Source organism: Momordica charantia (genome assembly GCF_013281855.1).
Source record: "Momordica charantia cultivar OHB3-1 chromosome 3 unlocalized genomic scaffold, Mcharantia_2.0 BLBB01000003.1, whole genome shotgun sequence".
NCBI classification, from domain to species: Eukaryota; Viridiplantae; Streptophyta; class Magnoliopsida; order Cucurbitales; family Cucurbitaceae; genus Momordica; species Momordica charantia.
Window position 1 is genome coordinate 11,772,948 of NW_028275161.1, and position 144,179 is coordinate 11,917,126.

Here is a 144,179-nt window from a genome sequence, read left to right on the forward strand (position 1 = left end):
TTGGTTGTAGTACGTAACGAGGTCGTATCCACAGGGACTTTTGGTTGTACTTTAACGATAAATGCAGATACCAACAAATTAAAATCAACAAAGAAAGGTATGGATATTGACTAGAAAAACAATAAAATAACGTTATAATAAGACGACAGATACTTGCAAGAGACAACAGTTTTGAGACTGTTAACACAAGGATGCAGTAGCACAGAAAGATGAAATGAGGGATTAAAAGATATGAAGAGAGCGAGGGAGATTCAGCATACTTTAACACGTTATCAACCTATACTCTAGCAACTAATCATTTATTAATGCCCAGTTCGACTCGGTTCCCTTCCGAGACACCCCAAACATGAGTAAGCACAACTCCCGTTGCTAAATACCCAAGCAATAAATCAAAACTATAGGCATGATTAGGGAACCCCATTCCTGAGCATCCCTATAGCTATAGAAAAGCGCTAACCACAAACAAAACAAGTCAGCACCCACAAGCCCTTTCGGGTCAATATAGAAGCTAGCATACACGAAACAGTGGCCAACAATAACACACAGATTTCAAAAATAAATTCAGATTTGCTTAAAAATAAATGTAGCAGCTAGAGATTTTGTCTCAAATCAGATACAGTATGCGAACCTCCCCCGAAATGGGGTTTAGCTCATAATGGGTGAAGAAAACAAATGGAGGAAGAAAGAATACAACACATAAATGGGTAATTGACAGAAATAAGAAGCAGACAACTCTTTCAGGTAGGCAAACTTCCTCTTTCCGGCATCAGCTCTCCTCTCGAAAATTGGTATATTTCGTTCCCTTGTCCTTTTAGCTCTAAATGTTTGTGTCCCTTGGGATCTGTGTGTCCGTCAGCTAGGGCAACCTTCCCTTTAAATATCGGGTCCCGTTTTTATGGCACCCAGCTGGGGATTGTACGGACATAGAGGAATCCTGTGTTTTTAAATTAACTGTACGGACACCCTTGCCCTGATATCGCTATGCTCCAGCTTTTATATGCTCCGTCTTGACAATGCTTTGGCTTTTCCTCTCTGGTTCAGCTCTTCTTTCTCTTTTCGTCTCCTCTTTAAAAACTTGTGCAAAAGAACCACAAATACGAGAGTTTATGCTGTTTTTGGCCAAAGTTCTCAAAACTAAGGATATTTAGCTCAGAATTTACATTTTAACACTATTCATGCTAATTATGACCTAAACCCGACAAACTTTGACATTTTAATGCATATTTTCACCCAAATAATCACCATAATAACTCTCTTTTGGAGAGTTATCACCTAGCTAGTTGGTAATCAGTTAAGTTCTCATCATCTACCTCTTCATCTTGCTCTACTTCTTGTGTATGTATTTATTCTATAGGTGTTTGAACTGCTTGATCATTTTTGGAAGTAGAGCTAGAAGGGGCTAAAATAGTTTCTATGGTTGTAGGGTCACTAGGGCTACTATCGATTTTGTCTCCACATACCCCATTTGATTTTCATCAAATATCACATCTCTACTCATTATGATTTTAGGGTTATCTACATCTAGACTCCATAGTTTGTATCCCTTTACTCCCTCGGGATATCCTAAGAAAACACATTTCTTTGCCCTAGGTTCTAACTTTCCATCATTTGCACGAGCATAAGCTTAACACCCAAAGACTTTCATGTGTGTGAAATCAGGGGGATTACCTTGCCAAAGTTCTTGAGGTGTTCTATGGCATTGGCGGGGCTTCTATTAACTATGTAGCATGATGTCACGACGGCTTCACCCCAAAAACACTTGGGAAGCTGTGCATTGAATAACATGCACCTCACTTTTTCCATTAGAGTCCAATTCATTCTCTCAGCTACCCCATTTTGTTGGGGGTTCCTACAACTGTCAAGTGCCTAACTATGCCCTTAGACTTACAGTAATTATTAAACTCATGATTACAAAACTCTAGGCCATTGTTAGTTCTAAACTTCTTAACTTTTAGGCTAGTTTGATTTTCTATAAGATTTACCCACTCAACAAATTTATTAAAAGTGTCAGATTTATTTTTCAAAATATAAACCCACACTTTCCTAGTGAAATCATCAATTATGGATAAAAAATACTTAGCCCCACCATTAGTAGCTACACTAGATGGCCCCATAAGTCGGCATGGACATACTCTAGCTTTCTTTTTGTTACATGCATACCCTTCCCAAATTTGACTCTTTTGGACTTACCATATACGCAATGCTCACAAATGTCTAAGTCTACATTTTTATTAATAGGGAGAAGGTTTTGTTTAGCTAACTCACTTAACCCATCTTCACTCATGTGACCTAGACGCTTATACCAAAGAGTAATTTGAGAACTATCACATTCTTTAACTAAGGCACTTGACCCCATAACAACCAAACCATTTAAGGAATATAAAGTTTCTCTAAGGTGCCCCCTCATCACTACCATTCATGACTTTAACTATACCACTCTCAAATTTTATGGTGTATCCTAGTTTATCAAGCATACTAGTTGAAATTAGATTGTTCTTAACCTCAGGAACATACCTAACACCGATCAAAAGTCTAATTTTCCCATCATGAAGTTTAAGCCCAATTGTTCCTTGACCTTCTACATTACAGAACTGGCGGTTTCCTAGCACAGCTTTACCCCCATATCGATTTGAAAGTTTTCTAACCAATCTCAATTTGGTGTCATATGGAAAGAACAACCTGAGTCTAGGATCCATGTTTCATCCTCACTAGGCTCACTCACCATAAGGACATGGTCATACTCCTCATACTCCTCACTAAGGTTGACCCCATCCGTATCCTCTTTCGCCTTACCCTTTTGGTTTTGGTTACGGTTACCACCCCCATTCTTCCTAAGGTCAGTACAAAATCTCTTAATATGACCTTCTTTATTACAATTATAACACTTCCTATGACTAGGCCCCCTAGACTTCGATCTAGATTTTGATCTGTTTCTACTTCTTCCCCTATTATGGGATTTATTATTATTCGATTTTTCACTAGCAAACAAAGACTAACTATTTTTCTTTTTAATATCCTTCAATTCTAACTCTTTCATTTTAATGGCATTAATCACAATAGCAGACGTCAGATCATCTCTACCATACTTCATTGTAGACTTTACATCACTATAACTATAAGGCAAAGAATTTACTAAAATAATTGCATGATTTTCATCATAAAAGATTTCACCAATATTCTCCATTTCAAATACTATTTTATTAAATTCATCTAGGTTATCTTTCATGTTTTTATTAGTTTCCATTTTAAAACTAAAGAACCTAGATTTTATATATATATTATTTGAAATGGATGCTGCTTGATATGTAGTTTCTAACCTTTTCCAAAGCTTACTTGTAGTGTCCTTACTACGCATTTGGCGTATGACACTGTTTGCCAAGTGGAGGATGATCAAGCAATGCGCCACCCTATCCTTTTCTTTAAGATGATCTTCGTTCTCACTGACACTTGCTGGAATTTTCTTAGGATCCATTAGCACGTAGTCAACTTTCTGTTGCCTTAACATGACCATCATTTTGATTTTTCAAAGACCAAAGTCTCCTTTACCATCAAAATACTCCACCTCGAACTTAGTACTCATCCTACACAAAAACAATTATGGACAGTACCTTGGAAATAATTTTCAGAATATTAACAGAAATTTACAGAATATTAATAATGCTATAAAATTCAAAACAGTGGACTTTTTAGGCAATAAAGAATGCGGATTACACAATAAAGAGAATACCAAGCTCTGGTACCAATTGTTACAATTTTACATAAATTCCAGAATCAATTTTCTTCTTTAATGAGTTCTCTATAGCCTAAAATAGTATTTACACATGCAAACTAAGAGGCGAATAATCACAGAAACGTTTCAATTATTCTCTAGATAATTTCCAGCAACTAACAGTAATGTAAAATAGAGAATTGACACAGAGAATTATAGTGGTTCAGTCCTAAAATAGGACCTACATCCACTTTGCAAAGATAATATCCCTGCGAGTCTTTATTATTAACTACAAAGATCGAAATACAAGTACACAATAGGCATATAAACCAAAACAGAATGGAAAAACCTAAAACAGAGAGTCAAGATCTACGATTCAAGAAAGCTTCTACTCAAAATCTAGAAGAGATTTGAGGAGCAATCTCAAATACATGTAAATCTCTTCAAGAATAGGTAATAACCAACCAAGATAGAAAGATACAACCTCAACGCTTAGATCTACGCTGAATCCAAGCCCGGATTTGAACAAAATCGCCAAAGAACCTTACGGTTGCACGACCACTCTGATTGCGGCGTCGTTTTCCGTTCAATCGAGCGATGGTACCGATTTCTACCCAACACAACGGCACGGTGTGCAGTGACGGCGACGGAATCGAAGGTGGTTGGAGGTGAGGCTGGAATTCTCTCTCTTAAGGTGGTGGCTCTCTTCTATCTCTCTTCTTCTTCTCTCTAAGGGTTTTCCTTTCTTAACAAAAAAAGGGATAAGGATGCTTATATAAGTCTTCCAAAACCAAGACCTAGAACTTTACATGGGTTGGGTTAACCAAAAAAGAATAATGGGCCATAAAAAATAACAAGTAAAAGAGGTCCAAGCAAAACCAGAAAAGGATAAAAGGTAGCATTCAAAAAATACATTATTAAATCAATATTAACATACTGTAAAGGGGAAGGGAACGACTCATCGACCTCTTTAACGAGCAACGGAATGTCTTCACTGTTGGATGTGAGCATGTGATGGAGTGTGGATTCGGTGTTTGAATGAGCTGGATCACTCGTCACCCTTATTTATACTATAGTAGAGACGGTTGTTGGAAAGGGGAACTTTGATGGTGAGTGTCGGCTGTTGGGGATTATCTCCATTTGTGGTGTCAATTTGAGGATGAATCTCTGACCCACATACGACGCCCATCTCCAAAACTAAGCCGTCCATGCTCTTATTGTCTCCGTGGTTTGGATTTTCTACGTTGGGATCCTGCATTGGTAACGACATTAGAGATCTATATCATGATTCAAACAAGTACTTTAGTTAACATATGGGTTTAGATATTACATTGCAGCATGTGTGGATAGAAGATTTCATCTCAACAAGCTCCGTCCTCAAAGACGCGAACTCCACCTCCATATATGACCTCATTTAATTTAATGCCGACGTCATAATTGATCCTAGCTCATCCAATCCATTCTCCATACGCCTGAACGCGTCTGCAAACACTTTAGCTTCCCCTTTCGGTTGATGTCTAAGCGAGGAAGCGGGAATATTGGCATCATGTGACCTGCTATCGAAAGTGGTAGTATCATTACGAGGTTGTTGACTGGTTTTTGAAAGTCCAAGGTCAATAATCGATTGGTCACTTGTGATAACACTCCATAGGATAGTGTTTTTGGTATAATTTGGGCAATTTTGGTGTGTAAATGTGAGAGTCCTTATCAAAAGACCATGGAAAATAGAAAAAAATCATTTAGTTAGGTCTCTCAGCTGTTAGAATTCTCAATTCCCTCATTTTGAATGAATTATGCTTAATTATAGATGTTTTTGTACAGAAATCGGAGAATTTGTTGAGGGCAAGTGTTTGGTTCCCTCACAACTAGGCAATATAGTGCAAGTATACACTAATTCATCCATTGTAGTATTTAAACAATGTCTTCTCCTTAGGGAAATAGGTTACAAATCGATTCAGTAATTTCGAAATACCAAAAGTAAAAATAAAAGATGTTTTGACTTTGTTTTGTTAATTCTGAAATGCATAAAAATAAACAACAAACAATAGATAAAATTTCTAATCGCACTCAGAAGCATCCACCCAGAGAACACAAAAAATGATGTGAGATTACGATTTGTTAGTAAATCGGGGAGGAGATTTCCACTTGCTATTTTTCTCCAAGAAACGCTATCTGAAATTACTTTAAAATGCTGATTACCCAGATGTTCACGGCTCTCTCCCGAGACACCCAACACATGCTTTAATCCGACTCCCGCCGTGACTAAAACAAGAAATACAATCAATCTATAGGCGCTATACGATGAACCCCATCCCTGAGTATTCACCTTCCCACTTTAAAAGAGGAAAACTACATCTAACAGAGGTAAATCCACTCAACAAGGACTCTCTCAAGCCTCAAGTGAGCTCACACACTAACCAAGTTGGCCACACAAGTTTAGTGAGATGGAAAAATAAGCACACTTCTATTAAATCAACTTTAAAGTTCTAAAACATAGCACGAAATGAATATTACAGCAAGCTTGCGACCCCCTCCCCCTGCCGAAGGTGAGGGTTTAGTTCATAATGAAAAATAGGAAAGAAATGGAAAAGACATCAGAAGAATTCATTGTCGATGAAGACAACAGAGAATAAGAAGCTTCCTCAAGTGTACAGTGTGACCCATGAGTAAGACAGATACTCTCCAGCTCTTTCTTCGATGAAAAACCTCTGATGTCAACGGGAGTGAAGGGATGTGAATCCCGGAGCGAAAGCGGACCGTCGTTCGTGACTTTTGGGAAACAAAGTCAAAAGTGTTGAGAAGAAAACAAGGGGAAAGTCTTTACCTTTGAAGAACTTTTCTTCAATGAATTCCCGACGAACACCACCAAATGGTCTTCCGTGCTATCCTCTGGGTACGAGATCTTTGCTTGTAGGAGCAACAGTAGGGAATTTTTTAGAGAGCAAAAACCTTGAGAAACCAATTCCTCTGTGTTTTTCTTTGTAGGTATTTTTCTTGAGAGAGCCTTGCAGAACTATTTTGCCGTGTACCAAAAAGGAGGTGATGTGGGATAACTGCCAACATCACCACATCACCACTCCCCTACGTTTTTGGGGGAGAGGTGGTGTTTGTTTGTTTTTTTTTATTAATTAAAATCAATTAATTAAATTAACTAATTAATTTAATTAACTAATTAAAATTAATTAATTAACATTTAATTAATCAATAATTTAATTAATTATTAATCTAATTAATAATTAATCAAATTCAAATATTAATTAAATATAATTATAAGTTTGAATCATATTCAAACAACTGTCTCTTGTATAACTTATAGTTTTAATGTACATCTTATGCACATTATTTTTAACCTATAGTTTTAATATGAATCTTATTCATATTAATTTTATTTGAATCTCATTCAAATAATTTCTCTCATAATATATGGTTTTAATTTAGAATTAACTATATATTATAATGTATCAATATACATATAATCCCTTAAGTAATTTGAACAGTTCAAATTCTTCCAAAACCTTGATCCTCGTTTTACCCATTATGAGCTAGTAAGGGGACCTAATGGACCTACAGATCAGAAGCTCCAACGATGCGAGATTAATCAGTCAAATTCATTGACCAAGTTAATCAACATTCGTTAACTACGGGTCACTCCACTAAAGACCCGTACTTGCACTCTTCTCACTGCAGAATGTTTTTGTATCCATGGATGTACGACCATTAATGACAAGTTAATCCTTCACGAGTGCTAGTAACTCAATTTGGGTCAAATTACCGTTTTACCCCTGAGTTACATCTTACTCATTAAATACCACTACTCCTCTAATGAACAACCTGGTTATGGTCCGACCAATAACCGGAAGTCCCCCTCGAGCCAATGAGAGGGTGGGGCCCTTTGTTCAAGTCCTAGAGTCAGCATTTATGAGAACACTCATCTACTCTCCTAAAGTAGGTGAGGAGTGAATTCCATCTTGTGATGTTATGTTCCCAGCTCCCCACTCGGTCTCGTCCCCAAAATGGAAGGAATATTGAGTCGGCAGCTTGGGCCACTTTCACCCATACAGATCAAAGAACGAGCCCTCACGGGCAGGAGTCCATAACTCACTCAGGATTGAGAATGAGTTGCCTGGTCATCCTAAGAAACAACAATCTATTAGTTAACGGTGTTACATCTAAAGATTGGCTGTTTCGTGGTCTGGTCTTATACAAACTCATGTATAGGATACCCCCACTCGCATGTCTCCACACGAACGACCTGGATCGAGTCGTCTGTCACCTTTACAGAGTGGGTCGTATCCATAGTGTTGCTAGGATAAAGTACCCAGCCTTATCCATACACTATAGACCCTTTAGGTTATTCACAGGACATTATCCACTTGTATATCAGGGGTATATCAAACATATACCTCGTATATCAGGGGGTATATCAATTATATATCCAGTATATCAAATATATACCCAGTACATAAACTGTCCCGGTTACACTAAATTAACCTCGGATGTTTAGTTTATTGGATTTTGGACGATGTAATGCTATGAATTCAACAAAAAATTTATTGAATAAAACTTTATTGAATATACATTTGTTTTTACACAATATACAAACTACAAGTTTAGGGCAACACATTCAACAATGTTCCCTCAAATCGATGCTACCCAAAATGGATCAAGAATGTCTCTCCCTTTTCAGCTAAGGCATCATTTCCTTATCTACCGGGTTCTTAAAATTTAGGGCACCCCTTGGATGTTGTACGGACGCGGTAATTATTTAAGTTCAATGAGTTACTGCACAGTCATATGCTCTAGGGCATCCGAGCGACTATAGGCTCCAGCATTAATTCTTCTTTTTCAACGCTCCAGCATATTCCCAACGATATTGGCAGCACTCCTCTCATCCTCAATTGAATTCAATCATTCATGCATAAACCATCCATTATTAAGCATAAATCATGAAAAACAAGGAATTTAGGAATTGTAGCAGTTTGAAGGCCTACTCAATGCATTTTCACATTTTTCTTAGGTTTATTGATAAGGATCCTTATATTTTTGCACATAAAATGCCCCAAATAGCCTATGAAACACTCTCTAATTGAGAGCTATCAGCAAGCCAAGTGTTTCCAAGGCTGTGAAAGTGTTTCTAGAGCATGACAGGAATATGCATTTATGTTGGAGCCTGAAGCCGCTCAGGATGTCCTAGAGCGTGTGACTTCGTAGTAACTGATTTGCACTAGTTTTACCGCGTCCATACAGCCTCTTGGTGCTGCCCTAATTTTTAAGGATGCGATACAAATAGAAGAATAGTGCCCAGCCACCAAAGAGAGCTTTACAGTAGAAAATCAAGTTGGGCATCGAAATTAGAGAACATACCCTACCTTTTCTCATTGAAGAAGGAGCTGAAGGACGTGGGCTGATTTGCTTTAGCTCGCCATCTTGCTGTTGAGGAAGTTGTCATTTCTCTACTGTCTTCTTCATCGATGGAGTCCATTTCTCTTCTACCCACTCTTATCTTTTCTTTTGTTATGAACTAAGCCAAACCTTCAGGGGGGAGTGGGGAGGATGAATTCACTGTAGCTCTTGTTTATTTATGTTTTAGTAACTCATATATATAGTTTGCTAGCTCACTTCAGGCTTGGGAAAGTTCTTGTATTGCGTGTTTACCTCTATTTACGTTAGATTTCTCTCTTTGAAGTATAATGGTGAATACTTAAGGATGAGGCACACTCTTTCGTGCCTATAAACTGTATATATTGCTTATTTAGTCTACAACAGAAGTTGAGGTTGAATATGTTTGGGTATCTCAGGAGAGAGCATGTCTGTTTGGCCATTCAGCATTTTGAGTTTACTAGAGCATAAATAGACGTGAGTGAGAGTATTAGAGTGATTCCCCCTCGATTTTAAATCGTTTCTTCCTCACAATCTGTTTGTTCTCTATTTCGGATGCTCCAGTAGTGTAATGAAAATTTTCTGCAGCAATTTATTTACCGTTTTTACAAATTTAATTCCATTGTTCCCATAATACACCAATCATACTACTTTTATTTTTGCTTTTTGGTATTCTGATTTGTTAAGTCAAAATATAGCTGTAATCCCTATGGAAACGACCTTGTTTATATACTACAATTGATTATTTAGTGTATACTAACACTAATTTTCCTTTAGTTGTGAGGAAGCAAACAACCACATAATACATGTGGAAGAATCGATATTGGTGTCGTTAACATGTCCACGTCAATGCCCATGCCAACTCCAATGCATGGAACCGCTCCTTCATAACCCACCTGTTCGTCGTCTGCCATCGAGATCTGTCCTATCGGATCCATTCTAGCTTCAGAGAACTCATGAGAACCATCCTCATAGCATCGATATTCTGCATCGTACTCCTCCATCGTTCCATTTACAACTGTCTGCTATTCATAAATATGAGGATCAATTCATCTGCAAATACTATATACACTTAATTTATGACATTCAAAACTAAACGAAGCAACAAATCCACGTGCATAACCTTATTATCCTCCAATACTCGCTCGATTACTATAGTCTGGACATTGTTAAATGTCGACTATCTAAATAGGTGAGGCACGACTATGTTGCTAATCCTGCTAACGACCTTCCTTTCCAGTGCTAGTGTAATTTCGTATGCCTATACCTATTAGCACATGGGTAAAATAAATAATATATTATTACAAGATCAGATGACAACAGTTAAATGCAGTCAAAAGAATCAAGTGTGACTAACATACGTATATAGTTTAGGATATTACCTGGAAAGCAATTGGAAATCCTGTCAAGTTATACTTCAAGCAATACTTTTAATTTTTCCCTCCCTTTGCATTACACGTACTAACTTGGCCCTCTGGAGTAGTTTGAAGGCCTTTAACTGTGCGTTACCATATGCGTGTTCCCCAGTCAATGTTGTTGCAGTAATCCAAGTCTTTCTACTTCATCAAAGAGTTCCTTGTCAATGTTACATTTGTGCTTTGCTTTACCCACCATGGCCAGCTCCATGTACAATATCAATGACACCTTCATTGCATCATTGTCATCTCAAACAAGAGCTTCTTATAAGTTTCTTCTAGTGTGGGAATCTTCATCTAACGTTTGACTAAAGTACTTCTGTACTAGATAGCCCGTCCACTCCTTCTGCGCAATTGTAACATGGGGCTGCCACAATCCAGTGATTATCAGAAACGTACTCTTCGAAAATGTAATGTTGGACCCCCTTATGTTAAAGGTCATCACCTCTGGCCTCACGTCCGCTACCTCCCTCAACAGAAAATAGTACACCAACCCACTGCAGAAGACAAAGTCGACGTCCACGAACTGGCCAAACACAGTGCACCTGAACATCTTCAACTGCACCTGAGTAAGCTTTTTCTTCGTAACAAAATTAACATGGCTTAAGTGGGCTAGGCTCGAAGATTGTCCAGTAAAGTGATCACAATCACTTATCTTCAGAACTTGTTCCATCTTCAATCCTGCAAAATCATTTCATCCTCGTAAGAATGATAACGATGTAATGACAACAATATTAAAATTAAAACGGAAAAAAAAACCTTAAGAAAAAATTACGTATCGCTAATCAATAATATAACGTAATTATGGTGTCGCTAATGAGATTGACATAAAGACCACCACAATCAATAAGCATACGGTATTCACCAAAAATCCTGCAATTATATATAACGCTAGCCTACCGTCTCCACAATTGTGGTATCGCTAACTATGACTATCGTGTCGCTAACCTATTATTGTTGTATCGATCCCTACATAATTTCGGTATTTATATCTATGTAATTGCGGTATCGTTCAGCGCCACGACAAATATGGAAATCAAGCTAGAGATAATTTTAAATTGAACGATAAATCCTCCTCCGGAATCGCCAAGCATACCACAATTCAATTCCATTACCCACCACTACTTTTTGAAACCACATTATGCTATAACAACACAGATTATTATCTAAAGGAAATATGATTCAGACAACCTTCGAATAAACACAATACATAATCCCTAAATTGAAATCATATGTGACGAACTGTAAGCACGCGGTGAGGCTCGAATTAAAAAATGGTGCAAAATTATAAATCGGTTGACAAAGAAAAAGTGGGTTACAGAGTAGTAGTACAGACCAAAATTCAAGTTTGTTTTGTTATTAAAATGGCGGAATCTCGGCTTGTTTCGCATGAAAATAAAAATGAGGGGTGCCGGAGGTAATTTCACCTACTGAGGGGCACTGAAAGTAATTTGTGCAATTCAATGATGTCAGCAAAAATTCTAATAACATGTTTTATGTTATATCTCATCGACGGTGACTGACTAACTAATGTCATTTAGTGCAATTTCTTCCTTCTAAGGTTTCTATTTTTTATGTGGAAAATTCTATAAAAAATTGCAAAACCCTAAACAAAATGCAAAGAAAAAAAAAAAAGAAAGGGTAGACTTTTTCTGAGTTTTTATTTTTTAAGGATAACATTCTCTTTTTTCTCACGTGTGAAGTAGATTGGTAAAGTTCAATCGACAACTGGGGAGGCGATGGCAAGGAAAAAAGATTTTAAAGAAGAATAAACCATCACTTGACCCAAAAACTTAAATTAATGAGTTAAATAAATTTAATTTGAGTTGGATGAATTTAATTTATATATAGATATCTCAAGGTGACAAATCTGAGATTTCAGCTGCGGTTTGCGTTCAGTATGGAAAAGTTGAAAAATGAGAGATTTTGGGTTTTGCCGTTGGAGTTGCCGCTGGTTCAATGTCACTGTCGCCTGCTGCCGTTGGGTTATCGTCGCTGTCACGTGCTGTGGCATGTAGAAAGGGAGGGGAAGGGAGGGAAGCAGGGACAAAGGGGGCAAAGGAGAAGACAACGCACAAATAGGAAATCCAAATAAAAACCTTGAGTTTGTTGGAATAAAACCAACCCAATTCAGCTATGACCGTTAGACCCAACCGACCCGAACCACTTTAGGTTGGTCGGTTCCTTACCCTCCTAATTTGTAGATGTTTTCAATTCTCCCCACTATTTTAAAGCCTAATTAGTCGAAGCAATTCTACCATCATTGTTCTTGTATAAGAATTATTCAATCCATTATAGAAAGTGTGCATTTGAATCCAAATAAGAAAATAGCATGATGTAGATTGTTTACTTGAAAGCTTTTCTGAACCATTTTCATGCTTCATCCAATAATTCTCCCTCAATATGTGGAAAATGTGTAATATTGTTCCTCGACGACTATGCATTTTTACTACTTGAGGAAATTATTATTTCATTAATAACCTTTTTGCCAGATCGTTGCACACCTGTAATAGAATTTGAAAGCAATAGTTCAACCGTAGCCCTTTTCTAGCTCTATTTTGTAATGAATGTTGGAGATAAATTCATTCTTAATGATTCTGCATAATTAACATCCTTAAAAGCTTAAATAAATCACTCAGTTTCAAAAAAACATGCAGTGAAGATCATGAAATATCACTGGCTCGAATTCAAATGATCAACCTTGAGTCTGGATGTGTGATCGCCATGCTTAACTCTTGATGGTTCAAATCGACATTCACAAATACGTTTGGCTCTATATCGTCTATTTCAATTCAAGTTTCGAGACTGCAACAATGTTATGATTGTGATTTATAGTTCTAGCAACGGTACTAAAACCTTGTTGAAAGTTGTTAGAAAGTTTTAATATGCAATTGCATACACAGTCAAACAAGTAATTCCATGATGAAACTATTGTGTTGAGCTCAAGGACTAAAATCAACACACAACAACACACAAAAGTTCAAAAATTAAATATTGTATTTTAAGGGGAAATTGGAGGATAAAAGATTTCAAGACAAACCTATAACTCTTTTTCTTATTTGAAGCCACAAAATTCTCTCAAATGGCTTACAACTCACCTACCAATAAATTGTTGGACCCCACTGTTTATAATCTAAAAGAACTTTAATGGAGTCTCATCGTGCATGGCCCCAGAGAGCAATTAGCGAGAAAAACCATTTGGGAAGTTTTTTTTTTTTTTTTTTTTTTATCAACATGTGGATGGGAATCCGAACCCCAACTAATTTCAGGGCAGCAACCTAATCCTACAACATTTGATACCAACAAATACATAGGAATTAATTCTTTATGTAAGTGGTCATCATGAAATTTGAACTCTGCCCTTTGGACCAACCAGCCACCTATGATGGTTGATCGATAAGGTCATACTGTTATATAATTAAACAACACAATCCAAGTACATAGACTAACTTCACGAGAGGATAATATCTTTTTCAGTGAATTGCCTATTTACATTGAATCCTTCTCCACTTTAGGAAATGAATTAAGTGCACACTTAATTTATTAGTATCAAAATTTCAAAGAAATCTAATCCGTTTGTTAGTAATTTATTAACTTGTGTATCATAATATTCTCCCATATATTAAGTAACTTAAAACTAAAAATTAATTGAGAAATTAACATAAATCTAATCCTTGAAATGCATGAGATATTCTATCTGGCGACAATTTGCATTATGGTACAAAATACATATCTATTCATAAGCTTTTGTTCTTTTCTTAAGAAAGTTAAATTTAAAACTTAAGCTCTTAATTTTCAAGTGTAGAACCACCCTTCACACTAAGTTCAACATTTTGATACCTGTACCACTTAGCACAGACTAAATAATAGCAAAAATTAATCACACCAATTACAGATATCATCCAATAAACATTGTCAAGTCTTCCTTGGTTAATATCATCAGGTAGCCATTTCGTAACCCTATGAAGCAAATCGATCAAAGCAGTGCTTAGATAGAACGAAACTGCGATCACCATCGATATCATTGCCGTTGCCGTGCTGCGCAACGACGTCGGAAATTCCTGATAATACAATGCAACTTGTCCAGGAAAATGAAAAGCTTCTCCAATGCCAACCAAAACCAACTGTGGGAAAAGCCATAAGGACAACATTGGCACTATTGTCTCAGGCTGGCCTTGAAGGTGGTGGGCATGGGCAATCTTCAGCCTCTTTGATTCTACCACTGCTGACACAACCATCCCAAGAGTATTCAAAACATGGCCGATCCCGATTCTCTGGAGGGATCTCGGTGACCGTCCGATAAATTTCTCCCAAAGAGGGAAGAGAAATCGGTCGATTAGGGTTAGAAAGATGGTGGTGGAGATGAAGGTGACGACGAGGAAGGAGCCTGCGGGAATTTTAAAGTTTGGGCCGAGGTGACGGTCCATGGTTAGGGCTTGGAGGATGGTTAAGCTTGCTTGGATTGCTATGGGGACTGAGAGGAATATGCTGGTTGACCAGAGAGGGAAGATTCTAAGTAGAGTCTTGAAATCTTCTACTTCTTGTACTTTGCACAGCCTCCATGGTTTGGCAATGGAGCCATCCAAATTGACATCTCCTTCTGTTATTAGAGCCGCACGGTTCAAACACCTCCAACAAAGATCCAAGTTGTAAACTTTTTTGGTTAGTGAAAAATCAATAGCATATATTTTATGGTGAAAATGTTTAAACTTTTTGGTTACTAATTATGTAATTTGAGCATTCGCCATTGATTTATAATAAAATTAAATTTGAAAAATACTTAGGTGTTGATTGCTTGTCTAAAATTTGAATTATTAATTATGTTTCTATTTAGTTGTCTAAGGGTCATGTTATATTATTTAAATAAATTTGAGTTTGTCAACTTGAATATAGTTCAACGGTTAAAGACACTTATGTCCGACTAAAAAATTGTGAGTTCGAATCCATATTCCTACACGTTGTACTAAAAAAATTCGAATTCAAAATGTGTGATAGAAAACGTTATATAACAATTCCACTAGTAATGAGATTCTTAACTATAAGAACTTAATACTCAAAAGTTTAAGGCTAATTTTATAATTCAACTTAATAATAATAATAAGTTTTAATATAATAAATGATTTGTGATCTTTAAAGTAGATCTTAATTTGACCCTTGTTAATATTTAAAAAGTCTCTATTAAAAAATCTTAACTAGGTATATTTCATTTCAAAGAAAAATTGTTAAGTTTGTTGACAAAAAGTTGATGTATCACTAAATTATTATTTGATTAATATATCTGAATACATGGACATGCTATGATAATTGACGCATGAACTCGATCCATGCCCATCAAATCTATTTCTTCTTAGTAACATGTTTCAAGTAGAATGTCTATCTCTCCAAATATATTAATAAAATAATAATTTAATGTCATAAAAGCTTTCTATTAACAAATTTTAGTGGATCACCGCTAACAAAAACAAACAAATTTTAGTAGAGCAAAGGACTTCACTAGAAATTTTTAATACATTAAAGATAAAACTTAGATTTAAAACCATCAAAATGAGAATTACCTAAAAGATTAATTAGGGATCATTTGATATATTTAAGGGTAGTTCCAAATAATCACAAAAGTCATGACTAGTGACAGCTCCTAAATGTACATTATAAAGCATTTTTTTTTTAAATTTTTTTATAAAGTAGTTGGGTGCGATCTACTTAATGATGTAGACGTACCAACTCACATTACTAAATTATTGACGACGCAAAGTTCCAAATACTCTGGTTTATTTATTGGAATTTTTATAAAGATGATACTACAAACAAAGAACAATTATTTATTTATTTATTTTTCCGAATATAAACAAGATCAAATAATTTGAGCTGTCGGTTATAAGTTTTATATATAAGAAATCCATTTCAACTTTTCCAACATTTTAAGATACCTCCTATAATCGAATTTTTTTTGTTAAGGATCCTACATTAAAAGGATAAAAAATATAATAATGTATATAATATATTGGATTAGTTCGAATTGATTGAATTATTCCTCTTTTAAATGGTCTAAAAATTTCAATGAGTTAATTTTAACTTGAAACTTAAAGTAAATTAGTAAATATAACACTCACAAAGATGAAGTTCTGAGAATTTTTGGGTAAGAGACATGAGTACTTTTTTGGGTAGACAAAGACTAATTGGTAGGTATTATTATATGTCTTGATTACGAATATTTGTGAAACCATCACTCAACCCAAAAATTTAAGCTTACGGATTTGGTAAATTTAATTCATATATTGGATATCTAACAATATTTGTGTTGGTTGAATTTTATATAATTTATTAACCATTTATTAATATAGTTTTGAAAACGTATTCTTTCACCATTCATTTAAGGTCGACATTTTAGAGTTATGATTTAAAAGAAAAAAAGAAATCTTGAATTTATTATAATTTTTTTTCTATTTAAATTTAATTTGTAGGATCGGGATTGAAACTTCTACCTTACAAAAGGTACTACCTTATCTATTAAATAGGCTCGAATTCACCAATTAATAATAAAATTCATATAAATATAATGAATTATTAATTAAAAAGTGAGACGAAAAAAAGAACGTGAAAAATAATCATTAAAGCATGGCATACCTTAAACTCTTTGTGGGCACTCCATCCATCACCTTCCCAACATGCTCCTCACCATAATAGTAACCATCACTCGTAGCCGGCCACGGCAGCCGGGACAACCTTTTCCGAGCAGTGGCGACGAGAACTCGAGCGAGCGCCGTGAACGGGCTTCCACGTGGCATATCACGGCGATAAAAGCGATTTCCGAGCAAGAAAATGGCCAACCCGATAACATTTGCTGCAAGGCTGATGCCAAAGCCCCATCCCCAACTCACGTTGTCTTGAATATACACGATGGCCGTGGAGCTGGCCAAAAACGCAGCGTAGAGAGTAAAGAAGAACCAGTTGAAGAAGACGTTTTGATCTTTTACGACGTCGTACTGGTTCGCTCCTACTGTTGCTAACGTGTACCGCGTGCCGCCGACTCCAATGGATGCGAGGATTATGCCCAAGGACAGGATTGCGTATTGGAGTTTTGAAGGGGAATGATCATCACCTTGGGGCCTCAACGAGTTGATTGTTGCTGTCAGTGTTAGCGAAATTATGCCCTGCACCAACACAAATTACAAATTTACATTTTAACACGTCAGCCGGTTTTTGCAATTAAAATTTAGAATCTTTTAACTTTTTGAAAATCATAAAAAATATCCAGGATTATCTTCCACTTGTCAATAATTTAATAGTAATAAAAAAATGTTGACGGATTAATACATAAATAAATAATTTTCTTTTATTCTTTTAATTATGTTTAAATAGTTGAGAGGAGATCGGGGACAAATTATGGAATAATTTTTGTATAAAATTTAGATAATTATCGGTGAGTTACCATCATTAAAACAAATTTACAACTAAGATGAATAATGTAGAAAGAAAGAGGGATAAAATAAAATAAATAGTTGTCAACATTTTATAGGATGCCCTCCTCTCAGTATAAGCAATACACTAAATGTTATCGGTAATTTTTAAAAAAACTACAATTTTTGTTTTTAATATAATATGTAGGGTGAAAATTTAAAATCATGATCATAAAAGTGTTTAATTGAATTATGTTTTAGAAGAAGGAAAAAATAAAAATAAAAAAACTACTTGCTTACGAGACTGCCTAAAATTATTGGTCAACAACGGTGGTATTAAAAACAATTGATGTCTCATCAAAAGCTTGAATTCTTTCACACTTAAAAGGACAAGATAAAGTTTGAGTTTCTCTATACCCCACCTCTCAATTTGACGCTTAATTTCCAATTTCATTACTTTATCAAAATCAAGCAGTGAGAACACTTTGGTGTTTCATAAGTGACCACCGACCTTATACTTATCTATCATTGAAAATTGATAAAAAAAAGAAAGAAATACTTGTCCTCCTCACCATTCAACACGTGACAACTCGTTATTATTTTTTAAAACTTAATGTTTTTGCATCTTGATGGTGAGAAAATAAGATTTTTCCTCATTGAGGAGGTGAAGTATTTTCTAAAAAAATAAAGAATGGAGGAAATGTAAAAATAGATATCTATTTTTTTTAAGGATGAATCGTTTTTCAATGAGTACATAAAGAGATGCCCAATAGTAAGCTCTTAAATATTTTTCTAAAAAAATGTATGGTTCTTTAATGTATTAAGTTCAATCTCTTCCAAATCACCCTTAAATGTGTGACAAAGAAGAGATTAATGAAAAAAGGGGAGACTTTTGTATCAAACATTCAAGAGTAGCGAAGGGATAGGAGTACAAAAAACTGTGCTATGATTCCTATATTGGGCAAGAAAGAGGGAAGGAATTACCAGAAGAGAAATGCAAGAGGAAATTACGATGACAGAGAAAGAGCCAAAGAAGGAGTCAGCAATAAAAGCTCCGACGATGGGAAATACACTGAGGCAGCCGCTAAGGACGTTTAAGATTAAAGCAGCGTTAATGGTGCTGATGTTGTACTGTTGGATCAAATACACCATCAAATTGGAAAGCCATCCCCCGCTGGCCAGCGTCAAGCAACTCATACATCCTGAATTTCCATTTACCACTATTATTCTTCAACAAATTATGAGACAGAGATGGCAGAGATATTTTACCTATGATGAAGGGGAAGGTGACCCAGCCGCCTTGCTTCCCATGGGATTCTGAAGTTGGACCTTCTTCTCTAACCATCTTATCTTCTATGAAACCTAATTGGGTTGAATAGCTCAGGTTGCAGGCATGGCCACAATTTATATTACATATGCCACTCTGTTGGGAGATGGTGTGTACTGTGTTCACTTTTTCAATTTTGTCCCCACTCTTGCCATTTCTAGCTTTATTTCTTAATATCTCTCACCAAAACGCTGCCGTATTAGAAGGGTGTTGTTTGAGTGTGTGTGTGTAAATTGGCAATTGTTTAACTATCTGGTTAAGGTATATGCATTGTAGTTTCACTATGGTGGCCAGTGGGTAAGCTTTGGGAAGTTAGATGCCCAAAACAATTTCTTATTCCACGATTATATCTAGGAAATCATAATCACACAACAAAAATAAGAGATCAAAAGGAAAAGCAGAGAATGACACAAGAATTTATATTGGTTCATTCCAACGGTTTATGGGTTACGTCAAGTCCTCCATTCAGATGCGGGTTCTACTAATAAAATGCGGGTTCTAGTAATAAATCGAGAGTATCTCGACAGATATTCACACTCTCACGAAATCCACGGGATACAGACCCTTTTCACAATTGCCAACAACCGCTCAAGTCTTTTTTATTTGGATTATGTACAAATAAAACCCTAACAAAAGGGCTGTAGTTATAGGAGGCCAAATATTCTAATCCTTATAGGAAAAACAATATTATAATATATACAAGAAAACAATATCCTACTCCTTGTAGGAATATGTAGTAGTATTGAAAATATGGTTTTGAGATGAAACCCCATGAATATTAATATGGTATCAGAGCCCAAAAGCTCAAAGGAGCATCCGGTTCAAAAATGGGATCCGGTCTAAGATTGGTGAACCCAAAAGAGACAACCATCTTTAGGAGGCATGTTTAGGATCCCACGTTGAAAAGAGAAGGGAGCTAACAAGGGTTTATAATATAAGTGAGTTACTTCTCTCATTGCCAATTGGTTTTGAGATGGAATCCATGAATATTGATAAACTTCAACTGCGACCATACCCTCGGTGCCGCAAGCAATATGAAGAAGGGTGTCTTGCTTATGGATGTCCATGTAGTCGTTCAATAGGCCCATAAAAAGCTTTGCAATTCTTTGCCCTACACCTCTTTTAGGCCTTCCACCTTTGTCTTCAGTTCTTCTCCATTATCTTATTGACAATCTCGACCTGCCCATTCGCTTGAGGATGAGAAGGGGAAAAATTATGATGTTTGATCACTAGGTTGGAACAAAATGTCTTGAAATTTGTATTGTCGAACTGCCTTCCCATTATTAGAACCAGGGCGTAGGGGATGCCAAATCGGCACATAGTTTTCCTCCACATGAAGTAGGTCACTTTTGCTCAATTATAGTCGCAAGGGGCACCGTCTTAGTCTAGTTCGTGAAGTAGTCGACTGATACTGTGATGAACTTGGTTTCTACTTTCTCGATCGGCAAGGGCATGTTTAGGTTGAGCTCCCATTGTGAAAATGGCGAAGGGCTAGCTATGTTCGTGAGTGGTTACGATGGTCGCCTCGGTACTGCAACAACTCTCTGGCAATCGTCGCACATCTAGGTGAAACCGCTTAACGTCCTCGAGTTGGGTGGTCCAATAGTAGCCTTGCTTGATCACTTTCGCTGCTATGGACTGTTCCCTTGAGTAATTGCCGCACACCATTCGTGGATCTCTCGCATGACGTACATTGCTTTGTTAGGGGGTCAGACATTGGAAAAGGTAAAATGAGTATATGCATTAGTACAGTTGACCTTAGCAGAGAATGTAGCATGTGACTTGCCGTTGGAATCATAGTCTTTCAACGTAATCACTGGAAACTTCACTGTCCCATAAGAAGAATATTTTTGGGTCCATAGAGGTAGGTCTTCCAGTTTCGCCTTGATCAAGGTCGATTAGGCCTAAGTTTAGCACTCTCGACTGGGCGAGTATATCAACCACGACTACTCGTGGTAGTTCAGCCTCGTACGTGCGGCAAATCAGGCAAGAGTGTCTTCGTTGGACTTCTGTGACCTAGAGATTTGCTTGATTTCCCACTCTTGGAACAAATCGAGTAGGCTACTTACTTTTGCTAAGTATATTGTCATTTTTCCTCTTTCACCTAGTACTCGTTCAGGACTTGGTTGACAATCACCTAAGAATCGCTATGTAGTGATATTTGCCAGACACTGACTTCTCGCCACCTTCAGGCTAGCCGTCAGGGCCTCATACTCAGCTTCTCTAATTGAGGCTCAAAAAGTGAAATGTAATGAATATTTGAATAGCTCGTCATCTAGTTAAGTGATCAAGATGCCCGTGTCACAATCTTTTTGATAAGAAGACCCACCCATGAAGAGGACTCTAGAAAGCTTCCTTGGTGCAAGCTTTTGCGGTCTCTGTTGGTTGTAACTTCGTTAGGCATCATTTCTACTATGAATTCCGCTACTACTTGTCCCATATTGGTTCTCAGTCGGAACTGTATATTGTACTCGCTAGGCTATATAGCCCACTACGTTAGTGTTCCCGACTCTTTTGTCTTTTGTAGTACTTGCTTCAATGGGAAGTTTGCCAATACTGTTACCTTATGGGCCTCGAAGTAGGGCGCAAGCTATCGTGTAACGCCCCAGGAATTTCACCATTTCCAAACAGGGACCGTTACTAAGCCTACATAAAATTTTCGCATAAACAAGAGAATTTTCTTCACAACAACACTAAGCAATAAAACTACCACGCTTCTGCTGCGCTACTCTGATTTCCAACACTCATGAGAGCTTGAACAATTAGAACAACAACACTAATGTTTTAAGAGAAACTCACATCCCATACAGATAAACCATTTAATACCGACTTCACATTAACCAAACCCTTCAAGGAAACCTTACTAACTATAAACCATCCACTAAATGAATATTAACATCTCGAATGACAATGAAGCAAAAGCTAATTCAAGTACGATCAACTTAAACAAATGTATTCATAAATATCCTAAGTAGATTACAATCCCGTAGTTCAAGAGGCTAACAAAATTAATGCTCTAAAAGAATAATGAATCGGCAACCTTACAACATCCTTTAGACAATAAAACTAAAAACTAGCCACTACCAACTCAACTACAACATTAAATGGCCACAACTATCCTAACTAAAAGAAATTAATTGCACACAGCATAGCTAATGCTCTTTCCGATCAAGCCTCCTCCTCGCCATCACCATCCTAAGAGCTAGCTCGATACCTGCAAACTGGAGGGGAAAAAGAGGGATGAGTACAACCACAGTACTCAGTAAGCAGCCCTTATTTGAAGGGTCACGCATAAACAACATACTTATCAAGGAACAACGTGTCATGCTTATTAAAGAATCAACACACACACATCATGCTCAACAAAATCATGAAACATTCACAATCATGCCTTTCATCACATTATGCATTCAAACATAGACACATTCTATAAACTTCGGTGACAACCACAACCAGTAACACATTAACTACCAACCTCTAGTCTCCGTAACATCTCAAGTACCTCTACGCTTATCACAGCTACTCTAGCCTTCCACAGTTAACTCCTTTGAGCAGAGTCAGCCCTTGACCATTTATACCCAGAGTCCCGACTCTGCAACATCGGCCCTCGACCATTTATACCCGAGGCCCCGATGACTTCACCGTCTATTGGCCCTTGACCATTTGTACCCAAGGCCCCAATAGTTCTCCTTTCGAAAGACTCCTCGCATCGACCCCTGACCATTTATACCCGAGGCCTCAACACTCATCTTTATACAATATTGGCGTATCGACCCCCGACCGTTTATACCCGAGGCCTCGATACCCAATTAGTGACGTATCAGCTCTCGACCATTTATACCCGAGGCCCTGACACTCACCCATTCACTTCGTAACTTTCATAACTCCATAAATCATTTCTAGCCTCCAACCAGGATTTCAGTACTACTTCCCTAATAACACCAACCACCACAATGCCCATCACGACACAACCACTAGTATGATTTCAATGCATCACAGATCTTAAAAACACAAAGTTTGACAACAATCAACCTGCTCACAGCATAGCACACACAAAGCTTCAACAAACAACCCTATGACATTCTTCACATAACATGCTTTTCACAACATAACAAATCCTAATCACTTCCAACCATACAATATCAGTAAGTTCCTAAAGTTGCAGACAACAAACATGAATACCAATCATATACATATCCAATATATAAAATAACCGCAAGTTACAATAACAGCATCGACCTCACAAACCTGTCCAACAATTAAAATAATAAGAGAAACATGTTTATAATGTAAAATCAGCAAGAACAATTTCTATTAACACACATCAACGCACACACCTGCACCCGTGCTGCTTACCTTGTTATGTCCCAAAATTCACACAAGAGTCCTACTTGTTACTACGCCATGCCTCATGCATCAACAATCTCATAACAGTCCAATAGGCGATACACCAAAATGATCATATGTAAAAGCCAATCAATCTAAAATAGTCCAACATGATCCAACAGCTCCAACAGGCATTGTTCACAGAAAAGGCACAACCAACAACTTAACCAAAATATAACTGATAGATACCTAGCATACATCAACCACAACCGACTTCTCATAAGTATTCAATATGCTTTCGAAACAACAGATTATAGTACCGGTATACAAATTCATCATGAAAACCAATTAGAACATAACAACAATTCAATCATAGTCATCCAAGATTACTTGGCTACAATTTATTCACACAACCACATAATTTTCCCAAGATATATCAACAGTTTTATCAACAATGACGTTTACTAAATGATAACAACGACCAGCAACATGCAAATATCACACATGGACACACGAACAAACAACCATATCATATCAGCACACAACAACCAATCCCTCCAGTAAGAAACTACTTACAACAAAGTTCTAATGCGCTACCAAGTTCACCGAAGGGTTCCTAAATCCAAAAGCAAACCAAACTTGATTAGAAATCATGTTAGAAACACTTAGTTTGCATCGAAAGTGAGTTTAGATGATCCGTTACCTACTATCTCACCATAAAACCTCTTGGGTAGGGAGTGGGTCGACGCCGAGGAGGTTCGGGCATCCAAAACTGAGTTCGAATGTCCTTATGCTTGCTGTTCCGATGTCAAAAGCGATGGGTAATGCTGGCTTGAGTCTAAATAGGGGTGGGTACCGCGAATCAAACTCCGGACAGGTGTGGGTAAGCGTCTAAAGTCGTCGAGGGGAAGTAAAGGCCACAGATCGGGGCTGTGGGTGGTCGTCGGAGAGCGCACGGCCACGGGCCGCCGTCGGAACGCCGCAGAAACGACACAGCCACTGCAGAAAACAGGAACCGCCCCGGGTTTGGGTTCCAGACCTGTGTGAGACGCCAGAAAAGGGCTGAAAGCGCGCCGCTGCTGCCGTCGACGACTGCTGAAGAAGTTCCAAGTCGCGCCGCCGTTCGGGATTGAGAGCCGCCGCTGCTGTTCAAGGAAATGCCGTCGCCGCTGGTTCGAAGAACGCCGGCCGCTGCTGCTAAGGGTTCGCCGGATAGAGAAGCGCCACCGATCGCCGCTGTTGCCGTGGGTCGTCGCCAGAGAAAGAAAACCAGGGGAGGCCGGCGGCTGGGGTGGGTGAAGAAGAAGAAGAAGAAGAAGAAGACCTAGGGTTTGTTTTTTTTTTTTTGTTTTAATCTCCTTTTCTTTTGTTTGTTTTATTTACTTTACATTTAAACCAAAAAGCCCACATTCCCAATTTTTTAAAGAATCCTCTTAATTAGTTTTTAAAAATTAAAAGCTCAACTCCCAATTCAATTGGAAAGCCCATGGGCTAGAGGAAATTAGAATTCTATTTTCAAATAGTTCTAACGGCCCAAAACAAGAAACCCGAAATCTCACGTTAGTTGTTAAAATAAAACTCACAATAATTCGAGATAAAATAATTAACTTCAACTCTAAGACCCAAGAATAATAATTCAAAGAAAAGTAGAATTTATGAAGGAAAATCCTAAAACCCCCTGAATTTAAGATTTAACTAAAAATCTCCTACACAGTTCGAGAACTTAAATTATCATAATCTAATGAAATTAAGCTTAATTCTAATTTAGCCAAAAATTAGAATTTCAAAGTTAGAAGATCCAAGAATTAAAGTTATCAACTTAGGGAAAAATCCAAAGACATTATTTATCTCTTAAAATAAACGAGTCAGAGAACGCGGGGCGTTACATATCGCGTCAAGGTGATGAGGACAAGCAAGACTTTTCATCTAAAGGTACCGCATCACTAGGTATGAACAATCGTACTTATGTAGTATATGAGAGCCTGTCAACCGACCTCTTCTTTAACCAGTGCTTAGTTAGCAGCTGTATTGAAGTGAGCAAGTACAAGAAGAATTTGTCATTGAGGTATATGGGTACCTCCACATGATACTCTTTCAGTTTCTTAAAGTCGTTCTTGCATTTGACCGTCCACTCATATTAAGTGAATTTTCTTAAAACTTAAAAAAAATGAGAGGCATTTGTTTTGGTGTGGGATACAAAGAGGTTTAACGAGGCTATCTTAATATTGAGGCTTTAAAGTTGCTTCAAATTCTTTGGTTATTCCATTCCCATGACAACAAGAATTTTATTGAGTTTCTCTTTATCGCTCGTTGGTGGACCATGAAGCCAATACAATTCTCATAACTGATGCTGAATGTGCATTTGCTTGGGTTCAATTTTATGTTATACTTCCTCAGTTTTCCGAACACCTTGCCTAGGTTTACCTCACGTCGGTTGGACTTCTTGGTTTTCACGAGCATATTGTCCGTGCACACTTCCATGTTCTAACCTATATGCTTGGCAAACATCTTATTCACCATACTCTGGTAGTGACCTTCCCATTTTTCATGATAAAGGGCATGAATCCATAGCAGTAGAGTGCTCGGTCGACTATGAACGAGATGTGATCTTTGATGGCAGAACATCTTAGTCTTGTTGTAGCTGGAGTACGCATTCTGAAATGCGATCATTTCGAGACATGTCGTGGTGTTAAAAGAGCTCATTAGGAATTGTATTTTTGTGTAATCTTTCTGTTATAACTAAATTCAGTTAGTGTAATCTTTGTTTGTTAGTGTTGTTATTTAGTCCTACTCTTGTGCATTGTGTATTTAGCAGCACTACTATATAGATACTGTAATTTTATCAACAGAATGAGAAGAGACATTAATTGATTATTCATATTTCTGGAGAGAAACTATTATGGTATCAGAGCCATCCTAGGTCAAACGACCACTATTTTTTTCTCTCTTCTCAACATGACTACTCGTGAAGAAACTTTGTCAGATTTGATTTCTTCATCGACATCGTCCAAACTCTTTCATCCAGGGAATAAAATCACCACAGTAAAACTCGATGAGGAGAATTTTCTTCTCTGGAAACTTCAATCCGGATGCAACTATTCCGTCACAACTCCTCCCTTCTTTAGATGATACAATGGCGACTCTGATTCTAAATACTGAGTACTCTCACTGGATTCGTCAAGATAGTTTGATTACGGCATGACTCTTAGGATCTATGTCCAATTCTCTCCTATCAGAAATGTTAGACTGCAAGACTACTAGTGAGGTATGGCAAGTTTTGAATGCTCGGTTTTCTTCACGAAATATGGCGCGATTGATGGATTTGAAATCCAAACTCGAAACAACGAAGAAATGAGGTCTGAAACTTGAAGAGTATTTTCAAAAGATTAAAAATTTGGTTGATGCCTTGGCTGTTGCTGGACGCAAAATTTCGCATGTGGATCATGTATTACATATTTTGCAAGGCTTAGGTTATGAGTATGATTCTGTAGTCTCTGTAATTACAGATAAAGATACATCTCCCTCCTTACAGAAAGTTTATTCACTTTTGCTGGATCAAGAAAATAGAATTGAACATCACTCTACCATCAATCCTAATGGTTCTCTGCCTTCAGTAAACCTTAGCACTCACAATCCAGTAAAACAGCCATCTATAGTGAACAATGATCCAAATCGAAGAGGGAAAAATTCAGGACAGAGGTTTAATAATCGATGATTCTAGAACAACAATGGTAGGGCTCAATGTCAAATTTGTGGATGCTTTGGCCACACTACTGCACATTGCTACTTTAGATTTGAGCGAAATTTTCAAGGTCCGTATGCTCACTCACCTCATCAGAATACTAATAAGTTTTCTCAAATATCAAGGCAAAGTTCTTCTCAACCTCCTTTCAATGCCTTTACTCTACAACATGAATTGAACAAGGAAAGTCAGTGGTTCCCAGATTCTGGTGCGTCGAACCATGTTACGAATGATATTGGCAATTTAACAATTGGATTTGAGTATCTTAGAGATAACAAAGTTTTGGTCGGTAATGGTGCAAGTTTGGATGTTCTTAATGTTGGATCTTCCTTTCTTAAATAGTCAAATCCTTCCTCTTCCACTCATATTTTTCATTTACATAGCTTGCTTCATGTCCCTAATATCACAAAAAAATCTTATTAGTGTGAGTCAATTTGCTAACGATAAAAACGTCTATTTTGAATTTCACTATTCTCATTGTTTTGTGAAGGATCTCAATGGCCAAATTCTTCTCCAAGGCAAGCTTAAGGATGGTTTATATAGTTTCAATTGGAAAAGGCTCATTCTCCGACTTCCAATGTGACTAACTACTCTTCCACAGCCATGCCCTCACAAATATATCACACCATCTCAAATTTTGGAACTCATGCATGTAATTCTTTTTCTCCTCTTCATTCCCCTTCTTGTTCTGTTCTTGATTTATGACATAATAGATTGAGCCATTCGGCCATTCCTACTGTGAAACATATTCTTTCTTCATGTAATATTTCTTATTCCAATAATAAGTTTCACTTTGTATGTCATGCTTGTGCTATTGGCAAAGGCCACAATTTGCCTTTTGTTGATTCTATTACTATATATACTGCCTTTCTTCAATTGATTGTTGTCGATGTATGGGGTCCCTCATTCAAACTCTATCGAAATGGCTTTCAATATTATATTAGTTTTGTTGATGCTTACTCTAGGTATACTTGGATTTACTTCCTTACTGCCAAATCTGAGGCTTTTCAAGCTTTTCTAATTTTTAAAACTCATGTTGAAAAGCTATTTGGTAAATCTATACTTCGTCTACAAACCGATGGTGGGGGCGAATTTCGTTCTTTTGCTTCATATCTTATAACTAACGAAATTGAACATAGATTGACCTGCCCCTATACCTCTCAGCAAAATGGTATAGTCGAACGTAAACATCGACATAGTGTAGATATAGGTCTTATACTCTTATTGCATGTTTCATTGTCTATAGAATTTTGGGATAATGCCTTTTCCACTACCACATATATCATTAATAGACTTCCTACTTTAATACATCATCATATGTCTCCCTTGGAGAAGTTGTTTCGCCGCACTCCTAACTTTTCCTTTCTAAAGATATTTGGTTGTCTTTGTTATCCATCTTTGAGATCCTATAATTGTCACAAAATTGAGCCAAGGTCTACTCCCTGTCTATTCCTTGGTTATAGTTCTGTAAATAAAGGGTAAAAATGTCTATCTTCTATTCGACGCCTATACATTTCTCGTCATGTTCTTTTTGATGAAACCAAATTTCCCACATCCCAATTTTTGTCTTTATCCTCTTCCATTACAGATAAATTTTCTTTGGTCTCACAAATTCCATTAGCCGACAATTTTGCTCCTTTGTCAGACCACCCATCCCTTTCACCTCAGCCTTTAATAAATGAACCTTCAACATTGGGAGCTGCTCCTTTGTCCTCTTCTAATGTTTCTTTAGCTCCTTCTTCAAGTCATCAGACTTCACATGTTTAACGTGATATTGCCCAATCTTCACCTGAAATTTCACCTTGATTGGATCCTATATTACAAACATCTATTCCTGCATCTGTCTATTCTCCATATGCACAAGATTCGTTGCCATCTCCCATTCTTTCTACTACACAAACTGCTTCGACATCTGTTTGTCCAACAAATGGTGGTAACCAACATCCCATGGTTACTCGGAGTAAGAATGGGATTTTCAAACCTAAAGTCTTCTTAACTGAATACAATGAAGTTGAGCCACCAAATGTCAAGGAAGCTTTGCGTTGTCCTCAGTGGGTTCAAGCTATGCAATAGGAGTATAATGCCTTACTCACAAATAACACATGGTCTTTAGTTTCTCCTCCTCTAGATAAAAATATCATAGGTTGTAAGTGGGTGTTTAAGATTAAACGTCATGCTGATGGCACCGTCACTCGCTATAAAGCTCAGCTCGTTGCTGAGGGATTTCATCAAGAAGCTGATTTTGATTACACTGAGACGTTTAGTCCAGTGGTTAAGCCGACTACAATTCGCGTGCTATTGACTCTTGCTTTATCTCATGGTTGGTCTCTACGACAGGTTGATATCAATAATTCATTTTTGCATGGTGTTTTGAATGAAGAGGTATGGTACTTCCCTCTTAAGATGGACTGGTTTGTCATTTAACAAAGGCGCTATATGGCCTGAAGCAAGCACATGGGCTTGGTTTGACAGATTGAGTACGTTTCTTCACTCTCTTGGATTTGTTAACTCTAAAGTTGACTCTTCTTTGCTTGTTTATCATCAGAATGGAACTCGATGTTATATTTTAGTCTATGTCGATGACATTGTTATAACAGGCAACTCGTGTGACGTTATTGAGAATCTCATTTGTTTGTTACATAAAAAATTTTCTCTGAAGGATCTTGGTAGTATGAGCTATTTTTTGGGGGTTGAAGTATCATATCCACCAAATTGTGGGATTTTTCTTTCTCAACAAAAATATATCTCTTACTTGCTATATAAAAAAGATGAGTCAAGGTAATGTTATTTCCTCACCTATGGTGAGTGGGAGTGTTTTGTCTGCTTTTCAAGGAGAGAAGTTTTTTGATGTTTGGCTTTATTGTAGTACTGTGGGCGCTGATAACTCTTCAAAAGAGAGTTTTTCTGTTGATTATTTGGGTGAAAATGTGCATTAGAATGATAAAGTATGTTGGTTTTAGGTCATACTTAGCATGAATAGTGTTCAAATGCAAATTCTTAGCTAAATATCATTAGTATGTTAGTATGTTAGTCTTGAGAACTTTGGGCAAAAACAGCATAAACTTTTGTATTTGTGGTTCATTTGCACAGGTTTTTAAAGAAGAGATAATAAGAGAAGGAAGTGTTGAACCAGAGAAGAGAAGTCCAAGCATTTTCAAGTCATAGCATATAAAAGCTGGAGCATAGCGATGCCAGAGCATGAATGTCCGTACAGTTAATTCAAAAACACGGGATTCACTTATGTCTGTACAATCCCCAGTCGGGTGCCCTAAAAACGGGACCCAATATTTAAAGGGAATGTTGCCCTAGCCGACAGACACGTAGATCCCAAGAGAGACAAAAATTGAGAGCTGAAAAGACAAGAGAGCGGAATATACCCATTTTCGGGAGGAGAGCTGATGCCAGAAAGGGGAAGATCGCCTGTTGGAACGAGCTGTCTGCTTCTTCTTCTCTATCATTTAGTCATTTTTCTGCTATGAGTTGTATTTCTTCTTCTTCCATTTTGTTTTATTCACCCATTATGAGCTAAACTCCATTTTGGGGGAGGTTCACATGCTGTTACTGACTTAAGACCGAATCTCTAGCTACTACATTCATTTTTAAACATATCTGAATTCATTTCTTAAATCTTCACGTTATTGTTGGACGCTGTTTCGTGTATGCTAGCTTCTGTATTGACCCGTAAGGGCTTTTGGGTGCTGATTTGTTTTGCTTGTGATTAGCGCTTTTCTATAACTATAAGAATGCTCAGGAATGAGATCCTCTAATGATGCCTATAGCTTGGGTTTATTGTTTAGGTATTTAGCAATGGAAGTTGTACTTATTCATGTGTGGGGTGTCTTGGAAGGGAACCGAGTCGAGCTGGGCACTAATAGATGTTTGCTATGCTAGAGGATATGTTGATAACTTGTGACAGTATGCTAAATCTCCCCTGCCTTTTTCATATCTGTTATTCCTCCGATATCGCTTTCTGTGCTACTACTTTCTTGTGTTGACAGCTTTAATACTATAGTCCTTTGCAAGTTTCTGTCATCTTGTTCTTACCTTATTTTATTTCTCCTAGATAATATACACACTCAACTCTGTACATTTTTATTTGTTGGTATCTACTTTTATCGTTAAAATATAAACCAAAAATCCATGTGGCTACGACCTCGTTACGTACTACAACCGACGATTCGTGTATACTTGCACGTGTTGTCAACACAGTTTTGTGGACACAACAGGCGCTCTACAATATGCTACTCTTACACGACCTGAAATTTCTTATAGTGTGAACAAAGTATGTCAATTTATGCATTCTCCTACAATTGTATATTTGCAAACTGTAAAGAGAATCCTTCGATACTTAAGTGGTACTCTTGATCATGGATTGGTTTTTAAAAAGTCTAGAAATTTGTTGCTTAAGGGATTTGCAGATGCAGATTGGGCGTCTGATTCGGATGATATAAAGTCTACGTCAGGATTTTGTGTGTATTTTAGTGGCAGTCTAATTCAATGGGCATCCAAGAAACAAAGTATTATTTATCGCTCCAGTACTGAAGTCGAATACAGAAGTTTGGCACATGTCTTTGCTGAGTTGATTTGGTTGAAGTCTCTTTTTACTGATTTACAGATTCACTTGCAACAGCGCCCGATCGTTTGGTGTGACAATCTTAGTACGATTCATCTAAGTGCTAATCCCGATCTTCACTCACGGACTAAACATGTGAAAATTGACATTTACTCTGTTCGAGATCTTGTTTTGCAGAAAAAGTTAAAAGTAGTCATTTACCATCTCATGCACAGATTGCGGATGTATTTACCAAGCCGCGAGCTCATTAGGAATTGTATTTTTGTGTGATCTTTTCTGTTATAACTAAATTCAGTTAGTGTAATCTTTGTTTGTTAGTGTTGTTATTTAGTCATACTCTCATGCATTTTGTATTTAGTAGTACTACTATATAGATACTGTAATTTTATCAACAGAATGAGAAGAGACATTAATTTATTCATCATATGTTTCTCTCATTTTTCACTTATGGAGAGAAACTATTACGTGGCATTGACGAGCTGGTCTATGAGGGGAACGAGAAGCTATTTTTCAGGCAGACCTTGTTCAGGTTAGTGAAGTCGATGCACACTTTCCTTTCATTGTTGGTCTTCTTGACAAGAACGACATTAGAGAGTACTTGTGGGTAGTGCACCTCAAGAATGAAGTTGGCTCTAAGAAACGACTTGACTTCTGCCACGATCATTGCACTCTAATTGGCATCTACCAACCTCTGCTTCTGTCACACTAGTTTGTACTTAGTGTCAACATTTAGTATGTGCATCATGACCTTAGGGTCAATACCTAACATATCTTCGTGCAACCATGCGAAGACATTTGTATTGTTTCTAAGAAAATTTAAGAGGTATGGCCAAAGCTTTGTTTTGATGCTAACTTTACCCTTTTCAGTCAAGAAGGGGACAAACTACAACTCGTCAGTAGGGCAGCCTCTTTGGTTACATCTTTCCTTGTCCTGTTTGTTATGAGGTTCCTCCAGACGGAGTCCCTCTGCGAGCATGTTCCCAAGCTTAATCTACACATAAAATTCTAGTACTGGTGTAGTACTCTGTCTAGTACACTTCGATGCCTAAGTTAGGACATGGATAGGTGCAATCGAGTATGGAACGCTAGGGTTTTTTCCATGAGCTTGTGTGAGATTCCTCGTTAGACTTTTTTTTTTCTCTTTTAATCCAAGACCTTTCGTACCTAATTTCAAGGTTTTTGTGTAGCTTTTATATGAAGGGAGGGGGGGGGGGGGTGGGGAATGTTGGGGCAGCCTAGGCCCCAACATTATTCTAATGCTCCTCTAGGTGCCGCAGAGAGGTGTGGCAGAATCTAAGACTATATCTTAGCTCGTGTTAGGATTTGCTGTAGGGATGTCTATTGGGAATCCTCTATGTTAATAGATAACAAGTTACGTGCAAGCGCACATGGCAACAAGTAATATAGGAAATTGAGATTTCGAGTTCGTATCCACAGGGACTTTGATTCAAAATAAATATAATGAAAAGTTTTAAATTGCAATTGAGTTTATTTGTAAAAAATAGTTTTGCTTTGAAAATATTAAGCTTCCATTTAAAAACAATCTATCTGCTTTCTACCTTAGTGTTATGACTTTTACTGGAAACTGAGTTCTACTTCTATCAGAAACCACTTTTGGTTGTTTCCGAGCCTAGGACAACCACTATCATAGGGCTATGCATTATTACAATCCTAGGAAATTACTACCAACTCATCTTCTTTTATGTATCAGATGACCCATGTCTGGGATCATGTTTTATGTGTTTATGTCTAAGTTACATCTCATTTTAAACTCCATATTAAAACACTTAACATAACCCTTTCAGTATAAGGCTTCAGTTTTTAACAAAACTTCTCAGCAGCAAAACTTAAGAAATCGCTTGAGAAAACATGTTGAGGAGTTAACCATTAAATGCGCCAGGCATTACCTTGGCTTTTTCTCCCCTTTTAAATTTTAATGGATTTTCCTAAGATATTTCACAGAGAGGTTGAAAATTAAATTAGTGAATAATGAAAGTACGAAAAATACACATAGAAACAAAAGAAATTCTTGCCATTGAATAAAATTAAAGTAACCTTCTTCTATTTTGAGTTTGAAGTGAAATAAAACTAGCTAGAAAGCTTGTAGTTATGAAAATAAACTAATTACAAAAGATTTGGAACTTGAAATGAACTAAAACAAAACTTAACCATTGAAATGCAATAAAGCAAGGTTCGAAAAGCAAATGAATTGTAAAGAAATAAGAACAAACTAGTTATAGCGACAAACTAAGACTAAAATGCAGTAAAGTTGAGATGAATTATGCTGAGGAAGCTCTTCAATTTATAGGCATCGAGGTAGTTGCAACCTGCCGCCAAAATAGGAGGGTAGTGGAGCACAAGTAATGAGATTTTGTTTCAACAAACAATTTTTTACCTAAACCATGTCACTTGACTGGAGGAGTTAACTCTAGAAATGTCATTGATGCCCTTAAGTCAAAAACATGTTTCATTAAAAACTGGCGCTGCTTACCCACAATTTGAGAAAACACAAGTTTTTATTGTATTTTTCTCACAAAGTGTATACTTTTACTTCAAAATGTTCTACTTTGAATTCTATGCGATAATAATATGTTTTTCCCAACTTTTAATAATATGTAATCAATTTATGCAAACTATGGGAAGAAAATGATCATTTTCACATAAAACATGCATGGAAAATAACCTTTGAACCTTGGAAAACAAGGCTCATTAGCATCAGCGCCTCCCTTGTTGAGTGTCTTCTCGTAAGGATCATTTTAGTGTGCTCGACACTTCGATGCAGTGCACTCGACCTTGGGCCTGGTGCGTTCAACTTATTTTTAGAAGGAGCATTTTCAATATAACATTATTAGAAGTAGGGTGTGCACCGTTCGGTTCAATATGTTTTCACACAAGATCGATGATAGAATCCAATCGTTTGACTGTTGAGTATTCTAAAACAAGAAAAATGTGGTTTCTCTGGTTTAGGTTTATTAGACAACAATCAAGCACTACAGGTGGCCAAACACATTCCAAACAATGCCACAATCTACGGCACACCATGACAGCAATGATAATATTCAATTCATACCATGACAGCAAACATCATTCTCAATATTTGGAAAGTCAACATTTGGATATAGCGCCTTATTACCGTTGCATAAATTGGGGAGCAATCATATCTTATCATTGCTATCAATATTTATTTCCTTTTACCCATTCTTTCTGTCGTGCTTTACTATAAAAGAGCAGAAAATATGTCTAGAACAACAACTTGAATCAAGACGGATTTATCTCTAAAATATTTGCTTACTACTCTTGTCTTGTTTTTTTCATGGTATCAGAGCACAACAAGTTCAAACGAGCATCTAGTCAAAAAATGGGATTCAATCAAGATCGATGAGCCAAAATAGCCACGATCTTGAGGGGACATGTTAAGGTATAAACATGAGCTACTCCTGTCATTGTCAATTGGTTTTGAGATGGAACTCTATGAATATTAATATTGTATCAGAGTTTACGACAGAAAGAAAGCTTCTAATAGAATCAAATCCAACCTCCAAAGTCATGGCAAAAGAGACAGCTTACTATTCAAATTTTCCACCAGCATCCAAGTTTGGTTTCATTCAAACTGAACTTTTCCAACTATTTGCTGTGGAAATCACAAGTGCTCCCACTTATCAAGAATCTTGGACTTGAACAGCATCTGTATGAAGATTGCACAACTGTAGAAGAAGAAAATTTGGACAATCCAGAAGACATAGGAGCTGCACCTGCTATAAAAAAAAAGGTAATCAACAAAGAAATAACAGTTGCAATGATAAATCAACAAGTCATATGGTACGGTAATGATGGCCTTTTAACTTCTCGGTTATTAGGAACTATTACTGAAGATGTATTAGCTATGCTTTAATGTATTGATACTGCTAAAAAAGTGTGGATTTCTCTTGAGAATTGTTACTAACAATGACCAAGGAGAATGAATTGCACTTAAGGGAAACTCTGCTCAATATGAAGAAAGGAACTTTATCACTTGAAGAATACATCAGAAAATTCAAGGCTATGTGTGACAAATTGGCAGCAATGAAGAAGCCACTTGATGATTTCACCAAAGTCTTACAAAGATTTCAGAATTGCCATGCTATCAAAACCTCCATATCCCTCTTACAACCAATTTTTATTGGCCCTTAAGACTCATGACAACAACTCATCACATAAGAAGAAGAAAATGGAAGTCAAATGAGTCCTGACCAAGCATTCTTCTCTCAACGTAGAAGAGGAAAGGGAGGAGGTAGAAAATTTACCTCAATAAGAAGAGGTTTTAAATGAGGCAGACGATACTATCAGCAAGGTAACAACTTCTTCTCCCAAAAACATAACTCTAGCAATGTTATTACTGTCACCATAGACCAAAAAATCTCTTGTCAAATTTGTTGGAAGTTCAATCACAAACGTGTCGCAAGAGATTTGATCATTCATATCAATCTGAAGATATTCCTACAGCTTTTGCTGCGATGAAGATGCATGAGGATATTGATCCAACCCTTTTGTGCTGATTCAGGGGCAACCTCTCATATATTAAATTATCCAGGTAACATCTCGTCTACTACACCTTATAATGGACAGAGCGACTATATGTTGGAGATGGTACTCCATTGCACATTTCACACACTGCAAAAACATCTTTACATACAAAAACAGGCATCGTAAAGTTAAACAATGTACTGGTTGTACCAAAAATTAAGAAAAACTTACTATCCATTAGTTCTTTAACTAAAGATAATGATTGTACTATTATGTTTAATGCGGATGGATTTGTTGTGAAGAACAAGCAAGGCAAGATCTTAGCTAAAGGATTCAAGAAGGGAGGACTTTATGCCTTGGAAGATTACAAACCATACCATATTTTTCAAGCATTTTCTACTACTACTACATCCAATAAAGCTCCTTACACTATTTGGCACAAACGAATGGGTCACATGAATGACAAGTTCTTAAAACTTTTGCAAAATGATAATCTTATCGAGTTATCTAGCTGGAAAAAGGAAGAAAATGTGTGTGAGAGTTGCAGTTAAGCAAAAGTTGTAAGCTTCCTTTTTATCCTAATGAAAAATAGAGTTTACATCCAGTTGATAAGATCCATTGTGACCTTTGGGGTCCAGCCCCCATTTTGTCTTCTCAGAAGTTTAAGTATTATGTTAGTTTCATGGATGACTACTCTAGATACACTTGGTTCTATCCATTAATGAACAAATCAGACTTCTTCTCTTGTTTTGTAGCATTTCAAAAGCTTGTGGAAAATCAACTTGACAGGGAGATAAAAATATTCCAGAGTGATGGTGGAGGAGAGTTTAAATACAAAGCACTCAAACTCCTCTTTGAGCAAAAAGGAACACACCATCAAATGTTATGTCCTCACACTCCACAACAAAATGGAGTCGTAGAGAGAAAACATAGACACTTGATGGAAACAGGTTTGGTTTTACTTTATCAATCTCATATACCTTTCAAGTATTGGGTTGATATTTTTTATATGACTGTCTTTTAATCAATTGAATGCCATCTTCTGCTATAAATATGTCATCCCCTTTCATGAAATTGTATGGCTATCAACCTAACTATAATAATATTAGAGTTTTTGGTTGCAAATATTATCCATATCTAAGAAACAACAAAGAACAAGTTCTCAAAAAGAACCTATCCATGTGTGTTCATAGGTTATAGTCCATCACATAAAGGATATAGATGCCTAGACCCATGTTCAAATAAAGTATATATCTGTAGGCATGTGATATTTGATGAAGAATCATTTCCCTTTTAACAAAATGGAGGCTAACACAAAGCTTGAGATTTCTTCCAAGTTTGTTGTCACTGATTTTGTACGAGACGACTTACATGAAAAAGACCAAAATAAGGAGCACATCTCATCTCTCATCAGCATATAGGACAATATGTTGCCTTGAAGATTCCACTGCCACCCCTTCAACTCAACAATCACAAAATGATGATGCATATCAGATTGACGAAACAGTACGGACTCATCAACTTGAGGAAGGAGACCCAAATCAACTTAATGAACTTGCTGTAGAACTCAAACAGCAACAAAAACCACTAGAATGCATTAAGGATCCATCTCTACCTCAAAACTCTCACAAGTAAACAATTGGAACAATCAATGAGTCTTCTCAAATTCTTACAGATTCAACTTTACTAATTTACGAGATACTAGCCATGATTTCTACATTGACTTGGACATCACATCTGTAGGTCAACTAGGTCAATCAAATGTTTGTAATTCATTCCAACACTCTACTGAATCTTCAAAGCCTATGCATCACATGATAACTAGAGCGAAACTCAGAGCAAATCCCAACCCTAATCCTGTCTTAGTAGTAAATACAGGAGAAGTTGCACAAACTCAAAGATCAGAAGCTCTAGTCACCACAAATAGTACATCTGAGCCCAAGGGGTATAAAATAACCTTGAAGAAACCACAGTGGAAAGAAGCCATGGATGAAGAAATGGAAGCCTTGATGACTAATGATACTTGCAGTTTGGTCCATCGCCCTGATGACACCAATGTAGTAGGATCTAAATGGATTTTCAAGATCAAATATAAGGAAGATGGAACTATTGAACGACACAAAGCAAGACTTGTTGCTCAAGGCCACACATAAGTTGCAGGAGTGGACTATGACGAAATGTTCAGTCCAGTCATCAAGCCAACAACTATCAGGTTAATTCTGACCTTAGCTATTACTGCAAGATGGCCATTACGTCAACATGATGTAAAAAATGCCTTCCTCCACGGGCATCTAAAAGAGAGTGTCTATATGGAACAACCTCCCGGTAATATTAACCCCACTTATCCTACTCATGTGTGTAAACTGAAAAAATCCCTATATGGATTGAAACAAGCCCCTCGAGCTTGATTTGATAGGTTGTCACTTTTTTTGCTACATATTGGTTTCACTAATTGCCGCTCAAATCCATCACTCTTTATTTTTAAACAAAATACTGTTCTTCTACTAATGCTCATATATCTAGATGAAATTATCCTCACAGCCACAATTCAAGACCTCATTCAGAAACTAATAGTCAAGCTCGGTACAGAATTCGCCTTAAAAGACTTAGGGACATTGCATTACTTTCTTGGCTTAGAGGTCACCTACCACTCACAAGGACTAATGCTCTCTCAAAGGGAAATATACTAGAGAAATCTTAAAGAAGCATGGTATGGTTGAAGCGTCACACATGAGCACACCAATGGTGACATCTTCCTCAACCAAACCAGAAGAAATGACACCTAAAGATGCTAAAGAATATCGAAGTCTTGTTGGTTCCTTCAATATCTCACCATGATTCGCCCTTACATTTGTCATGCTGTGAATAAAGTGTGTCAACACATTCAAATTCCGACAGTTAAGGACTTGAAGACAACCAAACGAATCCTTCAATACTTAGTTGGGACTTTAAGTGTAACGCCCCGAGTCCCTCAGGTTAGTGAGTCTCGAATTAGGAGATTTTCATTTATTTTTAAATTAAACTTTAATTAAATTTATATATATATCGGACTCCGTGTGGTTGGTTTTGTCTTAAGTTGGGATGAATTTCTTTTCTCTTGGGCTTGGTCATGTTGGGCCTATTGGATTGGTTTGGTTTTAAAACAAAGGAAAAGAAAGTTAATAAAAAGAAAAGAAAAGAAAACACATAGGATTTTTCCATCTTCTTCTTCCTTCTTGCCCTAGCCGCCGTCACCCCCCCCCTCGTGGAGTTTCTTCTCTGGCGACCACACCTCACAGCGGCAACTGTAGCGGCGGCGTCTCCTCGAACCAGCAGCAGCGCGACCCCTCGGCAATCTCCATCGGCGGCGGTTCGCGAGCAACGGCAGCACTTCAGGGGCGGCGCAACTTAGAATCCCTTCGGCAGTCATCGACGACAGCACCCGGACGTCCCGACGATCCATAGCAGCGGCACCGGCGACCCATCCAGCGGCGGCGAGTTCGTAATAGCAGCAGCGACACCACCTGCGATCCGGACCAAACCCAAACGGTGGTGACGCACGGATTCTGCAGCAACAGCGACGGTCCGAGGGTCATTCGTGACAGATCGTCATTCGGGAACGGCTCCTAACGACTTCGGGTCCAAACACTTCACCTAGGCTCAGGTACAGCAGTGTTCGGTAGCTGATTTGGTGTGTCCCCTCTGCTGCAACTCGTGGACAGCAGCGTTTCAGTGACATTCGGGTTTACCCACAACCGTTCGAAGCCCGATTTGGGCTACCCACCCCTTGGTGAGCTAGATCTAGGTTACCCACACCTATACGAAGTCAATTTTGTGGTAATGAGTCATTTGAACCCTCTTAGAATTGATTTCGAAGGCTGAATAGTATATGTAACTTGCTGTTTTTTTTCTGTTTTAGTGCCTAGGTGTGAGATCGACGCAAAACTTAGGGGTGCGGTTGTGAGTAAGTAGACAAGGGGCGTGTGCGTGCGTTAATGTGTGTCAGATGGCTTCTAATGTGTTGTTTTTGTGATTTTTGATATTATTTTTGATACGCTGTTGTGTTAGGTAGCTCTCGGTTGTGTTAATCTGTATACTTGGTGTAGTGTTGAATATTCGTTGGTGATAATGGTAGAAATTTTGCCTTGTTAAACTGCTGAAAATGGTTGTGGGATGATGTGTGTTTAAAAAGGATGCACGTTATAATAAAGTATTGTGATTATGCTTTCTTATGATGTGAGCGTGCTTGTATAGTTTATATAATGTTTCTTTATGATGCGAGCGTGCTGGTATGAGTCATATCATTTTCTTATGAGATGTGGGTATTATTGAAGCATATTTTCGGACCCTGTTCGCAGGCTAGGGGTTGATGTGAAGTTGGTTATGACAAGGAACGTTGGATTCTTGGGAGGGTGAATGGGTGAGTGTCAGGGCCTCGTGTATAAATGGTCGGGGGCTGATACGTCACTAATGGAGTATCGAGGCCTCGGGTATAAATGGTCGAGGGTCGATGTGAGGAGTCTTTTGGAAGGAAAACTATTGGGGCCTTGGGTAAAAATTGTCAAAGGCCGATAGATGGTGAAGTCATCGGGGCCTTGGGTAAAAATGGTCGAGGGCCGATGCAATAGTGTCAGGGCTCTGGGTAAAAATGGTCAGGGGCCGACTCTACTCGAAAGAGTTAGCTGTGGAAGGCTAGGATAGCGGTGATAAGCGTAGAGGCGCTTGAGATGTTAGGGAGACTCGAGGTTGGTAACTAATTTGTTCATGGTTGTGGTTGTCGCTGAATCTTACAGAGTGCGTCGATGTTTGATTGCATAATGTGATGAAGAGCATGACTATGAATGTTTCACGACTTTGTTGTGCATGATGTTTGTGTGTTGTTGGTGAGGGCTACTTACGAAGTATATTTTATATACTCACCCCCCTCTACAATTATTGTTTCAGGTGAAGGATTCGTTGGCGACCATGGTGATGAGACGGAGGAGACATGACGAGCGAGGACCATAGGCTGCGTAGTTACCTTTGCTTAGCTTAAGTTTAGGTGGTTAAGACCTTATGTTTTGGGTCAATAAACTATTTGTTCTTATTGGATAATTGAGAGGTTCCCACTCGTTGTTTACTTTATTTCGGGATAGGTGTTTATTTTAGTTTTCCTTCATTCATTGAGTTTTGCCTAGTTGGAATAATAAAGTTGTCTCATGAGGTTGTCCTCGACTGATGTTTGATTGATGTTCTATGGAGTTGATTCATTGTTAAATTGATGAGAGGTGAGACTTTATTTTATATAATTATTTAATAGGGAGTGGTCATCTCGTGTTTGGGGTTAAGTTTAGACAGATGGGTAGTTAACGTGACCTAGGAGTGTGTGGGAATTCCTGGGGCGTTACAGTTGGTATCGGAGTTGTTCCTGTAGACTGTCCTAGAATCTAGGTCGATAGTGTATGGTCCTTGTCAGACTCCTCGTCATCACCAGGTACGTTTCCTAGTTCAGTTGTTCGATTATGAATGCTTTACATTGCTTATGGTTGAGATATCATTGTTGTCTGGTATTAGATAAGCTAGCGTGTCTCTTTGGTTCATCATATAGACTTGCTTGAATTTTGCACTTGTGTTGTGCCCCGATTAGTGCGATAATGACCTTGGTGCTCTGTTCTTTTAGACAATGGCTTTCCGACGGAACACGAGAGCTCACAACTATGAGGGTCCGAATCCTAGGGGTGAGGAAGCAGTGGATCCAAATGTTCCCCCGGTAGTTCCTGGAGGGGTAGCACCCCCGGCCCCTCAAGCAGCTCCTCAGGGAGTTCCCCAGGTGGTGTTGCTAGCTGAGGCATTGCAAGTACTGCTGGATAATGCAAATGGGGCTGGTGGAGCTCAAGTGCAGCAGCCTCGCCGGGCACAAATTCCACAAGACGAGGTTTAGTTTATCAGGGATTTCAAACGCTTTGGGCCACCCGTTTTCAACGGGGTGAGTGAGAGGCCTACTGTGGCCGAGGAATGGATTAGGGAGTTGGAAGCCCTTTATGTGTATTTGGGATGCTCCGACGATTTCAAGGTTCGGGGAGCAGTTTTTATGCTTCTGGGAGAAGCAGTAAATTGGTGGGAGTCGGTGGCGGCAGCGGAGGATCACGCCAACGTACCCGTCACGTGGGCAAGATTTAAGGACCTACTTTATGAGTACTATTTCCCCGTGACTGTCAGGAATGAAAAACGGGCAGAGTTTCTCCGTCTCACTCAAGGGAGCCTAACTGTGGCCCAATACGAGAGGAAGTTCACTGAGCTGTTTCGTTTTGGAATGCAATATATTCCTACTAAGCAATTAAAGATTGACAAGTTCATTGATGGTTTGCGTAGGGAGATCAAGGGGCTACTTGTTCTCAAGGAACCAACTACATACGCAGCGGCAGTCAGGTGTGCGTTGGTTATGAACAAATGTCTCGAGGAGCCTCAGACTCAGCAGGTAATGGGCTCCAGCTTGGGGGTCAAGAAGAAATTTGCATCGTTCTCCTCCAGTCAACCCTCAAGAGGACACCAGAACCATATGCAAAGGCAGACTGCTCCTCCGGTGTGCCCCTCTTGTAAGAAGAGCCATGTTGGGCCATGTTGGTTGGGAAAATGAATATGTTTCAGGTGCCAGAAGGAAGGACATTTCGCAAGGGAGTGTCCGATGACCGGCTCGAATACCCAAGCGTTAGGCCAGAAGACCCCTGCGGCAACTGTAACTCAAGGTGGAACCCATAGGGCGCGCGTCTTCGCTCTCACTAGGGGGGATGTTGAGCATGCCGAGGCGGTGGTCACAGGTACCTTCTCTTTGCGAGTCTTGAGTGGTGTGTATATGCTTGTGATTTATTGCATGCGTGTTACTTTTGCAGGGACTATTTTAGTGCTTAGTATGCCTGCTTACGCATTATTTGACTCTGGATCTAGTCATTCTTTCATTGCTTCTACCTTTGTTCGACATGCGGACCTAGAGCTAGAATCGTTAGGCTTTCTGTTGTCGGTATCCACACCGTCAGGATCTGTGTTGGTCACTAGTCAAGTGGTGAAAGGAGGCCAGCTCTCTTTCGATGGTCAAACCTTGGAGGTAAAGCTAATTCAACTAGATATGCAGGATTTCGATGTGATACTAGGCATGGATTGGTTAGCTGCTAACCGGGCCAATATAAATTGCTCGAAGAAGGAAGTTAGTTTTCGCTTGCCCTCCGGACAAAACTTTACCTTTAAAAGAGTTAAGGCCGGAGTCCCAAGGGTGGTGTCGGCATTGAAGGCCAGCTCTCTTCTCCAGCGTGGCGCTTGGGCCTATTTGGCTAGCGTCGTGGATGCAAGGAAGATTGTGCCAAACATTGAGGCGGTTCGTGTGGTTAATGAGTTCACTGACGTGTTCCCTGAGGACCTCCCCAGCTTACCTCTTTTTCGCGAACTGGACTTTTGTATAGAGTTGCTGTCAGGGATGGCCCCCATCTCGAAAGCTCCATATCGAATGGCTCCGACAGAGTTGAAAAAGCTGAAGTTACAGTTAGAAGAATTACTCGACAAGGGTTTCATCCGCCCAAGCGTGTCTCTTGGGGTGCACCCATGCTCTTTGTTAAGAAGAAAGACGGTTCTATGCGACTTTGTATAGACTACAGGGAACTAAACAAAGTGACGGTTAAGAATAAGTATCCCCTACCACACATTATGACCTTTTTGATCAGCTTTAGGGAGCGAAAGTGTTCTCGAAGATAGACTTGCGTTCGGGGTACCACCAGTTAAGGTTAAAGGAGGCCGACATTCCAAAGACAGCGTTCAGAACGAGATATGGGCACTATGAGTTTATCGTGATGTCTTTTGGACTCACAAATGCTCCGACAGCCTTTATGGATCTAATGAATCGGGTTTTTAGGGATTTTTTAGATTCATTTGTTATTGTGTTCATCGATGACATCCTGATTTACTCCAAGACTGAGGAGTGTCATGAGGAGCACCTCAGGCAGGTTTTGACTACACTACGAGAAAATAAGTTGTATGCAAAGTTTTCAAAGTGTGAGTTATGGCTGGACAAAGTGGCTTTCTTAGGTCACATAGTCACCAAGGATGGTATTGCAGTAGACCCCGCCAAGGTAGAGGCTATTAGCAATTGGCCAAGACCTAGTTCAGTTACAGAGATTCGTAGTTTCCTCGGCTTGGCTGGTTACTACAGGAAGTCCATCCAGAATTTCTCTCGTATAGCGGCACCGTTGACGCAGTTGACTCGTAAGAATGCTACCTTCACTTGGAGCAGTGAGTGTGAGGAGACTTTTCAAGAACTAAAGAAGCGTTTGGTGTCTGCACCGGTGTTAACTGTCCCCGATGGAACGGGAGGGTTAGTGGTTTACAGTGACGCCTCGCGAAAGGGCTTGGGATGTGTTTTGATGCAACATGGGAAGGTTATAGCTTATGCTTCTCGACAGCTGAAGGTGCATGAGCTTAACTACCCCACTCATGACTTAGAGCTAGCAGCAGTGGTTTTTGCCTTAAAGTTATGGAGGCACTACCTTTACGGAGAAAGAATTCAAGTCTTCACAGATCATCAGAGTTTGAAGTACCTTTTCACTCAGAAGGAGCTTAACTTAAGACAGAGACGGTGGCTAGAGTTGGTGAAGGACTATGATTGTGAGATTAGTTACCATCCGGGTAAAGCGAACGTTGTGGCCGATGCTCTTAGTAGAAAGGCGGCAAGTGTGGCATCTTTAGTAGCGGCCTGCAGTCCAATGCACAACGAGTTGGAACGCTTGGAGGTGGAGCTGACAGTGGATGATGTCTCAACGTTGTTGGCTCGACTCTCAGTGGAACCTAGCCTGAGACAAAGGATCATTGTTGCCCAAAAGAAAGATCCCAGCTTGGCCAAAGGCTTTAGTATGGTGGGCCATAGAGATTTCACTCTTTCGGGTGAGGTTGTAACGACCCAGAATTTCCCCCACACTTCTAGGTCACGTTAACTACCCAGCTGATTAAACTTAACCCCAAACGCATGATGCCGACTCCCTATGCAACATTTATATAAAATCAAGTTCCACCTCTAGTCAATTCAACAATAAGTAAATTTCATAGAATATCAATCAACAACATCCGTGGACAACCTCACGGGGCAATTTTATTATTCAAACTAGGCAAAACTCAATGAATAGTAGAGAACTAAGATAGACACCTATCCTGAAATAAAATCAATAACAAGTGGGAACCTCCCAATTATTCAAATACGAACAAATAGTTTATTGACCATAACATAAGGTCTTAACTAATAACTTAAACTAAGCAAGAGTGACTAAGCAGCTTATGGTCCTTGCTCGTCATGTCTCCACCGTCTCATCACCATGGTCGCCCACGAGTTCTTCAACTGAAACAATCATTGTAGAGGGGGGGGGGTGAGTATATAAAATATACTCCGTAAGTAGCCCTCACCAACAACACACACATCATGCTCAACTAAATCATGAAACATTCATAGTCATGCCTTTCATCACATAATGCATTCAAACATAGACACATTTCATAAAATTTGGTGACAACCACAATCAGGAACACGCTAACTACCAATCTCTAGTCTCCCTAACATCTCAAGTACCTCTACGCTTATCACAGCTATCCTACCCTTCTACAGTTAACTCCTTCGAGTAGAGTCGGCCCCTGACCATTTATACCTAGAGCCCCGACACTGTTGCATCGGCCCTCGACCATTTTTACCCGAGACCTCGATGACTTCACCATCTATTGGCCCTTGACCATTTTTATCAAGGCCCCAATAGCCTTCCTTCCAAAGGACTCCTCGTATCGACCCTCGACCGTTTTTACCCGAGGCCTCGATACTCAATTAGTGACGTATCAGCCCCCGACCATTTATACCCGAGGCCCTGACACTCACTCATCCATTTCTTCCAAGAATCCAACTCTCACCAGAGTCTTACTATATACTTTCTTAAGTCATTACCCCTGCATCTTTCGACTCTCAAATACAATTCAGCATGCTGCCACAACATAAACAACATTCTAATAATGAAATAATAAACCAATCATGCTCTCTCAATATAACTTTTCTTAACAACGGCTCCACAATAAGTTTCGTCGCAACAAAGCATAACCAAACAAATTTTAAACCATTGGAGTCCGACACAGTTCACGCAAAACACTTAATATCCAGCATCAATATTCAATAAGCATTACTAAGTATAATAACACACAAGACACGCCGAATAACTCATGCATATTCAGACAACAAACATTTCCACAGCAATACCCAGCAGTTTGGCAAAGCAGAAACCTCACCATTTTTACCAACATATATCTAACACTACTCCAAGTATACCGATTAACACAACGATAGTTATTTAGCACAATGACGTAACAAAATAAATATTAAACGCCACAAAACCAGCACATTAGAGACCATTTAACATACATTAACACACGCACACGCCCCTTGTCTACTTACACACAACCGCGCCCTTAAGTTTTGCGTCGATCTCACACCTAAGCACACCAAAACAGACTTCGTACACGTGTGGGTCAACGCCAAAGAGGTTCGGGCTTCCAAAACTGAGTTCGAATGTCCTTAGGCTTGCTGTTCCGATGCCAAAAGCGATGGGCAATGCTGGTTTGAGTCTAAATAGGAGTGGGTACCGCGAATCGAACTCTGGACAGGTGTGGGTAAGTGTCTAAAGTCGTCGAGGGGAAGCAAAGGCCACAGATTGGGGCTGTGGGTGGTCGTCGGAGCGCGCATGGCCAAGGGCCGCCGTCGGAACGCCACAAAAACGGCACTGCCACCGCAGACTGAAGGCGCGCCGCTGCTGCCGTCGACGACTGCCGAAGGAGCGCCGCCGCTGCTGCTGTTCGGTCCGAAGGAGCGCCGCCGCTACTGCTGTTCGATCCGAAGGAGCGCCGCCGCTCGTGGGTGTTGTCGGCCGCCGCTGCACCTCGCCGGAAAACGAACTTGTGGCTGCCCAAAAATTTTCAACGAGAAGGAGAGGATGGATGTGACGGTGGCTAGGGCAAAAGGAAGAGGGAGAAGAAGAAGATGAAGTCCCTCTTTTTTTTTGTTTTCTTTTTTTTCCTTTGTTTTAAAACCAAATTAACCCAATAGAGGCCCAACAAGTCCAAGCCCAAAAGATAAGAAATCCAGCCCCCTTAAAACAAGACCCACCACACGGAGTCCGGTAAATATTAATTTAATTGGAGTTTAGAGCCCGATAAATATAGATAAATTTAATTAACAATTAATATAAAAATTAAATGAAAAAATCTCCTGATTCGAGACTAACTAACCTGAGGGACTCGGGGCGTTACAGAGGCAGCCTTACTTTTTCGCGGAATGTTGTGTGTGCCAAAAGATCATTCTTTGAGGAAGGACTTACTGGGAGAGGCACACAATGCTCCATTCTCGGTTCATCCAGGAAGCACCAAAATGTATCAATACCTCAAGGAACATTATTGGTGGCATAACATGAAGAGGGAAATAGCTCAGTTTGTTAGCAAGTGTTTGACATGGCAGCAGGTACAGGCTTCAAGACAGAGACCTGCTGGATTGCTGCAACCTTTGAGCATACCAGTTTGGAAGTGGGATGACGTGGATATGGACTTCATTACAGGACTACCAAGGACGGTTAAGGGATTTACTGTGATTTGGGTAGTTGTAGATCGTTTGACCAAGTCTGCTCACTTTATTCCCGGCAAGGCCACATATACAATAGAAAAATGGGCGGAATTGTATTTGCAGGAAATTGTCAGGCTACATGGTATACCGGTATCCATAGTGTCCGATTGCGACCCGCGTTTCACCTCAACTTTTTGGCGGAGTTTACACAAGTCCCTCGGCACTAAGTTGGACTTTAGCACAGCATTTCACCCCCAAACCGATGGTCAGACGGAGCGTGTGAACCAGGTTTTAGAGGACATGCTCAGAGCTTGCATGTTAGACTTTGGTGGTAGTTGGGACAAGTATCTCTACCTAATAGAGTTTGCTTATAATAACAGTTTTCAGGCCACGATTGGGATGGCTCCATACGAGGCACTTTATGGGAAGAAGTGTCGGTCTCCGGTTAATTGGGACGAAGTCGGAGAAAGAGTCCTCTTGGGACTGGATTTGGTGCAGATGACTAACAGTGCCATTCAAAAGATCAGGGGAAGGATGCAAATTGCTCAGAGCCGTCAGAAGAGTTATGCAGACATCAGGCGTAAGGAACTCGAGTTCGTGGTAGGTGAGCGGGTGTTTCTTCGTGTGGCACCCGTAAAGGGAATTTTACGTTTTGGGAAGAAGGGGAAGCTCAGTGCAAGGTTCATTGGGCCTTTTGAGATTTAGGAACGTATCGGCCCAGTCGCGTATAGGTTGGCTTTGCCACCATCGTTGGCTGCGGTTCACAATGTGTTTCACGTGTCCATGCTGAGGAGGTACATTCATGACCCTTCACACGTTTTGGATCCTAAACCATTCCAACTAGATGAGTGTTTGTGCTACGAAGAGGTACCTCTCAAAATTTTGGCAAAAGAAACCAAGTTGTTAAGGAACCGGACGATTCGCTTGGTTAAGGTCTTGTGGAGGAACCACAAGGTGGAAGAAGCTACTTGGGAACGGGAGGACGATATCAAAGCGAGATACCCTGAGCTGTTGGAACAGTCAACTTTCGGGGACGAAAGTTTTTGAAGGAGGGAAGTCTGTAACGCCCTGAGTCCCTCAGGTTAGTGAGTCTCGAATCAGGAGATTTTCATTTATTTTTAAATTAAACTTTAATTAAATTTATATATATATCGAGCTCCGTGTGGTTGGTTTTGTCTTAAGTTGGGATGGATTTCTTTTCTCTTGGGCTTGGTCATGTTGGGCCTTTTGGGTTAGTTTGGTTTTAAAACAAAGGAAAAGAAAGTTAATAAAAAGAAAAGAAAAGAAAACACATAGGGTTTTTCCATCTTCTTCTTCCTTCTTGCCCTAGCCGCCGTCACCCCCCCTCGTGGAGTTTCTTCTCCGGCGACCACACCTCACGGCGGCAACTGTAGCGGCGGCGTCTCCTCGAACCAGCAGCAGCGTGACCCCTCGGCGATCTCCATTGGCGGCGGTTCGCGAGCAACGGCAGCACTTCAGCGGCAGCGCGACTTCGAATCCCTTCGGCAGTCGTCGACGACAGCACCACGACGTCCCGACGATCCATAGCAGCGACGGCCGACGACCCATCCAGCGGCGGCGAGTTCGTAACAGCAGCAGCGGCACCACCTGCAATCCGGACCAAACCCGAACGGTGGTGACGCGCGGATTCTGCAGCAATAGCGACGGTCCGAGGGTCATTCGTGACAAATCGTCATTTGGGAACGGCTCCTGACGGCTTCGGGTCCAAACACTTCACCTAGGCTCGGGTACAGCAGTGTTCGGTAGCTGATTTGGTGCGTCCCCTCTGCTGCAACTTGTGGACAGCAGCGTTTCACTGACATTCGGGTTTACCCACAACCGTTCGAAGCCCGATTTGGGCTACCCACCCCTTGGCGAGCTAGATCTAGGTTACCCACACCTATACGAAGTCAATTTTGTGGTAATGAGTCATTTGAACCCTCTTAGAATTGATTTCGAAGGCTGAATAGTATATGTAACTTGCTGTTTTTTTTGTTTTAGTGCCTAAGTGTGAGATCGACGCAAAACTTAGGGGCGCGGTTGTGAGTAAGTAGACAAGGGGCGCGTGCGTGCCTTAATGTGTGTCAGATGGCTTCTAATGTGCTGTTTTTGTGATGTTTGATATTATTTTTCATACGATGTTGTGTTAGGTAGTTCTCGGTTGTGTTAATCTGTATACTTGGTGTAGTGTTGAATATTCGTTGGTGATAATGGTGGAAATTTTGCCTTGTTAAACTACTGAAAATGGTTGTGGGATGATGTGTGTTTACAAAGGATGCACGTTATAATAGAGTATTGTGATTATGCTTTCTTATGATGTGAGCGTGCTTGTATAGTTTATATAATGTTTCTTTATGATGCGAGCGTGCTGGTCTGAGTCATATTATTTTCTTATGAGATATGGGTATTATTGAAGCATATTTTCAGACCCTGTTCGCAGGCTAGGGGTTGATGTAAAGTTGGTTATGACAAGGAACGTTGGATTCCTGGGGAGGGTGAATGGGTGAGTGTCAGGGCCTCGGGTATAAATGGTCGGGGGCTGATACGTCACTAATGGAGTATCGAGGCCTCGGGTATAAATGGTCGAGGGTCGATGTGAGGAGTCTTTTGGAAGGAAAACTATTGGGGCCTTGGGTAAAAATGGTCAAGGGCCGATAGATGGTGAAGTCATCGGGGCCTTGGGTAAAAATGGTCAAGGGCTGATGCAATAGTGTCAGGGCTCTGGGTAAAAATGGTCAGGGGTCGACTCTACTCGAAAGAGTTAGCTGTGGAAGGCTAGGATAGCGGTGATAAGCGTAGAGGCGCTTGAGATGTTAGGGAGACTCGAGGTTGGTAACTAATTTGTTCATGGTTGTGGTTGTCGCTGAATCTTACAGAGTGCGTCTATGTTTGATTGCATAATGTGATGAAGACCATGACTATGAATGTTTCATGACTTTGTTGAGCATGATGTTTGTGTGTTGTTGGTGAGGGCTACTTACGGAGTATATTTTATATACTCACCCCCCCTCTACAATTATTGTTTCAGGTGAAGGATTCGTTGGTGACCATGGTGATGAGACGGAGGAGACATGACGAGCGAGGACCATAGGCTGCGTAGTTACTTTTGCTTAGCTTAAGTTTAGGTGGTTAAGACCTTATGTTTTGGGTCAATAAACTATTTGTTCTTATTGGATAATTGGGAGGTTCCCACTCGTTGTTTACTTTATTTCGGGATAGGTGTTTATTTTAGTTTTCCTTCATTCATTGAGTTTTGCCTAGTTGGAATAATAAAGTTGTCTCATGAGGTTGTCCTCGAATGATGTTTGATTGATGTTCTATGGAGTTGATTCATTGTTAAATTGATGAGAGGTGAGACTTTATTTTATATAATTATTTCACAGGGAGTGGTCATCTCGTGTTTGGGGTTAAGTTTAGACAGGTGGGTAGTTAACTTGACCTAGGAGTGTGTGGGAGTTCCTGGGGCGTTACATTAAGTTATGGAATCATGTTCGATAAACAAAACTCTTTTAATTTGTATGCCTTCTGTGATGCTGATTGGTGCGAATGTCCTATTAGCAAATAGAGCACAACAGGCTTTTGCATCTTCATAGGTTCCAACTGTGTATCTTGGTCATCAAAGAAACAACCTACAGTAGCTCGATCCATCTCTAAAGCTGAATATCGAGCCATGACATCAACAACGCTAGAAATTACATGGCTCACATTCTTACTACGAGACATTGACATCCCTTTGCTCAAAACACCGATCCTCTACTGTGACAATATGAGTGCATTATACATGCCTGCCAATCCAATCATCCATGCTCGCATCAAGCACATTGAGATGGACTATCAGTTTGTTCGTGGGAAAGTAGCTCTTGGACACCTCATTCCTAAGTATGTCTCATCTACTCACCAAGTTGCGGACATCCTCACGAAACCACTTGCCACCACTTGCCAGGACTCCATTTAAAGATCTTAGGAACAAGCTTGTTGTCCGTTCCATCACTCCCTCCAGCTTGAGGAATGATATTAGGCAACAAACAAGCACTACAGGTGGCCAAACACATTCCAAACAAAGCCACAATCTGACAGCATACCATGAAAACAAGCATAATATTCAATTCATACCATGACAGCAAACATCATTCTCAATCTTTGGAAAGTCAACATTTGGATATAGCATCATTCTCAGTCTTATTACCGTTGCATAAATTGGGGAGCAATAATATCTTATCATTCAATATTTATTTCCTTTTACCCATTCTTTTTGTCGTGCTTTACTTTATACAAGAGCAGCAAATATGTACAGAACAACAACTTGAATCCAGACAGATTTATCTCTAAAATATTTGCTTACTGTTCTTGTTTTTTTCAAGGTTTTCATGTCTCGGGCCAGTTCGATTTTTAACCGATTTTTACCTTCTGTTTCGCTATCCGGCGATGGTGTGTTAGGATAGAGTGCTAAGAGTGTGGTTGATGAGAAGAGAACGAAGCTACAATGAGTGACCTCATCGACTCATGGCGATTTCGAACAATGAGAAGAGATAGAGCAACGTTGGCAATAGACTGATTTGGCACTACGTATGAGATATGTTTCATAACGATTATAACTGAATTGTTTGTTAGTTTTCAAATGTTCAAACTTTTGAAGTTTCATTTAGTTTGATTTGTGCCCTAATTTCGTACTTTTTTTATATAGACATATTCATGGTTTGGGATTATATTTCAATGGATTCCAGTTTGTCGCGCATTTAAGGGTCGAGCACGGTATTATTATTATTATTATTATTTAAAGTTTTCATTCTTATGACTGAAGCATCAAGTAATTTGGTTAATGTTGTACACATTTTGGTAATTTGGTTAATGGTACGGTGCTGCTCCAAGAAATTCATTAGCTTTCTTTTGTATGATTTTAATAACAATTTTTTAAAAGTGGTGATATAAAAAGTGGCGTAGTAATTTTTTTGGAATTGGGAGTAGTTGACAACAAATTTTTTTCTATTCTTTTATGTAGGCCATAGCTGACATTTCCTCTTTATTGAAATGGGATGGGATAAAAAACGTGGTATGGGAATATATATATATATACAAACACACAAATAAAAAGGGCAAAATTTTTTAAAATTAGGCGTAGTCGATCCTATATTATTTTGTTCTATCATTATTATTATTTTATGTAGGCCATTGTTTATCTTTTCTATTTATTGGTTGCGTTTATATGCTTTTAGTATGATCTTGAAAAGGTGCTTTTAGTGTGATTTTGAAAGGAAGATCTTTGAATGGTGCTTTTAGTGTGATTTTGGTAGGAAGATCTTTTAAAGATTTGCTTTTTAGACAGGGACAAACGATTCGTATGTTACTGACATAGCTCTATTTTACAGCCAAGGTATTAAAAGAGTATTTGATAATTTAGTTGGACATGAATTTAGTCTCATTTTATTATCATATGGGTTGTTTGCAAATTAATGCACTTTTCTTAAATATGGCGTCTTTGAGATTTACTATATTTTGTGATTTTGTTGTTTGGAAATTAGTTTGATTTAAATGCATTTGACTTCTTCACTTTATTTTTTAAAGAAGTAAGTGAATCCTATTACTTGTTTTTTATTTGAGAAATATAGTTCACTACTTTATTTTCAAGAAAGGAAAGTGACACAATTGTAATTTTAACTTTTCAGACTTGAAGTTTTATATTCTTGAAGAAGTGAATAAACTTGGAAGAGAAATTTGTGGTTCGTGTAAATATATTTCTTATATCGATCTCTCGGAAAAAAAAAGGTTGTTGTATAGTATTGTAATTGATCACTTAAAATGTGTGGTTTTACCTTCTCATTTTAAAGTTGATGATATTAGTATCGGAGATATTTAGATTATTTGCTAGTCATGATTATTTAATATGACATGATTATCTTCCATACACTTGTTCTTATCTGCAAAATGAGTGTAAGTTTTTCAGATATGACATCCATACTTGAGATTTAACTTTGTGACTTTAGATTTGTACAGGAACAAGGCAATTAACATTGTGATTTTTCTTGTGATCTTTTGTTTCAAAATTTTTTTGCTCTTGTTTAATTCTATTAAATGATCAACTGTATTGTATTCTTGATTAAGAAAACTATGTATAAAACTGGGATAAAAGACCCGAATATGTTAAGCAAAAAATATAGGGAAGGAATTAGGTCGTTTGTTGGATTGTCAAAGAATCATGTAGAGGAGAAGGGTTCATGTGTTGTCCATGCAAGAGATGTCAGTACTAAATGGAAACGACCTATGATATCGAAGGGAATTTGTACTCACATAGAATGTACGCCTCCATTTTGTACAAGATGAATTTTTCATGGAGAAACTCAAAGATTTGTCTGCTTATATGACGTGTAGTGAAAACACCCACTACAACAAATCTGCTATTTCATGACGGGCATTGCCCGACATTAAACATTAACCATGTCGGTCACTGACCGACATCTATACGAGTGTTCTTGTTTCCCTTTCATGTCGGACAGTTTTAAGGTCGGGCATTGCCAGTCATGTATATTTTCTTTCCATCCGGACATGGCCGTCATGAAACGACCCTTTTAAGGTCGGGCATTGCCTGTCATGTATAGCGTTTTCCATGACGGACGTGCCGTCATGAAAGAATAATCATGACGGGTGACGACCGACATCTTTATGACTGTCCTTGTTTTGTGACCGTCATTGTATGTGCAACATTGTTTGTACGCCATTGTTTGTACGTCATCTTTTGTGTGACATTGTTTGTACGTCACTGTATCTACATCGATATGTGCGTCATGGAATGACTATATTTCGCGATAGATATTGACCGTCATTATTTCGTGAATAAATAAATTAAAAAAATAGTTGGTTGCCCAGACGTGGCTAACCAACTATATATATTTCCTTCACACCTAATCTGAATATGCAACTAAAACTTTTAACACATCCATCCATGATAAAACAATATTTATTCTAAAACTTAACTCAAAAAACTAACCTTAGACTCAAAACACAAATAATCAAAAGTACAAATTTCAACATAACCTCTCCACTTTTAGAATAACTCAAAACTAGCCAACAATATATCTCTCCCTTCCAACCTATTTCTATAAAAGCTTAACAAAAACACAAACAATCAATAGTAAGTACGACTTTCATCATGACCTCCCCACTTTAGAATATAACTCAAAACTAACCAACCAATATATCTCCTTCCAAGTTAACTCAAAAACTAACCTTAAACTCAAAATACAAATAATCAAAAGTACAAATTTCAACATAACTTCTCCACTTTTAGAATAACTCAAAACTAGCATGGTTATAACAAAACAAACAATTCTATATAAACACTCTTCCACACAATAACAAATGGGACCGCCTGTCCCTTCAACAAAACTACATTCAGCATAAGAATCCAGACTTCAGCATCATCCAGTCAAATATTTCTATAATAATCCAAAACTAATATGTTATGCAGTACATTTCAAACTTCAAACTTCAAACTTCTACATATTATAAACAAGACAAAGTATTTCTAATCTACCAATTACTACACAGAAAGTAGTCTGAACCAAATACTTACATCAAATAAACACAACTAATGAATCCATAGGTACTACACAAATCGTCCAACAAAAGATGCCCATTCTATTCGAACTTCGTCGATTTCTTCTTGTTGATAGACACTTTTTGTATTAAACTACAAAAAAAGAAAAAGAAAGATAGTACTAATATAATGACAAATCATATATAAACACATAAAGGTATACGATAATACGTACAAGTTCAGTAATAGAAGTATGAGGGTTCCACACTATTTCTCGTATATACTTTTGCAAATAGTACCCACACTCGATAGAACCTAGTTGTCGAGGACACTACATATAGAAAATTTGAAAAATAACAAAATCTGATGAGACAAGATTCAAAGAAAAAATGAGAGCTTCAAAACAGCCGCCATGGAAGGCAAAACAAAGCCCTTGTTTCTCAAAATTCCGCAAGAATCTATTTTTTTTCTTCTTCTTCTACTTTTCAAGAATCGAGCAGCAACAAAATTTGTAAAACTCAAAAGGCAAAGAGAAGAGAAATTGTTCTACATATATATATACTACACAAGCTCAGATGTGGAACAAATTTCAATTACCCACTACACAAACTCAAACTTAAATAGAAACTCAAACTCATTCATGCAATATAGATGAAAAAGAGCCAAATCGATGAATAACCCAAACTCAAACCACAAGAAAATTACTTATCAAACTAGAAGAAGATGAAAACGAACGAATATGAGGGAGATAAAAGGAACCTTCGATATTTGTTGCCGCCGCCGTCGCCGATTGTCGCTCTCTGCCGTCGGAAATTGCTCCTCACCATTGGGTCTCACTCGCGCCTCCCGTACGTGGTCGTTTGCTCCCCTTCCCCCGACAATGGAGCAAGGTTTGCGCCGGTTTCACGAGAAGGTAGATAGGGTTCTCCCTTCCAACCTATTCTATAAAAACTTAACAAAAAACACAAATAATCAAGAGTAAGTACAAATTTCAGCATGACTAAGTACAAATTTCAGCATGATTCTCTCCACTTTAGAATATAACTCAAAACTAATCAATCAATATATCTCCTTCCAACCTATTCACAGAAAATAATTCTCAATATTATTGAAACTCAAAAACTAATATGCAAGTAAAACTAATTTCAACATCATGATTTTCTAAAACTTAACTTAAGAACTAACTTTAAACTCACAACACAATTATTTAAGAGTATATCAAACAAGTACAAATTCCAACATGACATCTCTACTTTAGAATAACTCAACACTAACTTGGAAAGCAATAATATACTATATTCAGCAACAATCAAACACTTCTATATTAACACCATTCCACACCGGAGCAAATGAGACCGCCCGTCCCTCCAACAAAACTACATTCAGCATAAGAATTCAGGCTTCTATATATTATAAACAAAACAATCCAACATATTCAACATCAGTCAAATACTTCTATAATAATCCAAAACTAATTTATTATGCAGTACCATATATACAAAATTCAAACTTCTACCTATTATAAACAAGACAAAAACATTTCTAATCTACCAAGTACTAGTCAGAAAGTAGTCTGAACCAAATACTTACATCAAATAAACAAAACTAATGAATCCATAGGTACTACACAAATCGCCCAACAAAAGATGTCCATTATATTCGAACTTCGTCGATTTCTTCTTGTTGATCGGCACTTTTTGTATTAAACTACAAAAAAAATAATACTAATATAAGGACAAATCATATATAAACACATACAGGTATATGATAATACGTACAAGTTCAGTTATAGGAGTATTAGGGTTCCGCACTATTTCTCGTATATACTTTTGCAGATAGTTTCCACACTCGATAGAATCTGATTGTCGAGGACACTACATATAGAAAATTTGAAAAATAACATAATTATGAGTTATACAAAGGATTTACTGCGACATTGATATGAGTTATGCAAATTTACCTTCACAGGTTTCCAAATTGTACTACTGCGAGATTGTTGAGTAGAATGTTTTGCTTGCCACATTTTCAATGATCTAAATAATTTGAAACATTAGAATAACATAATTATAAAAATTTCAATTATAAGAGTTCAAGGTACTTACGTGTTTATGATTCTCCTTTACAACTTCAACATGCAAAAATCATTTTCGCATTCAAACATCATAATTTTTTTCTTAAAAAATTTATGCTCTTTCCATATAAAAAAAACACAGAGTTGGATCTTCTTCTAAGAAATCCTTGAGAAATCAATTATTATTATTTATTTATCACGAGAGTATATAGAATTATCTCAAATTATGCACATAACAATTAATGAAAGGAAATTCAATACCTTTGACCATTAATTAAGACTCTTCCACACGCAGAGGTCATGACAAAGTGTGTATTCATTAATTTTGGGCATTGAGTTGTAGTGTATTGAATTGAATTGTTAGACCATATGACCAGTCTATGCTAGGGCTCTCAACCTATTCTATATAAGAGAAACATTCCACAGTTATAGATGGTTCAATTCATTCTTTGCATAAATCACCTAAGAATTCAGATTGATTCTTCCAAGAAAAAAAAATTAACCAAAATAGTTACACAAACACACAGAGATCAGAAAAATAGACAGCTGATCAGAAAGTTGGAAACAAAAGGCAAGTATATCGGGGTGCCAGAGCATTTTAACTAAGACGTGCAATAAAATCAAAACTCAAAAGCATATTGCTATATTACATGTTTCCCACATGAGAGCCCGTAAATGTTAGTTTCCTAGTAATATTTTTCGGCAGAAAAGAAGAGTTTCACGACTTTCTAATATCTGATCTACACAAACCCCTCCCACCACATTGAAAGACCAAACTTGAGATTTTGTCTTTTATATTTTGGGAGAAAATGAAACCAGATTGAAAAATTAGGGTAGTTCAGTCATGATTGGACTACCTGTTCAAATCCAAATTTTGAGGCTCTGGATTTATTTTTTTTCTTCTTCTTCTACTTTTCAAGAACTGAGGAGCAACAAAATCTGTAGAACTCAAAAGGTACAGAGAAGAGAAATTGTTCTACATATATATATACTACACAAACTCAGATGTGGAGCAAATTTCATTTACCCACCACACAAACTCAAACTTAAAGTAGAAACTCAAACTCATTCGTGATGAAAAAGAGCCAAATCGATAAATAATCCAAACTCAAACCATAAGAAAATTACTGATCAAATTAGAAGAAGATGAAAATGATCGAATATAAGGGAAGATGAAAAAAACCTTCGATATTGTCGCCGCTGCCGTATATTCGCTCCCCGCCACCGAATCGAAGGTCACCGCTGCAGATTGTTGCTCTTTGCCGTCGAAAATTGCTCGTCACCGTTGAGTCTCGCTCGCGCCTCCCGTAAGTAGTCGTTTGCTCCCCTTCCCACAGCAATGGAACAAGGTTTGCGCCGGTTTCACGAGAGGGTAGAGAGGGTTCGCACGACAAAGGGAGCTGGGGAGGCAAAAATTTTCGGTGAAAATTTAAATTTAGGATTAAAATTGGGCACTTCTCATGGCGGGCCAGGCCCACCATTAAAATTAAAATTACAATGTCGGGCTAGGCCCGACATGGATACTTAAAAAAATTTGAAATTAAAATTGGGCGTGTTTTTTAGTGTGTCCGTCATGGTTGCCTCCGTGTTTTTCTTGTGCGACATCATTTCCTCCGCATTTTTTTTTGTCCGACATGAAAACTAAGATTTGTTGTAGTGACCACATAAAATATAAAGAGTACATATGGACTTAGTGAAATGATGAATGATTTGACAAGTGAGGTATATCATGTTCAACATCACTCTATTGGGATTGGATTAAGTGATAATAGGCAAAGTGAAAGTAGTAAATTTCAATCCAAGTCTGAGGAAATTAAGCTAATGCATACCAAAGGACTTTATCATTGGTTTAATAAGTTGTTCGATATGTTATTGCAATTACTCAAAGGAGCCATTCCTAATGGTTATAATATTTTCTGTGAGTTAGATTTTAGTATATAAAAGTATACATGCCTGTAAGGATTACTGTATGCTATTTTGAAAGAACACGCGCAAGTAGATAGATGTATGCAATAAATCTCATTATGTGAGTCAAAACTTACAGTTAGAGACATAAGATGCATAAGGAAAAAAGAAATAACATAGATGAGGTTCTAAGACATCTAGTAAATGTTGAGGCATGGAAACATTTTGATAGTCAGTATCATTAATTTGCCCAAGATCCAAGAAATGTAAGATTAGCATTGGCTAATGACGGATTCAATTCCTAAGGCAACATGGGTACGACTTATAGCACGTGGTAAGTAACGTTAATACCATAAAACTTGTCACATTGGAAATGTATGAAAGAAGTAATTATCTTCATGTTGTTACACATACCAAGTCCAAAGTCTCAAATAGAGGAGACAAATATTTACTTAGACCATTGATATACGAGTTGAAAGATTTGTGGAGTATCGAGAGCATGCTTTGAGGTAAAGAACATCCAAAAAAAACTTGGCCATTTTTATCTTTGTGCGAAAAAGGGTACTTTAGGCATTATTTAGGGTCCATCATGAAAGGTAAATGGTTTTATGCATCCGTGGATTTGCTTGCGTTGGACAAGCAAGATCAGCCCTTTTACGAAGTTCCTCGTAGGTTTATGAGCTTAGGTAAGAAACTGCTTTAGATACATGTCTCCTAATTAGAACCTTGACCTTTCGTTTCATTTGGACTTTATTTTTTCACGGTTGGTATCAAGCCGATCCCTGGTCTGACCAAGCACACTTTCAAATTTTTTAAAGTACTTCAAAGATCTCGGCATGGGAGGCAGGAAGGTAGGAACCTTACTGATTGCTAAGATATTGTCTGCCTCTCGGCTTTTAGATTACAAAAAAGCGTCAGATCTGCCAGTTGAGGCTCTACGACCCAACTCTAAATTAGGTAGGTCAACTTTGGCGACTTTTGGAAGTATGCACACTCCCTGCCTAACTTTCACCATTCCCTTTTTTACAGTTATGATTGCCAACACGGTGAAGCGCAAGCGCTCGGGTAGTGGCCAACATTCAAAGGCTTGGGTTTTATGCCTTAAACTCGTGGGTGTAAATGTAAAACAAATATTTATTTAATAAACTGTTATTGAAGTTCCTTTTAGAATTTCATTAACCCAAATCCAATAAAATAGCATCCGACATTATGTCATGTAACTGGAACAACATATTGATATATCGGATATATATCTAATATATAGTATATATTCAATATACAAGTAGATAATGTTCCAATAATAACTTAAAGGGTCTATAGTACATGGGTAAAGTTCGGTACCTTATCCTGGTAACACTATGGATATGACCTACTTTGTAAGAGTTACGAATGACTTAATCCAAATCATTCATGTGGAGACATGTGAGTGGGGATATCCTATGCAATGAGTTTGTATAAGACCAGACCGCAAAATAATTAATCTTTAGTTTTAAAACACTGTTAACTAATAGATTATTATTTCATAGGAAGACCAGGTAACTCAATCTCAATCCCGAGTGAAGTTATGGACTTTTGCCTATAAGGGATCGTTCTTTTATTTGTATGGGTGCGAGTAACCCGGGTCGCCAACTCAATATTCCTACCATTTTGGAGAAGAGACCGAGTGAGGAGCTAGGAACACAACTACACAAAATGAAATTCACTCCTTCCCGACTTTAGGGTAATTACATGAGTGTTCTTTTAAGTGCTTACTCCTAAACTTAAACAAGGGGCTGCACCCTCATAAACAATGATAACAGTCCATCACATAACAGCAAACAAGAACCTTCAGTACATAAGAAAAAAGAAGCTGACAGATAGCAGTAATAGGTAAAGCAACAAGTAATTGGCAAATCATCACAACTCACGATTCCAAACATATTGAGCTTGACTACCACTTCGTTCGAGAGAAAGTAGCCATTGGTTCATTGATTACCCTTTATGTACCTTCACAGAATAACCTTGCTGATATTCTAACTAAACCTCTGTCCAAGGCAGTACATCGTGAGTTACCATGCAACTTGGCATTCGGGCTATCCCTACCTCCAGTTTGAGAACGGATGTAAACAATGATAACAGTCCATCACATAACAGCAAACAAGAACCTTCAGTACATAAGAAAAAGGGAGGTGACACATACATCACATATCAGAGGTCTTGAAATATAGATGCGATTAGTCTTTGGATCTAGACATCAATAACCTTTACGAGAGGTGTTATAGCCTACAAAGATGCATGGATAGGTTTTCTTACCCAACTTGTTCTTGGTTTGAGATTTTAAATAGGGATAGCATCTGCAACCAAAAATTTTTAGGCAATCATAGTTTGGTTTCTTTGAGAAAAGTTTTTCAAAAGGTGATTTCATATTAAGAGGTCTAGAAGGCATTCTATTTATGAAAAAAGTTGCCGTTAGAAAAGCATCAACCCAATACTTCAGAGGAGCATTTGACTCAAAAAGAAAGAGCCAAAACTGTCTCAACTATGTGTCTTTGTTTTCTTTCAGCCACCCCATTTTGTTGTGGTATGTATGGACAAGACATTTGGTGAATGATTCCATTTTGTTCAAGAAAACATTTGAGTTTCAATGAAGTAAATTCGCCATCTCCATTTGATTCAAAAATTTTGATTTTCTTTTCAAATTGAGTATCCACAAGTTTATGAAATTTGATAAAGCATTCATAGAAATTTGCTTTTCTTTTTAAGGGGAACATCCAACTGAACCTAGAGTGGTCATCAATGAAGCTAGCATAGTATTTAAAGCCTTGACAAGATAAAATAGGTGCTGGACCCATAGATCATAGTGAATTTTATCAAAAAGATTCATGCTTAATTCATTGCTTAAAGACAACGAAGCCTAGAACTTTTGCTCATTTGACATGTAGAGCAAACATATTCTATTTTCTTCCAATCAAACACATCAATCAAAGATTTGCTATTCAAATTTTTAATAGAAATTAAGTTTAGGTGACCTAAACGCTTGTGCCATGTAGAAACAAACACTTCATTTTTCAAAATAGCAGCAGATGGAAGAGGGATGGCAGAGAGAGCAGTATGTGGTTCTTGCTACTCCAAGGCATATAAACTGTTTCTTCTAGTTCCCATTGCTAGAACTAGCCCCTGAGTGTTCTTCATAACAAAAAAGTTAAGCATAAAAATCATAGAGCAATCAATATTAACTTACTTATTGATAAGAGATTTTTCTTTATACTAGGAACGACAAGCACATTGTTTAAACATAAAGTATTGTTATTTTGTGTGTTTAAGTTACTTTGACCAATGTGAGTTATGTCTAAACCTTCACCATTTCCTACATAGAGCTTTTCATTTCCTTTGTAGACTCGTAAGGATGAAATGGTACCTGCATTATTCACAATGTGTGATGTTGCACCAAACTCCACAAAGAGAGTAGGATCCAATTCTTCATTATAACTATTGCAGCCAAAGCTTTTGGTATCTCTTCAATTTGATATGAATGATCAAACCTTTTCCAGCATTCAATTGCAACATGGTTAGCTTTTCCACAAATTTGACAGATTATTGGATTACTTGAAGTTTGAGTCAAAGAGGGCTGAGAATGGTTTGAAACACCACTTTTTCCAACATCAAGATGTTGAGGCAGAATGTTTCTACTAGGTTGAAAACCCCTCCCCCTTGAATTAAAGTGTTTGTTTCTTCCTCTACCTCTCCCTCTTTGGCTATAATAGGCTTGATTTGTGTCTACAATCAACATCTTTTCTTCTTCTACATCTATTTGATTCATCTATTCTTGGGCTTTGAGTGCAAGAATAAACTGGTTGAATGTTGGATAAGGGGTTTTGGACAACACTGCTATCCTAAAATCTTTGTATTTAGGACTCAAACCTCGAGCCAAAGTGAACACCTTGCTTAGATCATCAATGGGTTTCTTCATAGCTGCAAGTTTATCACATAAAAGTTTAAATTTCTTGACATACTCTTCAATGGAATTACCTTTCTTTAGACTATGCAAAGATTCACTAATGTGAATTTCATTCTCCTTGATGACGGCTAGGAGAGTTTCTTCTAGTGATTTTCAGACTCGGTGTGTTGTTTCTAATCCCTCAATCATTGTCAATACTTCCTCAGTGATGATTCCTAGAAGCCATGAAGTCAGCAAGCCATCATTTGTGAGCCAAGTATTGTATAAGGGATTGACAGTGATGTTTCTTTCTTTATCTGTTGTTTCTGAATCTGGTGGAATTTCATTGACTATGTGATGCTCAATTCCAAGACTTCGAACAAGAGGAAGGACCTAAGATTTCCAGAGTAAATAGTTGCTGGAGTTCAATTTGATTGATATCAAGCTGGAACACTGGTGAAATGATTGGATTGTGAGAGTAGGTTCATCTTTGATTGAGTGAGAAATAGAGGAGGTAGCAGCCATCTGGATTTGATCTCTCAATATGCAGCGCTCTGATACCATGAAAGGAATTGAAGAACCAAAACAGATGGAAAATTCCTCAATATAATTCCAGATGATGTTTTTACAAAGCCTTACATGGTTAGGATAAATACAGAGAGTTGATGGGGATACATAAGGAAATAAAGGAAAGCTAATAAATTAATTTTACATTAGCCAAATTACCAAAATTCATAAAGGAAAGATTAAATATATTAAGAGAGATGATTGCAAGAATAATTCTAAATCACAGCTGGTATACAACTCACATATTGAAATCGTGAGTTGTGATGATTTGCTTATTACTTGTTGCTTTACCTATTACTGCTACCTGTCACCTTCCTTTTTCTTATGTACTGAAGGTTTTTGTTTGCTGTTATGTGATGGACTATTATCATTGTTTACAACAATGCAGAAAGCTATCCTTCATTGGAAAACTCCACTACAGAGCAATGTCAAGATACTACTGACAAAGACAGCACAAATCCAGTTGATGAGCAAGCTTGTGCTTCTCAAAATGAAATCTCTACTTCCATCATACAATCTAATTTCTCAAATGTACCTGACATTAGTGATTTTTTGTTTGTTGACTTGCCTTTTGAAGGTTAAACAGGTGACACAAGCTTGAGAACGTATACTAATCCTACTCACTTTGAGGAGATGCCCATTGAACAAACAGATCAAATGTTTACTGAACCTACTATGACTAACACTTTGGGGTCAATAATTGATGTTTACCAAAATAAATCCTCTCATCCTATGGTCACAAGGCAAAAATCAAGAACAACAACCGATCACTTTTTTTACCACTACACTACAACCTGACCCTAAATCCTATCGAAGTGCTCTCAAGAATTCAATATGGAAACAAGTCATGGAGGAGGAACTTCAAGCACTTAGTGACAACAATACATGGGATCTAGTTCCAAAACCTTCCAACACCAATATTGTAGGCTCCAAATGGATATTTAAGACCAAGTTCAAAGAAGATGGTCCAATTGATAGACATAAAGCTAGATTAGTAGCTCAAGGCTACTCCCAAGTTAAAGGAAAAACTATGAAGAGACATTCAGTCCAGTCATCAAACCTGCAACAATTCGTCTGGTTCTTGCTCTTGTAGTCTCTTACAACTGGCCCTTCAAATAACTAGACGTAAAAAACGTCTTCCTCCATGGACAACTCAAAGAAGAGGTCTACATGTATCAACCTCCAGGTTTCAGCAATCCTAACTTTCCTAGCTATGTATGCAAGCTAAAGAAATCCCTCTATGGGTTTAAGCAAGCCCCAAGGGCTTGGTTCGATAGACTCTCCCTACACATGAGATTTGTATGTAGTAAAGCTGATCCCTTTCTATTTATATATAAACAGGAACATGTCTTGACTCTTATGCTAATATATGTCGATGATATCATTCTTACTGGAAATAATACTAACTTTATTGACAAATTGATTACATGTTTGAGCACTGAATTTGTTTTGAAGGATCTAGGTGCTTTACATTATTTTTTAGGCATTGAAGTTCACAGTATCTCAAATGGTTATCACATTGCTCAAACCAAGTACATTAGAGACATACTGAAGAAAGCAAAAATGTTGGAAGCCTCATCTATCTCCACTCCTATGGCAACAAGTCAAAATAAGAATTCTAAAATGATGCAGTTGTTGACGCCACAAACTATAGGAGCCTAGTTGGATCTCTCCAATACCTTACTCTGACAAGACTAGACATTGCCTACTCAGTGAACAAAGTCTGTCAACACATGCAAGAACCTCAGATGCAACATTTAAAGGAAGTTAAACGCATTCTTTGTTATCTTAAATATTCAATGACTCATGGAATCACAATCCTTAGAAATAGCTCACTAAATCTTTATGCCTTCTGTGATGCAGATTGAGGTGGTTGTCCTATTACGCGAAGAAGCACATTTGGATTTTGTGTCTTCCTCGGTTCAAATATTATATCTTGGTTCTTGAAGAAACAATCAACTATTTCTCGCTCAAGTACAGAAGCTGAGTATAGAGCCATGACAAATACCACAATAGAACTCACATGGATAATATTCCTCCTTTGCTACATAGGCATTCCTATCCATAAAACACCATAACTCTTTTGTGACAATATCAGTGCACTTGAAATGTCCATCAACCCTGTTTTCCATGTCAGGACCAAACATATTGAGCTTGACTACCACTTTGTTCGAGAGAAAGTGGCCATTGGTTCATTGATTACCTGTTATGTACCTTCACAGAATAACCTTGTTGATATTCTAACTAGACCTTTGTCCAACGCAGTACATTGTGAGTTATCATGCAAACTTGGCATTCGGGCTATCCCTACCTCCAATTTGAGAACGGATGTAAACAATGATAATAGTCGATCGCATAACAGCAAACAAGAACCTTCAGTACACAAGAAAAAGGAAGGTGGCAGATAGTAGTAATAGGTAAAGCAACAAGTAATTGGTAAATCATCACAACTCTGGATTTCAATATGTGAGTTGTATACCAGCTGTGATTTAGAATTATTCTTGCAATCATCTCTCTTAATATATTGATTCTTTCCTTTATGAATTTCGGTAATTTGGCTAATCTAAAATCAATTTATGAGCTTTCCTTTATTTCCTTATGTATCCCCACCAACTCTCCGTATTTAGCCTAACCATGTAAGGCTTTGTAAAAACATCATCTGGAATTATATTGAGAAGGTAACGCCCTGCGTTCTCGGATACGTTAATTTTAAGATATCATTAGTGCCTTTGGATTTTTCCCAAATTGACATTCTTGGGTTTTGTAATTTTGGAGTTCTAATGTTTGGATAAATGAGAATCTAAGTTTAATTTAGATAATTAGGATAAATTAAGTTTTCAAATTTTGGAGAATTTAGGTTATGGTTTTTAAAACAATGTTAGTAAATAAAGGAAAACAAAAGTGTAAAATAAGAATAAAATAAAAAAAAAAAAGGAGAAACCCTAAACCATTTCTTTTTCTTCTTCCTCTCCCTTTTGTTTTCCACAGCCGCCAGCCCCCCAGATTTCTTCTTCTTCTTGCAACCCAGCTGGAACCTTCTTGTTCTCCGGTGGCGGCACACTCCGACGAAGCCACAGGGTGGCAGCAGCAGCGGTCTTCGACAGCACGGCGGCGGAATCCAACCAAGCAGCTGCGGCGGTCTTCGACAGCAGCGGCGGCACCCTCCAACGACGCCTGCAGCGTGTGGCTCACGGACCCGACGGTGAACCACGGCGACGCAACCGTTTCTGCACCGTCCTGCAGCACTCCTCGCGGCGGCGCACGACGAACGACGTCCTCACGGCGGCATACGATGCGCAGATCAGCTCCACGACAGCCCGACGATCTGCTGCTACGGCCTCAACCTCGGCGACGTGCGCAGCTCCCGACGGCTGCCTCCGACGAACAGCAGCTCCGGCGACACGTTCGTTTTGCAATCCGACACGAACGGCAGCAGATTCGCGAAAATATCTTCGTTCCGATACATTTGGCATTTACCCACACCCACACGGACCTTGACTTGCATTACCCATCCCTTTTAGACATCGGATCAGCAAGCCCGAAGCCTTTCGAACTCGATCTTGGAATCTCGAACGTTTCCGGAAGTGACCCAACCATAACCAAAGTATTTTGGCGTGGGTTCGTAGGTACTGAATCATTCAATTTTAGTTCGAGGCAAATTAAGTGCTTATAAAATGAACTCTAACCCAAGTTTGATTGTTTTCTTTGGATTTAGGAACCTTGCGGCAAGCTTAGGAGCTTTAGGAACAAGTGTTGGTAAGTAGCACGGGGGTGGGTGCGTGTGTTGGTGTTTATTATTTAGTTGTCGATGTACTATTTATGATGTTGAAAATGGTTCTGATACGATGTTGTGCGGTGTAACTCTCGTTTATGTTGGTTTGTATGCCTAGGTAGTGTTGAACGTTCGTTGGTGATAATAGTAGAAACTTTGTATTGTTGAGCTGCTGAGATCTGTTGTGGAATGATGTGTGTTTGCAGGGAATATTCGTTAAAATAAATATTATGGTGGGGATGTTTGTTGTCTGAAATCTGTATGAAGTGTTTGGCATGTCTTATGAGTTTTTATTATATCTAGCAATGCTTAATGTTTGCGGATGTTGGATAATGAGTGCTTGGGTGATTTGTGTTGGACCGCTGTCGTTTAAAAATTGTTGACTATGCTCTGTTATAACTGAGCTCACTGTGGCGCTGTTGTTGAGAATTGATATATTGTGAAAGCATGTTTGGTTTACTGTTTTGCTATTAGAATGATGTTTATGTTGGGGAAGCATGCTAATTTGTGTTGGTGAGCTGAGAGATGCATTGAGATCATACTAGTGGTGGTGTTGTTGATGAGCGTTGTGGTGGTTGGTGTTATTAGGGAAGTAGTACCGAAATCCTGGCGGGAGGCTAGAATTGATATGTGGAGTTATGACAGTTACGAAGTGAATGGGTGAGTGTAGGGCCTCGGGTAGAAATGGTCGAGGGCTGATACGTCACTAATTGGGTATCGAGGCCTCGAGTATAAATGGTCGGGGGTCGATACGCCAATATTGGTTAAAGATAAGCGTCGAGGCCTCGGGTATAAATGGTCGGGGGTCGATGCGAGGAGTCTTTCGAAAGGAGAACTATTGGGGTCTTGGGTATAAATGGTCAGGGGGCAATAGATTGTAAGACATCGAGGCCTCGAGTATAAATGGTCGAGGGTCGATGCACAGTTCAAGCCTTGGGGATAAATGGCAAGGTCGAATGCCAAGCCTCTGTAGATGAATGTCGGGCCTTGGGGTTAAATGGCAAGAGTCGATACGATTCGAGGAGTGAGACTTGGAGGACTAACATAGTGTGAGAGGTTAGGAGTTGTTTGGAGGCCAAAGACCAATACGCCGATTGTTGAGAAGACATTGAGGCCTCGGGTATAAATGGTCGAGGGTCGATGCACTAGTGTCGGGGCTCTGGGTATAAATGGTCAGGGGCCAACACTACCAACAGAATGGTCTTGGAAAGCCTGGATAGATGAGATGAACTTAGAGTTGCTTGAAGCGCTAGAGTGCCAAGTGGACTGTAGTTGATTTGTATACGATTGTGGTTAGCATCGGGTCATATAGAACACGTTTATGGTTGAATGTATAATGTCAGTGTAGAGCATGTCTATAGTTGTTCGCATATTGTAATGATAGAGCATGACGATGTATGTTGTCTTTATGATTTGAGCATGACGATGTATGCTTTCTTTATGGTTTTTAAGCATGATGTTTGTGTGTGTTTGGTGAGGGCTACTTACGGAGTATATTTTATATACTCACCCCCCCCCCCCTTCTACAATTGCTGTTTTCAGGCGGAAAGTTCATTGGCGACCACCGATGACGTGGAGGAGACATGACAGAAGAGGACCATAGGCTGCGTAGTGATGTTAGCTTAGTTTAGGATTAGATGGTTTTTTTTTTATTTATGATTGTTTGGCAATAAACTTTGTTTCAAGTGAATTGAGGGGAGATCCCACCTATTGTTTAGACTCGACTCGGAATAAGTGTTTTCTTTTATTTTTCTTTCGTTCATTGAAATCGTTTAGTTGGAATAATGGATGTTGCCTGGTGGTGTTGTCCACGAAGGACGCTTGATTGATAGTTTATAGAATTGATGTTTTATTTATGTTGTAGTTTGATGTATCGAACTGAGTTGAAACTATGTATTTATAACTTGTTCCCAAGGAGTTGTTTATTTCGAATTTGGAAAATAACATTTGACAGAGGAAAATGAATAACGTTACCTAGAATAGTGTAAAAAGTTCTGGGGCATTAGAGAGAAATTTTCCATCTGTTTTGGTTCTTCAATTCCTTTCAATCCTCTCACTGGCCTAAGAGAGACTTCGATTTAATGGTTAGACCATAAACAAGTTGTTCATTACAGGATCAGTGGTACTTAAGGAGAAAAGAGGTAACTTAAGGGTAAAACGATAATTTGACCCAGTTGAAGTTACAAACACTCGTGAAAGATTGACATACTGTTAATGGTCAATATCCATGGACACAACATGTTCTATATTGCATAAGAGTGCACCTATGAATCTTTAGTGGAATGTTCCAGAGTTAATTAATGTTGATTAATTTAATTAATAAGTTTAATTAATTAATCTCGGATCATTGGAGCTTAAATCTGTATGTCTATTAGCTCCCCCCGTTAGCTCACAACGGGTATGAAGGGATGTGAATCCCGCAGCGGAAACGGATTTTCGTTGCTGATTTTCGGGATACAAAACCGAATTTTACAGAAGAAAAATATAGAGAAAATTTTACCTTTGAAGAATGTTTCTTCAACTAGTTTTCCTCGAATACCACCACTATTTCTTCCTCACTATCCTCTTGGGTCTCGTGATCGTGCTGGTGAGAGCAAAAATTTGGAACGAGAGGGAGAGATTGAGCTTCTTGAGAGAGATCTAGGGATGCTTATTTTTTCACAGTGTTTGTTCTGTTTTCTTCAACCATTGAAGAAGAAGAACAATGACGTGGGGTAACTCCCCACGTCATAGCAACCCCCACTCCCCTGCAATTTTGCAGGGGAGTTAATAATAATAATAATATTAATATTAATATTAATATATATATATATATATATTTATAATATATAATAATAATTAATATATATATATATAATAATATATATATAATAATTAATATATTTATAATATTAATTAATCAAATTAATTAATATAATTAATTATTAATCCAATTAATAATTAATAAATATATATACACATAAATAATTAACACTTAATTATTTATCATAAAACTAGAATCATATTCTAAAACATTACTCTCGTATAAGCTATAGTTTTAATGTACATCTTATGCACATTATTTTTAACCTATAGTTTTAATATGAATCTTATTCATATTAATTTTATTTGAATCCAATTCAAATAATATCTCTCATAATATATAGTTTTAATTCACAATTAACTATATATTATAATGTATCAATATACCTATAATCCCTTTAGTAATTTGAACAATTCAAATTCTTCCAAAAACTTGATCCTCGTTTTACCCGTTATGAGCTAGCAAGGGGACCTAATGGACCTACAGATCTGAAGCTCCAACGATGCAAGATTAATCGGTCAAACTCATTGACCGAATTAATCTAGATTCATTAACTACGAGTCATTCCACTAAAGACCCGCAGTTGAACTCTTCTCACTGCAGAATGTTTTCGTGTCCATGGATATACGACCATTAATGACGAGTTAATCCTTCACGAGTGTTCGTAACTCAAGTTGGGTCAAATTACCGTTTTACCCCTGAGTTACATCTTACTCCTTAAACACCACTGCTCCTCTAATGAACAACCCGGTTATGGTCCAACCAATAACTGGAAGTCCCTCTCGGCCAATGAGAGGGTGGGCCCCTTGTTCAAGTCCTGGAGTCAGCATTTAAGGGAACACTCATCTACTCCCCTAAAGTCAGAGAGGAGTGAATTCCATCTTGTGAAGTTATGTTCCCAGCTCCCCACTCGGTCTCGTCCCCAAAATGGTAGGAATATTGAGTCGGCGACTCGGGCCACTCTCACCCATACAGATCAAAGGACGAGCCCTCACGGGCAGGAGTCCATAACTCACTCAGGATTGAGAATGAGTTGCCTGGTCATCTTAAGAAATAGCAATCTATTAGTTAACGGTGTTACACCTAAAGATTGCCTATTTCGCGGTCCGGTCTTATACAAACTCATTGTACAGGATACTCCCACTCGCATGTCTCCACACGAACGACCTGGATCGAGTCGTCTGTAACCTTTACAGAGTGGGTCGTATCCATAGTGTTGCCAGGATAAGGTACCTAGCCTTATCCATATACTATAGACCTTTTAGGTTATTCACGGGATATTATCCATTCATATATCAGGGGTATATCAAATATATACCCCGTACATCAACTATATACCCAGTATATATACTGTCCCGATTACATAAAAAATAACCTTGGATGTTTAGTTTATTGGATTTTGGACAATGCAAAGCTATGATTCAACAACAAATTTATTAAATAAAACTTTATTAAATAGACATTTGTTTTTACAAAATAAAACTACGAGTTTAGGGCAACACACCCAACAGGGTAAAACAAGGATCAAGAGTTTTTTAAAGAATTTGAATTGTTCAATTTATACGAGGGAATGTACGTTAAGGTGTATAAGATACAAAAATTTGAATATAAAGTTAATTTCGAATAAGATTCAAAAATTAAACTTTATAATATGAGAGTTATATTTAAGATTCAAACATTGATTAATATGAATTAAATTAGTATTAAAACTATAGATTAAAATTAATGTATACACATTAAAACTATAGGTTCTGAGAGAGATATGCATTTTAATAAGATACTAATGTAATAATTAGTTAAAGTTAATTAATTAATTTGATAGATTGATTAATTAATTGATTATTATTTAATTAAATTAAAGCAAATTATATATATTTTATCCATTATATGTGGTTTGAGAAATAAGGAAGGTTATTCATGAGATTGCGCAAGTGGAAAATATCCACAACCTCCTAAAGATTTCTCCAACAAATACAACTTCTCACGGATTTCTCCACAAAGTGCAACCCTCCAAATCTATAAATGGAGTTTCGAAGATGCCTAGCTCAAATCATCTCATTCCAGCTTTTGAATTCTGTTTAGAATTTTGTTCAATTATTTTGTTCTTATATTGTCAGCTTTTGAATTCTGTTTAGAATTTTGTTCAATTATTTTGTTCTTGTATTTTCACCGATTAGTTTCCAGTTTGATTCTTTTTTTTTAATTGTACTTTTAATTTTCATTGTTCCTATTTCTCACAAGTTTATTTAAAATTCTAGCATTCCTCTTATTATTTAATTTTTGTTTTCAGTTCTAATTTAATACAAATGTTTTTTTTTTACAAATTCTTTGTGTTTCAATTTGTTTTCATTTCAAGGATGAGCTAAATTACCATTTCAACCCTTCTATGAATGCTTTGGTTTAATTTTTATCCAAACTGCAACTATCAAGGAGCACGGTGTTCATGCCCTCATTACTTATCTTGATTGATTATTTTCCTTATAGTTACTTTACTTGCTACTCACTTGGTCAAATCAGTTTGATTCTAAAAAGGTTAGAGTTAAATGAAGTTCATCAAGATAAAATGAGAACTTACTAAGAAATAAGAACTAAAATAAGAACCAAGACATAAGATCTCTTACCCATTAAATGAGAGTTGGAGCTTTATTTATTTAGGATTTTGGCATTTCTTAGATGCATAATTCTAACCTAAGCTTATAAGCAAACTAAAAGCGGTATGGAATAGAAGTGGAACTCAGTTTGCATGTTTAGGGATGATGGGCAAGGTACATTGATTAGTTGCTGTATCTTTTTCAAGTCTAAGGCAGTAATAGGGGGGTGATTTTTCCATAATCTATTCTCTCTTATTTGAAGCACTGTTTTACCAAAATACTCTAAACTATTTTTGATGTGATCATAAGCCACCAAGCTTACTACAAGGACCAATCACTAGGGCCCGAGCCAAAAAGCTTCAAGGAGCCATGGAAAAATACGTGCAAAGCTATATTGGCTCCACACAAGAAGAAGGGAATGAAGGCACCAAGATCCAGCATCGATGTCTCATCAAGGTGCGACCAAGTGAGGAACCCGTAGCACGAGTGTGCCTTGCCAAGCGCATAGGACAACCGCACGCAAGCACCGCCAAGCGCACACCCCTACCCGCGCGCGCCTTGTCACTAACTTCACAGCACGCCCCTACCGCACATGTCGTGTTGCTAACCTCACAATACGCCCCTGCCGTGAACGCTGTGCCTCACAACGCTCATGCCTGCACGCGCTGCCGCCCGCCCACGCCTGTGTCAGAAGCCTCCGCCCGCGTGTCTATGCCGCCATCAGCGCCCGCGCCCACACGTGCCGCATGCTCAATAGCGCCCCAGCCATACTGCCCAACGCCAGCGCCCTACCGCGCATCGCCAGCACCCCTACCGCACATCACCAGCGCCCCTGCCGCCCAACATCAGCGCCTGCCCCAGCGCCCAGCGTACATGCCGCCCACCCAGCGCGCCCCACTCTGACACCCATGCACATCCGCCACCCTTGCCAGCCATGCCTTGCTGCCCACTCCTCCCAAATAAGGAATTTCCCTCCTTATGATTTTGGTTTATTCTTGGGATATTTGATTTATGATTTATTTATGATTTATTGTTTTATTTATCAAATTTAAATTTCATCTTTAGCAAGTTTTAGACATTTTAGGAATTTATCAATTTTAATTTTCTTTTTAATTTTGTTATTTTCCTTAAAAGGCCAAGGGCTTTGGCCTATAAATAGGCTTGTACCCCTCCATTGTAACACATCTTGGAATTGTCTTTGAATAGAATCGAGTGTTTCTCTCATTGCCTTGTGCAAACCCCTCCCAAATTTCGAATCCCTTTGTGTGGTTGAACTTAGGCCTTCGTATTTGAACCCCTCGGAGCATGCTTGTTTGATTGGTCAACAAACTCGTGAAGTGTTTCCGACCTTGAGCATAATGAGTCATCTATCTGCTCAAGGTAACGACTGGAAAGGTAATCCCTCTCTTGGCCTTTCGGGTTGAACCAACTATATGATTGGATTCAAGTGGCTTGTGGCTCGAGTAGCTCAATACGCTTGGGTTGTCGCGTATCAATTTTTGCCATAAAATGATTTCGCACTAAACAATTTTGCAAACTTATTGAAAAGAAAACTAGTCCCTAGGGAGACGAACTTGGAGTACTTATAATTTATTACTTGTTACAGTGTGCACTTGCACTCAACTCTATTGCCGTTAAGCAGAGGCAGAATAATTTAAATTGGTATTGGCATTGGTATTCGTTAGGCATTAGTATTGACATGGTTGTTCGTTGGCATGTTGCAATTTCTATGGCATTCTTCAATTTCTACGACATTGGTTTGGGTTTTGGCTTTCGTTTAGTTTAGTTTTAGTTTTGACATTCGGTTTCGTTTTCTAAGCATTAATTTTCCCTATTTAGCAAACTCACAATTTAGTACTGTGAGTATGAGAAGGAAGGTCAGATAATATTATTAGATAATGTTATTTAAATTTTAATTAAATTTTAATTAGATATTATTTGGATTAGATTTAGTTTAGATTATATTATTTGAATTAGATTTTCTACTATGACATTATAGTTGTATAAATAGCTTTTTAGATTTGTATCAAAGTATTAAATTTAATGAAATCTTATTTATTATTATCTATTTTCTCTCCTCCCCTAAAATTCTTATGTCTGAGATTATGATGAAGAGTGAGACAGGTTTATGACTTGAGATTTACTTATGTATGGAATTATGGTGAACGGTAAGAGGGGAGGGTGTATTCATTTTAGTCTTTGTTAGTGTGGTTTTGCTTTTATGTTTGGGATTGGTATGTCGGAAGTTATGACAAAGATTTTTTGAGATTTACGTATGCTTGTTCTGTGTTTTGAGTTTATGGAGGGGGGTTGATCTTTTATTTGGAATTGTGATAAAGGGCAAGGGGCGGTATAAGACTTAAGCGTGTGGATTTTACGTAAAATTGAGATCTATGTATGTCTAAATAGTGTCTTGAAGTTTACTATTTGGTGTTGTAGTTCTGCTCTTAAGTTTGAAATTTGCGTATGCATGTATGACATGACTTGCACAAGCTTAAGTTCCGATTAAGGGCGAGGGGCAATGGTTTTATTATTTTGTGATTTGTGTATGACATAACTTTTGCACATGCTTAAATTAGTTCTTGGTGGTGTGGTTCTCAAGTAAGTTCATGTATTGCTATTGTTTTAATTTAATTATTTATATTGATGTTACTTATGTTTGAGGATTAAGTATGGTTGAGGTCTGTTTTGTGTAGTTTTCGAATGAGACTAATTATTATAATTGTGATTAGAGTTTGGATTATTATTTAATCAAATTTTAACGATCATGCAAGGAGAAACTTATTTGTATATATTGGTACATTGATTTAGTTTATTTTAGAAACTTCTTTGTAAATTTAGGTACTTTAAATTTAGTTGTGATTATTTTCAAAAACTTGTAAATGTTGTCGTAAATAAAATTTACATTATTATCCTATATTTTAGTATTTAAATTTAGCCACAAATCTTGGAACGTCTCTACATTTTTGTGACAAAAATGGAACATCCAATTTGCAAAAAACACAAATTTTTAAATAAAAAATTTAAAATAAAAAGCAAAGATGCTATGAAATTCGCATAGTGAATGAAATTTACAAAATTGCAACGAAATACACTTTTATCACATTACATGTCATGTGTTTTGTCGCCTAAGTGCTTCAGCGAGACAGTTGTACAGCGACCTTGGTTGGGACGAAACGATTTTCGTCGCCAATAATTTTCAGCGAAGATGAAAATATTTTGTCTCTAAAGGTAATATTTTTTTGCAGTTAAAAATTGACTAATTAACAAATTTATATTATCATCAAATTTCGTAGAGAATATGAGCAGCCTCTAATCGACTTTGAAGTTAGATCTCTCTAGTGGTGCAAGTACCCTTTCCTAACAAAAGTTATATTCTTCAAAATATAATGTCAACGACAAGTCTTAAATTGAGACAATGATGCATTGACTTATCTTGTTTTTACTTATAATTTGAAGGGATAAATCAACAACCCTCTTGTCGTTAATAAATCATTTCAAATATATTTCATCAGTGTTGAGAGGCAAATGTTGGGTTTGTAAGGTGATTGCAAACAAAGTTCCACATTAGTTAGGGAAGTGAATGATTATAGGTATATAAGATAGGACAATTATCTCCATTTGTGTGCCTTTTGGATGAAACCAAAAGCAAAGCCGTGCGGGCTATGCCCAAAGCGGATAATATCATACAATTAGACCTATTCGAGACCTTGCATAGGTATATAATAAACATGAACTACTCATATCATTGTCAATTGAATCACATAAATATTAATACGGTCTTGATGGGACAAATAGCAGAACCTAACAGAGTTATAAGAGAAACAAACTACTTCTCTCTTATGATCTATTGATTTTGAGATGAAACTCAATGAATATTGATGTGCAATCAAAACCCGCTCTAACAAAGTGTCACCATTCATAAGGCATGGTCAAGGATATTTACCCTAGGATGATATTTTAAATACTCTGCTTCCAAATTTAATATCATATTCATATATCTAACTTTAATCGATATTTAGAGTGTGCATGGCCGAGTACCATATCGGTGTAAGATTTTGTCTGCACCTCTCCGGCTTGGTCGAACATAAGCCCACCTGTGCGTAGATGCTGATGTACTACCTGAATCCTTCATTGACGCCTTAATTGGAGAATTTTTCCTTTTTTTTCTTTTCAAAAGTTGGATGCAATGGAAGTACATCTATGACAGTCATGCAGTGATGCATATCTTGGTAGCCAAGTAATGGTATTGTTCAAAGTAACAAGTACTGTAAAATATGCACTTCTTTCTTCTTCTTCAAATAGAAGCAAACGTTATAGCCGCAGGGTCATTTCCTAGGTCCAAAGTTCTAAACACATCAACTGTAAAGAATAAGCAAAGTTCTTCAAATAATCATTAGAATTTCTGTATGGAAGCAATCATTACAGCTGAAAAAAGGCTATTCAAGTGTCGCGGTATATTTTCAATTTCGTCAGATTTAGTCTTAAAATGCAGCCTTTACTTTTGGTAGACTTCTGTCGGAAGAATTGTTGAAACGATATCTGTTATGAGTTCAATGGAGACATACAAGGACGAAACAAAAGTATAATAGAAGTTAAAAATGGTAATATTTATCTAAGTCTAGAAGTTAAAATTTTTAATATTTATCCAAGTCTAAAATTCAATTGGATGAATCGAAAGATAAACTAAAAAGTTGATTTTTCCCATGTTTTTCTTAGTAAAAAAATAATATATATCCAATTGAAAGTGGTAAAAGAAACACATTTACATTGGTTGGTTTTTTTTGGTAAAATTACAAGTCTCGTTTTCAAACTTCTATAGTGCCTTATTTAGGTATAAAATATATATATCCATTACAACTCTAAACATTGAACTAGAAATTAGTCCATGCTGAAAAAAGTTGGATTATGAATATAGGATCAAATTGGAGCTCATTCGAAATGCAGAAATTTTGTTCTGGTCTCGATCGTCGGTCTCATTGTATTTTGTGTGATACAAAAAGTTATTTTGTGTGATTTTATTTAATTCGAATATTTTGATTACGTTCTATTTTGATTCCAATTGTATCTACACATAACTTGTTTTTTAATATATATTTTTGGCTTGCTAACTGAATGGAGTATTCGGCTTTTAAGTGTCCCTCACGTCAATCCCATGAGCCTCTTATCCATTCTCAATCGATCACGACGGGGGAGCAAGTAAAAATAGAAAACTCACATCAAACCGACACTCTACTGATGAGTTATATCCATTCCCTTGCCCCCATCGAGAAATAGAACTGATTAGTCCTACGGCAAAAGGGTCGAGAAACTCAACTCTACTATTCTTTCACAACTTTGAATTGGGTCTTCTTGTAGGAGAAATATGCATAGAAAACTTAAGGAAACATTAAATAAAATAATCCGAACCCAACGTATTGTTGTTTCCTTAAGATAATTTTGTTCTTTCTATGGTCGTCAAGGTTTCATGAACAATTGTCTCTCATGATAGGACAAATATACCAACCTGTGAATGCAGCACTCCACACATAGGAGCCAACGAACTAAAAGTTTTTAAGTACTCGTACAGAGTAGAAATGAGAGAATTTTGAGGGATAGTTTTCCGTGTTCCAAAACTGAGAAGAACCACGTATTTATAGACTATTTGTGGCCATTCAAATAGTCATATGTTTCCATGTAAAATTATGTCTTTTGATAAAAGGACATAACCTTTACAAAAGATGCACCCGTTCATGAAAAGTTGTGATTCTTTATTTTTAACAAAAATAATTTTATTCAAAAATTCCAACAATCCCCCACATGAATAAAATTTATTTTTTAAAAACATGTACAATTACTCATGAATAATAACTACATCAGGATAAGTAGCCTAAGACTTTGATCTTTCCTTAGTAAAACTATGGAGTTTCGATCAGTAGTTAAAAAGTTTTGAACTGTCAACTTTTTAAGAGTAAATTAAGTCCATAATAATTATATAGATATTCTTCGAAATACTAATGGTTCTCATGTTTGTATTCATTTTGGCCCTGAATACCGCTTGGTTTCATGAGTGTTTTTAGAGAATTCAGCGTTGAAAATTCTCATAGAAGCGGCCCATTCACACTCACATAGATGACTTCTTTAAAGAGTATCCTGGCAATACCCCACTTTTATAAAAGAGCTAAAGAGTCATTAAAAGTATATCCTAACCTCATCCGTTTCCAGGTTTGCACTAATTTTTATAATAGGAACCGTTATGAATTTATAATTCCTTTTCTTAGTGCTCCTCTGAGTTGTATGCATAAATTTTTTTTCCCTTTTGAAACTAGATCTTGGGATCTCCAGTCAGCTAGGTTGGATTACCATTATGTTAATCTTATATTATAGTCTTCAATCCTATTCCTATTGAAAACAATTTCACTTGCTCTCTTGTCAAAGCTTTCGTAAGCGGATCCACAATATTATCCTTTGATTTCATATAATCAATTGATATAATTCCATTCGAGAGCAATTTTCTTATGGTATTATGTCATCGACGTATATGTCGAGATTTACCATTATACATTAAGTTTTGCGCTCTTCCAATAGCGGCTTGACTATCACAATGTATACATATTGGGGGTACAAGTTTCGTCCAATTAGGAATATCTTCCAAAAAGTTTCGTAACCATTCGGCGTCTTCCCCTGCTTTGTCTAAAGCTATGAATTCAGATTCCATAGTTGACCTTGCTATACAAGTTTGTTTGGAAGATTTCTAGGATATAGCTCCACTTCCAAGTGTAAAGATATATCAACTTGTTGACTTTGAATTTTTCATACTAGTTATCCAACTTGCATGACTGTACCTTCAAGTACAACCGGATATCTAGAATAATGTAAACCGTAATTTTGAGTATATTTTAAATATCCAAAAACTCTTAAAAGAGCTTTCCAGTGATCTGGACTTGGATTATTTGTATATCGACTCAACATGCTTACCGCATATGCTATATCCGGTCTTGTACAATTCATAACATACATTAAACTTTCTATTATTTGAAGAAAATTGAGAGTACTCCAATTGAGACATACTATCACTCGTATTTGAAGAAAATTGTTGGCTAGCATCCAAAGGTGTCTTTCACAACTTTTATATCATATTTCTTGAATTTTCCAAGAATTTTTTTGGATATAATGTGACTGAGAAAGTGCTAATCCATCAGATGTTCAATGAATCTTGATTCCCAAGATAACAACTGTGACACCCATATCTTTCATTTCAAACTTTCTAGTCAATATTTGTTTTGTAGCAAAAATAATTTCTATATTGCTACCAATTATTAACATATCATCAACATACAAACATACAATCACAAACTCCGTTTGAGTTCATTTAACATAGACACATTTGTCACATTCATTGATTTTGAAGTCATTTGTTATCATAACATGGTCAAACTTTTCATGCTCATGCTTGGACGCCTGTTTCAAACCATAAAGAGACTTGACCAGTTTGCATACTTTCTTCTCTTGTCCAGGAACAACAAAACCATCTGGTTGTTCCATATATATTTCTTCCTCTAATTCACCATTTAAGAAAGTCGTTTTTACATCCATTTGATTTCAAGGTTGTATAAAGAAGATAAGGCTATTAACTCGTGAATAGATGTAATTCGAGTAACGAGTGAATATGTATCAACATAATCCAATCCTTCTTTTTCTTTATAGCCTTTAACTACAAGGCGAGCTTTATAGTTATCAATTGTTTCATCTGCTTTCATCTTCCTCTTAAAAATCAAACCCAATGGTTTAGAACGAGGAGGAAGATCAACCAATTCGCATGTATGGTTTTGCATAATGGAATCAATTTCACTTTGTATAGCCTCTTTCCAATATGGTGCTTTTGGAGAAGAAATTGCTTCAGCAAATGTTTGAGGTTCATTTTCCAACAAATATGTTAGAAAATCTGGCCCAAAAGTTTTTTCAACTCTTGTTCTCTTACTACGTCTCGACTCTTGAACCTCATCCAAATTGTCTTGATTAGATGATGGTTCATGTTTCATTTTCCTTATATTTGACTCATTTTTCAAATTATAAGGAAACACATTTTCAAAGAATGATGCACTCTTTGACTTAATAATTGTATTTACTTGTATATCAGGATTTTCTGACTTATGTACAAGAAACCGATATGCACTACTATTAATTGCATATGCAATAAACACACAATCAACTGTTTTTTATCATATTTTAATCATTTTTGGTTTAGGAATCGCCACCTTAGCCAAACATCCCCACACTTTCATAAATTTACAAGTCGGTTTTCGCCCCTTCCATAATACATATGGAATTTCCTGTGTTTTTGTAATGACCCCAATTTTTATATATCATTAATAATATAAGATTGAGATAATTACTCATAAAACATAATTTCATTAAAATAAAATAAGATAAAAACTTGTATTTTTCATCTAAAAATGAAAACGATAACTTAATAAGACTTAACTTATAAATCTTTAGCAGCGGAAATCACAAAGTTATTATCCTTAAATAAAACAAGTAAAAATGTGGTATAGTCATAATTAAAAGTATAGATTATAAATAAAATTGAACTGTGTCTCATATCTCCTCCTCGTCAATGCCCAGGTCATCCTCGACGTTATTCTCGTCAACTATATAACTATCCGTAAAAAAAAAATTGAAACAACATGGAATGAGTATAAAAAAATACCCAGTAAGTAGTTCCCATCATAAGGAACCTTTCATGCTCAAACACACACATCATGCTTATATGCATGCATACCTCAACCTAACATATAAACCAACGAACAACTTAACTTAAGATACTTGTGCTTGCTAGCATAAACTTACATATCTAAATCCTTAATTTGGCGCCATGCTATACAGAAATACCCCATACCATAACCGTCAATTCCACATGTAATATTTATAGGGTAATTACCCCCCATAAATACCATTAACATGAACTAATTTGTTTCCTAGGGCCCAGCCTTTAGCAGAAACCATACATGTCATATCATACATCTAGCTGCATAACATAATTGCTTAATTTGGGTATTTCATGCATAACATTAATCTTACCTAAATCCATGGCACATAAGACTACTAACTTCACTACGAATGCAATGCATCACACATTATGTCATGCTTTACCTAAACATGATTTGCTATTAAACATACTTAAAATGACATGAGAAAGCCATAGAATCATAACATGCTTTGTAATACATAAAATTTAACCACAATCACCATTCAATAACAAAATATATTTAAGCAACATGAATAACATAATTCAATAACAAAACAATGCAACACATAACATAATTCACTTACAATCAAAGAATAATACAACAAAACATACAAGGCGGTAACTTATGATAGAATCCACTTACTTGAACTTCGGAAACTAAAAGAAATTCCTTAAAGCTTCCTAATAACAATACATCTTTACGAGTGTCCTTGTTTCGTTTAATTTTGCATGGCGGTTTTTACCCGTCATTATATGTGCGACATTGTTTGTACGTCATCGTTTGTACGTCATTGTTTGTACGTCATCATTTGAGCGTCATTGTTTTTACGTCATTGTATCTACGTCTCGTATATGCGTCGTGGAATGACTACATTTCATGACAGACATTGACCGTCATTATTTCGTAAATAATTTAATTAAAAAAATAGTTGGTTGCCGAGACGTGGCTAACCAACTATATTTCCTTCAGACCTATGATAATATTTCAATATTGCAATTAAAATTAGCTAATTAATATGCAACTAAAACTCTTAACACGTTCATATCAAATGCAATATCTATTCTAGATCTTAACTCAAAAGCTAGCATTAGACTCAAAACACACAAATAATAAAAAGTACAAATTTTAACATGACATTTCCACTTTAGAATATATAACTCAAAACTAACCAACCATAAACCTCCTTCCAACCTAATCGCACAAAGTAATATCTCAATATTATTGCAACTCAAAAATTAATATGTAACTAAAACTAACTATTTCAACATCATGATCTATTTGAAAAACTTAACTAAAAAACTAACCTCTAGATTCAAAACACAAACAATAAAAAAAGTACAAATTTCAACATGACCTCCCCCACTCTAAAATAGAACTCAAAACTAACTAACCAATATATCTCCTTCGCAGTTATTGACACAAAATAATATCTCAATATTATTGAAACTCTCAAAACATAATATGCAACTAAAACTAATTTCAACACCATGATCTATTCTAAAAGTATTTAACTCAAAAACACTTAACTCAAAAACTAACCTTAAACTTAAAACACAATTATTTAAGAGTTGATCAAACAAGTACAAATTTGAACCTGACGTCTCTACTTTAGAATAACTCAAAATTAACTTGGAAAACAATAATATACTACATTCAGCAACAATCAAACACTTCTATATTAACACCCTTCTACACATAAACAAATGGGACCACCCGTCCCTCAAACAAAACTACATTCAGCATAACAATCCAAACTTCTATATATTAGAAACAAGACCAAGTATTTCAAATCTGCTAAGTACTACTATAGAAAGTAACCCGAACCAAATACTTACATCAAATAAACAAAAGTAATGAACCCATCGGTACTACACAAATCGTCCAGCAAATGATGTCCATTCTATTCGAACTTCGTCGATTTCTTCTTGTTTGTAGGCTTTTTTTTTGTATTAAACTACAAAAAAAGAAAGATAATACTGATTAATATAAGGATAAAGCATATATAAACACATAAAGGTATATGATAATACGTACAAGTTCAGTTATGAGAGTATTAAGATTCCGCACTATTTCTCGTATATACTTTTGCAAATAGTACCCACACTCGATAGAACCTAGTTGCCGAAGACACTACATATAGAAAATTTCAAAAATAACATAGTTATGAGTTAACAAAGGGTTTCAATGCAAATTTGAGCGTATTTAAAATGTTATAAATGCAAGTTTACCTTCACATGTTTCCAAATTGTAGTACTGCGACAATGTTAAATAAAGTGTTGAGCTTGCCACATTTTCAATGATCTAAATAACTTGAAACATTAGAATGACATAATTATAAAAATTATAACTATAAGAGTTCAAGGCACCTACATGTTTATGATTCCCTTATAATTTTCTTCAATCTTACTTCTTAGAGAGTCCAATACATAAACACAATTCTCTTGAAGATGTATAACAAACAACTTCCAGTGAAAACTATTAATAACCAACATGATAATATTACATTCATGGATGGATAAAAGAAACTATAAATAAGTAAAATCAAGTTAAATTGCTAGCTTACCCGCTGTTACGTGGGATGAGTACAATTTATTCCAAGTTACTCATGTCTAACCTGTTGGCTAGATCTAGAACAAGTTTCTTGAGACATCATTTGTGGTACAATGCTGTCCGGATCAACCACAAAGAACTTATTATGTGTCTCATCCTCACATTCATTCCAAAGATACCTAAACATATAATTGTAAAACATTAAACTTCATAGTTAGTGAAGTTAAGATATGAAATAGATTTAATATACTTACGCGATGTACGTGAGCACACACATATAGCCTATTTCAATCATCTCGCAGTATTGCATGATGTCATCACGTGTTAAACTAATGATCTTCTCCCTTCCAAATATGTAATCATCGATATTGAATTCAATTACATCCTTATTGTTCATTGAACGCACGGCATATTGATTTAGGAGTTTAATAGTCATGTGGACATCGATATGTTCATATGATTGTGTTCTTGGCTTGGATGTTCGAGGAGAAGGAACCATTGACAAACAAAATTACAAACAACATTTAACAAACGAAAAGTTAAAACTTCACTCAAGTTAGAACAAGACATACCTTTTTCTCCTCATTTAAAATTACTAGTCGACGAGGCCATGCCACGAAGCTACCAATGGCACTATGAATTATTGGACTTTCAACGTCATCATCAAATACTGTGCCAACTGCAACAATGTTTTCCATTGATCCAATATCCAGATGACACAGTTTTCCCTTAGAAAATTTAAAAGCAAAATGCTAAATGTTATGCACAAAAAAGCTAAGTGTCGTGTCCAAAAACAGTAAATGTCAAAACTAAAACAAATTAGTTACCATTGTTGGTTGTTCATCCAGGATAAAAAATTTAGTAGGTGCATTGACAACTTCCTTTCCTTTCTCCCTTTTCTTTGAGACATTACTGACTTTAGTTGTGGATTTTTTTGGTTGTAAGCTCTGAGTCTTCAATTCGGATTGGTCTTGAGGTTGCAATCCCAAATTTTACTTCCTGTTGGCAACATTAAAATATAGGAATGGTGAAACAAACTCACCTAATCCCCTCGCACGGCCTCTATGTTTGAGGGTGCCTAATGCTTCAGTTAAAACATCTTCGCCCTTGTGTATTGTAGCCAACTCATCCTATCACAAATATTTATCATCATATTATCATCTAAACATCCCACTTTCTAAATCTCATTGAAATAAAAAACATAGAAACTTACAATTCGAGCTGCACATTCTTTAGTGGCAACATCAAAGTATTTTTTGTCATCCACGACTTATCCAGTACTAAATTTATGAAAGTTTAATCTACAAAAAAAAACACAATGGTTAAGCTTGTGTACTTTGTCGGATTCTTAAGAAGCAAAATAGAAATGCTTAAGAAACAAAGGATTGATAAGGTGGGGTGTTTAAAGTGGTACCTAGTAAACATGGAAGGTTATGAAAGAAACAGAGTGTATCAAATTAATTAAATTAGTGAAAAGTTAGGTGAGCATGATGCTTTAACAAAATTCATAAGTTCTCCAACTCTCTCATAGTTACAATCACAATAGTTTTGGGTTTGCTAGCTTACAGTTATTTCCCCGAAAAAAAAAACATTTCTCTCTTCTTTTTCTTCCATTGGACTTACTGCATGTTCTTTCGGTTATTATACATTTCACACCCACAGCCACACTTCAAAAATATGTTGGAGGTTCCCAATTCATTCTTTGAATGATAGGACTAGAGAAAAGTTTTAATCAGATGAGAATAAAGAATACATTCCACACACATTCTTCTTTTTCTTTTTTGTTTAACAACAGCAGCCGGCAGATGAGTTTTTGGTTTTTGGTGGGCTTACCCGAAAACGTCACGTTACGAGAACCCAAATTTTACTAGTGCAAACCCTGTAATGCCCCGCGTTCTCTGACTCGTTTATTTTAAGAGATAAATAGTGTCTTTGGATTTTTGCCTAAGTTGATAACTTTAATTCTTGGATTTTCTAACTTTGAAATTCAAATTTTTGGCTAAATTAGAATTAAGTTTAATTTCTTTGGATTAAGATAATTTAAGTTCTCGACCTGTGTAGGAGATTTTTAATTAAATTCTAAATTCACGAGTTTTAGGATTTTCCTTCCTAAATTCTACTTTTCTTTGAATTATTATTCTTGAGTTTTAGAGTTTAAGTTAACTATTTTATTTCGGGTTGTTGTGGGGTTTATTCTTATTTCTAAAGTGAAATTTTGGGCTTGTTGTTTTGGGACTTTGTGTTACTTATTTGGGCCTCATTTAAGATTTGAGAATTGGGCTATAGGTTTTAAAACAAAGGAAAGAATAAAACAAAAAAAAAACAAAAACCCTAAACCACTTCATCTTCTTCTTCCTCACTTGTTCAGCCGCCCCCCCCCCCCCCCCGTTTGTTCTTCTTCATCTCCCCAACCCATTTTCGTTTTCCGGTAACCCCGATGGCGGCAGCGGCGGCGTAGCAGCTCCACGAACAGCGACACTCGACGGCGACGGACTGTAGATCCACGAGCGGCGAGGCCTTCAGGTGGCGATTGACGGCGCGAACGCGCGGGTTCTGTAGTAGATCCGGCGATCCCGAGCGGCGGCGCGAGACTCCCTCCTCGGCGTCGACCCACTCCTTACCCAAGAGGTTTTATGGTGAGATAGTAGGTAACGGATCATCTAAACTCACTTTCGATGCAAACTAAGTGTTTCTAACATGAATTCTAATCAAGTTTGGTTTGCTTTTGGATTTAGGAACCCTTCGGTGAACTTGGTAGCGCATTAGAACTTTGTAGTAAGTAGTTTCTTACTGGAGGGGTTGGTTGTTGTGTGCTGATATGATATGGCTGTTTGCTCGTGTGCCCATGTGCGATATTTGCATGTTGCTTGTCGTTGTTATCATTTAGCGAACGTCGTTGTTGATAAAACTGTTGATATATCTTGGGAAAATTATGTGGTTGTGTGAATAAATTGTAGTCAAGTAATTTTGGATCACTATGATTGAATTGTTGTTATGTTCTAATTGGTTTTCATGATGAAACTTGTATACCGGTACTATAATCTGTTGTTTCGAAAGCATGTTGAATGTTTATGAGAAATCGGTAGAGTTTGATGCTGGGTATCTATCAACTATATTTTGGTTAAGTGGTTGATTGTGCTTTTTCTGTAAACGATGCCTGCTGGAGCCGTTGGATCATGTTGGACTATTTTAGATTGATTGGCTTTTACATATGATCATTTCGGTGTATCGTATACTGGACTGTTATGAGATTGTTGATGCATGAGGCATGGCGTAGTAGCAAGTAGGACCCTTATGAGAATTTTGGGACATAACTAAGTAAGTAGCACGGGGGCGGGTGCGTGCGTTGATGTTTGTTATTTAGTTGCCGATGTGCTGTTTATGACGTTTAATATTGGTTCTGATACGTTGTTGTGCAGTGTAACTCTTGTTTGTGTTGGTTTGTATGCCTGGGTAGTGTTGAATGTCCGTCGGTGATAATAGTGGGAATTTTGTATTGTTGAGCTGCTGAGATCTGTGGTAGAATGATGTATGTTTACAGGGAATGTTCGTTAAAGTGGATTTATTTTGGGAATGTTTGTTGTCTGAATTTGTATGAAGTGGTTGACGTGTCTCATGAGTTGTTTATTATATCTGGTAATGCTTATTGGATATGGACGTTGGATATTAAGTGTTTGGATGAATTGTGTTGGGCTCCCATCGTTTGCAATTGGTTGACTATGCTTTGTTATGACTAAACTCACTGTGGCGCGGTTGTTAAGAATTGATATGTTGTGAAAGCATGTTTGGTTTATTGTTTTGCTATTAGAATGATGTTTATGTTGTGGAAGCATGCTGAATTGTGTTGGTGAGCTGAGAGGTGCATTGAAATCATACTAGTGGTGGTGTTGTTGATGGGCGTTGTGGTGGTTGGAGTTATTAGGGAAGTAGTACTGAAATCTTGGTTGGAAGCTAGAAATGTTATGTGGAGTTATGAAAGTTATGAAGTGAATGGGTGAGTGTCAGGGCCTTGGGTGTAAATGGTCGAGGGCTAATACGTCACTAATTGGGTATCGAGGCCTCGGGTATAAATGGTCGGGGGTCGATACGCCAATATTGGATAAAGATGAGCGTCGAGGCCTCGGGTATAAATGGTCTGGGGTCGATGCGAGGAGTCTTTGGAAAGGAGAACTGTTGGGGCCTTGGGTATAAATGGTCAAGGGCCAATAGATTATCAGACATCGAGGCCTCGGGTATAAATGGTCGAGGGTTGATGCAGAGTTCAAGGCCTCGGGTATAAATGGTCGAGGGCCGATGCTGCAGGGTCGGGGCTCTGGGTATAAATGGTCAGAGGCCGACACTGCTCGAAGGAGTTAACTGTGGAAGGCTAGAGTAGCTGTGATAAGAGTAGAGGTACTTGAGATGTTAGGGAGACTAGAGGTTGGTACTGGTAGTTAATGTGTTCCTGGTTGTGGTTGTCACTGAATTTTGTAGAATGTGTCTATGTTTGAATGCATAATGTGATGAAAAACATGACTGTGAATGTTTCATGATTTGGTTGAGCATGATGTGTGTGTGTTGATCCTTTAATAAGCATGACACGTTCCTTGATAAGCATGCTGTTTGTGTGTGACCCTTCAGATAAGGGCTGCTGACTGAGTATTGTGGTTGTACTCATCCCTCTTTTCCCCTTCAGTTTGCAGGTATCGAGCTAGCTCTTGGGACGGTGATGGCGAGGAGGAGGCTTGATTGGAAGGACCATTAGCTATGCTGTGTACAATTAATTTCTTTTAGTTAGGATAGTTGTGGCTATTTAATGTTGTAGTTGAGTTGGTAGTGGCTGGTTTCGTTTAGTTTTATTGCCTAAAGGATGTTGTAAGGTTGTCGATTCATTATTCTTTTAGAGCATTAATTTTGTTAGCCTCTTGAACTACGAGATTGTAATCTACTTAGGATATTTATGAATACATTTGTTTAAGTTGATCGTACTTGAATTAGCTTTTGCTTCATTGCCATTCGAGATGTTAATATTCATTTAGTGGATGGTTTATAGTTAGTAAGGTTTCCTTGAAGGGTTTGGTTAATGTGAAGTCGGTATTAAATGGTTTATCTGTATAGGATGTGAGTTTCTCTTAAAACATTAGTGTTGTTGTTCTAATTGTTCAAGCTCTCGTGAGTGTTGGAAATCAGAGTAGCGCAGCAGAAGCGTGGTAGTTTTATTGCTTAGTGTTGTTGTGAAGAAAATTCTCTTGTTTATGCGAAAATTTTAGGTAGGCTTAGTAACGGTCCCTGTTTGAAAATGGTGAAATTCCCGGGGCGTTACAAACCCTATCCTTAATATCCTTCTTTCAAAATCCCTCTATAACTCTCTTTCTCTCATTTTTGTAGACGAGGGCAGGGACGGGCAAAATTAAAATCTTGAGAAAAATCATAAAATTTCTCTTTCCCCCGCCTTATACATCTACCAGCTTCCTCCTTTCTCTTTTTCTCATTGGTGGGTTCACAGCAAAACTAAACCTAACACACAGAAGGAGAGAGACATTAAAAGAACCATCTTTTCTTATACAACTTTCCAACTTTAGCCAAATCTAAAAGTTTTTTTCTCTCCGTTACCAACAAACAAACAAGTTTAATGGAATGTGTGTGAACAAGATTAATGGAATGTGTGTGAAATGGGTGTTCTTCTCGCTCCAACAAACAAGATTATCTTATTCCCTTCCCTTCCCTTCCCTTCTCATCTAAACTCAATCCATTTTTTTTTCATTCGTGAAACAGGGCACAACAGAGAAAGAGAAAAAAACTAAAAGTTATAGATAAAATAACCCAAACTCAAACCACAAGAAAATGAGAAGTTACCAAACTAGAAGGAGACGAGAACGAGTAAATACTAGGGAAGAGAAGAGAAGGAAGAATGAAACCTTTGATGTTGTTGCCATTGCCTAATATATTCGCTCTTCGTCGCCGTCTACCGCCGAATCGTAGCTCACCGCTGTCGGCAAATCGCTCCTCATCGCTGGACCGTCGCTCGCGCTGCCATACGTGGTTCTTCGTTGGCCTTTCAATAGCAGTAGAGTTGGGTTCACAACGATGGTAGAGAGAGTTTCGCGTGCGGCAAAGGGAGGTGGGGCGCAAAAAATATCGAGTGTAAAATTTTGCGTGAAATTTTGAAGTTAGGGTTAAAATCACACATTATCCATGTCGGGCTTGGCCCGCCATTAAAACTAAACTTACAATGGCGAGCTAGGCCCGACATGGATACTTTAAAAAATAATAATAATAAAATTGGTGAATTTTTTACCTTGTCCGACATGGTTTCGTCCATGTTTTTTTTGTCCGACATCATTTCCTCCGTGTTTTTTTTGTCCGACATTAAAACCATGATTTGTTGTAGTGACTCCTCGAAGGCTCACAAGACCTCCAACATAAGCTTTCCAGGAACCGAAATCGACATGGGGAGATTGACTCAAATGTGGAATCCCGAACCAGCACCGAAACGTCCAACGACCCAAGTGGATCCTACGTGGGGATCAGCTTAGAGGAGCTAGACCACGTGAAGGAAGAGATCTTCAATCGAGTACGGACTAAACTCGAGGTTGCGGGTAAATGACCCACCACTCGCTAGGAACACTAAAAAATTGCATAAGAACCGTTCACTGCCAAAGTACTGGCAGTGGATCTCTTGAAAGGTTTCAAGGACCCGTGGATCGACAAATATGACGGATATACAAACCTTGTGCCCCATGCCACCTCCTATCACGGCGTCATGAGATAAACTGGGTACAGCGACATCGAGCAGTGCCAAGGTTTCTCCAGAATGATTATATGCCCTGCTAGGCAATGGTTCCAGAATTTGCTGCAATACTCCATTGTGACCTATCAAGTCCTCGCTCGTAAGTTTGTCGAATAGTTCCACTACTCTTATGTCAGTCGACAAATGGAGACCCACAAAATGTCTGTGAAACAGAAGTCGCACGAAGACCTAAAAACTTAGTGGCCTATTTCATAATAGAACGACTAAGAGTGCCGTACTACAACGAGAGTATGGCCCTATGGGCACTCTCAAACAAAATAAGGGATAGAAGGCTTGTCTGATCTTTAGGGAGTTCCCAGAGGAGACTATGTTGACCTCATGGTCCGAATCCAGTTGCATAAAGCTGTAGAAGAGTTGCTTGAAGCATAATTCCTGAGTAAGAAATGCTCGGAGTCATCACGAAGACACAAAGGCAAGTCGACTGACCGAACTGCACCTTCGTGCAATGAGTCGAGCTCACCTCGATTTGACCAAAGCAGACCAACCGACAAGGTTCAAGAAATTCACCCAATGTGTATCCCAGTGCACCAAATACTGACACATATCGACGAGACACTGGTCGACAGCCTACTCCAATGGCCCGAACGATCAAAGATTAATTCAGGCAAGAAATACCAAAACAAATACTGCAAATTCCATCATGACCACTGTCACGACATGGAGGACTACCGCGACCATAAAAACCAAGTCGATTATTTGGTGCAGCGATAATATTTGAAGGAGTTTGTGGGAAAAAGTTCAGTGCTCAACCACAGGACCAAGAGGCACACTAGTCACTGTAACTAAAAGCCCAAGTCCTCTAAAAAGGATGAATAAGTGTAGGCTATCTTTGACCATCTGCGGGGCCGACACGAAGATATTCTGGACACAAGCGGAAGGCCTTCACTAGACAGGCCAGGAATGGCCCCACGACTCGTGAAGTCTTAGCAGCGAGGACTGACAAGCCCGAACCTTCCATTAGGTTCCCAGTTGAAGAAGTCACCACGCAGCTGCAACTCTATAATGACACGCTGGTGATAGTCGCCGACATTGATCATGTCTCCATGCATCAGGTCCTAGTGGATGGCGGAAACTCAGGTAATGTCCTTACGTTGGGGGTGTTGCAAACCCCGAGTGGGATTCAACCAAGCTTAAAAGATGTCCCACCCCGTTGGTGGTTTCTCAGGTGAAAAAAGTCTACTGCAAGGGTAGCATTGAGCTGCCTCTAACATTGGGGGAAGGCAAAGGAGCTGTGACCAGGGTTTAGGAGTTCATGGTAGTGGATGGCCCCTTGACATACAATGCCATCCTGAGAACGCAAGCTATACACAACTTTCGGGTCGTCCCCTCCACCTATCACCAAGTGATGAAGTTTCCTACCTCTTATGGGATGGGATCAGTCATTGGCAGCAGCGAGCCTCCCATAAATGTCATGCAACCGCTATCAAAGTTCCCAAGCAGGTATGCATGATTGTTGCCGAGCTCGACAAGCCTCAATAAGCCACTCTTGAGACCTTTGCAGAGACTAGTAACACGTATTAGCTTTTCGACCCACCAGTCTGCCCCCATGACGTGCACGCGGTACAGCTAGCCTTTGTATTGAGCTCGGATCCCTCGACCGTGGATGAGACGCCAAGACACCGCCTGGAAGGAAGAAAAGAATATTCCGTCAGCGGAAGAACTTAAGGGATCAAATCCCACAGCGAAAACGCTTGAACACTTGTGCTTCGATTTTGTTTTAGAAAGACAACAAAGGAAAGACATAAGCATTATGAAAATGAAGTAGAGAAACCTACCTTTGAAGACACTTATTAAAAAATGACGATGTCTAACCCAAACGCCACCAAAGAGCCTTCTCCACTATTCTTTTAGCAAGGACCAGTTTGTGGGAATCAAATTTTGAAAGTGAGGGAAGTTTTGATTTGAGAGACAGAGTTAACTTTAGAGAGAGTCGTAGTTTTGTTTTTCAACAAAAATCACCAAAACACCATCAACCCTACCAAAATGAAATCCAATGCATTTATAAAGATGGGTAGGAATGGCAAAGAAGTAACCTCCCCACTCACACACTTCTCACTTCCTTGCAAGAGAGTGAGTTATTTAATCAAGTTAAATAAAAAATATAATTTGATTTAATCAAATTAAATAATAATGAATTAATTAATCAATTCATAAATTTATCAAATTAATTAATTAACTTTAATTAAATATCAAATATTTAATTAATAATTTATTTCAATCATATTCAAATGCAATATATCTCTCTTATAACTTATAGTTTTAGTGTGAATCTCATACACATTAATTTTAACCTATAGTTTTAATATGAATCTAATTCATATTGATCATTTTTTTACTCTTATTCAAATATAACTCTCATATTATAAAGTTTAATTTTGAATTACATTCAAAATTTAACTTTATATTGTAAGGTATCTATATACATTATAAATGAATCCAAACACATTATATTAATTGTATCTTATATAATCAACGTACATTCCCTCATATAAACGGAACAATTAAAATTCCTTAAAAAACTTTTGATCCTTGTTTTAACCATATTTGAGCTAGCGAGGGGATAGAATGGACCTATAGATTATAAGCTTTAATGATCAGAGATTAATTAATTAAACTCATTAATTAAATTAATCAACATTCATTAACTATGGGGCATTCCACTAAAGTCTCGTAGTTGCACTCTTATGTAATGTAGAACATGTTGCGTCCATGGATATTAACCATTAATAGTAAGTCAATCCTTTACGAGTGTTCACCACTTCAGCTGGGTCAAATTACCGTTTTTACCCAATAGTTAGCTCTTTTCTCCTTAAGTACCACCAATCTTCTAATGAACACCATGTTTATGGTCCAACCATTAAACATAACTCCCTTTCGGGCCAGCGAGAGGGTAGGGCCCCTTGTTCAAGTCTCGGAGTCTGTACTTAAGAGAACACTTATCTACTTACCCTAAAGTAGAAAAAGATGTAATTCTATCTTGTGTAGTAATGTTCTCAGCTCTCCACTCGGTCTCAGCCCCAAAATGGTAGAAATATTGAGCCAGCGACCTGGGCCACTCTCACCCATACAAATCAAATAACAATACCTTATATGCAAGAGTACATAACCCACTCATGATTGAGATTTTAGTTACCCAATCTTCTTATGAAATAATAATCTAGTAGTTAACGGTGTTACAACTAACGATTAATTATTTCGCAGTTCGGTTTTATACAAACTCATTGCATAGGATACTCCGACTTGCATGTCTCCGCATGAACGAATTGGATTAAGTCGTTGTAACTCTTACAAAGTGGGTCGTATGAAAGGATGTGAATCCCGGAGCGGAAACAGATTTTCGTTGCTGATTTTCGGGATACAAAAACGAGTTTTAAAGAAGAAAATATAGGGGAAATTCCAAACCTTTGAAGAACGTTTCTTCAGTGAATTCCCCTCGAACACCACCACCGGATCTTCCTCGCTATCCTCTTGGGTCTCGGGATCGTGCTTGTGGTAGCACCTTGATTGAAGAGAGGGAGAAATTGAGAGAATTTTGAGAGAAAAATCGTTGGGAGTTTTTTTTCTTCTGTTCTGTAACCACTGTACTTCCCCTTCTCCAACACTTGAAGAAGAAGAAGAAGGGTGACGTGGGGAGTTACCCCACGTCACAACACCTCCCACTCCCTTGCAATTTTGCAGGGGAGTTAATATTAATAATAATAATATATATAATAATAATTAAAAAATATATAATAATATATATATATATTTGGAACGACTTCCAAATCGGTCAAGAACTGCATAAGTTAAACGCTTCTTTTGTTGTTTTACCAGCTGCAATGTTTTCAGCCTCCATCGTGGAGTATGTGATGCATCCTTGTTTGATGCTTCGCCAAACCACCGCTCTTCCGTTAAGAGTGAATACTGACCCTGACGTGGATTTCCTTGAATCCTTGTCTGTTTGGAAGTCAGAGTCAGTGTATCCTGTAAGGATCAAATCCTTAGAGCCATACACGAGCTTGCAGTCCCTCGTTCTCCGAAGATACTTAAGGATTCCCTTAATAGCAGTCCAGTGATCATATCCTAGGTTTGATTGATACCTACTACCATCCCTACTGCGTAGCAAATGTCAAGCTTAGTGCACAACGTAGCGTACATCAAGATGCCCACTGCTGAAGCATAGGGTATGAGTCTTGTAACGCCCCAGGAATTTCACCATTTCCAAATAGGGACCGTTACTAAGACTACCTAAAATTTTCACATAAACAAGGGAATTATCTTCACAACAATACTAAGCAATAAAGCTACCACGCTTCTCCTGCGCTACTCTAATTTCAACACTCACGAGAGCTTGAACAATTAGAACAACAACACTAAAGATTTATGAGAAACTCACATCCTATATAGATAAACCATTTAATACCGACTTCACATTAACCAAACCCTTCAAGGAAACCTTTACTAACTATAAACCATCCACTAAATGAATATTAACATCTCGAATGGCAATGAAGCAAAAACTAATTCAAGTACGATCAACTTAAACAAATGTATTCATAAATATCCTAAGTAGGTTACAACCCCGTAGTTCAAGAAGTTAACAAAATTAATGCTCTAAAAAGAATAATGAATCGGCAACCTTACAACATCTTTTAGACAATAAAACTAAACAAAACCAACCACTAACAACTCAACTACGAGATTAAATAGCCACAACTATCCTAACTAAAAGAAATTAATTGCACGCAGCATAGCTAATGGTCTTTCCGATCAAGCCTCCTCCTCGCCACCACCATTCCGAAGAGTATCCCTGTTACCTACAAAGTCTGGTGAGAAAAAAAATAAGGGGTGAGTACAACCACGATACCCGTAAGCATTACATACTTGAGGGGTCACGCACAAACAGCATGCTTAGCAAAGAATCCACACATCATGCTTGTCAATAACTTCAAGCTTTAAATAAAACGAAACATATTAAAAGAAGCAGTTTATGCATAAGTTTAACTAATCATGCACCATGCATGTCAAACTCATCCTTACATCTCAACTCATAGTTCTCTTTCCTAGTTCCTCCAAGACTTACTCCTTCGAGTCGTACCGACCCCTGACCTTGCATAGCCAAGACAACCACGCTTCTCTACGGTGCTCGATGTTGGACCTTGACATTTATCCCCAAGGCCTCAACTAATACGAAACGTAATGGTCCTTGGCCTCCAGGCAACTTCTAACCTATCACTCTATGTTAGTCCTCCAAGTCTAACTCCTCGAATCGTATCGGCCCTTGCCATTTATCCCCAAGGCCTGACACTCATCTACAGAGGCTTGGCATTCAACCTTGCCATTTATCCCCAAGGCTTCAAACTGTGCATCACATTATATTAGTCCTCCAAGTCTAACTCCTCGAATCGTATCGGCCCTTGCCATTTATCCCCAAGGCCCGACACTCATCTACAGAGGCTTGGCGTTCGACCTTGCCATTTATCCCCAAGGCTTCAAACTGTGCATCGACCCTTGACATTTATGCCCAAGGTATCGACGACTACTCAACGTATTGGTCCTTGACTGCCACCACATCAAGACCCAATACTAATTCAACAAAATAGAATCACCGTGCCGACCCCCGACCGTTTGTACCCAGAGCCTTGACACTCATCTCTACTAAGTTGGGGTATGGATCCCCGACCTTTGCACCTGGAGCCTCGATACTCAACTAGTGACGTGCCAGCCTTTTTAGCCCTGTTAGTTCTCCATTTACTGTATTACATCCCGAAACTCTCACCAGAGTCCTATTACATACTTTCTATGCAATGACCCATGCAGCCCTCAACTCACAATAAAACCATCATGCTTCCAGAACAAGAAAACAGTAAGCTAAAAATGAAATGACATGTCCAACATGCATGCCGAACACAACAGATTTCTTCCACATTATTTCCACATTATTTCAGTATGCTTTTATGGACACAACCATACAACGATAAAACCAACATAATCCATAATGATTTCATAAATACCACTAAGCATCAAATCCAACAACGCAAAGCAAATCAGTTATAACCAACTAGAACCAACATGATTTCATTCAAACTACTTATTATCATTAGCAAATATTCACAAAGACATAATCAACTTACATATTAATAAATAATGAACACACCGAAAGCACCAAACAATTCATACATATTCAAACAACAAACATCCCCCAAGTAAGAACTGCATACCGACAAGTGCCCTAACATGTTACTAAGCTCGCCGAAGGATTCCTTAAACCATAGGCAACCAAAATTAAGTTAGAAACTAACTAAAACCACTTTAATTAAGTCAAATCCATTATAAGTGAGTTGTTACCTACTAACTCACACTAAAACCCCTTGGGTTAGGAGTGGGTCGACGTCGAGGGGGTTCAGGCTTGTTGTTCCAATGTCAAAAAGTGATGGGTAATGCCAATTTCGATCGGAATAAGAGTGGGTCAACGTCGAATCAACGCAGAAGGGGGTGGGTAACTCAAATCAAGCTTCGTTTTGGTGTGGGTAAGCGTCAAACGTTGCTGGAACGAAGGAATCGCCGTGATTCTGGGCTATCGGAATCACCGAACTGCGTTGACGTGTGCTGGCCGTGGGTTGCTACAGCACGCTGAAAAAATAAAAACGCCGCTGGGGAAGCTTCACGCATAGGGGCACCGATTGCTACATAAAACGAAGGGAATACCACAGATCTAGCTCGGGGTTGCCGGATCTGGGATATCTTCGAGGGTGCGCCACCGTTCGGGATTAAGAGCTGCCACTGCTGTTCGAGGAGACGCCGCCGCTGCGCGAGATGGCCTGCCGCTGTGCCGGAAGTCGTCGTGTCGTGGGACTGCTCGAAGCCGCCGAAACCAAATTTGCCGCTGCTACTATAGTTTGAAGAAACACCGCCACTCGTGGATTGCTATTCCACCGTCGGGTCGTCGTCGGCCGCCGCTGCACCTCGCCGGAAAAAGAACTTGTGGCTGCCGAAAAATTAACAAGAAGAAGAAGGGGGGTGGCGGCTAGAGGGGTGGGAGAGGAGAAAGAGATGAAACCCTATGTTTGTTTTCTTTCTTTTTTTTTCTTTTCTTTTTTCCCTTATTTGTTTTTAATACTAAAGGCCCAATCCCTTATTCTTAAGGGAGGCCCAACAAAAAAAACACAATGGCCTAAAACAATAAGCCCAAAAAATATACTTTAGAAATCAAATAAAACCCACAACAACCCGAAATAAAATAGTTAACTGAACCTATAAAATCCGAGAATTAAAGTTATCAACTTAAGGAAAAATCCAAAGACACTATTTATCTCTTAACATAAACGAGTCAGAGAACGCGAGGCGTTACAAGTCTTATATCCTCAACTTCTCAAGGTGTCCTAGGACATTGTTCCATAGACAGATGGATTTTATGCTTGAAAGGCAATAAGCCCTTCTTGGAATTCTGCATCGAATATCGAACAAGCATCTTGTCGATATAAGTTGCTTGAGATAGGGTTAGCGTCTCGTTCTTACGATCCCTTCGTAGTAAGATATCCTATATCACTCCCAATGAGTATGATATCATCCACATACAATACTAAGAAGGCTAATGTGTTGTTGACGATCTTCTAGTATATACAAGGCTTATCAACGTTTTGGTCAAAACCATAAGAGTTGATCGTAGTATCAAACCTTATGTTCCAAGATCGAGATGCTTGTTTCAATCTATATATGGACTGTTTAAGCTTGAAAACCATTTGCTCTTGACCTTGTGTTATGAACCCTTCGGGTTGAGACATATAAATACTTTCTTCAAGATTGCCATTCAGAAAGGCAGTCTTGACGTCCGTTTGCCAAATCTCATAGTCATAATATGTGGCAATGGAGAAAAAGTATTCTTATGGACTTGAGAATAGCTACAGGGGAGAAGGTTTCTTTATAGTCCACCCATTTCCCTTATGTGTAGTCTTTCACCACAAGTCTCGCCTTATAGATCTATCCTTTCCTTCAGCGTCTCGTTTGCACCCCGTGGGTCTTACCCCGTTAGGTTGGTCTACAAGTTCCCAAACAAAATTGAAGTACATAGACTCCATTTCCAGATCCATGGCTTTGACCCATATGTCCTTGTCAACATCTTCCATTGCCTATTTGTAGGTCAATGGATCCTCGACGTCGTCATTAGTTATGACAACTTGGGTTTCAGTTAAACCTATGCAACGGTCAGGTTGTGACACAATCCTTCTACTACGTCGAGGCACCATCAATTCTTGAGGTGGATGTGACTGACGTGATGTGTTGGCTCATCAACAACTCTTGTTGAAGTGTAAGTTTGATAAAAAACTCTTGTTGATGTGTTTGTAGCCTCTTCGGAAATCCCGTTTATCACTACCTTACTTCGTGATTTATGATCTCGAACGTGGTCTTTTTCTAAGAATGTGGCATTTGTCGATACAAACACTCTGTTTTCGTGGGGATCGAAGAAGAGACTACCTCTCGTCTCTTTATGGTAACCTGCGAATATGCATACTTTTGAACAGACTCCAATTTCCTTGGGTTAGTCATGAGTACGTGTGCCAGACATCCCCAAATACGGAAGTGGCGTAAACTAGCTTTATGATGTTGTTCGAATTCGCAAGTGTACGAATCGTCACAAGCGCTATAGAAGTGAATAGAGTATCGTCTCCATAGGGAATGAATTATTGCTAACTACCGAATTCTCAACTTTAATTTTATCTGAATGCCGAAAGATCAAATAAAATGAATAAAAAAGTAATTCGAATCCTAATTCAATGAAAAAAAGAAAACACATCAGTATAAAGATATGAGATTGAAAATAAGGGGAGTAAATTCTAGAGCATGACTTCACTGATATCGCCTTTTATTTCTCCTAACACTTTAATTGAAACTATTCGAAACCAAGGTTGTTGGCAGATTCTATTATATTGACTCAATATTTTTTTCCAAGAAATAACGAGTTTCTTTGAAGAGTAGAGTATCTATATTTCTATGGCTATTTGATGTGATTTCTAGCAATGGGTGAATTATAGCACAAGTATACACTAATTTTGTCAATTGTAGTACAGACAAGATCGTCTCCACATGGAATCCATGCATACAGAAAATGGTTAATTGCTTTGAGCTACCAAAAAACGTAAAAATAAAGGGAAATGAAGCTGGTTTATCAATGTTGCTAGTAACTTGTAAAAATGACACGTAAACAAAACAGTGAATAAGAGGACAAATAAACTTTTCCAGAATGCTTCCACCGAAGGATTGAACACAAGTGGGGGTTTAGATCGATTGTTTTTTAATTCAAGGAGAGGAAATCCACCTGCTGATTTTAAGCATCACCTACAAAAGAAAAACAAATGAAACTCTTAAAGCCCAGACTCTCATGGCTCCCTTCAGAGTTACCCAGCTAATGTTCTAACCCAACTCCCATTGTAGTTACAACAAGTATGAAACCAATCTATAGGCGCGCCGCTGAGTGAATCCCATTCCTAGGTATTCACTACTCTGTTTTAGAAAGAACACAGAAACTACGGCTAACAGTAGCGAATCCACACATAGGAGCTTTCCCAAGCTTCTTATGAGCTTCACACTAAACCTGTTGGCCAAACATGTTTAGAGCGATGGAAAAATAAAACTCACTGCTATTAAATAAGAGTTTAAATGCATTCCACAGTAGCTCAACGTCAATTATAGCAAGTTTCAACCCCTCCCCAAAGGAGGGGGGATTAGTTCATGATGAAACATAAATAAGAAAATGCAAAGGTGGAAGAAGAATCCATTTCAGAAGGCATAGATAGAAAACCCAGAAGCTTCCCCAGATGAACAATTAAGATCTCCAGCCAAATCTGTGTCTCTCTATCTTCCATCGTCAATGAAGACCCCACGCCTTTCAGAGAATGTTTCCCTGAAAAAGATGCTTCTAGTTAGGTCTACTCACTTCTCTCTTTGCGGCTAGGGTCGTTTTTTCTTTTTGTACCGGACCTTTAGCATAGGGCACCAAAGAACCTCACGCGGATGCTGTTTGGACAATGTACGGACGCTGTACGGACACAGTAACAGGGTGAGTGAAATCAAATTACAACTCCAGCTTCTGATCTATAGCTTCCAAAGCGCTGGCCTGCTTCCGACTTCAACTAGTTGCCCTTAGCCTTCAGCAGCACCAATCTATTCCACTAATGCTTCACCTGCTCCGAATTCACAATACTTTTCTTTCTGCACTAAACATCCACAATTTAGCATTCACTCAAAAATTTACTGAATCTACAAGAATTTATGCATTGAAGGTTCCCTCTGGAATTTCTCACATTCTTGTAGTTAAATTAGCTTGTATATCACATTCCTGGCACACAATTAGCCTTAGCTTGGCCCATAATTCACTTTCTATTTGAGAGCTATCACACCCCTAAACTTGAAAGTTTGATTGTGCTCAATCAAGATTACACTAGCCCAGAATTATGGTAACACCTTCCTCTGTTATACCTGCTTTTTACTATAAGGGCTGACCTCTGCTCTCGCACTAACTGCTCACACATACTAAGCTTAGGAGCTAGCTCCAACTAACAGCCTCCGGAAGATAGTTTCTAGCTAAAGCTTTGCCCTAGCAAAGTTTCTTCCTCCGGCTCCAACATCATCCTAATTTCCTCCTCAAAAACATCGACTCGCCTAGAGCTGCACTTCTCAACTTCCTTTCACTAGCCTACAGCACTATCCTTTTATTACCAATCTAGCTTTTCATAACCTTGCAGCCTCTTTGAAGTTTTTTTTTTTGGGCTGAATTACAAGGTTAAAAAGATTTATAGTTATACCTTACAAACTTATCCATAAAAAAAACAAGGCAAGCGCGCACAACACCCCCAAACCTAGATGTAACATTGTCCCTAATGAGACTGACAGCAGGATATAAGATGCTCCTGCATACCCCCAAACTTAAAACTACGAAAAAATGAAGTTACAGAAGGGCATTTTTCCCAAGTTATAAATAGATGGTGTAAAGGGACATCAACGAGGGTGTGAAATAGAAGGATTGACTCTAAGGTGATACTAGGGTAGCGAGCGACATTGGGCGGGAAGCTATTGAAACACAACATCATGGTAATCTCTGTTTAAGATTGGTACTCAGAGGATGCTGTTAGGGCCTTCGTACTAAAAACTAGGCTAAGGCAGAGCTTAGGTAAGGCACTCGCAAATGGAGGCTGCTAGCTCAGAACAGACACAAAACCGCCTATACTGAGATAGCAGCACTACTTAAAAAGTCAGAGCTATAGTAAGAAGCAGGACAAAACAAAGCTTGCACAACATAATTTAATTCATTTTTCTCTCAGAATAGAGGACGAGGAATTGAAACTAACAATCTATCCTAGAACAAAAGGAAATAATAATGATAAACAGGAAATAAAACTAAAGACAGGAAATGACAGATTAATTATGACAATAAAAACTGAATGTAAAAGCAGAAGGTAAAGTCTTGATTTGCAAAGAGTGGTTGGTGTCAATTGATTTCCAGAAAGAAGATAGTTGAGTCCCCAGCAAGTCAGAATGAGCAGCTGCTGCTCCCATTCTTGTAACGCCCTGAGTTCTTCAGGTTAGTTAGTTTCGAATTAGAAGATTTTATTTTCCTTCATTTAATTTTAAATTGATTGTTAATTAAATTTATTGATTGTTAATTAAATTTATCTTTACTATCGAGCCCTAAACTCCAACTTAAATTAATAATTACCGGACTCCGTGTGGTGGGTCTTGTTTTAAGGGGGATGGACTTCTTTCCTCTTGGGCTTGGACACGTTGGGCCTCCATTGAGGTAATTTGGTTTTAAAACAAAACAAAAGGAAATGAAAATCCTAGCCCAAAGCCCCTTTTCTTTCTTCTTCTTTTTCTTCTACCCTAGCCGCCCCCCCAGATTTCTCCTTCATCTTCCAACCCCGCCGCCCCCTTCTCTTGTTTTCCGGCGAGGTGCAGCGGCTCCGGCGGCGCCCTTCGGACCGAGCAGCAGCGCTGCGGGGCTTCTTCGAACAGCAGCGGCGACGTCCCGATCCAGCGGCGGCGCGACCCCCTCCTCGCAGCAGCGCACGACGGACTGTTACAGCGACGGACCGGGACACTCTCCGACGTTCTGACGGTCTGCAGCAGCGGTGGCGCTCCCCGACGATCTGCAATGAACCAGTGCGGCCTCCTCCTCGCGGCGGCGCACGGCGGACGGGCGATACAGTAGCGGATTAATGGCGACTTGCTGCTACGACCCGACAAACAATGACTATAGTGATGGGATTTGTACGTTACAGCGGTGTTTAGGACGTTTGGCGGTGACCACTTTCTTTCGAAGCTCGATTTAGGCTACCCACACCTTGGCGAGTTAGATCTAGGTGACCCACATCTATACGAAGTCGGTTTTGGTGCTAATGCGTCATTCGAACCCTTTTAGAGTGAATTTCGAAGGATAAATAGCGTACGTAACGTGCTGTATTTTATGTTTTGGTGTGCTTAGGTTGAGGTCGACGCAAAACATAAGGGCGAGGTTGTGGGTAAGTAGACAAGGGGCGTGTGCGTGTGTTAATGTATGCTCGATGGTCTCTAACGTGCTGATTTTTGTGGCGTTTAATGCTAATTTTGTGATGTCATTGTGCGAAATAATTTTCGTTGTGTTAGTCGATATACTTGGAATTGTGTTGGATATTTGTCGATGAAAATGGTGAGTTTTCTGCTTGCTAAACTGGGAATATTGCTGTGGTAATGTTGGTTACCTGGATATGCATGTTTTGTTCGACGTGTTTAGTGAGCTATTATCCTTAGTAATACTTGTTAAATAATGGTGCTGGATATTGAACATGATTGGGTTATTATTTCGTTATTAGAAAGATGTTAACGTTGTGAAAGCATGCTGAACTGTACTTGTGAGTTGAAAGATGCAGAGTTAGTGGTAAGAGAAAGTATATAGTACGACTCTGGTGAAAGCTGGATTTTTTTGGAGGGAATGAAGGAGTGGGTGGTAGGGCCTCGGGTATAAATGGTCGAAGGTCGATACGAGGAGTCCTCTAGAGGGAAGACTATTGGGGCCTTGGGTATAAAATGGTCAAGGGCCAATAGATGGTGAAGTCATCGGGGCCTCGGGTATAAATGGTCGAGGGCTGATGCAGCAGGGTCGAGGCTCTGGGTATAAATGGTCAGGAGCCGACCCTACTCGAAGGAGATAGCTCTGGAAGGGTAGGATAACTGTGATAAGCGTAGAGGTACTGGTAATGTTAGGGAGACTGGAGGTTGGTTGTTAACGTGTTTCCTGGTTGTGGTTGTCACTAAAATTTTATGGAATGTGTATATGTTTGAATGCATAATGTATTGAAAAGCATGATTACGAATATTTATTGATATAGTTGAGCATGACGTGTGTGTGTGTTGGTGAGGGCTACTTACGGAGTATATTTTATATACTCACCCCCCCCCCCCTCTACAATGATTGTTTCAGGTGAAGGACTCGTGGGCGACTATGGTGATGGAATGGAGGAGACATGACGAGCGAGGACCATAGGCTGCTTAGTTACTCCTATTTAGTTTAGTCATTGGTTAAGGCCTTATGTTATGGCCAATAAACGGTTTATTCGTATTTGAATAATTGAGAGGCTTCCCCTTGTTGTTAGTTTCACTTCGGGATAGGTGCCTGTTTGAGTTTTATTCCATTTATTGAGATTCATCTAGATTGAATAATAAACTTGCTTCGTGAGGTGGTTCATGAATGTTGTTGAATGATATTCTATGAGATTGATTTATCGCTAAATTGATGAGAATTGGAACTTGATGTTATATGTTTGTTTGCATAAGAAGTTGGCAGGATGTAGTTGGGGTTAATCTTAATTAGTTGGGTAGTTAACGTGACCTTGAGGTGTGCGGGAAATTCTGGGTCGTTACAATTGGTATCAGAGCGGAGTCGTTCCTGTAGACTGTCCTAGAACCTAGGTCGATAGGGTTTGGTCCTTGTCAGTCTCCTCGTGATCACCAAGTACGCTTCCTAGTTCTGTTTGTTCGATCCTGAATGTTTCATATTGCTTATGATTGAGATATTATTATTGACTGATATTAGATAGGTCGTCGTGTTTCCTTGGTTCATTACATAGACTTGAAATTTTCACTTGTGTTGTGCCCCGGTTAGTGCGTTAATGACCTTGGTGCTCTGTTCTCTGTTCCTTTAGACAATGGCTGTTCAGTGGAACACGAGAGCTCACAACTACGAGGATCCAAATCCTAGAGGTGAGGGAGCAGCGGATCCAAATGCCCCCCGGTAGTTCTTGGAGGGGTAGCACCCCCGGTTCCTCAGGCAGCACCTCAAGGAGTTCCCCAAGTGAATCCCCAGGTGGCGTTATTTGCTGAGGCATTGCAAGTATTGCTGGATAATGCGAATGGAGCCGGTGGAGCTCAAGTGCAGCAGCCTCGCCGGGCACAAATTCCACAAGAGGAGGTTCAGTTTATCGGGGATTTCAAACGCTTTGGGCCACCCGTTTTCAACGGGGTGAGTGAGAGGCCTACTGCGGCCGATGAATGGGTCGGGAGTTAGAAGCCCTTTATGTGTATCTGGGGTGCTCCGACGATTTCAAGGTCCGGGGAGCAGTGCTTATGCTTCGGGGAGAAGTAGTTAATTAGTGGGAGTCGGTGGCGGCAGCGGAGGATCACGCCAACGTACCCGTCACATGGGCAAGATTTCAGGACCTACTCTATGAGTACTATTTCCCCGTGACTGTCAGGAATGAAAAGCAGGCAGAGTTTCTCCGTCTCACTTAAGGAAGCCTAACTGTGGCCCAATACGAGAGGAAGTTCACTGAGCTATCCCGTTTTGGAATGCAGTATATTTCTACTGAGCAATTAAAGATTGACAAGTTCATTGACGGTCTGTGTAGGGAGATCAAGGGGCTACTTGTTCTCAAGGAACCAACTACATATGCAGCGGCAGTCAGGTGTGCTTTGGTTATGGAGAAATGTCTCGAGGAGCCTCAGTCTCAGCAGGTGATAGGCTCCAGCTCGGGGGTCAAGGGGAAATTTGCATCGTTCTCCTCCAGTCAACCCTCAAAAGGACACCAGCATCTTGTGCAAAGGCAGACTGCTTCTCCGGTGTGCCCCTCTTGTAAGAAAAGCCATGCTGGGCCATGTTGGGCGGGAAAAAGAATATGCTACAGGTGCCAGAATGAAAGACATTTCGCAAGGGAGTGTCCGATGACCAGCTCGAATACCCAAGCTTTAGGCTAGAGGATTCCTGCGACAGCAGCAGCTCAAGGTGGAACCCATAGGGCGCGCGTCTTCGCTCTCACCAGAGGGGACGTTGAGCATGCCGAGGTGGTGGTCACAGGTACTTTCTCTTTGCGAGTTTTGAGCTGTGTGTATATGCTTGTGCTTTATTGCATGCGTGTTACTTTTGCAGGGACTGTTTTAGTGCTTAGTATACCTGCTTACGCATTATTTGACTCTGGATCTAGTCATTTTTTCATTGCTTCTACCTTTCTTCGACATGCGGACCTAGAGCTAGAATCGTTAGGCTTTTTGTTGTCGGTATCCACACCGTCAGGATCTGTGTTGGTCACCAGTCAAGTGGTGAAAGGAGGCCAGCTCTCTTTCGATGGTCAGACCTTGGAGGTGAAGCTAATTCGACTGGATATGCAGGATTTCGATGTGATACTAGGCATGGATTGGTTAGCTGCTAACCGGGCTAGTATTGATTGCTCGAGGAAGGAAGTCAGTTTTCGCTTGCCCTCCGGACAAAACTTTACCTTTAAGGGAGTTAAGACCGGGGTCCCAAGGGTCGTGTCGGCATTGAAGGCCTGCCATCTTCTTCAGCGAGGTGCTTGGGCCTATTTGGCTAGCGTTATGGATGTAAGGAAGGTTGTGCCAAGCATTGAGGCGGTTCGTGTGGTTAATGAGTTCACTGGCGTGTTCCCTGAGGACCTCCCCGGCTTGCCTCCGTCTCGCGAAGTGGACTTTTGTATAGAGTTGCTACCAGGGACGGCTCCCATCTCGAAAACGCCTTATCGAATGGCTCCGGCAGAGTTGAAAGAGCTGAAGCTACAGTTGGAAGAATTACTCGACAAGGGTTTCATCCGCCCAAGCGTGTCCCCTTGGGGTGCGCCCGTGCTCTTTGTTAAGAAGAAAGACGGTTCTATGCGACTTTGTATAGATTACAGAGAACTAAACAAAGTTACGGTTAAGAATAAGTATCCCCTACCACGCATTGATGACCTTTTTGATCAGCTTCAGGGGGCGAAGGTGTTCTCGAAGATAGAATTGCGTTCAGGGTACCACCAGTTAAGGCTAAAGGAGGCCGACATTTCAAAGACAGCGTTCAGAACAAGGTATGGACACTATGAGTTTATCGTGATGTCTTTTGGACTCACAAATGCTCCGGCAACCTTTATGGATCTAATGAATCGGGTCTTTAGGGAGTATTTAGATTCCTTTGTCATTGTGTTTATCGATGACATCCTGATGTACTCCAAGACTGAGCAGTGTCATGAGGAGCATCTCAGACAGGTTTTGACTACACTACGGGAAAATAAGTTGTATGCAAAGTTTTCAAAATGTGAGTTCTGGCTGTACAAAGTGGCCTTCCTGGGACACATAGTCACCGGAGAGGGTATTGCAGTAGACCCCACCAAGGTAGAGGCTGTTAGTAATTGGCCAAGACCTAGTTCAGTTACAGAGATTCGTAGTTTCCTCGGCTTGGCTGGTTATTACAGAAAGTTTATCCAGAATTTATCTCGGATAGCGGCACCGTTGACGCAGTTGACTCATAAGAATGCTACCTTCAATTGGAGCAGCGAGTGTGAGGAGACTTTTCAAGAACTAAAGAACCGTTTGGTGTCTGCACCGGTGTTAACTGTCCCCGATGGGACGGGAGGTTTGGTGGTCTACAGCGACACCTCGCGAAAGGGCTTGGGATGTGTGCTGATGCAACATGGGAAAGTTATAGCTTATGCTTCTCGACAACTGAAGGTGCATGAGCTTAACTACCCCACTCATGACTTAGAACTAGCAGCAGTGGTCTTCGCCTTAAAGTTGTGGAGGCACTACCTTTACGGAGAGAGAATTCAGGTCTTCACGGATCATCAGAGTTTGAAGTACCGTTTCACTCAGTAGGAGCTTAACCTAAGGTAGAGACGGTGGCTGGAGTTGGTGAAGGACTATGATTGTGAGATTAGTTACCACCCGAGTAAAGCAAACGTGGTGGCCGATGCTCTTAGTAGAAGGGCGGCGAGTGTGGCATCTCTTGTAGCGGCCTGCAGTCCAATGCACAGCGAGTTGGAACGCTTGGAAGTAGAGCTGACGGTGGATGATGTCTCTGCGTTGTTGGCTTGACTTTCAGTGGGACCGAGCCTGAGGCAGAGGATCGTTGTTGCCCAAAAGAAAGACCCTGGCTTGGCCAAAGGCTTTAGTATGGTGGGCCATGGAGACTTCACTCTTTCGGGTGAGACAGCCTTGCTTTTTCGCGGAAGGTTGTGTGTGCCAAAGGATTATACCTTGAGGAAGGACTTATTGAGAGAGGCACACAATGCTCCGTACTCGGTCCATCTAGGAAGCACCAAAATGTACCAAGACCTTAAGAAACATTATTGGTGGCATAACATGAAAAGGGAAATAGCTCAGTTTGTTAGCAATTGTTTGACATGCCAACAGGTAAAGGCTTCGAGACAGAGACTTGCTGGATTGCTACAACCTTTGAGCGTACCAGTTTGGAAGTGGGACGATGTGGCTTGGACTTTATTACAGGACTACCAAGGACGGTTAAGGGGTTCACTGTCATTTGGGTAGTTGTAGATCGTTTGACCAAGTCTGCTCACTTTATTCCCTGCAAGGCCACGTATACTATAGAAAAATGGGCGGAACTGTATTTGCAGGAAATTGTCAGGCTACATGGCATATCGGTATCCATAGTGTCCGATCGCGACCTGCGTTTCACCTCGACTTTTTGGCGGAGTTTACACAAGTTCCTGGGCACTAAGTTGGACTTTAGCATGGCGTTTCATCCCCAAACCGATGGTCAGACGGAGCGTGTGAACCAGGTTTTAAAGGACATGCTCAGAGCTTGCATGTTAGACTTTGGTGGTGGTTGGGATAAGTACCTCTACCTAATAGAGTTCGCTTATAATAACAGTTTTCAGGCCACGATTGGGATGGCCCCATACGAGGCACTATATGGGAAGGAGTGTCGGTCTCCGGTTAATTGGGACGAAGTTGGAGAAAGAGTTCTCTTGGGACTGGATTTGGTGCAGGCGACTAACAATGCCATCCAAAAGATCAGGGGAAGGATGCAAGTTGCACAGAGCCGTCGAAAGAGTTATGCAGATGTCAGGCGTAGTAAGCTCGAGTTTGTGGCAGGAGAACGGGTGTTTCTTCGTGTGGCACCCGTGAAGGGAATTTTACGATTTGGGAAGAAGGGAAAGCTCAGTACAAGGTTCATCGGGCCTTTTGAGATTTTGGAACGTATCGGCCCAGTCGCGTATAGGTTGGCCTTGCCACCATCGTTGGCAGCGGTTCACAATGTGTTTCACGTGTCTATGCTGAGGAAGTACATCCATGACCCTTCGCACGTTTTGGACCCTAAACCATTACAACTAGATGAGTCCTTGTGCTACGAAGAGGTAATCGTCAAAATTTTGGCAAAAGAAACTAAGTTGTTGAGGAACCGGACGATTCGCTTTGTTAAGGTTTTGTAGAGAAACCACCAAGTGGAAGAAGCTACTTGGGAGCGGGAGGACGATATCAAGGCAAGATACCCTGGACTGTTGGAACAGTCAACTTTCGGGGACGAAAGTTTTTGAAGGAGGGAAGTCTGTAACGCCCCGATTCCTCAGGTTAGTTAGTCTCGAATCAAGAGATTTTATTTTCCTTCATTTAATTTTAAATTGATTGTTAATTAAATTTATTGATTGTTAATTAAATTTATCTTTACTATCGGGCTCTAAACTTCAAGTTAAATTAATAATTACCGGACTCCGAGTGGTGGGTCTTGTTTTAAGGGGCATGGACTTCTTTCCTCTTGGGCTTGGACGCGTTGGGCCTCCATTGAGGTAATTTGGTTTTAAAACAAAACAAAAGAAAAAGAAAACCCTAGCCCCAAGCCCCTTTTCTTTCTTCTTCTTTTTCTTCTACCCTAGTCGCCCCCCCCCCCCCCCCCCCCGGATTTCTCCTTCATCTTCCAACCCCGCCGCCCCCTTCTCTTGTTTTCCGACGAGGTGCAGCGGCTTCGGCGGCGCCCTTCGGACCGAGCAGCAGTGCTGCGGCGACGTCCCGATCCAGCGGCGGTGCAGCCCCCCTCCTCGCAGTGGCGGCGCGCCCCGGCAATCTGCAACGAACCAGCGCGGCCTCCTCCTCGCGGCGGCGCACGACGGACGGGCGGTACAGCAGCGGAACAGCGGCGACTTGCTACTACGACCCAACGAACAACGACTCTAGCGACGGGATTTGTACGTTACAGCGATGTTTAGGACGTTTGGCGGTGACCCACTTCCGTTCGAAGATCGATTTAGGCTACCCACACCTTGGCGAGTTAGATGTAGGTGACCCACAACTATACAAAGTCGGTCTTGGTGGTAATGCGTCATTCGAACCCTTATAGAGTTAATTTCGAAGGATAAATAGCGTACGTAACGTGCTGTATTTTCTGTTTTGGTGTGCTTAGGGTGAGGTCGACGCAAAACTTAAGGGCGAGGTTGTGGGTAATTAGACAAAGGGCGTGTGCGTGTGTTAATGTATGCTCGATGGTCTCTAACGTGCTGATTTTTGTGGCGTTTAATGCTAATTTTGTGATGTGATTGTGCGAAATAATTTTCGTTGTGTTAGTCGATATACTTGGAATTGTGTTGGATATTTGTCGATGAAAATGGTGAGTTTTCTGCTTGCTAAACTGGGAATATTGCTGTGGTAATGTTGGTTGCCTGGATATGCATGTTTTGTTCGGCGTGTTTAGTGAGCTATTATCCTTAGTAATACTTGTTAAATAATGGTGCTGGATATTGAGCATGATTGGGTTATTATTTCGTTATTAGAAAGTTGTTAAGGTTGTGAAAGCATGCTGAACTGTACTTGTGAGTTGAAAGATGCAGGGTTAGTGGTAAAAGAAAGTATATAGTAAGACTCTGGTGAAAGCTGGATTTTTTTTAAGGGAATGAAGGAGTGGGTGTCAGGGCCTCGAGTATAAATGGTCGGGGGATGATACGTCACTAATGGGGTATCGAGGCCTCGGGTATAAATGGTCGAGGGCCGATGCAGCAGGGTCGGGGCTCTGGGTATAAATGGTCAGGGGCCGACCCTACTTGAAGGAGATAGCTGTGGAAGGGTAGGATAACTGTGATAAGCGTAGAGGTATTGGTAATGTTAGGGAGACTGGAGGTTGGTTGTTAACGTGTTTCCTGGTTGTGGTTGTCACTAATGCATAATGTATTGAAAAGCATGATTATGAATATTTCTTGATATAGTTGAGCATGACGTGTGTGTGTTGGTGAGGGTTACTTACGGAGTATATTTTATATACTCACCCTTCCTCTATAATGATTGTTTCAGGTGAAGGACTCATGGGCGACCATGGTGATGGGACGGAGGAGACATGACGAGCGAGGACCATAGGCTGCTTAGTTACTCCTGTTTAGTTCAGTCATTGGTTAAGGCCTTATGTTATTGCCATTAAACGGTTTATTCGTATTTGAATAATTGAGAGACTTCCCCTGGTTGTTAGTTTCACTTCGGGATAGGTGCCTGTTTGAGTTTTATTCCATTTATTGAGATTCATCTAGATTGAATAATAAACTTGCCTTGTGAGGTGGTTCACGAATGTTGTTGAATGATATTCTATGAGATTGATTTATCGCTAAATTGATGAGAATTGGAACTTGATGTTATATGTTTGTTTGCATAGGAAGTTGCCAGGATGTAGTTGGGGTTAATCTTAATTAGTTGGGTAGTTAACGTGACCTAGAGGTGTGCAGGAAATTCTGGGTCGTTACAATTCTCTTCGGAGCTCTCCGAATGGCCAGCATCCTCGGTAGTATTATTGGAACTATGCTCCAACAATGATTCAATTGTGCAATTCTGTAGGGATGGCCATGGAACATTCGCGTGGGCGAGCTTATCGAGGAGACTTTTCAGCTCTGCATGTCTGGTAGTGAGCTTTAACCATGTCTTTCAATTCTCCAATCTCGTTGGAGATGCGAGCTTGGTGAGCCATCATTTCATTGATGGCTCTTATAGGCACAAAACTTCTGGTCCTAGTCTCGTAAGTCATTAGCCTCTCGAATGGCAGCTTATCCAACACTCTTTTCTCTATTATATCCTCTTCTTCTTGGACCACCGGATGTTTGCCTGCATACACAACTTTGAGATCATGTTAGGGAAAAAGAGTTTGCGGCCATCATACAAGCCAAAAGAAGCACCCTATCGTTTGTGACAGATGAATTCTATGTTATGGGCAAGATACGGCTCTTCAGGAAGTAGAACCAGACATCGGCCTCAGGGGTGATGAAGTTTGAGGGGAGGGAATTGGCTCCATGAGAAACAACGCTTCAGGAGGCGCCAGGGTGTACCACGACAGACAGAGCGTGGTCTAGCTGCACGGGTGACGATTGCTTCAATATCTTGTTCCCTTCAGCGTTGGGAATGGACGAGAGGTGAAGTGCTCTGTTGATGCGCTCTGGGTTCCAGCGGACCTTTCACTTCTCTCACTATCACGCGACCCAGATTGCATGGAATGAGGTTGGCATAAAACTCCTTGACTTGCCGTGGGATGATGGGACTTGGAGGTGCACAGAAATACTCCTACTGGTTTAGTTGAATCACGTCTTGGATGAGGGTAGGCATGAGGTTTAATTCGAAACTCTTTTCGAAGAAGAAGTCTTTCTTCCTCAGCTTCTCGTATGCGTCCATCGCTGAATGTGACTAGAAGCGCTTGAATGTGGCGTCTCGAGGAGCAACCAGCTTAGGCTTTTGACGGCCAAGAAGAAGTGAGGGCTCCGGTTCTGAAGTGGTAACCAGACGCTTCCCTTTTGGAGATAGCGGAGGGCTTGGGAGAAGTGGGTTTGAGCGCAGCAGCGGTAGATGACACATGCGAGGATTTCGTCGCAGCGGGTGAGAAGGTAGCTTTGGACTTCTTCACCGGCAGTAGCGCAGTAGTTGATGCGGCGGGCCACTTTGTGTTTCTTGTCCTCGATGCAGGTCCAGCCGGAGAAGGCGGTTTCTCGGCAGACTTAGAGCTTATAGATGGTAGTGGGTTAGCTTCAACGGCGACGAGTGGAGGTGGGGTAGCGATGGGTGGAAAAACAACTTCCTTCTACTCAACCTCTTTCTCAGAAGCAGATGTCTAAGGCGCGGCAGCTGGGTTTATGGAGCGCGGCGATGGATCAGCTTCAACCTCCCCCGAATGCTTGACGTCGTCCACGAGGCTCTCAGATGAAGATTCTGACAGGGCAAGGTCCATGCGAGGTTTTTTTAGCGCCTTTAATTTGATCCTCGACATTTTTGGTTGGGAGGCACACAAAGCTTGGGGACTAATTTCACAGATGAAGCAGAGGGGAACTTCTAGGGCTTCAGGGAGAGAATGAAGGTGATAGTGGGATAAAGACGAGTGGTGGGAGGTTAAATAGCCATTAACCAGCACAATCTCCCACGATCTCTCATTTAATGCCCATCATTTAAAATGAGATTTCAAAATCCAAATTTCAAAACTGTACCTCCCTTCAAAATTTGAAATTCAGCGTCCTTTCGTACTTGATACCGTGTTCAAGTACCCGAAGCGCCAGCTGTTATTTGTAATCCATATTGTTTTTGCTTTTTTATTAAATCCCGCCTGCCTGTTGCCGTAATTTCACTTAAATTCTCTGCACTTTAAAAGCTTCTTGGGTAACTGCACCTACCATCAGAATCAAGATCTTCTTATTACTTTTAGATGCATTTAAGGAAAACCAACTGTAAAATAAAAAATAAATAAAGCAGATTAAAACTGGAGCTCATAAAATTAAAACAGATTTATCCAATGCTCCTTTATTCATGATTCATTGTTCTATCTATTATTCTGGGGCAAGCTGGCATGTCACAGCATCGCTATTCATGATCTCGCTCGCACCAGTAGTGCTTCAGGCGTTGCTTATTCACCATGAATTCCCTCTCTGAATTCAATTCCTTTACTGCGACTGCGCCATGGGGAAAAACTTGAACTATTTGGAATGGCCCTGACCATTTGGATTTTAATTTCCCCGGAAATAACTTCAGCCGAGAGTTGTACAAAAGAACTTTCTGACCCTCTTCAAATTTTCTTCGGTGGATCTAGGCATCGTGCCATTTCTTCGTTTTCTCTTTATAAAATTTTGCGTTCTCATATGCATCCCTTCTAAATTCTTCGAGTTCATAAAGTTGCAGCCTCCTCACTCCTGCTACTGATTACGCTTGTTTACATGCGTAAAAAGAAGGTTTTAGATGTTGTTTTTACTATGTTTTAACTTTGTTTCGGACTTTTTCTCGGTCGTTTGAGTTCCAATTCATGCAAAATTCATATATGATGGTTTGTGGTTGGCTTATATTGTATTTATGACATTTTACGACCATTTGGGAGTGCAAATTAATCAAAAGAAGCAAAAAGACGGAAAAACATCATTGTAGGGGCCAGGCGCCTGGGAGGCTGCAGAAAAACTGGTTTTCTTCCAACTTTGCCCTTAATGAAACGCGTCTTCCAATGCGTTTTGGTGGTTCCAACCGATGCATACGTGTAGAAGAAGTATTCCACTATCAGTTTGAGCACGATTTAGTCAGTCAAAGGAGTTGGAAATGGGTGATCCACCAGCGTTTTAGGACTTACCTAACCAATTCTGCACAGCTATAAATTCCAGCAGCTTCTCCACCAAAATCATCAAGCCTTGCTTCCTTCTCTTGATCATTTTTTGTGTTTCTTTGTTGCTTTCTAAGTACTTTTGAGTTGCTTTCATTAGTTGCTTTTGGTTTTTAAATCCCGAGCACTTTACATTCCTTTATTGAGCTTTGTTTTGTTTCCATTTGTAATTAGTTATTTTCTACTTATTCAAATATATAAAAATCCAGCACTTTGCTTATCTTCCCTTTGCCTTTACTTTATTTTTTGTTAAGAGAGTTGTGTTTTTGCAGGAAAGAGCACGTGACACTCCCCCTTGCTTGAAAGAGAAGGGCGAAGCTCTCAATCCCGATAAAAACTCTCCGTTAGTTAACTTTTATTTTTGACACATGCATTCCAATTTCAACCATTTTACTTGCTGTATTTTCTTCAATATGTCTTTCTAAATTCCCGTCTCTAGCCCGGTTATGGATAGTTAGCCTTTTATTTCTAAAAAGGGTTGCTAAGAAGTAGTGTTTTTGCTTTCCACTCATTGCTCAACATGTTTTCCGAAAAAGTTAGGATTTATATAAGGCCACTGTAAGTCTTAACAAGTCAATACTGAAAAGGTTGCTTATTTGCATTGTTGAGTGGTTAAACCGAGGAGAGGAGCGTCTTAGACATAAGGGTTCCGGTTATGTAGCCTAGACATAGGACCTTAACCCGAGGTTGCGACTATTTCCATCCTAAAACTAAGATATCTCTCATAATAGACATATTAGGGAATGTCTTAGGACTTTGAACTTGCTTAGACATAAGTCAAGTGAAAAGCATAGTCGTTGGTTCCTAAAGTAAAATGCATATCGTCCTTAGCGTATCCTTGATTCTTTGTTGGCTAACTTGAAGTAATTCGGGCTAGGTTTTACCATTATAAGACCAAATCCCAAATCCAAAACCATTATTTGTGACCACTTCCCATTTTACAAGAATCACTCATTTCAACGTTCACTATTGATTAAAACTTTAGAGTTTGGAAATTATTTAGAAGTTCTCGAGGATCGATACTTGGATACTCCATCCATTTTATATTACTCTGACAGGTGTGCGCATGCATCTATAGAATTGTTACCACGCTTAGTGCGTGCGTTCAGCATAACCCCAGTCAAGTTTTTGGCGCCGTTGCCGGGGACTTTAGTTTTAAAATCATTTTAAAATTCTTTTAGTTTTTATTCTGTGAATTGTTGTTGGGTGTAAATTCCATCCACCGTTTTTGTTCTATATTTTTTGTCGTTTATCTCACAAGGGTAAGTTGAAGTGCATGAGCACAAGATCTTTTCTTCTACCCTTTGACCCTGAGATTGAACAGACCCTTCGAAAAACTCGAAAGGAGCAAAGACTTCGAAAACAACTAGAAAAGCAAAAAGAGAGAGAATGTGAAATCAGTCCTGAAAGTGAGGTAGAGAGTACGAGCACATCAATGGCAGATATTCCACCTCGTGATCCGGTTGATCCACTTGCTATTAATGGTAATATGAGGGATCATGCAAGAAATGATGAATTCAACCATATCCAGATGGCGGATAATAGAGACGTGGCAATGCGAGAATATGCCGCCACGGCTTTTCAGAACTTTGATTCAGGGATAGTCAACCCTATTCCAGCCCACGCAAACTTTGAGCTTAAACCAATGATGTTCCAAAGGTTGCAGACAATTGGACATTTTGGAGGGCAGGAACATGAGGATCTACATGATCATCTAAAATCATTCATTCAAATTGCAAATGCATTTCGATTACCGGGTATAACAGACGATGCTCTTAGACTAACACTTTTTCCATTTTCTTTGAAGGACCAAGCTAGAGCATGGCTCAATACATTTCCACCGGGATCCATCACCACATGGGGGTCGTTAGTGGAGAAGTTCTTAATAAAATTCTTCCCACCTACTCGCCACGCTGATATCAGAGAGGAGATCATCTCCTTTAGATAGTATGATCATGGACTAGTTTCACGAGGCGTGGGAAAGATTTAAAGAACTAATCAGGAAATGTCCGAACCATGGCTTGCCGGCATGCATCCAGATAGAACATTTCTTTAGCGGTTGAGATCATCCTACTAAGATGATGCTAAACAATGCTGCCAACGGAGCCTTTACAAAGAAAACATTCAATGAGATAGTCGACATCCTAAATGACTTAGCTTCACACAACGAACTATGGTCTTCGCAAAGATCTAGGGCAGCACCAAAGAAGTAAGATCCAGCTGGAGTTTTGGCTCTGGACATTGCGACCTCGATGCAAAAAGAGATGGTTACAATGAACCAGAGGCTAAAAGAGATGGCGTTGGGAATAAAAAATCCATTAGCCACGCCGATACAACCTGTGCAGTCAGATTATTGCACTTCTGCCCCTGTTTGCCAAGTCAACGATCTCATTTGTTCATTTTGTAGTGAAAACCATATTTATGATAATTTTCCACATAACCCTGCTTCCGTTTTTTATGTAGGACATGGGAACAATTGGAACTTTAACCCATATTCGAACACCTACAACCCAGGTTGGACCCTAATTTCTCATGGGGAGGTCAAGGAGGTTCGAGCGGTTTTAATCAAGGGCAGAGCCAGCAGAACAAGCAGCCCTATGTTCCACCTGCACAGCAATACATCCTGCCACCGCAACAGCAGTACAATCAGAGAACACAGACTCCACCAGTTCAAAATAACAACTCAAATCTTGAGAATATGATGAAGGAGTACATGGCCCGAACCGACGCAGTGATACAATCCCAAGCGGCATCAATGAGTTATTTCGAGACCCAATTGGGACAGCTCGCCAATGAATTGAAGAATAGACCACAAGGTTCTTTTCCAGGCCATACTGAAGTACCAAAACGAGAAGGGAAAGAACAGTGCAAAGCTGTCACCCTTAGGAGTGGACTGGCATATGATGGACCAACAATGCCAACAACAGATGTACAGATTCCGTCCACTTAACCAACTGTAAAGAGACCAGAGAATCCAACAACACCAGAAAAAGAAAATATTAGAAAAGGTAACGAGGACACCCCGAGTGTTCCTCCGCAGGTACAACCTTCTTTTACCCCTACTCCCCCGTTTCCACAAAGATTAGTTAAGAAAAATAATGATTCCCAGTTTAGAACATTTTTAGATATTTTAAAACAATTGCATATAAATATACCATTAGTAGATGCTCTAGAACAGATGCCAAATTATGCTAAGTTTTTGAAAGATATAGTTTCTAGGAAGAAAAAGATAGGAGAGCATGAACTGGTAGCCATGACAAAATGTAGTAGTGAAGCTGTAGGCAGCCCGCTACCCATGAAATGTAACGATCCTGGCAGTTTTACCATTTCATGTTCCATAGGAGGGAAAAACTTACGAAGGGAATTATGTGATCTAGGCGCTAGCATTAATATTATGCCATTATCAGTTTTCAAATCTTTAGGCATAGGAGAAGCTAGACCTACTACGGTTACCCTCTAACTAGCAGATAGATCTATCATATGACCTGAGGGAAAGATAGAAGATGTTTTAGTCCAGGTGGACAAATTCATTTTCCCTGCGGACTTTATCATTTTAGATTGCGAGGCAGACTTAGACGTTCCCATTATTTTAGGAAGATGATTTCTAGCCACTGGGGATACAGTTCTTAATGTGAGGAAGGGAGAAATTACAATGAGGGTAAATAATGAAGAAGTTAAATTTAACGTTCTAGATGCCATGAAATTACCAGGAGACTTTGAAGAGTGCTCTGCTATAACTAACTTGAATCCTGTTATGTTTGATGAGTTTTATGACTTGTTAGTTACAGAGATTGAATAAGAGCTTGATAAGATAGCAGAAGGACCGAAAGATGTGACTAATCCTGTTGAAAAAATACAAAAAGAAGAATGCAAGTCGTTACTTCCGTCCATAGTGGAACCACCCACTTTGGAGCAGAAGCCATTGCCGTCGCATTTGAAATATGCGTATCTAAGGGATAACGACACTTTACCAGTTATTATAGCTTCCAATTTATCACCTATTAATGAATATTCTTTATTGCAGATTTTGGAGAAGCACAAAAAGGCCATTGGATGGACGATAGCAGATATCCGAGGGATAAGCCCGGCCTTTTACATGCACAAAATTCTATTAGAAGAAGATGCTAAGAACTCTATTGAGAGTCAAAAGCGGTTGAACCCGAAGATGAAAGAGGTTGTAAGGAAAGAAATTCTTAAATGGCTTGACGCTAGTGTTATATACCCAATATCCGACAGCAGCTGGGTAAGCCTAGTACAGTGTGTACCAAAGCAAGGGGGTATAACCGTGGTGGCCAACGAGGAGAATGAGCTCATCTCAACCCGAACTGTGAGTGGGTGGAGAGTTTGCATTGACTATCGCAAACTCAACAAGGTAACGAAGAAAGACCATTTTCCTCTACCGTTTATTGACCAGATGCTCGACCGTCTGGCAGGTAAGGATTTCTATTGTTTCTTAGATGGATATTCGGGTTATAATCAAATTACTATTGCTCCAGAAGACCAGGAGAAGACAACATTTACGTGTCCGTATGGTACGTTCGCTTTCAGGCGAATGCCCTTTGGATTATGCAATGCACCCGCGACTTTTCAGAGGTGTATGATGGCCATATTTTCTGACATGGTAGAAAATATTCTAGAAGTTTTTATGGATGACTTTTCTGTTTTTGGAAATTCTTTTGACGCATGTTTAGTTAATTTGGAGAGAGTATTGGAGAGATGTGAACAAACAAACCTAGTCCTAAATTGGAGAAGTGTCATTTTATGGTACAAGAGGGTATTGTTTTGGGTCACAAAATTTCCAAGCAAGGAATAGAGGTAGACCACGCTAAGATAGACATCATTTCAAAGATACCTCCTCCAACGAATGTTAAAAGGATTAGAAGTTTTTTAGGGCATGGGGGATTTTACCGCCGCTTTATAAAAGACTTTGCTAAAATTTCTAAACCCTTGTGTCAATTGTTAAAACATGATAGACCATTTGTTTTTTATGATGACTGTTTAAAATCATTTGAAATGTTGAAAGTTGCTTTAAGTTCAGCCCCTATAATTATCGAACCTAATTGGGATTTACCTTTCGAGCTCATGTGTGATGCTAGTGATTATGCAATAGGAGCTATGTTAGGACAACGTAAAAACAAGATCTTGCATCCTGTGTATTATTCTAGTAAGACTCTGACTGGTGCACAACTCAATTACACTACTACTGAAAAGGAACTGTTAGCAGTTGTGTTCGCCTTTGATAAGTTTAGGTCTTACTTGATAGGCGCAAAAGTCATTGTTTTTACTGACCATTCTGCTTTAAAATATTTATTTGCTAAAAAAGATGTGAAACCACGTTTGATACGGTGGATTTTATTACTTCAAGAGTTTGATATTGAAGTTAGGGACAGGAAGGGTACTGAAAACCAAGTTGCTGATCACCTGTCTATATTGGAATCCCCGCTCTGTGATGATGGAACTGTTATACGTGAATAGTTTATTGATGAGCAACTCTTGCGAGTTGATTCAGTTCTGTGGTATGCCGATATAGCAAATTATTTGGTAAGTCGAATAGTTCCTTATGAGTTCAACAAGCAACAGGTAAAGAAATTTCTAAATGAAGTTCGATTTTATCGTTGGGATGAACCTTTTTTATATAAGCTAGGATGTAACGCCCCATGAATTTCACCATTTCTCAACAGGGACCGTTACTAAGACTACCTAAACTTTTCACATAAACACGAGAATTGTCTTCACGACAAAACTAAGCAATAAAGCTACCATGCTTCTGCTGCGCTACTCTGATCTTCAACACTCACGAGAGCTTGAACAATTAGAACAACACCACTAAGGATTTAAGAGAAACTCTCATCCTGTACAGATAAACCATTAAACACCGACTTCACATCAACCAAACCCTTCAAGGAGACCTCTACTAACATCTCGAACGACAATGGAGCAAAAACTTATTCAAGTACGATCAACTTAAACAAATGTACACATAAATATCCTAATTAGGTTACAATCTCGTAGTTCAAGAAGCTAACACAATTAATGCTCTAAAAAGAATAATGAATCGGCAACCTTAAAACATCGTTTAGACCATAAAACTAAACAAGACCAACCGCTAACAACTCAACTACACGATTAAATAGCCACAACTACCCTAACTAAAAGAAATTAATTGCATGCGGCATAGCTAATGGTCTTTCCGATCAAGTCTCCTCCTCGCCATCACCATTCCAAGAGCTAGCTCGATACCTGCAAACTGGAGGGGAAAGAAGAGGGATGAGTACAACCACAGTACTCAGTAAGCAGCCCTTATCTGAAGGGTCACGCACAAACAGCATACTTATCAAGGAACAACGTGTCATGCTTATTAAAGAATCAACACACACACATCATGCCCAACCAAATCATAAAACATTCATAGTCATGCTTTTCATCACATCATGCATTCAAACATAAACACATTCCATAAAGTTTAGTGACAACCACAACCAGGAAACACGTTAACAACCAGCCTCTAGTCTCCCTAGCATCTCAAGCACCTCTATGCTTATCACGGCTATCCTAACCTTCCACAGTTAACTCCTTCGAGTAGAGTCGACCCCTGACCATTTATTCCCAGAGCCCCGACACTGCTCCATCGGCCCTCGACCATTTATACTCGAGGCCCCGATGACTTCACCATCTATTGGCCCTTGACCATTTATACCCAAGGCCTTGAACTCTGCATCGACCCTCGACCATTTATACCCGAGGCCTCGATGTCTTACAATCTATTGGCCCTTGACCATTTATACCCAAGGCCCCAATAGTTCTCCTTTCGAAAGACTCCTCGCATCGACCCCCAACCATTTATACCCGAGGCCTCGACGCTCATCTTTATCCAATATTGGCGTATCGACCCCCGACCATTTATACCCGAGGCCTCGATACCCAATCAGTGACGTATCAGCCCTCGACCATTTATACCCGAGGCCCTGACACTCACCCATTCACTTCGTAACTTTCATAACTCCACATAAAAGTTCTAGCCTCCAACCAGGATTTCAGTACTACTTCCCTAATAACACCAACCACCACAACGCCCATCAACAACACCACCACTAGTATGATTTCAATGCATCTCTCAGCTCACCAACACAATTCAGCATGCTTCCACAACATAAACATCATTCTAATAGCAAAACAATAAACCAAACATTCTTTCACAACATACCAAATCTTAACAACAGCGCCACAGTGTGAGTTTAGTCATAACAGAGCATAGTCATCAAATTGCAAATGATTGGAGCCCAACACAATTCATCCAAACACTTAATATCCAACATCCATATTCAATAAGCACTGCTAGATATAATAAAAACTCATGAGACACGCCAAACACTTCATACAAATTCAGACAACAAACATTCCCAAAATAAATCCACTTTAACGAACATTCCCTACAATCATACATCATTCTTCAATAGATCTCAGCAGTTCAACAATACAAAATTCCCACTATTATCACCGACGGACATTCAACACTAACCAGGCATACAAAACAAAATAAACAAGAGTTACACTGCACAACCACGTATCAGAACCAATATTAAGCATAATAAACAGCACATCGGCAACCAAATAACAAACAGCAACGCACGCACCCGCCCCCGTGCTACTACTTTGTTATGTCCTAAAATTCTCATAAGAGTCCTACTTGCTACTATGCCATGCCTCATGCATTAACAATCTCATAACAGCCCAATATGCGATACACCAAAAATGATCATATGTAAAAGCCAATCAATCTAAAATAGTCCAACATGATCCAACAGCTTCAGCAGACATCGTTCACAGAAAAGCACAATCAACCACTTAACCAAAATATAATTGATAAATACCCAGCATACATCAAACACAACCTATTTCTCATAAATATTCAATACGCTTTCGAAACAACAGATTATAGTACCGGTATACATATTTCATCATGAAAACCAATTAGAACATAACAACTATTAAATCATAGTCATCCAAGATTACTTGGCTACAAATTTATTCACACAACCACATAATTTTCCCAAGATATATCAACAGTTTTATCAACAATAACGTTTACTAAATGTTAACAACGACAAGAAACATGCAAATATCACACATGGGCACACGAGCAAACAAACATATCATATCAGCACACAGCAACCAACGCCTCCAGTAAGAAACTACTTACCCACAACCGCGCCCTTAAGTTTTGCGTCGACCTCACACCTAAGTTCACCAAAACCGACTTCGTAAAGGTGTGGGTCACTTAGATCTAGCATTCCAAGGTGTGGGTAGCCTAAATCGAGCTTCGAACGGATGTGGGTCAACATCGAAAATCATCGGGAGGAAGAAAATGCCGCAGATCTGGGCCAAGCACGAGCTGTTCGCTTCTGTCCGAGTCGGGGAGAGGTGCTGCAGGTACGGGGCGCCGAAGGACACGACGTCGAGGGGAAAGCCGCCGTCAAGGCAGCCAGATCTGGCGAGAATTGGAGCAGTCACACGTCGCCGCCACTGGACTCGCTCGTAGTCCGCCCGAAGGTGTCGGATCTGAGCAATCGTAGTTGCCACCCGCCGCAACTGCTGCTGCCTACGACGTCGGAGAGGTCGCGCCGCCTCTGGATGGGTCGTCGGGACGTCGGGTGTCGTTGCCGGAATGCCACGGTGAGCCTGTAGCAGAATCATGCCGTCGTGGGTGCTCGTGGACTTCGCCGTCGCGCCGGTTCATCGGGTCTGGTGCAAGTGACGTCGGATAACAGGTCGCCGTTGCAGAAAAATAGCCGCTGCAAGCTAGATTTTCAGGATGCTGGTTCTGGGGTCGTACCACCGTCCGGTCGCTACTGGAATGACTCGCCGCTGCTGCTCGCCTTGAGAAACACCGCCGGAAACTCTGCTGTGGTGGGCCGTCGTTCGTGTGGCTCGGTCGCTGGAGAAGACTTGTTGGAGAAGAAGAAGCAAGGGAAGGGGGGGGGCGGCTCCAAAACGAGAGGAAGAAGAAGAAGAAAGGAAAAATAAAAAGAAAAAGAAAAAGAAAAAGAAACAAAATAGATTTAGGGTTTTTTTTTCTTTATTTTGTTTTAAAACCAATAGCCCAATTCCCAAATCTCAATGAGGCCCAACTAAAACTACAGTGGTCCAAAACAAAAGCCCAATAATTATGCTTTAGAAATAAAATAAACCTCACAACAACCCGAAATAAAATAGTTAACTTAAACTCTAAAACCCAAGAATAATAATTCAAAGAAAAGTAGAATTTAGGAAGAAAAATCCTAAAACTCGTGAATTTAGAATTTAACTAAAAATCTCCTACACAGGTCGAGAACTTAAATTATCTTAATCCAAAGAAATTAAACTTAATTATAATTTAGCCAAAAATTAGAATTTCAAAGTTAGAAAATCGAAGAATTAAAGTTATCAACTTAGGGAAAAATCCAAAGACACTATTTATCTCTTAAAATAAACGAGGCAGAGAACGCAGAGCGTTACATAGGACCTGACAATATCTTACGCAGGTGTGTAGCAGAAGAAGAGCACGAGGCGATATTAGACGCTTGTCATATGTCTCCATATGGAGGACATTTTGCAGGACACAAAACCGCAGCCAAAGTTTTGCAAAGTGGGTTCTTTTGGCCCACTCTGTTCAAAGATGCACATAAGTTTGCCCAGGTTTGTGACAAATGCCAACGGACAGGTGAAGCGAGGACATTACAATTGTTGGAATTAGAAGAACACATGCAATTTTCTTATGAGAATGCTAAGTTGTTTAAGGAAAAAAGTAAACAGTGGCATGATAAGCGTCTTCGACCGAACAATCTTCAACAAGGTGATCTGGTTCTGTTATTCAATTCTAGGTTGAAACTTTTTCCTGGAAAACTTAAGTCTAGATGGTCTGGTCCCTTTAAAGTCTACCCATATGGGGCAATGGATCTAGTTGACTCTAAGGGAACTATTTTTAAAGTAAATGGGCAGAGACTTGCGCCATATTTTGGAGAACCAGTGGATAGAGGAAAAACCTCTATTCAACTTTTAGGTCAATAAATTTTTTCGAAAAATGTTTTTCCTTCTTATCCGTTTTGAAAGAACAAAAGTAAAGGAAGGAAGTCTTTGTATCTTACATTTTTTTTGTTTAATCATAAAAAGTTTTGCTTATTAAGAATGTTCTTGAAAACGTTAAAAAAAAAAAACAAAACAAAAAAAAACGTTGAAAAAATTACGCAGGCGCCTGGCGCCTGCCCTGTTTTCCCAGCGTTTCGATTTTGTTTTTTTTTCCTCCTTTCTTCTCTTCTTCCTTCGTGATTTCGGTTTCAATTTCGAATTTTATGGGTTTTATTTTGGGTCAAACATTAATCCTTTGTGATTTAAGTTTCAAATCTCTCCTTAAACTAAAAAATACTTCAAATTTTGTTTCCCTAATCCTATTTGGAATTCAAACTTATTTTTTTCCTTTTAAGTTTAGGAAACCTAGTTGAACTTAAATCTCAATCCCTTTCCATTTAGGATTTACTTTGGGGAAAGCTTTAAATAGACCCATTGCCTAAGCCTTGCACCTCCACTAAAACCCACACAACTCTCTTCCTCCCCTTTGTTTTTTCGAAAAACCCACTCCCTTCTCCACCATTATTCTCGATTTCGGCCACAACCAAGAAGAAGCAGAAAATTCCAGCCTTTATTTCTTTCTATGGCTTCTTCTTCTCAACACACTTCACTCCCTACTTCTCCTTCCCAAGCTCCTACACAACCTCCTATGATGGCTCCACATGGTTATGTAAATTTTCAGCAACTACCCACCCTTAATATACCTCAAAACAGTGAGTTTAGGGCTGAAAATCCTCAACAACTTCCTGCAATGATCAATTCGGGTATGTACCAACCGTTTATGTTTAACCCGGTTCCTTCCTATCATTTTCCCTTGTCTCAAATGCAAATTCCAGCTAGTGTTCATCCTTATGGAATGCCCAACCCATCTACTCTATTTCCTAGCCTTCCACCTTATTATGGAATGGGTCATTGGGTACCTCCACATAATTATGGGATGATTTCACCTAGGGTTCCCCCACCATCTCAACTTCCATTCCTAGAAAGAGGACCTCAAGCACCACAATTGAACCCTAACATATGGAGTACCTTCAACATGGGACACCTAAAACCTTTAGAGCCTCCTAGGATGCCAATCCCAACCAATATGCCAATGGATGCAGGAGTTGAGCATGGAGGAGAGCAAGAGAAGAGCCATAGCCAGCCAGAGGCTAGAGCCTGGGGTCTCAATAGGGCAAAAGAGGAAGGGTAAGGAGGTGCTGACGGACCCAGAAATTGAGGAAGATGGGAGTAGTAAGCGTCTGACGCCTAAGGATCCATCTATAGAGAATAGGGATGAGGAGCAGTTTTATTCATCTCCATTGATTATTACACTGGGAGATGGTAATGATGATTTTCTACTGGTTTCCCGAGGCAATTGTTCAACAAGCCGGAAACGGAGGATACCGAGAACGAAGTGGTGAGAACAGATACTCAGGAACCTTCCCCATTGGATACACCTACAGACGGAGCATTTTGTAGTCACCAAGAGTTGCCTACTGGGGCAACTGGAGCTACTCCGTTGGCAACGGATGAGTATGTCACACCGATGGCCACTTTACCAGGGGTAAGGGATGCTCACACTATTCCTTCTAATGCAGTTCACCCACTTGAGTGTGATACAGGTAGATCCAAGGTTGGGGATAATAGTACTCAAGAACCTATCAGAGAAGAAGATCATGAGGACACGCAGACGATAAGGGAAATGTTCCAATACAAGAGGCGGGAGAAAAAGAGTTCAAAACGTCGTGCAGTTCAGACTAAGAAGCCGACAGTGCCCATGCATGAACCTAAAACGAGAGCTACGAAAGCTAAAGCAGTTGAAGCTAAGAAGAAGGTAGTGGCACCTGGGCCAGTTGATACAATCGAACTAGACTTGTCTGAGGGCGAGGAGGTCGAGACGAAATGGAACGCGGCGAATTTAGCCACTCGCACTTCATTAATGAAATCCCGTAAGATTATGATCGAATTGGGATTCGACCTCAATCTAGGAGATGTGCCTGATGATTGGAGGGAGACCGCTAGAGATAAAGAATGGAGACCACTCATTCAACCCATACAATGTGCGGCTTTGGAGTTAGTCAGAGAGTTCTACGCTGCTATCCATCCTCAGTCACATATAGCCATAGTGCGTCGGAAGGAAATACGGTTTGATGCCACTCAGATCAACTACACCTTCAACATTAAGAATATCAGAGATGCTGTGGGCAATAAGATGTTAGTCACTCCGACTCTAGAACAGCTTGATGAGGCTCTAGAATGTGTTGGTAAGCCCTCTGCCACTTGGGATTTGACTACTCATGGCAAGGTACGACTACAACCCGAGGATGTTTCACTAGCTGCTGCAGGATGGTTATATATAGTCAAAAATAAAATTCTGCCAACGGAGCATGATGAGCATGTCACTCAGGATAGGGCACTGCTGGTTTATGCCATGCTAAAGGGCATAGATGTGAATTATGGAGAATTGATCAATACCAGTATCCATGAGTGTGCCCACCGGACACGTGGTAAGCTTTATCACCCACGCTTGGTCACTTCTTTGTGCTTGCGACAAGGTGTGCAGCTCCCGGAGGATCAAATTAAGAGAGATACCCCAGTTGTGGAAGAGAAGAATATTCGGAGAATTATCGCCCATGCGCTACAAAGAAGGGAAGGTACTGGGACATCTCCTACATCGGAGATCCGTCGTCTCCAAGAGGAGAACTAACAGCTGCGAGATCAGGTTCGAGAAGTCGTGCAACATATCTACAACTTGAGGGCTTCATTGGATGTTGCAGTTTTACCTTCATGGCCTCCAGCGCTAGCTGCTATCCTTGGTCATCCATCTTCCAGTACCGACACTGATCCTAGTCCACAACCTCCAACTTCATGAAGGGGAGGTTCCTTCTTTGCTATTTTTTGTGTTTCATTCTTTTGGTTAATGACGTTGTTTGCATATTCTAGCCTTAGTACGCATGTTTTTCTGTATTGATTATGTTTTGAGCTTAGTTGCAGGATGTATAAATTAGTATCGTTTATCTTCTGATCACTTAAAGTATGCCTTCACTTAACCTTAGTTTAGCTTTTCACATGCCTACTTTGAAGCATCTGTGCTGTGCATGTGATTTCATGTCAATGATGATTCTAAGAGATTGTTGAGTTTTCTGTTCTATGCCTGACTAAGCTTTGAGCTATTTCCTTCGTTTATGTGATAAACTCATTTTCTTTTATGTCTTTTTGATCTTTACAGACTTTAAACTTTTTCTTTGCCCCTATATAGGAAGTCCTTGTCCTTTTTACTGTTAAGCCTTTTTCATCAGATGCAAAAGTCTTTTCCCAGTGAGGACACTGTCTCTCTTAAGTATGGGGGGGACAGTCGTTGTGTCAGTCATTGTTTCATTAAGATAAAGTGTTATTTATATTTGAAAAATCATGCTATTTTCTTTTGAAAAAGAGTCAGTTGGAAAGAAAGAAAGTGTTGAAAAGCACTTAGCTTAAAAAATAGAAAGAAAAAAAGAAAAAAAAAGAAAAAAAGAGAGACAAAAGTTACAAAAGAGTAAAAAGAGTCTTGTTGAGAGAAAATAAGAGTGGGGAAAATACATGTGTTAGAAAGAGAAGAGTGGTAAAAACAATGAGAGTTAAAGAAAATGTATTTATGATTTCCGAGTCCTACTGTAGACACCCATTTAGTTTTAGGTTGGGTGTTGACTTTGAAAATAGCAGTAAGGATGGTGATAAGTGGCTTCGTGTTTCTCATTGTTGTCATCTTATGACCTAGCTGTTAGTTTCAAAGACTTTCTACGAGTAGCTGTGGTTGAAACCGATGTTAGTGTGTGGAAACCTCAGGGGCTAGTAGCCGGTCTTTCAGATGTAAAAGTTTCAAGGTAAAAAGGGAGTGTGCAGATTCCTTAGGGGTATTTGAAAACGTTTTCTGTTTTTGAAAGGAAAAAATGATTTTGAAAGTGAAAGTTTTTATCATTTCAAACTTGGTTTATAGTAACTAAGCTTATAAAGGCAATAGAATGGTAGGCTTTGATATCTTTTCCCTGAGACAATTGATGATTGAACATCTCGATTGCTTTTGCTTTGCCTTGTCCATGTGTTAGAAAGCTGATTAAAGTTGCTAAGTTTTGCTTGAGGACAAGCAAAAAGTTAAGTTTGGGGGTGTGATTACGCTTGTTTACATGCGTAAAAAGAAGGTTTTAGATGCTGTTTTTACTATGTTTTAACTTTGTTTCAGACTTTTTCTCGGTCGTTTGAGTTCCAATTCATGCAAAATTCATATATGATTGTTTGTGGTTGGCTTATATTGTATTTATGACATTTTAGGACCATTTGGGAGTGCAAATTAATCAAAAGAAGCAAAAAGACGGAAAAACATCATTGGAGGCGCCAGGCGCCTGAGAGGCTGCAGAAAAAACTGGTTTTCTTCCAACTTTGCCCTTAATGAAACGCGTCTTCCAATGCGTGTTGGTGGTTCCAATTGATGCATACGTGTAGAAGAAGTGTTCCACTATCAGTTTGAGCACGATTTAGTCAGTCAAAAGAGTTGGAAATGGGTGATCCACCAACATTTTAGGACCTACCTAACCAATTTTGCACAGCTATAAATTCCAGCAGCTTCTCCACCAAAATCATCAAGTCTTGCTTCCTTCTCTTGATCATTTTTTGTGTTTCTTTGTTGCTTTCTAAGTACTTTTGAGTTGCTTTCATTAGTTGCTTTTGGTTTTTAAATCCCGAGCACTTTACATTCCTTTATTGAGCTTTGTTTTGTTTCCATTTGTACTTAGTTATTTTCTACTTATTCAAATATATAAAAATCCAGCACTTTGCTTATCTTCCCTTTGCCTTTACTTTATTTTTAGTTAAGAGAGTTGTGTTTTTGGAGGAAAGAGCACGTGACACTCCCCCTTGCTTGAAAGAGAAGGGCGAAGCTCTCAATCCCGAGAAAAACTCTCCGTTAGTTAACTTTTGTTTTTCACACATGCATTCCAATTTCAACCATTTTACTTGCTGTATTTTCCTCAATATGTCTTTCTAAATTCCCGTCTCTAGCCCGGTTATGGATAGTTAGCCTTTTATTTCTAAAAAGGGTTGCTAAGAACTAATGTTTTTGCTTTCCCCTCATTGCTCAACATGTTTTCCCAAAAAGTTAGGATTTAGAGAAGGCCACTGTAAGTCTTAACAAGTCAATACTGAAAAGGTTGCTTATTTGCATTGTTGAGTGGTTAAACCGAGGAGAGGAGCGCCTTAGACATAAGGGTTCCAGTTAAGTAGCCTAGACATAGGACCTTAACTCGAGGTTGCGACTATTTCCATCCTAAAACTAAGATATCTCTCATAATAGACATATTAGGGAATGTCTTAGGACTTTGAACTTGCTTAGACATAAGTCAAGTGAAAAGCGTAGTCGTTGGTTCCTAATGTAAAATGCATATCGTCCTTAGCGTATCCTTGATTCTTTGTTGGCTAACTTGAAGTAATTCGGGCTAGGTTTTACCATTATAAGACCAAATCCCAAATCCAATACCATTATTTTGGACCACTTCCCATTTTACAAGAATCACTCATTTCAACGTTCACTATTCATTAAAACTTTAGACTTTGGAAATTATTTAGAAGTCCTTGAGGATCGATACTTGGATACTCCATCCATTTTATATTACTCTGACAGGTGTGCACTTGCATCTATAGAATTGTTACCACGCTTAGTGCGTGCGTTCAGCATAACCCCAGTCAGCTGCTGCTGTGTAATCAAAGTTCAATTTCTTCAATGCCTAGTATCCTTTATGCTCTAAGTCTAGGGGCAGATGGCAAGCTTTTTTTGTAGACCATCTTGTAGGGGGATGTTCCAAAGGGTGTTTTAAAAGCTGTCCTGTAGGCCCAAAGTGCTTCATCTAGCTTAGATGACTAATCTTTCTGACTGACCCCCACTACCTTTTCTAGAATATTCTTTAACTCCCTATTAGATATTTCAGCCTAACCATTTGCTTGTAGGTGGTAGGTCGTGGTAATCTTGTGCTTCACATTATACTTTGCTAAAAGAGTGGCTACAACTTTATTCACGAAATGTGTACCTTCATCACTGATAAGGGCTCTTGGAGTACCAAAACAAGTGAAGATGTTCTTCGAAAGGAACTTAGTAACCACTTTTGCGTCACTTGTTGGGCATGAGATGGATTCCACCCACTTGGATACGTAGTCTACAACTACCAAAATAAACCACTGCCCATTAAATGGTAGAAACGACCCCATGAAATCAATGCCCCACACATCAAATAGTTCTATTTCCAAAGTATAGGTCAGCGGCATTTCAGACTTCTTGGAAATATTTCGTACGCGTTGGCACTCATTACAACTTTTGACTAAGTTTTGGGCATCTTGATGGCCAAAAATATCCACTTTGTAGTACCTTAGCTGCTGTCCGCTGCCCACCAAAGTGTCCTCCATAAGCGGCTGAGTGCTTGGGATGCTTTGGCTTCAGTGACACATCTTCTAATTATGTTGTCATGTCCCACCTTATATAAGTAAGGATCATCCCAAAAGTAAAAGTTTCATTTATGGAAAAACCTGTTCATTTGCTGTCTCGTCCATCCCTCCAGTTTGATTCCACAAGCTAGAAAATTCGCTATGTCTGCGAACCATGGTTCTTCCTCCTCTGCTTCCTTGTGAGTGACTTTCATGAGCTGTTCATCGGAAAACTATATCTGATTTCCACAGCATCCAACTTCTGGTCAGCTCCCACAATCCGAGATAAATAGTCTGCTACCAAGTTTTCAGATCCCTTCTCGTCTCTAATTTCCAGATCAAACTCTTGCAAAAGAAGTATCCATCCGATCAGTCTTCGTTTGGCATCCATCTTTCAAAGCATGTACTTTAGTGCAGCGTGGTCCGTGTGTACTATGACCTTGGCCCCCATTAAACAAGATCTTAATTTTCAAATGCAAAGACTACTGCGAATAATTCTTTTTCCGTGGTTGTGTAGTTAATTTGTGCTTCCACCAGTGTCTTGCTAGCATAATAGATCGAATGAAGCGTCTTATTCTTCCTCTAAACTAACACAGCACCAACCCCGAAGTCACTTGCGTCGCACATCAGTTCGAACGGCAACTTCAAGTCAAGAGCTTGAATCATGGGTGCATGAGTTAAAGCATGTTTCAACATCGAGAAAGCCTGCACACATTTAGGAGAAAAGTTAAACACGCTATCAATCTCTAATAATGCACAAAGGGGTTTAGCAATTCTAGAAAAGTCGTTTATGAATTGTCTATAGAATCCGGCATGGCATAGGAAGCTTCTTAATCCCTTTGTTGTTGTGGGTTGTTGTAATTGTTCAATACTTCCACTTTTTCTTCATCAACTTCTAATCTTCTTTTTGATACTCGATGCCCTAGCACAATCCCTTGTTGTACCATGAAATGACATTTTCCCAATTTAATACGAAGTTGGTCTCCTCACAACGTTTCAGTACTCTCTGCAGATTTCCTAAACCAGTGGTGAATTTTTCCCCGAATACTGAGAAGTCATCCATAAAGACTTCCACTACAGATTCAACTAGGTTAGAGAATATAGCCATTATGCATCTTTGAAAGGTGGCTGGGGTATTGCAAAGTCCGAATAGCATCCTCCTGAACACGAACGTTCCGTAAGGGCAAGTGAATGTTGTTTTGTGTTGCTCTTATGGTGCAATGGTTATCTGATTATACCCACTATAACCGTCAAGGAAACAGTAGTAGTCTTGACCAGCCAATCTGTCCAACATTTGGTCAATAAACGGCAGGGGGAAATGGTCTTTCTTCGTGACCTTATCGAGCTTTCTGTAGTCTATGAAAATCCTCCAACCAGTCACTGTCTTTGTAGGAATGAGCTCATTCTTTGCTTTCTTTACCATTGTCATTCCCAATTTCCTTTGTACACATTGTACTGGGCTAACCCATTCACTATCTGAGATAGGGTATATAATTCCAGCATCTAACCACTTGAGTATCTCTTTCTTTACCACTTCCTTCATCGTTGGGTTTAACCTTCTCTGATGCTCAACTGAATTCTTGCAATTTTTATCCAGGACAATCTTATGCATGCAGTAGCTGGGGCTAATTCCTTTGATATCCACTATGGTCTAGCCTATAGCTTTTCGGTGCTCCTTTAGTACTGCCAGCAATTCCTCCTCTTTGTTCTTAGGTAAATTGGCTGCAATAATTATTGGCAAGGTCTTGGCTGCTGTAACGCCCCGAGTCCCTCAGGTTAGTTAGTCTCGAATCAGGAGATTTTTCATTTAATTTTAAATTGATTGTTAATTAAATTTATCTATATTTATCGGGCTCTAAACTTCAACTAAATTAATAATTACCGGACTTCGTGTGGTGGGTCTTGTTTTAAGGGGGATGGACCTCTTTTCTCTTGGGCTTGGACTTGTTGGGCGTCCATTGAGGTAATTTTGTTTTAAAACAAAACAAAAAAAAAAAAAAGAAAAGGAAAACCCTAAGCTCCCTCTTCTCCTTCATTCTTACCCTAGCCGCCCACCACCCCCTCCTTCTTGTTGTAAAGTTCAGCAGCCACAAGAGCGTTTCCCGGCGAGGTGCAGCGGTGGCCGATGACGACACGACAGTGGAGTAGCAACCCACGAGCGGCGGTGCTTCTTCGGTTCGAGCAGCAGCGGCGGTGGAGGTGCGGCGCTTCTTCGGATCGGACAGCAGCGACGGCGGCGTGACTTCCCCGACGTCCTAACGGTCGCCGCATAGGTGTGAGGTCGACTCAAAACTGAAGGGCGCGGTTGTGGGTAAGTAGACAAGGGGCACGTGCGTGCGTTAATGTATGCTAAATGGTCTCTAACGTGCTGATTTTGTGGCGTTTAATGCTAATTTTGTTACGTCATTGTGCTAAATAATTCTCCTTGTGTTAGTCGATATACTTGGAGTAGTGTTGGATATTTGTCGATGAAAATGGTGAGTTTTCTGCTTTGCTAAACTGTTGAGTATTGCTGTGGTAATGTTTGTTGCCTGGATATGCATGAATTGTTCGGCGTGTTTTGTGAGCTATTATCCTTAGTAATGCTTCTTAAATAATGACGTTGGATATTGAGCATGATTGGGTTATTATCTCATTATTAGAAAGTTGTCTATGTTGTGGAAGGATGCTGAATTATACTTGTGAGTTGAAAGATTCAGGGTTAGTGGTATAAGAAAGTATATAGTAAGACTCTTGTGAGAGTTGGATTCTTGGAGGGAATGAATGAGTGGGTGCCAGGGCCGCGGGTATAAATGGTCGGGGGCTGACACGCCACTAATGGACTGAATGAGTGAGTGTCAGGGCCTCGGGTATAAATGGTCGGGGGCTGATACGTCACTAATGGAGTATCAAGGCCTCGGGTATAAATGGTCGAGGGTCGATACGAGGAGTCCTTTGGAAGGAAGACTATTGGGGCCTTGGGTATAAATGGTTGATTACGCTTGTTTACATGCGTAAAAAGAAGGTTTTAGATGCTGTTTTTACAATGTTTCAGCTTTGTTTCGGATTTTTCTCGATCATTTGAGTTCCAATTCATGCAAAATTCATATACTATGGTTTGTGGATGGCTTATGTTGTATTTATGACATTTTAGGACCATTTGGGAGTGCAAATTAATCAAAAGAAGCAAAAAGACGAAAAAGTTACATGGGAGGCGCCAGGCGCCTGGGATGCCTGCAGAAAAACAGGTTTTCTTCCAACTTTGCCCTTAATGAAACGCGTCTTCCAATGCGTTTTGGTGGTTCCAACCGATGCATACGTGTAGAAGAAGTGTTCCACTATCAGTTTGAGCACGATTTGGTCAGTCAAAGGAGTTGGAAATGGGTGATTCACCATCGTTTTAGGACCTACCTAACCAATTCTGCACAGCTATAAATTCCAGCAACTTCTCCACCAAATTCATCAAGCCTTGCTTCCTTCTCTTGATCATTTTTAGTGTTTCTTTGTTGCTTTCTAAGTACTTTTGAGTTGCTTTCATTAGTTGCTTTTGGTTTTTAAATCCCGAGTACTTTACATTCTTTTATTGAGCTTTGTTTTGTTTCCATTTGTACTTAGTTATTTTCTACTTATTCAAATATATAAAAATCTAGCACTTTGCTTATCTTCTCTTTGCCTTTACTTTATTTTTAGTTAAGAGAGTTGTGTTTTTGGAGGAAAGAGCACGTGACACTCTCCCTTGCTTGAAAGAGAAGGGCGAAGCTCTCAATCCCGATAAAAACTCTCCGTTAGTTAACTTTTGTTTTTCACACATGCATTCCACATTCAACCATTTTACTTGCTGTATTTTCTTCAATATGTCTTTCTAAATTCCCGTCTCTAGCCCGGTTATGGATAGTTAGCCTTTTATGTCTAAAAAGGGTTGCTAAGAAGTAGTGTTTTTACTTTCCATTCATTGCTCAACATGTTTTCCCAAAAAGTTAGGATTTAGAGAAGGCTACTGTAAGTCTTAACAAGTCAATACTGAAAAGGTTGCTTATTTGCATTGTTGAGTGGTTAAACCGAGGAGAGGAGCGCCTTAGACATAAGGGTTCCGCTTAAGTAGCCTAGACATAGGACCTTAACCCGAGGTTGCGACTATTTCCATCCTAAAACTAAGATATATCTCATAATAGACATATTAGGGAATGTCTTAGGACTTTGAACTTGCTTAGACATAAGTAAAGTGAGAAGCGTAGTCGTTAGTTTCTAAAGTAAAATGCATATTATCCTTAGCATGTCCTTGATTCTTTGTTGGCTAACTTGAAGTAATTCGGGCTAGGTTTTATTATTATAAGTCCAAATCCCAAATCCAAACCATTATTTGTGACCACTTCCCATTTACAAGAATCACTCATTTCAACATTCACTATTCTTTAAAACTTCAGAGTTTGGAAATTGTTTAGAAGTCCTTGAGGATCGATACTTGGATACTCCATCCATTTTATATTACTCTGACAGGTGTGCGCTTGCATCTATATAATTGTTACCACGCTTAGTGCGTGCGTTCAGCAAAACATCCCAGTCAAGTTTTTGGCGCCGTTGCCGGGGACTTTAGTTTTAAAATTATTTTCAAATTCTTTTAGTTTTTATTTTTGTGAATTGTTGTTGGGTGTAATTTCCATCCACCGTTTTTGTTCTATATTTTTGGTCGTTTATCTCACAAGGGTAAGTTAAAGTGCATGAGCACAAGATCTTTTCTTCTACCCCTTGACCCTGAGATTGAGCGGACCCTTCGAAAAACTCGAAAGGAGCAAAGACTTCGAAAACAACTAGAAAAGCAAAAAGAGAGAGAAGGTGAAATCAGTCCTGAAAGTGAGGTAGAGAGTACAAGCACATCAATGGCAGATATTCCACCTCGTGATCCGGTTGATCCACCTGCTGTTAACGGTAATATGAGGGATCATGCGAGAAATGATGAATTCAACCATATCCAGATGGCGGACAACAGAGACGTGGCAATGCGAGAATATGCCGCCACGGCTTTTCAGAACTTTGATTCAGGGATAGTCAACCCTATTCCAGCCCACACAAACTTTGAGCTTAAACCAATGATGTTCCAAATGTTGCAGACAATTGGACATTTTGGAGGGCAGGAACATGAGGATCCACATGATCATCTGAAATCATTCATTCAAATTGCAAATGCATTTCGATTACCTGGTATAACAGACGATGCTCTGAGACTAACACTTTTTCCATTTTCTTTGAAGGACCAAGCTAGAGCATGGCTCAATGCATTTCCACCGGGATCCATCACCACATGGGGGTCGTTAGTGGAGAAGTTCTTAACAAAATTCTTCCCACCTACTCGCCACGCTGATATCAGAGAGGAGATCATCTCCTTTAGACAGTATGATCGTGAACCTGTTCACGAGGCGTGGGAGAGATTTAAAGAACTAATCAGGAAATGTCCGAACCATGGCTTGCCGGCATGCATCCAGATAGAACATTTCTTTAGAGGCTTAGATCATCCTACTAAGATGATGCTAAACAATGCTGCCAACGGAGCCTTTACAAAGAAGACATTCAACGAGATAGTTGACATCCTAAATGACTTAGCTTCACATAACGAACTATGGTGTTCGCAAAGATCTAGGGCAGCACCAAAGAAGCAAGATCCAGCTGGAGTTTTGGCTCTGGACATTGCGACCTCGATGCAAAAAGAGATGGTTACAATGAACCAGAGGCTGAAAGAGATGGCATTGGGAATAAAAAATCCATTAGCCACGCCGATACAACCTGTGCAGTCGGATTATTGCACTCCTGCCCCTGTTTGCCAAGTCAACGATCTCATTTGTTCATTTTGCAGTGAAAACCATATTTATGATAATTGTCCACATAACCCTGCTTCTGTTTTTTTATGTAGGACATGGGAACAATAGGAACTTTAACCCATATTCGAACACCTACAACCCAGGTTGGAGGCACCACCCTAATTTCTCATGGGGAGGTCAAGGAGGTTCGAGCGGTTTTAATCAAGGGCAGAGCCAACAGAACAAGCAGCCCTATGTTCCACCTACACAGCAATACATCCCACCACCGCAACAGCAGTACAATCAGAGAACACAGACTCCACCAGTTCAAAATAACAACTCAAATCTTGAGAATATGATGAAGGAGTACATGGCCCGAACCGACGCAGTGATACAATCCCAAGCGGCATCAATGAGGAATTTCGAGACCCAATTGGGACAGCTCGCCAATGAATTGAAGAATAGACCCCAAGGTTCTTTTCCAGGCCATACTGAATTACCAAAACGAGAAGGGAAAGAACAGTGCAAAGCTGTCACCCTCAGGAGTGGACTGGCATATGATGGACCAACAATGCCAACAACAGATGTACAGATTCCGTCCACTGAACCAATTGTAAAGATACCAGAAAATCCAACAACACTAGAAAAAGAAAATATTAGAAAAGGTAATGAGGACACCCCGAGTGTTCCTCCACAGGTACAGCCTTCTTTTACCCCTACTCCCCCGTTTCCACAAAGATTAGTAAAGAAAAATAATGATTCCCAGTTTAGAAAATTTTTAGATATTTTAAAACAACTGCATATAAATATACCATTAGTAGATGCTCTAGAACAGATGCCAAATTATGCTAAGTTTTTGAAAGATATAGTTTCTAGGAAGAAAAAAATAGGAGAGCATGAACTGGTAGCCATGACAAAATGTAGTAGTGAAGCTGTAGGCAGCCCGCTACCCATGAAATGTAATGATCCTGGCAGTTTTACCATTCCATGTTCCATAGGAGGAAAAAACTTAGGTAGGGCATTATGTGATCTAGGCGCTAGCATTAATCTTATGCCATTATCAGTTTTCAAATCTTTAGGCATAGGAGAAGCTAGACCTACTACGGTTACCCTCCAACTAGCAGATAGATCTATCATAAGACCTGAGGGAAAGATAGAAGATGTTTTAGTCCAGGTGGACAAATTCATTTTCCCTGCGGACTTTATCATTCTAGATTGCGAGGCAGACTTAGACGTTCCCATTATTTTGGGAAGACCATTTCTAGCCACTGGGGATACAGTTTTTAATGTAAGGAAGGGAGAAATTACAATGAGGGTAAATAATGAAGAAGTTAAATTTAACGTTCTAGACGCCATGAAATTACCAGGAGACTTTGAAGAGTGCTCTGCTATAAATAGCTTGAATCCTATTATGTTTGATGAGTTTTATGACTCGTTAGTTACAGAGATTGAGGAAGAGCTTGATAAGATAGCAGAAGGACCAGAAGATGTGATTAATCCTATTGAAAAAATACAAAAAGAAGAATGCAAGTCGTTACTTCCGTCCATAGTGGAACCACCCACGTTGGAGCAGAAGCCATTGCCGTCGCATTTGAAATATGCGTATCTAGGGGATAACGACACTTTACCAGTTATTATAGCTTCCAATTTATCACCTACTAATGAATATTCTTTATTGCAGATTTTGGAGAAGCACAAAAAGGCCATTGGATGGACGATAGCAGATATCCGAGGGATAAGCCCGGCCTTTTGCATGCACAAAATTCTATTGGAAGAAGATGCTAAGAACTCTATTGAGAGTCAAAGGCGGTTGAACCCGAAGATGAAAGAGGTTGTAAGGAAAGAAATTCTTAAATGGCTTGACGCCGGTGTTATATACCCAATATCCGACAGCAGCTGGGTAAGCCCAGTACAGTGTGTACCAAAGAAAGGGGGTATAACCGTGGTGGCCAACGAGGAGAATGAGCTCATCTCAACCCGAACTGTGAGCGGGTGGAGAGTTTGCATTGACTATCGCAAACTCAACAAGGTAACAAAGAAAGACCATTTTCCTCTCCCGTTTATTGACCAGATGCTCGACCGTCTGGCAGGTAAGGATTTCTATTGTTTTTTAGATGGATATTCGGGTTATAATCAAATTACTATTGCTCCAGAAGACCAGGAGAAGACAACATTTACGTGTCCGTATGGTACGTTCGCTTTTAGGCGAATGCCTTTTGGACTATGCAATGCACCCGCGACTTTTCAGAGGTGTATGATGGCCATCTTCTCTGACATGGTAGAAAATATTCTAGAAGTTTTTATGGATGACTTTTCTGTTTTTGGAAATTCTTTCGACGCATGTTTAGTTAATTTGGAGAGAGTATTGGAGAGATGTGAACAAACAAACCTAGTCCTAAATTGGGAGAAGTGTCATTTCATGGTACAAGAGGGTATTGTTTTGGGTCACAAAATTTCCAAGCAAGGAATAGAGGTAGATCACGCTAAGATAGACATCATTTCAAAGCTACCTCCTCCTACAAATGTCAAAGGGATTAGAAGTTTTTTAGGGCATGGGGGATTTTACCGCCGCTTTATAAAAGACTTTGCTAAAATTTCTAAACCCTTGTGTCAATTGTTAGAACATGATAGACCATTTGTTTTTGATGATGACTGTTTAAAATCATTTGAAATGTTGAAAGTTGCTCTAAGTTCAGCTCCTATAATTATCGAACCTAATTGGGATTTACCTTTTGAGCTCATGTGTGATGCTAGTGATTATGCAATAGGAGCTATGTTAGGACAACGTAAAAACAAGATCTTGCATCCTGTGTATTATGCTAGTAAGACTCTGACCGGTGCACAACTCAATTACACTACTACTGAAAAGGAACTGTTAGCAGTTGTGTTCGGCTTTGATAAGTTTAGGTCTTACTTGATAGGCACAAAAGTCATTGTTTTTACTGACCATTCTGCTTTAAAATATTTATTTGCTAAAAAAGATGCTAAACCACGTTTGATACGGTGGATTTTGTTACTTCAAGAGTTTGATATTGAAGTTAGGGACAGGAAGGGTACTGAAAACCAAGTTGCTGATCACCTGTCTAGATTGGAATCCCCGCTCTGTGATGATGGAACTGTTATACGTGAACAGTTTATTGACGAGCAACTCTTGCGAGTTGATTCAGTTCCGTGGTATGCCGATATAGCAAATTATTTGGTAAGTCGAATAGTTCCTTATGAGTTCAACAAGCAACAGGTAAAGAAATTTTTAAATGAAGTTCGATGTTATCGTTGGGATGAGCCTTTTTTATATAAGCTAGGACCTGACAATATCTTACGCAGGTGTGTCGCAGAAGAAGAGCACGAGGCGATATTAGACGCTTGTCATATGTCTCCATATGGAGGACATTTTGCAGGACACAAAACCGCAGCCAAAGTTTTGCAAAGTGGGTTCTTTTGGCCCACTCTGTTCAAAGATGCACATAAGTTTGCCCAGGTTTGTGACAAATGCCAACGGACAGGTAATATATCTAAACGCCACGAAATGCCTCAAACCCCGATCCTGGAGATTGAAATATTTGATGTGTGGGGTATAGATTTTATGGGTCCATTTCCATCTTCTAATGGTAAGCTTTATATATTGTTAGCAGTAGATTATGTTTCGAAATGGATAGAAGCCATTGCAACTGCTACCAATGATTCCAAAGTTGTCATTCGTTTTCTGCAAAAGCACATTTTTACGCGTTATGGAACCCCGCGTTGTCTGATAAGCGATGGGGGGGCTCATTTTGTGAATAGGTCTATGCAAAAGTTGCTGACTAAATACAATGTGCGTCATAGGGTTGCAACAGCATATCATCCTCAGTCGAATGGGTTAGCCGAAATATCTAATAGGGAGATAAAAAACATTTTAGAAAAAACTGTAAATCTTAACCGTAGGGATTGGTCTTTTAAGCTTGATGATTCACTTTGGGCATATAGGACAGCATTTAAGACTCCCCTCGGCATGTCCCCCTATAGGCTAGTTTTTGGAAAAGCATGTCATTTGCCTCTTGAGCTAGAATATAAAGCATTTTGGGCTACTAAGAAATTAAATTTTGATTTGTTGGCTGCAGGTGAAGCGAGGAAGTTACAATTGTTGGAATTAGAAGAACACAGGCACTTTTCTTATGAGAATGCTAAGTTGTTTAAGGAAAAAACTAAACAGTGGCATGATAGGCGTCTTCGGCCGAACAATCTTCAAGAAGGTGATCTGGTTCTGTTATTCAACTCTAGGTTGAAACTTTTCCCTGGAAAACTTAAGTCTAGATGGTCTGGTCCCTTTCAAATTTTTAAAGTCTACCCATATGGGGCAGTGGATGTAGTTGACTCTAAGGGAAATGTTTTTAAAGTAAATGGGCAGAGACTTAAGCCGTATTTTGGAGAACCAGTAGATAGAGGAAAAACCTCTATTCAACTTTCAGGTCAATAAATTTTTGCGAAAAATGTTTTTTCCTTCTTATCCGTTTTTGAAAGAACAAAAGTAAAGGAAGGAAGTCTTTGTATCTTGTATTTTCTTTTTGTTTAATTATAAAGTTTTTCTTATTAAGAGAATGTTTGTGAAAACGTTGAAAAAAAAGAAAGAAAAAAAAATGTTGAAAAAAAAAAAAAAAAGAATTACGCAGGCGCCTGGCGCCTGCCCTGTTTTTTCCAGCATTTCGAAAACTCTCAGGTTCGAGAAGTCGTGCAACATATCTACAACTTAAGGGCTTCTTTGGATTTTGCGGTTTTACCTTCATGGCCTCCAGCGCTAGCTGCTATCCTTGGTCATCCATCTCCCAGCACTGACACTGATCCTAGTCCACAACCTCCGACTTCATGAAGGGGAGGTTCCTTCTTTGCTATTTTTTGTGTTTTATTCTTTTGGTTAATGACGTAGTTGCATATTCTAGCATTACTACGCATGTTTTTTTTGTATTGATTATGTTTCGAGCTCAGTTGAAGCATGAATAAATTAGTATCGTTTATCTTCTGATCACTTAAAGTATGCCTTCACTTAACCTTAGTTTAGCTTTTCACATGCCTATTTTGAAGCATCTGTGCTGTGCATGTGATTTCATGTCGATGATGATTATAAGAGATTGTTGAGTTTTCTGTTCTATGCCTGACTAAGCTTTGAGCTATTTCCTTTGTTTATGTGATAAACTCATTTTCTTTTATGTCTTTTTGATCTTTACAGACTTTAAGCTTTTTCTTTGCCCCTATATAGGAAGTCCTTGTCCTTTTTACTGTTAAGCCTTTTTCATCCGATGCAAAAGTCTTTTCCCAGTGAGGACACTGTCTCTCTTAAGTTTGGGGGGGACAGTCGTTGTGTCAGTCGTTGTTTCAGAAAGATAAGGTGTTATTTATATTTAAAAAATCATGCTATTTTCTTTTGAAAAAGAGTCAGTTGGAAAGAAAGAAAATGTTGAAAAAGCACTTAGCTAAAAAAAATAAAAACGAAAGAAAGAAAGAAAAAAGTTGCAAAAGAGTAAAAAGAGTCTTGTTGAGAGAAAATAAGAGTGGGGAAAAGACTTGTGTTAGAAAGAAAAGAGTGGTAAAAACATTGAGAATTAAAGAAAATGTATTTATGATTCCCGAGTCCTACTGTAGACACCCATTTAGTTTTAGGTTGGGTGTTGACTTTGAAAATAGCAGTAAGGATGGTGATAAGTGACTTCGTGTTTCTCATTGTCGTCGTTTTATGACCTAGCTGTTAGTTTCAAAGTCTTTCTACGAGTAGCTGTGGTTGAAACCGATGTTAGTGTGTGGAAACCTCAGGGGCTAGTAGCCGGTCTTTCAGATGTAAAAGTCTTAGTGTAAGGAGGGAGTGTGCAGATTCCTTAGGGGTATTTGAAAACGTTTTCTGTTTTTGAAAGAGAAAAAAAGATTTTGAAAGAAAAAGTTTTTATCATTTCAAACTTGGTTTATAGTGACTAAGTTTACAAAGGCAATAGAATGGTAGGCTTTGACATCTTTTCCTTGAGACAATTTATGATTGAACATCTCGGTTGCTTTTGCTTTTCCTTGTCCATGTGTTAGAAAGCTGATTAAAGTTGCTAAGTTTTGCTTGAGGACAAGCAAAAAGTTAAGTTTGGGGGTGTGATTACGCTTGTTTACATGCGTAAAAAGAAGGTTTTAGATGCTGTTTTTACAATGTTTCAGCTTTGTTTCGGATTTTTCTCGATCATTTGAGTTCCAATTCATGCAAAATTCATATACTATGGTTTGTGGATGGCTTATGTTGTATTTATGACATTTTAGGACCATTTGGGAGTGCAAATTAATCAAAAGAAGCAAAAAGACGAAAAAGTTACATGGAAGGCGCCAGGCGCCTGGGATGCCTGCAGAAAAACAGGTTTTCTTCCAACTTTGCCCTTAATGAAACGCGTCTTCCAATGCGTTTTGGTGGTTCCAACCGATGCATACGTGTAGAAGAAGTGTTCCACTATCAGTTTGAGCACGATTTGGTCAGTCAAAGGAGTTGGAAATGGGTGATTCACCATCGTTTTAGGACCTACCTAACCAATTCTGCACAGCTATAAATTCCAGCAACTTCTCCACCAAATTCATCAAGCCTTGCTTCCTTCTCTTGATCATTTTTAGTGTTTCTTTGTTGCTTTCTAAGTACTTTTGAGTTGCTTTCATTAGTTGCTTTTGGTTTTTAAATCCCGAGTACTTTACATTCTTTTATTGAGCTTTGTTTTGTTTCCATTTGTACTTAGTTATTTTCTACTTATTCAAATATATAAAAATCTAGCACTTTGCTTATCTTCTCTTTGCCTTTACTTTATTTTTAGTTAAGAGAGTTGTGTTTTTGGAGGAAAGAGCACGTGACACTCTCCCTTGCTTGAAAGAGAAGGGCGAAGCTCTCAATCCCGAT

The 144,179-nt window shown here is 39.1% G+C and overlaps 1 protein-coding gene, 3 long non-coding RNA genes, 1 other non-coding gene and 1 pseudogene across 5 annotated transcripts; 2 read left to right on the forward strand and 4 right to left on the reverse strand.

Moving 5' to 3' along the window:
* Positions 1–14,171: 14,171 nt before the first annotated feature.
* Positions 14,172–19,306, reverse strand: LOC111023119 (protein NRT1/ PTR FAMILY 2.7). The gene is made up of 4 exons (XM_022300471.2): positions 19,170–19,306; positions 18,885–19,102; positions 17,128–17,654; positions 14,172–15,132 (listed from the first exon to the last, which is right to left on the reverse strand). The coding sequence occupies exons 1-4, from the start codon at positions 19,243–19,245 to the stop codon at positions 14,292–14,294; spliced, it is 1,662 nt and encodes a 553-aa protein (XP_022156163.1). The 5' UTR covers positions 19,246–19,306; the 3' UTR covers positions 14,172–14,291.
* A 2,826-nt stretch (positions 19,307–22,132) lies between these two features.
* Positions 22,133–25,276, reverse strand: LOC148212387 (uncharacterized). Its single transcript, XR_015789658.1, has 3 exons — positions 24,257–25,276; positions 24,130–24,169; positions 22,133–22,448 (listed from the first exon to the last, which is right to left on the reverse strand). It is a non-coding gene; the product is annotated as an uncharacterized LOC148212387 (long non-coding RNA).
* A 14,257-nt stretch (positions 25,277–39,533) lies between these two features.
* LOC148212388 (uncharacterized) lies at positions 39,534–52,193 on the forward strand. Its single transcript, XR_015789588.1, has 4 exons — positions 39,534–40,187; positions 40,270–40,314; positions 41,295–43,147; positions 50,981–52,193. It is a non-coding gene; the product is annotated as an uncharacterized LOC148212388 (long non-coding RNA).
* A 3,205-nt stretch (positions 52,194–55,398) lies between these two features.
* Positions 55,399–92,226, reverse strand: LOC148212389 (uncharacterized; annotated as a pseudogene).
* On the forward strand, positions 66,845–69,570 carry LOC148212390 (uncharacterized). The gene is made up of 3 exons (XR_015789660.1): positions 66,845–67,568; positions 67,658–67,698; positions 69,257–69,570. It is a non-coding gene; the product is annotated as an uncharacterized LOC148212390 (long non-coding RNA).
* Positions 92,227–136,861: 44,635 nt separating the features above from the next.
* LOC148212391 (small nucleolar RNA R71) lies at positions 136,862–136,968 on the reverse strand. Its single transcript, XR_015790054.1, has one exon. It is a non-coding gene; the product is annotated as a small nucleolar RNA R71 (small nucleolar RNA).
* Between the last annotated feature and the right edge of the window lie 7,211 nt (positions 136,969–144,179).

Coding starts and splice junctions, on each gene's coding strand:
- LOC111023119 (XM_022300471.2), bottom strand. CDS start 19,245: ATGGTTAGAGAAGAAGGTCCAACTTCAGAATCCCATGGGAAGCAAGGC. Junction 19,103..19,169: donor CACCTTCCCCTTCATCATAG/GTAAAATATCTC, acceptor ATGGAAATTCAG/GATGTATGAGTTGCTTGACG. Junction 15,133..17,127: donor GTGCCCACAAAGAGTTTAAG/GTATGCCATGCT, acceptor TCTTTGTTGGAG/GTGTTTGAACCGTGCGGCTC.